At 42.3% G+C, this 144,179-nt stretch overlaps 2 protein-coding genes across 2 annotated transcripts; both read left to right on the top strand.

Moving 5' to 3' along the window:
- Positions 1-25,652: 25,652 nt before the first annotated feature.
- TMEM108 (transmembrane protein 108) lies at positions 25,653-114,175 on the top strand (the record flags this gene model as incomplete). Its single annotated transcript, XM_082014915.1, has 3 exons — positions 25,653-25,692; positions 112,400-112,554; positions 114,005-114,175. 3 exons carry the CDS (start codon positions 25,653-25,655, stop codon positions 114,125-114,127), a joined length of 318 nt encoding a protein of 105 aa, XP_081871041.1. The 3' UTR covers positions 114,128-114,175.
- A 3,628-nt stretch (positions 114,176-117,803) lies between these two features.
- BFSP2 (beaded filament structural protein 2) lies at positions 117,804-137,852 on the top strand (the record flags this gene model as incomplete). The annotated part of the gene is made up of 7 exons (XM_081996479.1): positions 117,804-118,611; positions 126,987-127,069; positions 128,963-129,119; positions 131,512-131,673; positions 136,138-136,269; positions 136,752-136,992; positions 137,767-137,852. Exons 1-7 carry the CDS (start codon positions 118,156-118,158, stop codon positions 137,850-137,852), a joined length of 1,317 nt encoding a protein of 438 aa, XP_081852605.1. The 5' UTR covers positions 117,804-118,155.
- Positions 137,853-144,179: the final 6,327 nt, after the last annotated feature.

The raw sequence follows: 144,179 nt of genomic DNA, 5'->3' as shown, positions 1-144,179 counted from the left end.
AGGTCTAAACCTGCTAATTTTTCTGCCCTGGACTTCAATGTACCATGGTACCATTCAGTGTAATGGTAGCATTTTAGCAGCAGCACAGACGCATCAAAAACATGGAAAGAAAAACCTCAGATGGTGCCATTAGCTAAAATTGATGGAGCGCTAGTCAGCAGTGCCCTGGCTATGTTCTCTTTGAATTTTGGACATGTTTACTCAGTTCTTGTACATACTTCTTTGTTAGTATAGTGTTACGGTTTGCGTACATTTACTTGATGGCAAAACAGTTGTCACTGATGATGTTTGTCTCTGCATGAGAAGTTTTGTGCAGTTGGTACTTCTGTCAGCACAGTGCTTTGGGATTTGACCTCTTAGATATGAATTAGAGCAAGCCTGGATGTTCAAAATGCAACAAGCTTTCTCAGAAAATACTTCTGCATTGAAAGGAAAGCATTGTTTTACTAAAACATAGCCATTTCATCTAATCTCTGCTTCTCAAGTCCAAGATAGAGTTTCTGGTCACAAGAAAAATAATGTCCCTCTCCAGGATATGTAATGGCCTCTTGATTTAGACACTCATGGGAGAAGCTGGATCTGGTAGATTCAAGTCCCTGGTTGAATCAGACACAGCAACAATTTGAACTATATTTTTCTAGATCCTAGGTGAGGTTTTGTTTAGGGGCTTGGGGTTTTCTCCCATGAAAATTTTAAGTGTAAATTCCTTACACCAGTGTGGAACAGAAAAATATTCAAAATGTTGACAATTTGCTTAACAGAAAAAAAATCTTGCCTTTAATACTGCATTGCGAGGAGTTCTTTCTTTGTTTAACTGATGTGTCCTTTGTAAGGAAAACGTGATGGGTTAGTTCAGACCTGTAGGACACTGTCTGCAATATGTGCTGGTCTGGAACCCCATCTTGCTGGCAAGCCTTGACAAGTGAGGAAGAAAGTCTCCAAATGCTCCCTGCTGTGATACGGGAGGTTCTGTGTTAGCATATCAGTTTTCGTGCTATGTCCATGCTTTTGTAAAGGAGGAGAAATGTAGGAACATGATGTAGCTCTTCTCTGCAGGGTGTCTACTTGTAGGGAGTGGAGTTTGCAGTTGGGGGAGAGGGTGGTTCTGATGCTGTCTGGAGGACAAGGACATGGATTCTTCTCGGACATTGTGGAGCACTTGGGTGGGAGCGAAGGTGCTTTGGGCTTCGGTAGGACTCTTACTACCTTCTGTTAGAGACAGAAGAAAGCCTTTGTTTTCTCCTCCTCCACCTTTCTCTCCATCCCCCACATACCAGTGGTGAAAAATCTTCCCTTTATACTCTTTAAACATACCTGTATAAATTTAGGTATACACATACGTGAGTGTATGTGGGTATGTCCTGGATTGTCCTGGGGACACGCAGGTGGTCAGCAGGTGGAGAGCACTAGCACACAGCAAATGACCTGATTAGTTTTCCCGTTAGTCCAAACAATGCCAGCGCTGCTGGTTATTTCTGGAATGTGTTACAGCAGAGCCATGTTCAGCAGACTGGCTTTGTTGCTAAGGAATAGTGGCAACCACAAAAAAACCCTGATTTCTAAGCTTTTCAAAAACAATGTCTGGAGGGATTTCCCTCAGGACATACAGTACATTAATCTTTCCATCTCTTATCAGAATTACAGTGTATTCAAGTTCAGGTATCACAGCTTGGCTGGGGGAACATTTGTAAACACAGACAAATGTGTCTTCTCTGAGCATTAGGGGTCTTTTCACTTCAGGAAATCAATTTGGCCACTTCAGATAATTCTTTACATCTTGTAAATTCACTCAGGAATGGCTCTGGCTTGGCAATCCCAGGTACATGGAGCTTCTGTTTCGCCAAACAGCTTTTACTTAGGAAAGGGGCAGAGATGTTGTCTTTTCTAATGTGTGGTGGGCAGATCAGCACCTGGTCAACAAAGAAGGAAACCTAAGTAATACAGCAGCAGCGTAGAGTTCTTCACGTCTGCATCCATCCATATGATCAGAGAGACCCTGCAGCATCCTTTTAAGACTTGGCAGAGTTAATTCCAGCGGTGGTTGTACAGGGAGGACATGAGTTTGCTGTTGTTGCTAGCGAATTGCAATATACTTTTAGTTCCAGAAACAGGCAGGCTTTGGTGCCTAAAGCCCTCTCGTGGTAGCTGCTGTATATGGTCTGTGATGGTCATTCTACATGAACCTCTTAATTGTAGTTTTCTTAGCTCCTGTTCAATAAATTGCCTGAGTTGGAGCTTGCAACAGCTTTCTTGAAAGAACAACAAGTAAATAAACATACAGGTAAGGAAGAAAATTTTGAGGGAGGAAAATAAATCTGTATGTGTATCCAGTCAGTTGCAAACATCCCTAAACCAATAACTGGCTTAAAGCACCTCCAAGAGCCAGGTACAACTTACACCCACAATAGAAGGGTGACAGGTACTGCATTTGCATTCTGAACTGCAATTATCGGTATCCTTTTCTGCGTGTGCTTATGGGGAATGGTCAGAAAACTGGATAACTATGAAATTAATACCTAGGGACATTAATATGAATTATCACTCAACACTGGCTCCCCACTTTGCCTTCAGAGATGTGCTACAATACTAATCTGCCTTCAATAAAGTATGAAATCATAGAAACTTTGGTCAAGAAACTGTTTCCTACTTCAAGAGTAAAATTCCCTGTAGCTAAAACAACACGTTTTGTCCCACCAAAATTATAAAATATACCAGAATATAGATTGTGTAATTTTTATTTTTCTTGAGTATTACTGTCTGAGTAAATCCATAAAGATGATTAAAAGCTGGCAGCTTCTCTTGGCCCTTTCATTTGTAAGGAAACAAATGTGCCAGTCTCAGCAAACAGATGTCCACATCATAACAATCATCATCACAGTTGGCTTGAAACATTGCCTGTCTCGTGAATGCATCTAAGGACTGAAGTGACATGGAGTTTTTCCTCTCCTGGTCTTTCTAGCTCAGACCTGAGAGGATAGCAAAGGGGAGCAGAGAGACCTCCTTTGTTACTTGCACATTATATCACGTGGGTTTTGAAATCCCATGCTTTCCATGCACGTTCTTTAGGAATATCAGATTATTGAAACAGACATGTAAACAAAAAGATGTAGACAGTATTGCTGTGCGATGGTTACTTTTACTCACACCATGCTCAGACTGGGAGGGGGATGCATTAAGGATTTAGTGCAAAAGAAATGGGAGAAGGAATTCACTTATACCCCCAGCCCTGACAAGAGTGCTAGATCACTGTGAAGGAGTGAACTTATTAGAACAGGGCTTTGATCTGAAGGTTTTTGGGCTTTGCTTTTGCATTTTTGGGGAGCTTTGTGCAAATACTTTCACTGACTCCTGTATGTGTGTAAGTCAGACTCATTGGATATGCCTGCAATCTAGCTGTCCATTCAACGATTCAAAGATTGCATTAAAGGTCCAATTTCCTAAATCCTGGCTTTCAACAAAGCAGAGCAACAACTCTAAGAATAAATTTACAGACAAAATAAGGTGTTTAGACCAATACTTTAGTGAGGAGCAACTTAAAATTTGCTGTGGGCAGTATACCTTATCAGCCACCAGCATATGTAAGACATAGGAGCAGGATGCTTTAGGGGTGTTTTTATTCCTGAATGGGTTGCAGATTTACTAAAGATGGAGAAGTCTGCCAGTCAGCGTAGGTAAGTAGTATCTCACTGTAGGAAAGAGCGTGGAAATTGCATTGCTGAAACGCTGAAGTCCCACTTCATGGATTATGGTGCTCTTCGATGCATATGCAAAGAAAAGAGACTGTATCTTAAAGCGCTTTTAATGATGTCAGGTTGGATTTTTTGGGAGTCGGTGATTTTAGACTACTACCTTGTAGGGTAGGGTCTCGTAACCCCAGACTGCCACAAACCGCTGTCTCTAGTTTTTGTCAGAGTTGGTGGTACCACAAGTGAAGTCTACTGGGGCGTAGGAATGGGGATGGATCTTTCCTCACAGTCCTAAAAATAGTCCCATAATATTAAAACAGAAGAGTCAGTCTGGCCAGTATGGGGAATCGTGCCATATGCAAGGCTGTGGCATGCTGTATACGGCACATGGGTCTTTTGGTTCTTGTGCAATGCCCTGCCATGTGTGTAGGATGGTGGGGGTACGGAGAGGTGTCAGGAAAATGTCTTTCAAGACGGCTGTATCTTGCCTGCTTATATGGAAATGATAATGCTGAATTTTTTGCATTGTTAATTTCCATGGCAACGAAAGTAATCTCATAAATATGGGATTATTGCTTCAGGATCAAAGAGGGGGAGAACCTGGGCTGTGAAAAAGAAAGTTCTTTATTTAAATATCTTAGCAGCAAAAGGAATAACAAAACAACTCTTGAGATCTAAGCATATTTTCCTTTTCCTTTCTGATCACCTGCAAAACCAAGCCCTAAATATTAAGGAAATAAACGCAAAAATGTCCAGCTCTCTTACTGTACTAGCTTGTCAGCATTGTTCAACACTTCTGAGTGCTCAGCAGACGATGAAATAATTGCCATTGGAGCAATAAAGTATATCTAAAAGAAAACCCCTCTGTCTCTTAGCAGTGCCCTGGCATCAATTGGCTGGAGGGTTAGAGCCCAAAAGAGAAAGTAATACTGCCTGCTTGTGAGTTACTCTCACAGCTCCGTGATTCATCACAGACTGCTCTTAATGGGGACTCCAGTGGAAACACTTCTTCTCAACAGGGTGGTTTTGGAGAGCTGCAAAAACATACGTGGGCTTGCTGAAGAATTCTAGATGGAGTTCGCTGTAGTTTTCCCCATGAGAAGATTGCTTCAAGCACCTCTATGTCCTCCACTTCTTTTCATCACATGTCATTTTGAAGCTGTTTGTCTCCTGCATACCTATTTACATATCATAAAGTTACGGAGGAAATGTCGGTTTGTAGAAAGGGCTTGCCAGCTGCCATTTATCCTAAAAGAAAAGCTGCAATTTAACATCAACCTAGCAATTAAGCAAAAATTTACACTAACATGCTGCTTTCTTGCATAAAAATCCCTCTCATCAACTCTGAAAATTCTCTACGAGAAAGGTAATAGAATAATTCCCAACATCTTTGATTTGGAAAAGCCATTTTCTGGCATGATTGATATTTCCTTTGTGTTAGCATGGGAGGCCACAGAAAGAGGAGTAATCTCTCTAATGGGTGTGCTCCATGCTGGTGCCTAGGGTCCATGATACATTTGTCAGGCTTTAATTAAAGCGCTGGAGTTGAATTTCCACAGTGATTAACTTTTATTTGCAGTTATACCATGTCTCTCATTTTTACACTGACACCTTCCTGTTAGAGATAGGAGCAGCAGTTGGCACAAAAAGTAAAGAATGTGGAAAGGAAGAATAATTTAAGAAATGGCATTGTGTTTGCCATGAATTCTGAAAGGAGACAAACCCACGTTTTCTTTGAAAGTGCTTTTGTTGTTAGCTACCTGTTATGTTTTTCTCTCCCGCATAAACACATAGGCCATTACCTTGGTTACCCTTCCTTATGCAGGGTCCGGTAGTAAACAAGCAACTTCTGTTCAGTAGTCAGCACGTACCCTGCATCCAAGTTACAACAGGTCTTTCTTATTATGTCTTGTAGAAATGTTTTGTTATCTTTTGGCAAATGTTGACTTTTTAAGCATGAACAATATATGTGCTGGGGAGGCTATTCAAATGTTATGCCTGGACTGAGACTTTTAGTTCAGTTATGGGTAGGACTTTTAAGAGTAAACATCACAGGAGCCTGCATCCTGTTGTCAGTGGTGGGTTTGGATTGCGGAAGTCTCTGTCTCATTGAGCGTACAAATTGCTTTTATTAATAGGAGTTAGGTACTTGAGTCTGTTCTTTAGATACAGCTTTTTCAGGTATCTTTCCCTTCCACTTCCAATGCATGTAGTTTTCTACTTAACTTGCACGTGTACTGTGAAGTACTATTGTGTAGGAGCACAGGTAACAAAATTACAGGTCATTGTTGTTACTCTTATTTGGCTTGGCCTTAAACAAACAACCTTTCCATGAACAGAGAAACACAGACCTGGAATCCAGTCCCCTTCTGTCTCAGCTGCTCCATCAATCACCCTTTCAGAGACCCACTGAGCTCCATTTTAAAAATTAAATGTTTTTTATTCCACTACTGCAGTCCGAAATCTGCTGCTTAGTGACTATCTTCTGATTTCCAGTCTGGATGCGTTCCCAGCTGTCTCACACCATGTCCTCACCTGTGCCAACCAGCATATTACTGTGCTCCTGGGTGAGATACGTGAAAGCATCCTTGCAGGGTGTTATAGTTCAGTTAAAGACTCTGAGCAAAAATCAATTTCTCAGGTATCCCAGTGTTGTCTTGTCTCACTCTCAGAATAATCTTAGGGCCTTCCAGAGAGCAGCTGGCTGCTTGCTAGCTTTTTTTTCTCAGACCTGTTGGTGTAAACTAATCTTGCACTTTGCTTTCTGTAATTTACAGCAGTATTTTGTTCCCCAAACACTTGAAATGTATCCCTTGTTTCTAAACTGAAGATCTGGACTTGCTGCTATAGCTTTGAAATGGATGATGGGATGGTCCCTCTCAATGCAATGCTACTGAGAAAGAAACAGCTAAGAATAGTATCACTTCTGAAATAAAGGACTAGAGATAATTAAGTAGAACAGTGTAGTAAATCAGTGTGGCACTTAAGGGCATGACAAAGACCATGAAAAAGAAAGGTAATAAATTGTATGGTGAGAAATGCTAATTGATCATTGTTTGCAATTTCAAGCAGTGTCTCCAGATTTTCTTTTCTTTTTTTTTTTTTCATTTCTTGTGGACTGAAAAGCAAGTGCAGAACTGAACTGGTTGTGATAAAATAGACACATGGAAGCTAGAGATAGACATGGGCTATTCAAGCATCAAATTCCTGTGGAATTATCTGTCTGACAATATATTTCCAAGTGTTTTGCCTATCTATTTTATAACAAGCCAGCTCTACTCACCCCACTTGTCTTGGAAGACTGTTCCATAACAGAATGTGCCGGGGTACTGTGAAATCCTCTATGATATTTTCTCTGATATTTTGTCTTTCTTAATTTGTCTTGTTTCTTCCTACTTCTATCATTGCTATACTTCATGTGTCTATACAGTATTTATCCACTGTGTATTAACATTTTTCCTTGTAGGTAATTTCACCAGCTCTTTGATTAGCTTTATCTCTGAACTTAACTTCAGCGCTAGCATCTGTTTAACAATACTGTGTCATGGACTGAGTAGCATTTTACACACGGAGTTGCTCTAGTTGTATTTTGGGGAAGAATCTCATCTGTATGTTCCACTGCAACACCCACTTGGAAAAGAAACTTAGATTTTAAGCTAAGACACTAGTCAAGAGACTCTGGAAGCCTTGCTTTAATTTCTGATGCTGCTCAAGTCCCCAGATCTGATTTTTGGCCTAACCAGTTAGGCTGAAATCTATTTCACTAAGTCTTTGTTCTCTAAAAAAGGCCTGTTCACTTGGAGCATGGCACCTAGGCTTTTCCATGTCATCAGTGAGGAGACATGGACATGTGTGGGTAGTGAACCATCCTATTTTAAGATAGGGCTTCATCCCTACTTTGTTAAGGCAAGATCAGTTATCACCCAGAAGACCCTGTCTTTTTTACATTGATTAAAAAGGAGCTTATGCAAATAGCTCACATGAGATTCCTAATTCTTATATGGCAAAAAAAAGGGGAGATGAGCCTTGCCTCAAGCCTGCTATTAAGCTGCATAATAATTCCTCTAGACACCATGGAATCTTGCACAGCAAGAATTAACGTGCATGGGTCCTGCATTGGTAGAGATGAATAACCACTGATGAGGTGAAAACTCTGTAAACCATATTTCTAGCATTGCTTGAAAACCTGTATGCAATGTGCTGTATTTTATGTTGTTAGTGTTGATCTTTTTTGTTATTAGTTCATTTCCAATGTTTCCTTCATCTGTAGAGCATTTTATGCCATAGGTGTACAATGCATTTCTTCCAGGATCTGTCTGTTTTCCACACAGAGCTATTACTTCATATTTTACAGAGAAATCTCTTACCAGGAGTAGGGTTTCCTGCTTATTAATTGTCCTTTGATGGTATTTTGCAGACCAGTCTGAGTTCACTTTGCTCCTGACTGCCCCAAAAACACAGCCTTGAATGGGAAGGCCTGTAGCTCTCTTAGCTTGCTTGATCCAATAAGCTCTGCCAAGAGGTTGGATTTATTTCCTGAAGCATAGCACCACATTGCGTGGCTTTTGCCTTCAGCCAGCTCACATCTTCAGCAAAATATGTTTGCCCTTATCTGCAAAAGGCTGTGTAGATGTAACACAGGTATTTAGAGTGTATCTGTCTCGCCTGGTATTGCAAGCTCTTGAGTCCTTGGGGAGATACTTCTTTATATGTAGATGTATCTAGGAGCAACAGTTTCTCTCATTCCCAAACATTTAAGCTGTTTGAAACCCTGCCCTGCACATGGTGAAACTGGGACTCCACATGCATTCAGGATGCTTTTATGGCATATATGCAAGGTGAGAGCGTACTGTGGCATTGACTGGAATCATGCAATCACATGTGGAAGCCTCCAGGTCACCCACAGCAGCTGTAGTCTTTCTTGACTATTGCTGTAGCCAAACTATTGTCAACACAAAAGACCTTCAGTTAGCTCAGCTACTTTGCATCCATGGGCCTGTGCTTAATATCTCTGACAAAATGTGCATACTTTTTTAACAGGGAATCACTTGATTTAATATTGTCCAGAGATCTCAAGCCATTGATGGTTATACATGGGCCTCTTAGTCAAGAAATAGAGCGAGGAAATAACTACCTGAGTTCTAAAGCTATGTGTAGCTATGTTTATTCTTTTCACCTAAATTAGAAGCCACCAGGCTACAGAATCAGTCTGTGTCTCTCAGTTTGTCGTGCTGTAGCTGTTCTGCCTCAAATAAATAGTTCAATGTTCACAGCCAGAGAGAGCCAGAGAAACTGACCCTGTCAGCTAGTGGACAGGGCACTCGCATTACACACGGGAGACTCAAATTCAAGCCTTTGCTGTTTTTATGTCTTAATTATTTATACAAAATGGAGAAATAGCAGGGCAGTGAGGGAAGTTTTATCTTAGAGTACTTAGCTAGGTTGTGGATAACTAGCTTAACGACCAAACTACAGGATGGAACCTGATTTTTTGAGAAGAGTTGAAAGGCAGTTTTCTCATCCAAGAAGAGTGGGAAAATATCTGAAACCTCAAAAAATCAAAAAAAAGATTAGGGTCAGAAACATGTCTAGCTGTTCTCACTGAACAACACTCGCAGTCATACACACCAGCAAAAAGTGTCAACATCATATGTCGCTCTTCAGTTTTGCATTTCTACAAATGATTAACCAGAGAATGGGGCAACACTGCATCAACTCTGCTATCTCTGCAGTATTCTAAACCTGTGAGCTGAGGCAGTAAAAAAACAAGCCAAAAAATTTTAACTCCTCTTTAGGCAACGATTCTCCAAAATGCACGAGTAGGTGAAACTGGAGTAAGAAATTACATGAACTCTTTGAATTTGCAGTTTGTGACTAGTGTCATTGCAAAGTCTAAATACAAAGAACCTGTACATATTGTAAGTTCGCATATACACATTGTCCGCCTACTGACATATCCGTGCTGTTTGTATGGTCAGCCTACTTTAGGAGCAGTCAGTGGTGTCACAAACCCTAGTTAAGATAAATCTGAATATATGGGTCTCATCTACATTCATAGCACAATGGGAAAGACTGACAGAGTGGTGAAGATGTAAGGAATGGAAGCTTGCAGAATGCAGCTACTCTGTGCTAGGTTACTTGGGCAGCCTGAAGATAAAAATATGTCCTGTTTCTTCCCAAATTCATGATGAGAAGGATTGTTCAGAGCTGCAGTTGATTCATGGGTAATGCAGAGGTAGTGTACTTCCAGTGGAATGCAGAGAGAATTGGTTCATACTAGGGAGCAGGAGCACAAGATTTTCTTTCCAAGTGAATAATAAAGCATTTGCATTGTCCTCAAAATGTCTAACAATGACCTTTACTAATAGCAGAACATCAGATTCAGTGCACCACTGCTTTTTGTGATTGTGCCTGATTTATAGATCCAGTGGGTTGTGATCACTATGACAAATCCCACTGTTCTTTGGTGTGAGATGTTCTGTTTTCTCAAGAAAACTTCAAGGATTTATATCAAGTCAGTCTCCCTCCCAGCTTTAACAAACTACACCAGAATTGCTCTTTGTTTGCATCATTCCATGTTCATTTAGCATTTAGGTGAAAAACAAGTGAAAGAGTTTTGCTCTGCTGTGTTACAGCATGCTCAGTTGTAGTCCTACCTGGTGGGAACACATGTATCTACTTCTCCTTCTTCAGAAATGCCTTGCAGGGCTTTGAGACTTGAAATGGCCTATTATCTACCAAATAACAGATGTCTTCACAGATTAGCCTCTCTGAGTAAAAACACAATCACACCACACAAAAGATGATGATTAGCTAGTTGAATAACAATAGCCGAACTCCAATGCAGATGTACAGGAAACAAGGAAAGGATCAGACACTTACATTTCTATTTTTCCGAGTTCATTATATACATTCATTTTTACAATATCTTAATGTTAAAGCTGCGATTATGCAGCCTTCTGTTTCAAAGATTCTAACTTACCATTTTTTCAAATTAAAATAATGTATTAATATTCCCCCAATTACATGCTCATAAAATACTTAATTCAGTTTGCATACAATTAATGCATTTGTTGCAAAAGTATTCCATATGTTAAGTCCATTTTTAGTTAATTTCTTTAAATATTTTTCAGTTAAAGATTTGCATTCATATCCTTCAATATGAATGAAAATTAAGAACTTTGCAATGATAAATTCTGTAAATCATAATACACGTCTGCGTATATGGTCCAGCAAAAAACAGATAGAAGCTTTGCTTGCATAATTTGGAAGGAAGTATATGAAGAATCAGACACACACCTACAGGACTTCCCCTACTTGACGGTTTATTGCTTCCTTGAAAAAATTCAAATTCGTGATGTGATTTGGTAGGTCAGAGTCTTCTGTTTCAGGCTGTAACTTTTTCACAGAATCACAGAATTATTAAGGTTGGAAAAGACCTTTAAGATCTCAAGTCCAACCATCAACCCAACACCACCATGCCCACTAAACCATGTCCTGAAGCACCACATCCACACGTTTTTTGAACACTTCCAGAGATGGCGACTCCACCACCTCCCTGGGCAGCCTGTTCCAATGTTTGACCACTGTCTCAGTAAAGAATTTTTTCCTAATATGCAATCTAAACCTCCCCTGGCACAACTTGAGGCCATTTCCTCTCGTTCTATCACTGGTTATTTGGGAGAAGAGACCAACACCCACCTCACCACAACCCCCTTTCAGGTAATTGTGGAGGGCGATAAGGTCTCCCGTCAGCCTCCTCTTCTCCAGACTGAACAACCCCAGTTCCCTCAGCTGCTCCTCACAGGACTTGTTCTCCAGACACAGCCCTGCCCCCTCCTGCCTTTTTCATTTCAGTAAAAATAGTTTGGTCTCTGAGAAAAAAAATATACAGCAGTGGGGATCATATTTAATGAAGTTACAGTGCCTTCTATTATTTTGTGGGACTTTCGTATCACAGATCAGGAAATTGAAATTTATCAGGGAGAGAGGAGGATGCAGGACAAAAACTAGAGGCATTTCTTGAGTGGGAATCAAGGTTAAAGATTTTTTGCATTTTAGTGGAAATCTGCCAGATTAGAGTGCGCTCTGGTCTGAAAAATCCTTATCCATGTGCATTTGTTTATCTCATTTTCTTTTTTTTTTTAAACTGTGTAAGTTACACTTAAAAGCCTGTTAAGGGTGCAAAGCAGACCTCTCTTAAATAAGAAGAGATTTCAGTCAACACTGCTCAGATGAATCAATATTTTATTTTATTTTAGTAGTTCATTATGTCACCCCTTCCTCCCATAACTGTACATCATTCAGATCCAGCTTTGGAGCCAGAGTTATTAATTTCCTGGGGAGCACTTCTGTGGCTCTCATTATTGCAGCATCTGAGTACTTTACAAACATTAATGAATTTATCTTCACAATGTACCAATAAGGTGAAATGACATTATACACCAGGGAAAATGAGACATAGAAGCATAATGTCAAGAAGGGACATTTAATTTAGATGCCCAATGTGAGATGTTTGTGCCCTGATTTTCCAGAAATAGCATCTGATCACCCTTTCTTTGTTCTGGAGTCGGCTTTTGCTGAGTCCATCACAGTTGGAATTGCTCCACGCTTCCACAGATCAGAGCGCAGGTGTCTCATGCTCTGCTCTAAGCAAACAAGGAAGATGCAATTAATGACCACCTGTGCAGAGTTTGATTTTTGTGACTTCCTTGGCATTAGGCACTGAGACAGAAAAAGAATCCAGTTCCCCAGGGCAGCTTTTGGCTGCCCTAGGCACGACCATGGTGGTTCTCCAAGCCCTTATCTCATTCTCTTTGGACGGCCAGTGCATTTAGCGGTGAGGCAGAAACACAGCAAACAGCAGGTTCCTTCTTGATGTGACCTTGACTTACTGAGTGTGTGTGGTCAGTCCCTGCTCTTACGCCGAGTGAGGCTGGATAGTAGACAAAAAAACAAAGTGTATGAGTTTATTATTTGGATTGCCAACATGTGTACAGACTGCAGCCCGTGCAAACTTTTGCACTGCAGGGATAGATGCACCAGAAGGGCTCTCACTGCTTCTCATTGATTTTTGTCTTGTGTAAGTCTGCTGTGGCAATCTTAGCACACAGGAGCGGGGGCTCCCGAAGCAAGAGAGAAGCTGCAGTTTTATTTGAAAAGGATCCTTCATTGCACCCCTGCGCTGCCTAATTGCTCAGTTGCATGAGCTGATATGGGGATGAGGGGGGAACCATGTCACACGATACACTCATGGCTAGGCATCTCCCATCGTCCTTCCTTGCAGGGCTGAACTCACGGCTCAGAAGTGAATTGCACCTGGAAGACACAACACATTTCCCCCAACTTTTTACAGCCTACAGAAGCAAAGCCATGGTACAATCAAGCAGGACATGGAGAAGAACAGAGGGACAGAAAGATAAAGAGATGGTTTTCAGAAGCACGAATGGCAGTTAGGCACCATTATCTTTAAGTATGAAAGGGGAATCTCACTGAATTTTGTACCTGCAAAAATCCTGCAGTAAGAATCCAGTGTCCCCCAGATCCTCTCCTGTGCTGTTCAGTACTTTACACAAGGCCATTCTCCCCTTTTGTCCTTCGTCAGTTCATTTTCATATTCAAAATCCACATTAATCACATTGTGCAATGACAGAGTCACTGGAGATACTCTGGGTTTGCACGCTGGCAGCTCAAAATGTGCTTTAGCCCATCTTAGTTGCAATGTAGGAAAAGAATATCCGACGCACCTCAAGTTATCCTCATTGCATTTTGGCTGAGGTGAATCATTCAGGCAGATATTTATTTATTAAATGCACATATCAAATGTGCAGTCCCAGGGTTTCTTATCCTTTTCCTGCCTATGCTGTTTCTTACCTCTGTTAGAGAAAAAAGAACAGCCTTCTTAAAGCAGTGGCCTTCGCTTGCACTGCTTTGCAAATCCTGAGCCAGGTACTGGGGTTTTTACTGAAGCGAAGCTCCCATCAGGGTCAGTGTGTTTCGCCTGAGGAAGAACTTCACATTTCTGGGCAATAAATGAGAGTTTTCACTAACCTGTTAGAATAAATTGTGCATCTGAGCATAATCTTACAGCATAACATGTTTTCAGATGCTGCTGTTTGAGATTTCCCATGTTCTTTCGTATGCATTTCCTTCTGGCTTACCTGCATGTCTACGTATGCCAGTGTTTGAACCTTTTGAAGGAGGGAAGGTGAGCTGTTTGGCCAGTTAGCAGTCTTGCTGGCTGTAGAAAGTGAAAGGGAAGAAAATAAGACATGCAGTGAACATCATGCTAAATCCTCTCTAAAGCTGCAGACCTGTCATGTAGAGCTAAATCTCTGACAGTGCCAGGTTAACACTGGATGTGCCCTTATCTCTCCTTCTTTTGCTTTCAGTCCCCCTCTGCAAAGCCTGAAGTTGTTGACATCATGTTGACACAGAGCAGTGCATTATTATTCAGAGTTGCATAAAAAGTGAATTTATATTGAGTAAAACCAATAAGCCACACTGACATTTAATTTTCTTGGAAACTCTTCCTATTGAATCAGGCAGGACCACATACATTTTCAAATGAAATGCAGTGTTTGCACAGTAACCTCTCATGGGCAAGAATGAATAATTCAGAAATTACCAAGAGCCGATTTCCTGCCACCTCCCTCCAAACCTACCTTTTTATGGGGCCTATATTTCTGTTTGAAGCCATGTAAAATTTTCATTTTATTCCCACCCACTGTGTCAAAATGGTGTGCAGAATATTCTATGAAAGGGGTTGCTATTTATGACTGGCTCACTGGTTGGTAGTCCTCTAGTCTTTCCGAGGCCACTTCTTCCTTTGACATCAAACCCTTGGGCTTAAAGTTGGGGATAAATAGTATCCCTTGAGCTAAACATAGTCGTAATAAACTCCCAGACGAAATGTCAGGTCTAAGAGAGTATACACGTCTACCTTCTGGTGTATGTTGATTGGCCCTCCAAAGCAGAGCAGTCATCTTTCAGAGCTCACTTTATCTCCCTTCTCTTTATTGAAGGTCGGATTATAGGAGAGGTAATAAATGGTTCTTGTTAAAAGGAGGTTTAACCAAGGAGACATAGGTCAAGACATCATCTTACTTTCCATGGCATATGATTGTGTACATGCATTTATGTATCCATCCATCCAAATCTGCCAAAGACGTCTCTGTTCTTAGAGCATGATTTATTATAATTTCATACAAGAAGCTACTTCAGACAGACTTAGTCTTTGAAATGATAGACACTATTCCAAGATGAATGCGTGCTCTAAAATAGCTGCGCAAAGGAAACGAACAAACAGTTTAGTTGGAATTGCCCCAGAACTAACAGCCTGTCATGGGGGCAAAAGGATCTGGCAAGGCACACGAGGAGGTCTTAAATAAACCCAACCTTTCATGTTTGTTTACTGTACTGATATTTTTACTAAAATATCATTAAGACCATGTTGGTTTTGATAGGAATTTGTTCTGTTAAAAAGAAACAACTGTAGGGGTTACTATTAAATATATTAATGCATTGTTGAGACTGAATGGTTAAGAATTCAAAAGGTGGTTATGTTTTCCTACCATGCTTTTTTTCAACTATAATAAAATGTTTCTTTCAATTTTAGGTACTTGTATACGTCTATTATAACCTGTCATTGTGAAATTAGATCCTTATGCCATACTTACACTTTATGATTAAAGCTGGTTCAAAACATTCCATACAAAACTGACATGTAAGTATTCTTAAACATATATTTTGATGGGAAATTTAATATGATTTTCTTTTCACTGGAAAGAAAAAATGAGAAAATGCCATATATGTTTATTATTTTGTAATTTTTTCTTTTTTTTTCCCCTTTTGTTGCTGGGAGAGGCATGCTAGTATAAATAAGGAAATAAGGAAAGAGAAGCAGAAAACATAGCCATCATCTGCTATATACATACATAAACATATGTGTGCAATTCAAAATTGCAATTGCAATAATGAATGCATTGCTTCTTGTTTGATTTTTTTGGAAGCTGAGGTGTTTATGTTCTCCTTAATTATGTGATCTTGTTTGATACAGTGAGGATGGGTCACAGCCAAAATACACTGGTGGGGCACTGTGACATGATTCGCACCTCTTGTTTCTCACCAAGGGCTGGTTTTGTGGACTGGATTCAGCATCTGATGGAGTCGGACGAGCACTATGTTGGCATCCTTCATCGGCAATTATTTCCTCTGCACTTTATAGGTGTAGACTAGCCAGGGAACTGGGAGACAAAGCAGAATGTATGGGTCGTTGGCTGGGCTCATCTGTGCTTGAGCCTCCTTTTTGGTGGTTTCTTAAGGGTTATTTGTTTAGCTGGAGAATTGTGGTGTTTACTAAAGTGAAGATGATCCTGCAGTTAAAATGTTAGATTGAGATGTTTCCATCTCTACTACAGATTTTCTTTAAAGTACTTTAGGGCCAGTGTATCAGTGTTTTCAGTGCTACAGTACAGGTGTGTTTGACAGCAAGGAATTTGCTTGCATTTCTGAATACTCAAGTGTCTTTATGAAACTGGTATTTTGGCCTAGATTTCAGACGTGCTGAGCATACATACTCCGCTTTGTTTACAGTTGATGCTTTTCATTCTTGAAAATTTGACCCAATCAGTCAGCCTCAGGAATACATTACCATATTATAAGGAGGAAAATAGTACCTTCTCTTTTGCATCCTTTTTCCTTTCTCTACTTGAAATATTTACATTTAATCAAGCTGAATGTGAAAAGCATGATTTCAGCTACTTCACAAAGCTAGACCCTTTTCTGACTCTCCAGTGTTTATTGCAATGCAGGTAGAGCTATTTGCTTGCTTGTTCCTTACACACTGAGTCTTTTTTATTGCATATACTACACAACAGGAACAAGGGAACAGTTTAACACAGCTGCAGAGAAGTTAACCCCATAAACCTTGAGATCCCTGTAGCTGAAGAAAGCAGTGGGTGGGATTCCTTTGTACAGACGTTGGCATCCTCATTTTCAGTGTTATGCACTGAAATCAATCTTGGACCTTCAGCCACCTGAAACTCAAGAGAGAAACAGCCCCACGTAAGGAATGGGTCTCCTCCTTCCAACAGAGGCATTTTAGACAGGTCACAGGCATCAGGGTTCAGAGGAGCCAATCTACCTTCTACCTACAGAGGGAGTTTAGATGAGTAAATCAAATGTCAGCATCCACGTTGTGGACATCCTGAGGCAGGTGAGATGCCATGGGAGATCCTCCAGGGAAAATACACGATGGCAAGAGTGATTTGGAAACAGAGCTTGTTTCTATGTCTGTTCCCTGCTGTGATCAACAAGGAAGAACAAACTATATTTTCTTTAGTTTCCCAGAAGTTATAGAGAGATCTTTATTAGTATAGTTTTGTGTGCCAAGAAAGTCTTTTAGCAGGAGATCTTACAATGATTATGAATTTCTCCTATCAAAGAGCAGACGATTTACATTGCTAAATGCTTCTTGGGCATAGTGCAGCATGTGAAATTTTCATCATGAACTTGATAAGATATTAGAAGATTTTCTTTGGTCTGGGTCCCATAAGACCCATACAGAAAAACTTGAAAAATTACACAACTTAGACTTTTCTTTAAAAAAAAAAAGTCTTTTCAAGGAGACAGTGAAAGGTTCTTTTCACTGAGGGCTATTTCTGTATGACTCTATTGACCCAGTTGTTTCACTTTTTTTTTTTTAAGTTGCAACATGAAAATGCTCCTTCCCCAAACTCAGAGAACTTGGATTCTTTTTCTTCAAACAGTTAGCAAAAATAGCATGTTTCAAGCTATTATAACATATAAGATTATAACATCAAAGATAAGTTTCAGATGGCCATTAGTAACTGAAAAAAAAGAACTATAATAGAAATATTTATGTAACTAGACCTTGACATATTATTACTAGTTTTCCAGTTGAAGTAATTTTGCAAAGCACATATTTGCATTTGTGAGATTTCCTGAAAAGAGGTTTGAATGGCTGAGTTATGTGTTATATGTCTCATATTACTGTTAGATAATAGAACTTTTCATGTTATTCAAGTGGACGAAGTCACTTCCTCCACCTAGAAAATGGCACCCTGGTACTGTGACTAGAAAAAAATTGCCTTTTTAAGCAACAGAAGACAAATGGGCACCCAGAAGACCTTCTGTGGCAATTGATTTCATGTAAAATAAGAGTTTCTAATATGGCATTCTGTAGTGCCTTAAAATGATTACTGTCGCAATCCAGTGTTAGGTTGTTGCAGAAAACAGACAGTGCCCTGTGGGACTGTCTTTCAACTTTGATGTATAATAACTTGATAATAGTAACCAGATGGTTAATTAATTTGGAACTAATTGCAAAAAATTGAGAAGTATTTTTATGTGTGGTATAACTGCAACAAAATAATACCTGACTAATAAGCAGTGTAGCTTAAGTAATGGTGTAGGAGGCAAATGGAGCAAAGGAACTTCTATTACGTAAATGCTACTGGATCCAAATTCAACCATATAAAAGTTTTAAAATGCACACAAGACTCTTCTCCTCTCCACCCTAATGTGTATTAATGACCAAATTCTAATGATTCCTGTAGCTGCTAAGTCAGTTTGATCTTTATGAAGATGTTAGCTTCTCAGAGCTCCACAGGGATGAATGATGAAAAGCAGAGGCTTCTTCTTATCTTCTTATTCTACAGGTGGACAGACACACCTGGAGAGTCATGTCTGTGCATCCATGGGAATAAGAAGCAACAAGAACAATTGATGTTCCGACTTTTCTCCCACTGGAGTTGCCGTCAAAAGTATTTGCTAAGACTAGATAATTAAGAACAAAATCAAGAAATAGTCCCTTACACTATCGATGGAGTGTTAAGGACATTCAATAGCCCAGTGCTTTATACTTACTCCAATCTCCATCTCTGGGACTTTTCAGTTGTAATCAGCCAAGACAGCAAGCCTGTCTGTCACAGCTTTTCCAAAAAGGTCATGAGGCTCAAGCTTGCTGGAAGGCAGGCACACATTAAAGCAGGGAAGTTTCATGTTAAATGACCTTTCATTTACGCGCTGGTATTTTTCCTCTCAGTTTTCCCTACCTTTTCAACACTTGCCCTTGGCTGTTCCAGTGATTGTTCATAAGCTTACCACAGACATCAAGGCATTTGACAGCCAAAGGCAACAGAGGTGTTACTTGGCCTTTTCAGACTAAGTTCTTCCCCTGGCCATGGTCACCTGGACATGAGGTTCTTCATGCCCATCTGTTTTTACGACAATGTAGCCCTTTCCTCCCTCTCCCTTTCATTAACATGCCCCAGGTTTGACATGTGAATAAAGGAAGATGAAGAATGAGTTAGTTGACAATGTCCTCCACTCACCACGCTGCCGACAGTAGGCTGAAGTGATCATCTAGCTTAGGACTGTTCATGAAGACACTGTCAAAGTTGGGAGGAGGCCTGCTGTGGGGACACAGTCATTTGAACTATTATGTTAGCAGAGATGGGAAGATTGGGATTTCAAAAGTTAATGATGAAATAGGGAAACAGGGGAAGAGGAAGCCATTGCTGCCAGGTTTCCCTGTGTATTGACACTACTTTTTGTGTTTTTATTGATTTGTGTTTATCCCTGTGGTAATGGGGAGGTATGGATTCAAACAGCAATACAAGAATAACCACAACCAGGCTTAGGCCCACTGGGCATTGTAGATGCTCTGCACCTAAATGCAAAGAGAAGAGAGGCTTTGTTTGTTTGTCTGTTGTTATTTTTTCCTGTATGGTATGAGATTCTCTGCTTATAAGTCCATGTTACGCATGATGCAAGTCTTGTATATGCAGAAAAGCGTGCTAGTATCTCTAGTTCAGCTCCTACATGACTATTTTTCATGCACGTGACAGGTCAACACAATGCTAGCAAGACTGGTTCTGCTCAGCTGTGATATCCTGAGGGTAGACACTACTCTGGAGATGTTAGAAACTGAAGGGTGTACAATTTTGAGGATAATTGTGGAAGTAGATGTGAGTTGCTTTTTCTTAGATCTGAAAAGAGGAATCTATCCCAAAGAGTGCTAGAAGATCTCAGTATAAAGGGGACATAGATATGAAAAATTCTGCACTCAGGATCTTATGAAGAAAGATGGTAATGATGGTTTGCATGTTTCAAGCAGTGGGAATCAGTCACAGCAGACAATGTGGCACATGCTGAACAAGAACACAGAATTCTTGCTTGGAGGAATCTTATTGCAAGTTAATCATCTTTTTATTGGTATGCCCTGAAGCCTTTTGGGATATAAAGTTTGCAAAATAACAGCTGGATTGTGGAAGTAGGCCACTGAATTAAGAAAAAAATCATGCAAACTGGAAAACACAAAGTTGCACTTGAACACTGTGTAGTCAAGAATTGAGTACACCTTCTTCCTTTTATGAGGCACACCTGAATACCCTCTGACTAACCTGTGGGAAGCAGGGGGTGAAGACCTTAGTGGTTGAATTTATGCTGGGTAAGTAACTCCTGAGGGAGTCACAGCTCTCTGAGGTGTAAGTGAGGAGCCTCTGCTCTTGCCATCTTGTAGGGCATTCATTGAACATCATGGGACAGTGTGATACTAAAAGGATGAAGGCTATGTTTCCTTGGGGAAATTGGGTATTCAACAATGATTGGAGATGGAAGAATTTCTGGATGTGTTGTCTTTTCCTCTTTCATTTTCTGCAGAACCAGGAATAATATAGTTGAAAAATGTTGGTGATGTAGCTTTTTCTTCTTTCCAGGATGATCCATAGAGGAGAGAAGACAGTCAAAAATAACATAATAAAGTTCAGGTGCTTCATGGGATGGAAGTGGCATGTCTTTTGCCTGTCTGCTCTTTCCATTACTGTTTTTTCAGCTTCTTTATTTCAGTCTCCTGATTTCTGTTTGACAGACTCACAGATAAAAAGGGTTCTCCGTTGACTGTTTTCTTTGCCTCAACGTTCATCTTCTGTTCTCCATTTCTTCTTTTTCCCGTCAGACATAATGAATGACTGGGAGCTGTCAGCTCTTTTGGACTCTTTTGTCTTCTATTCATCATTATGTCTTCATTGTCCTCTTTAATTTAGCTGTGACGTTGAGGGGATCACTTACTGTGAAAGACAATATTGCTAGCTGTCCATAGGGATTTCACGCATCTATTCATCATCCTGTGCAAGATAAACTATATGTGAAATATTGTGCACTAAAAAGGGCAAAATATGTAAGTCCATTTCAGACACCAAACGCTTAGCCGGTATTTTCAAACACAGGTCTCTGAGGCTAGGCATATGACACCTTTTCTGGATACAAATTTCCACCAATTTAACTATTGAAGGTGGATTTTTCTAAATTGAAATTGATTTTAGTACAAACTTGCACTAGCTTTATTACTTTGTTTCAAAATATATCAGTAGGTACACCAATATGAATTACAATATAGAAAAAAACTAAAAGTCATAATTAGACCATTATTTCCTGGTTTTCAGAGGAGAGACAGTGGGTGTTCAGAGTAATTGGGAATGTGCCCGTTTACTTGGAGACCTAAATATGGATCTAGGAAATTAAGGTTACAATTTTTTTTTTTAAAAGAACTTAATCAAAGATCTAGTATATTTGTAACAGATAATTCCCTCAAACACTTAGAATCGCTTATCAAACATTAAAGCACAGTATGTTTTAAAATTAATATTTTGGAGAAGTGTACTCCCGAGAAAACACAGGGAAGTGTTAAAGAATAGAGTGAGGATAAAATGGGTATAAAACTCAGGTACTCAGATTAGATTTTGGATTATTAAAGTTTAATACACATTTTCCAACTCTGTTTTTTTCCAGGACCTTTGTTGTTTCTGTTCACTCTTTGTATTTTTTCCTTTCTGTAAGTGACAGTTGGTGTATTTAAAACAGGTGGCAATACTCTGGTTTTACATTAATCTGCCCAAGGTCAGGAACGGGCTGTGTGTGCGTTTTCCATCTCCATATGCACAACTCTGCTAATCTATTAGTGCCTAAAACTGCATTCTCAAATACTTAAGAAAACATGGGTTGGTGAACTGGAGCTCTCTTAGCTACCAGCCACTCAATATGTCCATTCTTCCTTGTCATAAATAAATGTATTTATCACAGAAGACCTGCAAAAGATTTTCATAAGCTAAAGACTACAAAACTCAGGTATTTCCAGGAAAAGAACTTTTGGATTAGGTGTGCCTGCGTGGCCATGAGGTAGTACTGTGATGGATGGACATGTGTTGATAGTCAGAAAGCAGGTTTCCTCTGCAGCTTTTCAAACTCATGACAATGAATTTTTGCTTTCTCTTCTTAGAGATACAGAAGATTTTCCGTGATTGAATAGTGACTGGAAGCTGCTGAAATTAGTATTAGTGTTGAAACTGTTGCAACTTCAGAAGCTGTTATATACAATAGGTGTATATTTGTTATATATAACTCTCAGAAATGTCATGGTAGTAAGCGATTGGGTTGTTGAAGTGGCAGATAAAATTCAGCGCTGATAATTGCAAAGTCATATACATAGGCGTAAAACATTCCTAGTTCTACATACCTGAGGATGGACTCCAAATGAGTTATTGCTACTCAGGGATTTCTAGCAGGCAGCTCTATAAACCAGTGGAGTAAAGCTCAGCAGCAGTCACAAAGGAAAAGAGAATCGTAGGCAGAATTGAGGATGGAATAGAGAAGAAACAGGAAACATCAATGTCCAATACAAAAATCCAGTACACACCCAAGTTTTGATGGCTGCATGCAATTTTGTTCCCTATTCCTCAGATCCAAACTGGAAGGGATAGGTACAGATTAAGGCATAACGATTATCAGACATAGGGTATATCTCCTGTGTGAAAGAAACAAAAAGATGAGAATTCCTCAGCTTGAAAAAGAGATTCTAAATGACCTAATGAAAGACCAAAATTGTGTATGTCATGGAGGAGATAAGTAGGGAATAATTATTGTCAAGTTAAAAAGCATGGCAGCTCAGATACTGTATTCAGCTCAGGGCTGCTGGAAATAGAGCAAGCTATGCCAGAGTGTAAGGATTACTTCACAGTTATGTTGTTTCACATGTTATTTCTCTGCGGTCCTGCTAGCAGATAATGTTAAAGACAGGGTAATGGGCTCGCTGGAGCTTTTGCCTGGGTACGTGCAGCAGTGGTTCCTCTGTTCTTATGCCAGGTCTTGATTCAGGCACTTAATGGGCTGGTTCATCTGCCTGAACTTTGTACAGCATTGATAGTTGTTGCAAGCAGTCTCTGTCTTTGGAAAACCATCACTGGTGTGATTTGGCTTGCAAAGGTACACAAATAAATCTTATTAAATGTCTCTTGCCTTACAATATCTGTAAAATAAATCCTTGGTTTGCATGCATTTCCTGTACACAAGAAATAAGGTATTAAAAATTATGGAAAGTTTAATTGCAATAGTTTCCACCAGTGGAAAATCAGTTGGACTTGATGATCATTGTAGGTCCCTTGCAAGTGAAATATTCTACTCTATTAACCCGAAGTCACACCAAAGACTTTGAAGAAGTTGGGAGATTGTAAACTCATGGCAATACCTGGTTTATGCATCTTCACTGAGTTCTCTATGTATAATTTTATGGCCATGTAGTCAAAAAGATAAATATTCTAACTGAGGGCAACAGAAGAGCATAGTGAAAGTTTTCCAATGCTAATCTTTGTTTCTTTCCCCATATGCACACTAGTTCCTGTTTCTTAGCACAGGGTAAGTTACCCTAACAGTCCCGTCTAAATAAATATATACACAAAAGCTATATACACAAAAGCATACCATTTATTTTAACCACAATACCAGAATTTATAAGCAAATAAATACCTTTATACATTATGAGTAGCATTAACATGGAGATGAAAGAAAAATATGAAAAAATTGTGGTTCACAGCCAAAAACTGTATTGCAGTTGCCAAGCACAGTTCAAATTATACAAAGTAAATAATGTGGATTTAGGGTTGCAATTTCAAATTCTCCCTTTTTTCCATTGTATTTTTATGACTTTGGATGGGTCAGTGCTTGTGAATCCTGTTTTGACACAAACTTACAAGCAGAGTCCTTGCGGATATGGTATCTATGTAGTCAGTGGCTTATCTGGTTCTTGTCCTTTCCTGCATATATTTTTATTAATATCTTAACGGATGATAAACATAGACTTTTTGTATATGCATCTTTGAAAAGTGCTGTAATAGATTGTATAATGTCTCTTTCTGCATAACAACCGAGGTTTTTTGCTATGTTGTTTGGTAAACCTTAAGGAGAAAGAGATGAACAGGAGTCCCTCAGCAAGTTTTCATGATCAAAACCAGCAGGAGTCTAATTATGATTTTGTTTAAAAAATAGTAAATTAATTCACAGATGATTGCCTTCATTTAAGAGAAAACACCTTGCAAATACTGACATTTCTGCAAGTTACTCAGATGTTTTTAAGGTCCAGTTTTAAATTGAAATGAAACATGGAAGAATCCAAAATCACATTGTTTCTGTACATAAATTTCCATGTCTAATAACTTAACAAAACCCAAGCATCTTCTGTTATAGAAAACAAGCAAGAAAAGTCACGATCCTTTTGAGGCTTCCACATAAAAGACAAACATAGTTCTGTTTTTACAAACTCTTCAGCATTTATTCAGTTCAAAGGTATTATTCATTGATTTGACTTGTTTATCTTATATTTTCAGGATTGCATTTTAAATAAGCTCTGAAAGATTTTATATGTTAAAATGACTCAGAAATGCCCTCAGGAGTTTGGAAGATGAAATTGTGTTGAACTGAAAACTAGAGGATACTACATGCTGGTTAATATTGACAAGAGGCATTTTAGGAGGATGATCTCGGTGTCCTATCTTTCAAAGTTGGTTATGTATCTTTAGCAAATGTTTTTTTATGGAATGAAGAGCTTAAATGCTGTGTTGTCTTTGGGTACTCAGTGAGACATTAGTCACAACAGTGCTTTGGGACTACATTTGCTTTTCACTTCTGACTTACGCATTTATTTTCCTCACAATGTAAATAATTAATATCAGCATGATTGGGATTTATTTTTCATAATATTTTTAAAACTAAGGTGAAAAATATCTGTGACAAGTATTTGAGAATACCATCTAAGAACACATAACATGTTATTAGTCACTCCCCAAGTGGGCAAAGGTGGGGAGATGGCGTGGTCAGATATTTTTGCCATATCCCATTTTCAGGCAGCAGTTACAAGAATTATGATATTCTCTCCTACACCAGGATAGTTCAGTTTAAGAGAAATAAAAATTTTCCAAGGACACAGAGAAGGTTCTCCAGTTGCCGCAGCTCTAGCTGCAGCCCAGGTAGCTGGTGGGGTAGGTCAGGAGGTGATATGAGCTATAACAGCTGGCTAACATGAAGCTAGAAATTGGTAGGACAAAGCTGCCCTCTGTGCTACCATTTCAGCACAGTTTGGGATCTACCCCCCTTGGCACCACTGAAGTTTTGATTGGGAAAGAAGAGTGGACTTTTTTCATGTTGTAATTCTTGAGGGATGCAAAAGGGTGAGACTCAGGGAGGAGACCCCAGCTCTGTGTGCCCAGCACAGCTGCCTGGCAGTGTCTGCATCTCCCGTTTGCTCCTCCAGTGAGGACCCTTTCTCCAAATTAAAAAGGCTCTTGTGAGATTGATTTTATCAAGTCATAGGCACAACATGAAAGTAATTCTCAGTGCGTGTATTTTGTATACTCTTGAGAATTATTCCCCTTTTGGCCATATCTCTACCCTTCACTGCCAAGCTGTTGGAGAGCATGGCTAACGCAAGCGAAGTGCAGTTAGGCAATTTCCCATTGCTAATCAATACAATTTTCCTCTGAAGCTTTATCTTACTTTGTAATCAACAGGTATAGTAATAGAACACATATTTTGTAATAAATAATTTTCTTCTTCTCTTGATTTCTTTGACAGAATCATGAATAAACTGGCAGACCAGCAGGACCACATGATACCATGAAGAGAAGCTTACAGGTCCTCTATTGCCAACTGTTTAGTAAGTAAACACTGATTTTTTTTTTTCTGTAAGAAAGGAACTATTAAATCCTTACATAAACCAGTAATATTTACGCAGGGCACAATTCAGGGAGGAACTTAACCATGTGCCTTGCTTCAGGTACCTGGAGGAACCATGTAGAAGTTAAATTATCTTGTTAACTGAGATATTTGGAGATGTATTAGAAAACCAAGCTGATTAAAAAATCAGCTGATTCTACGGAGTCTTGTACAAGAGTGAAAGTGATTTGCTGTGCCTTGCAGCTGTGAACACCCTCAGAAAAATGAGATGTAGAAACAAAGGATGGTGGTTGGAAGAAATAATGCAACGTTTTTGTAATCATGTTTTTTGTCTAGTTCTCAGTGGACTAAAGGGATCCATCCCCCTTGGCACGTCTGGTGGTGGTCTCAATAAAAGATCTATGAGTGAGGGAAGGGAACTCCAGACTCACATGGACCTAATTCTGTGTCGCTTCCTGAGATGACTAGTTTCTGTTTTCTAAGTTTTGGCTTTCAGAAGAGTCCATCCAGTATGAAAGTCCAGCAAAAAGACTCAGGTGAAATGTAGACTTTTTAGATAGGGGCTGCCTCCCCTGTTCGTGGGAGCAAGGCAAAGTTTTAGGTGTAAAACAGTATTTGACACTGTTAGGGCATTTCTGTAGACTGATAATCCTCAGTGTCAACATCACAAGCAACAACTTTTCTTCAAAATTTTAGAGGTTAAGTAAAGTAGGAATAGACAAAATGTAAGAATAATCACTTGCTGTCATATGTTTTACAAAGGAAATTGCTAATTTACAGTAAGAATCTAAAAAAGGTTTCTTGGTGTTGTCTCTTCAATTCAGCAGAATTTCGGACTTCAGGATACATGTTCTGTCATAGACAGTTTTGTATGGATTTGTCTTATTCTGGTCCCAGTAGAAACAAAAAATCATTCTTAGTATGCATGGAATGAGCAATGCCAGGACTATTACTTTTATTGGCATGTGTGAAAATTAAGTCTAACAAATATTTTGCGGACTGTTACAGAAACCTAGTTAACATCACATCTTTGCTTTACTCATTGCCATCAGGATATAGAGTGAGAGATTTATTTTGCTTACCTAGACTGGCTACAGTTCCTATTATTATTTACAGCTTCTCCAATGACATAAGAGAAACTCAGCTGTGTCTTCATGACATCTGAGGGGAGACTCCAGAGGTGTGCCCAAGATCATTTTCCTCTCATGAGCATAAAGCTAGGCTAGATGTGCCTAGACAACCTGCCCGGCAGCACACCTTTGGCTCCCAGAGTTTGGGTGCCGGGCTGGAGTAAAATGGGGGAAGAGCTCCTCAGGGAGGGCTGTAACCAGAAACCCACTGACAGCAGTGGGAGCTGTGGGAGTTTTACAGTAGCTAAGGACCCATAATACTTTGTCATATTTTGACATGTTTCTGCATGTTGCATAGTAAGTTAATTCTAAAATTATCTCGGTTGCTGGACCAACATTAAGTTCATTGTAATGAGAATATGAAACTGAACTGTATGAATACATTTCTGCCAACATGGTAGGAAAAAAAGGAAGGCATACTCTATATCCAACCTATCAGAGTGTTGAGTCTTTCTGTAAATTTTTTTTTTTTTTTAATATCATGCTTGCTTGCTTGGCAGGATTCCCCATTGCTATCCCAGCTGCTTTAAACTGTATTTTTTAGGGTAATATGTTGACGATCTAGACAGCAAATAGAGGAATACTGAAAACAAAGAGGGAAAGACTGAGCAAACTATATAGATATACACACACACATATATGTAGTATGAACAGGCAATGATATTGTGAACTCCATGATGTAATTTGAAAAGATGGATTCTGAACATACTATTTCTACTGACAGATAAACTGCTTTATTTCTCTGAGTGCAGCAAAAATGTGTATTAAATGTATTTATCATTAACAAAATGGAACAGCTGCAACTATGTAAGAGATTTTGGGCATCTGGAACAAGTTTTTTCACTAGCTGGTTGGTTGTCTGGTTTGTAAAAAGCCTATAGCAAGATCCGCCATCCTATTAAATCAGTTTTCTTTTAGATGCCCTGTAGATGTGTTACTTAAGCTCCCTTTTACCCCAGTTACACCACAATACTAAAAACAGTCTCCAGAGAGTGCATTCTGCAACCAAGGAAGAGGAAATTACTTTAATGTGTTTCCTGTAACTGTTCTTTATTCTATAAGAAAGGCCTGCAGCATGGTCTTATTTGTTTCATTTGCACAAAAGAGGGAAAATTGCTGCTACTACACAGAGAAGGAAAAAGCCAAACCTCTAGAGAAAGTGTCAGAGGAGGATGTTCTACTTTGGGCTGATTCACCAATGTCCTATGCCTGCCTGCCTTCCTCATCTGCAACTGCAACAAGTGGGTCCATGGCGCTGTCTCTCTGATGTGGCAGCATTTTCATCTCCTCCGCTGTGTCCTGAGCGATTGAGGCTTAGGGCTACAGAGAGAATTTTGCCCTATGTATTTACTCTTGTGAGTCAAAAACTACGGTGGCTTGAACAAAGTGTTGGTGTTTTTTGTAGAAACAGTCATCAGCTGGAGAGACAAAACTCTGTGCTTGTGTGAGCGTGCCTGTGGCTAAGAAATGTAGGAAGAAGCAGTTTCATCCCCAGACTGGTCCATTGCTATGGGGCTTATCACATCACACGAGTCCCTGCTGTGCCACTGGGCCAGTAGTGGCTATGCTCTTCTGTGTATTCGTTTCCACCTCTGTTCATTTGTGCTGTCTTCAGCTGTATCTGTGCAGTGTCTGAGACAGTGGGACCCTCGTACTCATCAGGACTGCTTGGCTTGGAGGCTAGAAGAAAAGACTTACATAGATGTTTGTGTGATTTACAGACTAGTGGTAATTGTTAGCTGTATTTCTAAGTCAGGCCCATATCTAAATAAGGTTTTAAATGTAGCATATGTCTTTTTTTGTGTGAATTTTAGATGAGTTATGTAATCAGTCTGTTGCCATCTATATTCTTCTGTGTGCTTTCCAAAAAGAGCATATTCCATCCATTTACACTGATCAAGGATAGTATGGGAAAAGGGCACTAGCAGCAGATGCTCTTTTGAACATGATTGTAACTGGCTTGAATCTCATCCCAGTTGTCAGGAGGTAAACTTTGTAAAAATTGCAGTGTTCATTTGGCCCAGGACAGGGGCTCTGGGTGATGCTTCTTTACCTCTAGTCATTCATAATATATGAATAAGTAATTAAACATGTGATGTAACTGTAAAGAAGCAGTGCTTTCAAACTGTATCTTCAAAGATTCTATTTAATCTGAAATCTCTAAGACATTAAAAAAAAACATTAAAAGATTAAAAAAAAATTTGGAAGAGGTTTCTTAGTGTGAGTTGTTTGAAGTCACTAGCTAGATTGAGTTGATGAGGACCAATTAAAGCAAAACATGTGTCCACAATTTGCTGCCATTTGTTCTAGTCACATCTTTATGGATGAAGTTTGTTGGCTCTGTAATGATGGAGATGCAAATGCCTTTCCCATGAGGCTGAGCGATCTCCATTTTTTATAAAGACCTAACGTGATGATTTAAGCCCTACAGCATGAGCCACAATATGTCTGCATTTTCTGTAATAAAACATGCACACTATAATTTACCATGCATGCACTGTTCACTAAGGGCTTCCAAGCAGCATATAAACTAGAGAAAAATGTGGAGAAAGGTAACTGGTGAAGCCCTTGGCACATGAGGTGTATATGAGACTTTCTTCTGCAGACATTTATTTTCCTGAAAAATGGAAGGACTTTTATTTTCCGTTTACTTACAGCACCCAGTGTCTGTATGAGGACCCGTCACCACAGCATCTGGAAATTAACGGCAGTCTGAGCGTTTCTTCATGCCATTATCACTTGCTGCGTTCCCAAGCATCACTCTTTCATCTCTGAGGCCTGGCACAATGCCCAGTAATATCAATAGAAAGAGTCTCCTATGTACAGGCTTGCGCCGCTCTCTGTAGCAAACTCAGCAAAAATGGCGGTGAGTGGCTGTGCCTTATAACACAGGCTGCGGCAAATCTCGCATCCCTTTGCTGTGGATGCCGCTCGCCTTCCTCGGTTTTAACTGGCAGCCTGCCTGGCGTTTGGTTAAGTCTCTGGCGGTGAAGTTCACCCTGTAGAAAGGGTTAGCACAAGCCAGTGCTCTATGCGAGCCTGAAGCAAGTCCAAGGGCTCACGCCTCTTCTCATAAATATTTGATAAGCAATGTGAGTTTGCCAAATTCCTGTTTAGAGAAGACCCAATTCTTAGTGCCTTCTGAAAGGTGCTGCGCAGCATTATCTCCTAATGCCTATTGCCTCTAATAGGAACCAACACCCACCAACTCCTGTTTCTATTGCCAAGTACTGTCTGTGAATAATTACGTGCTATTAATAAGATGGTATGCACCGATGGCTTGTTTATACAATTATACAAGGCTCATTTATAGCAAGTGGGAAGGCATGGTAACAGTACAAAAAAGACCACTGCCAGAAGAACGGGAATGACCCATTCTCTGCCCATAGTAGTAGATAAGACATGAAGAAACGGATTTATAGAGCAGGTAGCTTGACATAAGACATCAGGTAAAAATGCTTTAGCAAGTTAGGACATTGAAACGCTACAACAGGCTAGTCAGGAGGATTTTAGTCTGCCACTGAAGCACCGAATGGAAAAATACATCTCTCAGGGGAGACAGAGGTCAACTAGATGATTTCAAAAGCTCCCGTCAAACCCTCTGATCCTGTGACCACTAGGTACTGTGTCCTTAGCACAAATGAGCCTGCTTGCTTCAACAGAGGGCTCTCAGTTTGCACGAGCCATGTATAATTAATCTGTGCGATAGAAATGTGCAGCTGACATGCTTAAAGGTACTGGGGATCACTTGATACAGATCAGCAGAGAGCCTCTTCCTGTCATTCACGAGGCAGAGAGAAAAGAAAACAACGTTGTTGTTGTTGTGCTCTGTTAGGCTGGTAGGTGTTAGCTTGAGCAAAGAGAACAGCAGGGAATGGTTATCCGGCAACAGATTCCATCTGGTTTGCTTAAAAATTAGAAAGGTAAACAGCCTCTGGTTATGCAGTGTTTCATGTACAAAGCTTTTTGGGATACTCACTGGGCTGGAGCATTTGTGTTTGAGAGTCACGTGGCTTGGTAACAGACTGCCCATCGGGCAGCTCGCAGCAAGCAGTCCATCAACACTTGCTTTTCCCAGAATTCAATTAAAGGTTGTTGCTTCAGTTTCTCAGCAAAAACTTTGCCTTCTTGAAAGAAGCTGCGACCTTCTATTTTGTGATCCCTTCCTGGAAAACAGACCTTTTTAAAAAGAGCTTTAAAAACAAACTTATAAAGAAGCTAAATCTGATATGCATTTTCTTATCAGATATAGGTTCCAGCGTCCTTGATGTGCCCTTTAGTGAGATTTCAGCTGCACACACACAACAGCGTCTTCCTGTTCACTGCCTGGATAAGCACAACTCTGTGAATCTGATGGCCCTTATCATTCTAAACCTGAGATTGGTCCCATTAATAGTTTGCAATATTTGTTTTAAATTTGCTGGTTCTATGAACATTCTTGCCCTTAAAGACATCATGGTTTGGTAGTGTTTCACAGATTGCACAAACTCATTAAAGAGTTTGAAGTACATCTATTGGGGAGGGGATATTCTGCCTTGTTCTGCCAAGAGCAGATACAAATTTAGGACATAGCAACCCTCTCAAACAACTAACATATTGTGAAAACTTCTCCACTGTTCTTATGGATTTGCTGAAACACAGAAAGATGTGGAATAGACCTGGGGCTGTAGAATTTCAGGTCATTGTTTAAGTTCTTGACACTGAATTTGGGATAAAAAGCCAATAGACAATTACATTATTATATTTGCTCTTTCTACTGGCAAGCAAGCAATTCGTGCCTTTGAGCATATAATTTGATAGTCTGATTATGTTCTTGGCATTTAGTATCTCCAATTTATGCTTATACTGGTACTATTTTCACTAGAACCCTATAGATCCTTCAGAATTAGTAAGAACATGGATAACTTCATGGTGTTCATATTCATCAAGCATTCACACACCAGTTGTGGGACATTCTGGTAATGATGTCCATGACCATTATGCTAGAAGACCAAGAGATATTAAATACATACATATAAATACGGATGTTTATCCAAGTTGGAAAATGCTGCAAGGATTTGGTTTTAAAATTGCTTACTGTCTTGTTAAAACAATAATTCGATAGGTCAAAAACGAATCCACAATATTATTTCCATCTTATTTTGTGAATTATTTGTGTTTTGGACCTGAAGCAATCTCCACTGTATCACAATGTATCAGTCTAATCTTCTGTTTTAGATTCAGTATTGTTTGCCTCAAGCCTTGAGAGAGAGGTTTTAGAGGGAGAGTGAATAGGCAGAAGTATAAATTTGACTTTTCTCTATTTTCCCTTACAAAAGTCTATTCATCCATCTCTAACAGAAATGCAACTTCAGGAAGAAAGAGTTAGCAGCTTGTGCAATTTCATGTGTGTGTCTTTGAGACTCAGCATCAAGTCAAGTGGGGGAAGAAATGTTACTGATATTCAGACAGGAGCCTAATGACCATGACATATTGGTCCTATTGAGTTCAGTGGCAAAACTCCCGTTGATTTTAGCAGGATTGGGACTTTATTCCCAGCCTTCATATTCCCAGCTTGCTTTGATATGTTGCATTATAAAACAAAACTATCCTGTCAAACATTTATTTCCTTCCCCAAAGCCTTCTTTTCTTGCTGATTGTGCGTAAGAGACATTGGTATGATTTTGACAACATCGCAATCAAGCCCTAATCCAGCAACGGCAGTTAAATATGTAAATAGAGCTCTTAGCACCAGGCAGACTACTCCTACAGCAGCCGCTAGCCATAGGCTTGAATCACTACTGGACTGCGTTCTAGTAATTTGACATGAGAGAATTTTTATGTCAGCACACATACTAGTGTCTAATGACCATGAATTATCCAATGCCTGTGACAGTGTTCCTGTGAGAAAGACAGAAAAATGGCTGTTAGATACTTAATATACATTGCTATCTGATATTCCTCCATGTGTGAACTGCCATGCACATGGACGTGTACAACTGGTATCAGGAATACAGTGATATTTATACTGCCGTGTTTAGGTGCTGGAACTTTTATATGTTTAAAACATCTTTGACTTTTTGCAAAGCCTTTGAACTCTTCTCCCTCTACCCACTCCTTGGCACCCTACATCCCATTATTTTTGAACAAAGAAGACCTAACTGTGTAGGTTATGCAAGCTTCGATCACACATGTATATGTCCATTGTAGCTCACTGCAGGCTGTGTAAATAATTTAGAAGAAATACTTATAAAACCAAGCTCATTGCAGGCTGTGGAAACAGTTTGGAAGAAATACATATAAATCCAAGTGTCATCCAACTTGGCAGCATGTGATGGGTGTTATCCCTGTCCCATCTCTAAATAGCAAATATATAGATGTCCTCTCCAGTTCTACAATAGATCTCCAAAGAACCTGAGCGTATGTCTAACTTTATGCACATTCAACTCAATGAAAGACTTCAAAACTCCACCTGCAAAAAAACTTGCTGTGAAACATCGCCTAAGTTGGCCTTTGGAATAAAGCCATTGCTTCGCAAAGCAGTGCATCCGGCTGTTCTTTATTTTGAAGATAGTCATCTGCAAAACTTCCTTGACAAATCAAGGCCTATACATAATTGGTATGAATGTATTGTTTTGTAGTACATTGTCGGTTATGTGTATCATCTGATGCCTGAAACCTCAAGGGCAGGATGTGCTCCCAAGGTCTGGAAAAAGACCACAGTCTCATTTCACATGTGTTTTTTTTTCCCCCACATTATTCTTGGATATACATCCCACACAAGATGTTTGAAGAATACTCTACCCCTGCCATAATAACTTAAAACCACATCCCTTCAGCTAGAGAAGGCCACATGCTGGCTGGTGTGTCTGTTGCAATGTGTGCCACAAGTGCTCAGAAGGAACCCACCACTCCAGGTTTTGAAGGAACAGTGCTGTGTAGCCTCTCGTGGTTTAACCCCAGCCGGCAACTAAGCATCACACAGCAGCTCAGTCATTCCCCGCTCCAGCAGGATGATGGAAGAGAGTTGGAAGAGTAAAAGTGAGAAAGCTCATGGGTTGAGATAAGAACAGTTTAATAACTGAAATAAAATTATAATAAGTTGTATTGAAAAGGAAAATAAGAGAGAGAGAGAGAAATAAACCCAAGAAAGGCAAGTGATGCAAATGAAAACGATTGCTCACCACCAACTGACCAATGCTCAGTCCCCGAGCAGCAGCCTCCCTGCCAACCTTCCCCTTAGTTTTACTGCTGAGCATGACATCATACAGTATGGAATATGCCTTTGGTCAGTCGGGGTCAGCTGTCCCAACTGTGTCCCCTCCCAACTTTTTGTGCACCCCCAGCCTATTTGACGGCAGGGCAGTGTGAGGAGCACAAAAGGCCTTGACTCTGTGTAAGCACTGCTCAGCAATAACAAAAACATCCCTGTATTATCAACACTGTTTCCAGCACAAATCACAAACATAGCCCCATACTAGCTGCTATGATGAAAATAAGTCTATCCCAGCCAAAACCAGCATATAGCCCCACCAGCTTGCCCATCATTGAGCTTTTCTTCTACACTCTGTTGATGACATCGTTCTTTGAGCTACTCTTTTCACTCAAGACCAGGCTCCTGCCATATCCAGGGACAAGGGCAGGATTTTGGGGCCAAGTTTTCCAAATCAGCAAATGTATAACAACTCAGCTGGGCACTTAGTAAGTTTTCCTAAGTACCTAAGCAGGTTAACCAGGTGTTGATCTGCTTTTCATCTTAATGGTAGCTAAGTATGAAACTTTTGCAGGTGCCTTTAAGAATTGCACTAGGCATGTGTCTTTGGTATGGAGTTCCAAGACACTTTGGAAAATCTGATCCCTTTTCTCCTAATGTAAGTGAGCAGACTTCATTTCAAAACTATGTAATACTGTGCAGAACATAAATCTTCAGCACTTACTAAAACCAAGTTATGAAGAAGGGGGGGGGGGAAGAGGCACTGAATCAAGTGCACATTTACAGTTTCTAGTAGTGGTAACAAATGCTTCTTACTCAGTACTTTATAAAGTCACAGCATTGTGCAGACATTAACTAATTAATTTAGGTTCCAGTAAAATTATGCAATTATTTTAAGTCTCCAAGTTAAAATGTTACAGCTAATAAGCCGATCTGTCTCATGCTCTAGGAGAAGCATTCTGTCCTTTCTATGTACTCCCACATGCATTTGGTCTGCAAAGGCTGCTCTTCACATTGCCATGCAGCTTGCCATGGTCAGAGTAGCTTTCACAAGATGGTGCTTCCTAATTCTGCAGATTCCAGCTGCTAGGAGAAGAAGGAATAGAAACTATTCTTGTATCTTGTCAGTGAAGGGATCATCAGGGAAGGAAGCAATGCAGGTTGGGGAGAGATGACTAGATAGTCCTCTTAATAAAGCAGATATATTGAGGCATATTGAGGAATATTGATCTTAAATAGCTTGAAAACCAATGTCATCAGTAGTTATGAGTCATTGCAGGAGAACCTAAGAGAGTTTGAAAATTTGTGCACTTATACAAGACCTTACATCACATTTCATTGTGGCTTTCAGAGTGAACCATGGAATATTAGTGACAGTACTTTTGTGTAAACTGTGTGAAAACCAGTGTGATTTCTGGCCAGATTATAAATCCATTTTGTAAATCCCAAGACTTTGTTGCTGCTGGAAGTCCCTTGCAGCCAGCCTGTGAGTGGCTGTCAGTACTTTAACATGAAGTTTCTAATTCTTTATGCATTTGAAAAAGGCACAGCTTCTTGAAGTTAGCATCCCATGGGAAGGAGAATGATGACTTTGCAGTATCTTCTAAAGCATTAGATATCACTGGCTCCTGTAGAGGCTACAATTTCATTATGGTATCACAGCTTCTCATTGCTGAGGGCATTAACAATTAACATACATACACCACAATTAAGCTGTCAAAGAGAAGAAAGTGAAGATAACCAACAATGAGAGTACCTGATAAATGGACAACAGTATGCTTGCAGGGCAAACCACTTGGATTTGTATATAGAGAGTTAATTCAGAGCCTTAAAGCACAGAGAGAGAAAGAAAATGGTTTCAAACCCGGTGATTTTTTCGCCTTGTCTTGGAGGTAGAATGCAGCAATTATCTCCCATTTTATATCTTTTGCTTGGGTTTGGCAGTGTTTCCTTAGAGCAACTGGCCATTTCAGCTAGTTCAAAGCTGTTTTGTTCTGCCATTTCAGGAAGGAAGAGCTGTTTTTTCTGACCAAGGCCCTATACATGCCTGAGAGCCTCATTTCAAATCCTTGCCCTGGGACCTACTTCTTAATGGTGAGGTTGTGAAGCATGAAGTTAATCACATTACAGTCTGTGCTACACAGAGGTGCCCTGACAGTTATTGAGGATGAAGCCTGCGCTGGAGAGACAGAAAGAGCAATAGGTGCTTAGGGAAGGAGGATGTTCTGAGACCAATTCCCAGGAGCAGACTAGGAGGATGTGCAGGAATGGAGTAGTTGCTACGGCTTAATAAGAATGGACACTAGCAACTCTTTTTTTTTTTTTTCCAAGCAGAGCAATCTCTTAGGAGAGAGATCATCTACAAGATAGAGTAACAGGACCCTGGGCCTCGGCTATGCATATTGCAGGGCATCTTTCCTGGCCCTTGGGAGATTTAGGACTGGAACTATTAGTTGCAAAGTCACTTGTGTGACTGACAGGGAATCAGATATAAATCCTCTGGCCTTGGAGGTGGAGATAGCTGGACTGGAGACAGCGTAAGACAGAGAGTCCTTAGTGTACATTTGTCCAAGAAAGGGCTTCTGTGGGAAAAAGGAAGGTACTCTCTCCTTGTAGTTTACAGAGCCAGAGAAAACCTGGGGTGAGTGATGTACAGTGTACAGAGGCTTGATTAGCTCTTGTTTCAGGACAATCTGATTCAGAAATGAAAAGAGATTCTGAGGAAAATGTCTTGGTCTTAATGGTTATTGGGTGCAGCCTTTTACCTTCCTAGCTACTGAGTTTCTCCTCTGGATTACAAGTTACCTGTCTTCATTGGTGTTTCCCAGTACAGAAAACATCCATCTTTCTTGTGGAAGGGGACGATGCCATTTGGTGACTTCATGTGGTTATTCGAAGCCCTGAGAAGGCCACTGCCCCCTCCAGTGTGTGTTCCTTGCTCCTGGCCTCATGTAAAATAGGCAGCGAACCCAGCAGCAGGGAGAGCTGTGGGGATGCTGTGGCACCAAGCCCAATCCAGTTCACTGTGCTTCACTCCTGTGCCTTTCCCACAGTGGTTTTCACTGATGTATCAAAATTTTCAGCATTATTTCCCTGGTTCTCAGGCTCTGTTGCTCCCCAGAGCTTCACAGAGCGGTTCAGCACAGGAGCTTGTGCTTCTCTGGACTCTGGGCTGGCCGTGCTCCAGAGCAGCCCCATTACAGAAAGAACAGCTTGAGGGTTACATTCAATTAGCATAAATTGCCAAAGGCCCAAAATATGTTGTAGAACCAGTGTGGATTGTTAAGCCTCAAAGCATGCTCCCTTTTTCTTGCTTCTTTTCCTTTGCTGACTTTGTGGAGGAGAAAAAGCTTAGAGCCCATTTTGTTATTCTCAGAGGAGGGATGTTCCTGCTGCAGCTGCAAGAGTGAGGCCTAATTCACCTCCTAATATCAAGGACACCTTGGGCTGTTGTTTTGTCACTGCATTTCTCGGTATCTCCTGTTCCTTCATGCCTTGTCTTTCGAACTGTAAGCATTTTGGGCTTGGGGTTGACAGTACTTGCATGTGTTGTACGTGCCGAGCATACATGTGGCTCTTCGTAATTATAACAATTAATAAGAAATACCATATGGCTAAAAATATTGTAACTCAAAAGAATTTTGGGGCCATTTTTTTTTGGTGGATATGAGTGTGTACCTCATTTAAGCCAATTATTTTCTCTATTAACAGACATTGGTTATGCCATCGTTCTGCTTTTATTTTTAGAAGTATTCAGATTATTACAGATAGTGTGAAGAATGAATGAAAAAAAGAAATCTGTCTCCTAGTACTTGTCTTTTAAAATTAAATTTCCTGGTTGAATAATCCTACATTTAATCCTCAAAGGGATGCGTCCCCTATAGGGAACGTTCTCTGCACCCTCAGGTGCCTGCTGTCAATGTCAGAAGATGGGAGATGAATCCAAATGAATTCATGAATCCAAAGACTTATTTGGAAATCAGGTGGTGTTTGATTATGACGTTACCAATACCTATCCTAACACATTTAATCACAAATGTGAGATTTATGGAGTAAAGACATGTTACTTTCATATTAGTTTGCAAATTGCAATCTGCTTTGCAGACAATGCAGCAGAATTATGACAGAGTCCCTCTTACTTGCTGTCTCATGACTTACAGGAGAGTGGGAAATCTCAGTCTTCAGTGTTTCAACGTGAAATTTTTATGTCTAGCAGAGGTGATGCTTTTCAGCATGGCATGGACAAGGGTAAAGCCTCTTTTGTCCTGTGGATTGAAGGGATTCAGGCTTTATATCAACAGAGGAAAGGAGATCACGCATGGTCCTGCTGTATCTCTGAATTCCATATTGTATGTCCCGCTTTTTGGACTGCAGGTATATTAGCACTGGCTGTGACAAGAGTTTCTGTTCCTCCTCAGTGGCTATATCGATAGGAGTGGTATGTTGCTGAGCCTGTGATCTAGTGCAAAGGATGCCTTGGTGTGTGTTTGCTCTGGGCAGCAGCATTCACAAGGGAGTGAAACTCAGACCAAGCATTTGGCTCACCTCAGTACTTAAATCTTCAAAGCAGTATTTACAGTTGATTTTTGAAGCAGTGCATGAGCTTACAGAGGTGTATTTCTCCAAAGTTTAGCTGTAAGTAGAATATGATGTTTATTGCTGTTAAGGAAGGACTATCATGCAGTATGTCCATTTCACAGATAATTTTGGAAGAACTATTTGAGAGGTATTTCAAATATTACGTAGAAATTATTGAAAAGCTTTGATTCCTGTCTGCTATCATAAGAACCAAAGCACAGATAAGTATATTTTTATTTAAAGAGTGCTCTGATACGCTGAAGGGGGACCTGGGGAGAGGTGTGCAGGAAGGTGAAAGTTTGTGTTAGTATTTTTTAAAAACAATCAAGACTTTCTTTTGTGAAGTAAAGTTGTTTTGTGGTGCCAGATGTATAAAGACATTGCTTGTTTCAACCTCCGTAGTCACTGGCAGATGAATAACAAGATAGTGAGAAGAACCGTAGACTGATCAGCAAAGCTGATTTCTACCAGTCACAGAGCTTTTGGAGATTACAGCATAGCATGAAGAATTTATCAAGGTGATTTATCTATAGTGCTTGTGAATACATTACATCCATACTCTGTCTCAACTAGTACAGAGCGGATTTCAATATCTACAAATGTATTATTAATGTTACTTTGGAAAGCAATACGTTTCTGCATAGTTTTAATGTTCTTCGTGTTCGTGGAGGTTGAACATAACTCTAAAACTCACAGTAAATCTTCTGCTATTGAAACAAATAAATCTGGGGAAAATATTAATAAAAAGACTTTTTAAAATGCCATTTCATAACAATGCTCAGTCAACCTTCCTGCTTCCAAGAGCCCCTGGCAACCAGAAATGGAAACCTCTATAAAAGAGACTTCTGAAAAAAAAAAAGGGGGAAAATCACCTATTTTGATTTTGCCTGTGGCACTGTCTTCTCATTTTGGAAACTTCCATCATGAGGTGTGCTTTGTAGAAAAGACAGGTGGAGAAAAGCAAGCTAAAAAAAGGCAACGAACAATTTCTTGTTCAGTACACGGCCTTTTCTCTGCATCCATCAGCTCTTTTGCCAAGACAGAAACAAAAAATTTACTAGGTAGATGGGGGGGAACCAAGAGCTTTTTTTTACAGTCAGCAATAACAAGACAACCATGCTAGGAAAGACTCTTAAGTTTATATGTTTTTTTCAGCCATGGGATCAGTGGAGGAGGGTTCTCCTTTCTGCTTCGCAGTGTCAAGCAGTTCTTCAGCCATTTACCTCCCGCTCACAAGAGCCACTAGCTGACTGCACTGATGTTTGACTGCTGCCCAGCCTCAGGGGTCCACGTGTCTTATTGCTCAGCATCTACAGAGCGGGACGAGTTATAAAAAGAAGTATCTCCTTTAACAAATTCCAAAGGAGGACCCACACCTAGAATTTCTTATTGCAGCATTTCTGGGTGCTCCTTCTGAAGGGCAGAGGAAGGAGTCTGGCAGAGCTGCCTGTGTTGCAGCTGGGAAGCTCTTCAGAAACTACCACCAAAGGAGGAGAAGAGCGAGGCAAGGGTAGCCCACCCAGCATGGCTGGGGAAGATTGCTCTCGGATCACTGTGGTTCCCTGCATGTCAAAGCTATAGTAAGAAAGAAAATTAAGTCATCCCGTGAGGCTAGTCATCTGTGGCTGCTTTTTCATGCAAGACAAAGCAAAACATATTTTCTACAATGCATCTGTGCAAGAGTATGAAACAGTCATGAACTTGGCAGTGAGAAAATTTTCACTTTATAAAGTTATAAGCTGCAATGGTTTCACTTTGACAGCCCTGAAATGCACAAGATATTGAACTGAGAGCTGCTCAGGTTTGGAAAATGAAAAACTGTGGCAGTTCTGGAGCGAGTTATGGCAGAATACTGTGGAAGCCTCTGGTAAATGAGCTTTAGAGATTTACATTCTTCGGCATGCTTTTCTCTGTAAGCCAATATATATTAGTGCAGCAGGCAGTATTTTTTATGCAGGAAATGTAGGATACCAATAGTATTATACTTGTCATTCTATAGGATCAAAAATGCATTACTTTATAATATGTATTCCAATTTTAAGACCCTGTTAATTTCAATGAATTGCAGGGTTTGTTTTGAAGGACACATGTTTTAATGAAGACATAAATCACCAGTCATAAGCACCTCTTCTGTCATTTTCATATATAAAATCACTAGCTGCATTAGAGGTTCACTGATATCATTCATAGTGCTTCTGGCCACTACTGAGGATGTATTTTCATGACAGGTCTGGGGCTTTGTCGCTTCTATTGAACTGTAAGAGTTACAGATCGGGAGCTGTATGTATCCAGGGGGAGACAGGTACCTCATAGTCTACTGAATTTGCCACATATTTCAGTGTTTTAAAAGATTATTTTATTGTTATTCCAATACTTAATCCATTTGTCTATTTTTCAGCATAAGAGAATTTCAACCTGTCTGCCATACATGCATTAAGCACATCTACTACCCTATGGTGCATTCATAAGGCACTGTAGAATGTTAAGATATTGCCTCTAGGGCAAGTTTGCACATGAACTGCATCAATCTTGTGTTTTCTTCATAAAATCATAGAATGGTTTGGGTTGGAAGGGACCTTTGAAGGTCATCTAGTCCAGCCCCCTGCAATGAGCAGGGACAGCTTCCCCTTCTCCGACCCCGTTTTCATTTGTAGAGGACCTTGGAACTGCTGGTGTCACAGGAGTGTGGTAGGATTGTTCAGCAGGAAAAGGGGAAATGCACGGCTTCACCCATAACTCATTCAGGCTGCTACCTCCAGGAGATGCCCGTCAGCATCAGCAAGGAGCACAACATGGAAACAGTCGTCAGTGAATTTGCGGTTGCAATAGCATTGCAAATGCCCTCTGGTGAGGGCAGTGGCATTTCAGTATTCCTGTTTCCAGGCCAAAAGCCTCTACAGACCCCGGCAAGAACTGGGAACCCATTGTTTATGTGCTCAGAGAAACATAAAGGTGATGGATATCTGTGAGTGAACTGTATACCCTGCTGTTCTGTGATCTCATGGAGAAAATCTACTGCAGTGATACATTTGACAAAAATATTGCAGAACTACTCAAGTTATTGGTGGGGAGACACTGAAGTTACCTAACTATATCTCCTACAGCCTTTGCAGACAGGCAGAGGCTAAACTGTGCTGCTAGTTTTCACCCCAAAAGAGTGCTCTGTGGCACAGTTTGGACATTATGTAAAGGGGGGACCTTAGAAATATATGTCTGACTGCTACACTTCTATAGTATTCCTGCAGCAGCCTTCTAGCTCTTTATTCACTTTTGAACTGTATTATATTTGTGGTGGCTCCTCTCTACAGCCAGCTTTTGTGATGGAAGGGATTTAATGGGTCTCTTTTTTAAAGGAGCCTTGCTTAGTTCTAATTCAGTATGCTAAAAGCATCCTTAGGCTGTTTTTAATGTATGTTGGGATTGCAATACTCTAAAACACTGCTGGAAGTGATGGAGCACCTGCAAGTTTTCATTCCTTTAATTTTATTTACTAGCATTTGAACAAGAATTAATCAGACTGTGAGGAGACTGCTGCAAAGTTTCGGTAGCTTTGTGGCTACCCAAGCTGCTTCCCTCAAAAAGCAATGTTCTTTCATTCGCCTGTGACTGTGCCTGTGCTGACAGTCACTAAATCAAAAGATTAGCGTGAACAACTGAAGCTGATCCAGCTCAAGAGAATATCTAGAATATGCAAGGAAGAAAAAAAAAAAGATTCTAAACTTTTCTTCAAAAATTATTGTTACAACTGAGATAGAAATCATTAACATGCTTTGGTAAAGAGGAGGCTCAGTAGTTATGGATCGGTCAACAAAGCAACAGTATGTCTAATACGAATGTGGAAGCACTGGAAATGAGGATTAATTTCTGGTGTTGTTTAGGCAACATTTTACAAAAGTGAACAGAGGATGAAAGAGCATGAAACATGCTGCATTTACTCTGTAACAAGAAAAAAGGTGCCACCAAAGGGAAACTCTGGGATCTATGGTGCTCTGAGTAACACTTCCAGGTTTCTTTCTGAACTTTTATCTTTGAGTGTATGAGCTGCTTGATACCAAATTGTTTCCTTGACATAAGGAATTAGTAAATATAGTTTATTATTAATGCTTTTAGAGGGTCTAAAGATCATATTCTGCCTATATTTCTGGTAGAGTAAATCCAGAGTCACACCGTTCAAATTTCTTTGATTCACTGAATGAGATTCTCAGTGCACAGAAATAAGTAAGTGCATGATTAGCTTGGTTTAAGTCATTAACACTCCACTGAAATAAATTACTATATATATAATATATATAATGCATTTATTTTATGTATTATATTTGTAAAATATGGATATGGTACAGACAAGTATGACAGATATAAACCATTAGGTGTGTGAGCTGTGACTGGCTTTCTTGTGTCCTTCTGTTCATGTTGTTGAAAACACTGTTCATTCTTCAAACCCTTGTTTTTATTAGCTTCGATGTATACAGTGTATACAATATATGCAGTACAGTGCGATAAAGAGCATAGTGACTGTGTTCACTCGCAGTGTCCATGTTTGTCCCACCAGCACTGTAATGGGTATGAATAAATAGTAGTTAATTTAGACATTTTGGGTCCTAGTAATCCTAGTAAACTTTTGATTCCACCTAAAATCGTTGCTGGGAATGCTTCTTGCCCATGATGCCTGTAAAGCTTGTAAGTAGTTGAGCAACTGATACACTGTGACTGGTGTTTTTTACACCACACAGAATCATTTTCTAGTGTCCTGTTGTGGATGAATATATTCAGTAAGCCACAGTGTCATGAACTCATTGTTTTATTCTTCTTTTATACATAATTATAAACTTAGGACATATCTGCAGTGGGAAAAAAAACCCTGGATTAGTTGCTTAGATTCAGACAATAGTGAAGACAAAGCAGGTTTTAATTGAAGTTAGGACATGGTCAGATAAAGCTCATCATTTAGGCACAACTTTACTGCAGTTATTAAAATACTGATACTGTATTGCAAACCTGTTGATTTAGTAGAACAGGTATTTGCAAAAGTTTAAGCTAGTAGGTACCCATTAAAACATCTTTGTAAGGATGTTCCTCCTGTTTAGCGGAAGCATATACGGAAGGTCTGTTGCAAGTCCTTTTTCACATGCAGCTATTCCACCTGAAATCCCTCTTAATTTATCTTCTGATCTTTGACAACTGCTTTCTTTTGCTAGTACAGACATTCAGGCATTGTTTGAAGACAGCTGGTGCGATCAGCTCCAGATTCTCCTCTTGATTGCTCTGATAACTTCATTTTGAGGATAAAATATGTAATTTGGTAGATCATTTAAATTTACACTGGTGTTAAATGTGATTTGGTTCCTTGAACACCCATTCCAAAGAGAAAACTGATCTACTGAATTACTTTAATGTTTTCATATGTCTTCCTTGCTGCATTTGCTTTACATTTTGCCTGCTTATGGTAGTCTAGATACTAAGCAGCTCTCTAAGCTGGTTGATTGTAATGTGAGAGACCAGTAGCAGACACCTGGCAGGGATAGGATGCTTCACAGGAAAATGATCCCCTGAAGTATACCAATTTTGCAGCCATACGAGCGGTGCACAGCCCAAGGAGGAAAGTTGTATGGAGTGACAGATGGATGCCTCTGGTTGACTTCTCTGCAGGTGCAGGAGGAGCAGATGGCAGGCACGATAATGTCCAGCCATATGATGTTATGTACCTTTGCCCCCTCAGCCTGGCTGTGAATAGTAGTAAGTAAGGCTGGGGTCTTGTGAGTTACCGTATCATGGCACAATGTGCTTCTCTCAGCGGAGCAAAAAGGAAAAAGAAAACACAGCCTCGCTGCTGTGTGTCTCACAGCAGACACAAACATTTCTGGTAATTCAGACACAGATACGGTTATGAACAATTAGAAGAAGAATAATGTTACACATTATTTCTTCTTCTGAGGCTCTTGTTGGTGTTTCGTGCAGATAAACCGAACAGCTCGTACCTCATTAAGTGAGATCCAGAAATGAATCACCCTTAGCTACTTCTGTGCTTGGTGTACTATAAACATTTGTCATAGGCAGAAACAGGTAGTGTAACCAGGGGCGTAATTAGTTTCTCTGCCTGTTTCGCAGGTGGGAAGCCGAATCTATGCAGGGAAGAAACTCACGAGTTGCTTGAAGACCCTCAGCAAGTTGGTGGCAGAGCAGAGCTGGAATGCCAGCTCCAGCCAGTCCACCAGCCACCGGGCCACCTGGCTGTGGCAGCGCCGTGCAGCCAGCCTATGCACAGGGTCCAGGCGTCCCATAACTGGGAGCTCTTAGTGCACCTGAGCTGGAAGCATCAGGTTGGGGGTTTGGGTGTGGCTGGATGATTGGACTCATGTTGCAGAAACATCAGGAGAGTGGTCTTTCCTGTGTAATTACTGGTTGTTGTATGTTTTTGGTGAACACAGACACAAATTTTGAAGTTTTGCCTCAAACCACATTTTGTTTTCTTTGACAGGACTTAGTTCAGATGATGACTTGATCAAAGCAGGAGAGTGATGATTTGATCTGAGATTGCTTTCATTTCTCTGACTGATGGCTGAGTAGTTCTCCTTCCTTCTTGGATGACGTAATGCCTGACCATGAACAGACATTAATCTCTACTGAGAACATTTTGTATAATGGAAAATGGAAAGAAAATTAATCCAGGCTTTTTTGCAGGTTTTGGCTTTCTTCTTCCATAGCAGAAAGAACTCAGTCTTTTATAGGAAGGGTCCTCGTTCTCCCTTTTTTGGCCCCAGCCATCAAGGAGATAAAAGGCTTGATGTAGCGAAGTGTTAGATATAGCAAAGTGGCTGTACAGTCAGGGTATAGCGACCAGGCTAATCTCTGGTATGACAGACCCCACTGACTACTGCGGAGCCCTAAAGTCTCCACATCAGCAGTCTTGCCTACAGTAATGGAATAATAGAAGGAAACCTTAATTTCAGGAAACTTCTTCCTCTCACCTATGAACAGACCCAACAACCTCTCTCTCACCTTTCAGGAGGAAATCCATATGTAGAGATAAATGGGGCTGTTTAAGGTGAATAGGGTGAAGTTACTACAGCCATAAGAGTTCCTCTCAGATACAACATTGTCAAGGTTGTGCTGTCCATCCTCAAGTGCCAGGGACAAGGGCACTAATGTTGGGGAAATCTTTCTGCAGTTTGGAGCGTGTCCAAAAAAGAGCAACAAAGCTGGTGAGGGGTCTCGAGAACAAGTCTTACGAGGAGCGGCTGAGGGAACTGGGGTTGTTTAGGCTGGAGGAGAGGAGGCTGAGGGGAGACCTTATCGCTCTCTACAACTACCTGAAAGGGGGTTGTGGTGAGGTGGATGTTGGTCTCTTCTCCCAAGTAACTAGCAATAGAATGAGAGGAAATGGCCTCAACTTGCCCCAGGGGAGGTTTAGATTGGATATTAGGAAAAATTTCTTTGCTGAGAGAGTGGTCAAACACTGGAACAGGCTGCCCAGAGGGGGTAGTGGAGTCCCATCACTGGAAGTATTCAAAAAACGTGTGGATGTGGCACTTCAGGACATGGTTTAGTGGGCATGGTGGTGTTAGGTTGACACTTGGAATTGATGATCTTAAAGGTCGTTTCCAACTTTAATGATTCTGTGATTATTTCTAGTCATAACAATAGTCCTGTTATGTTCAAGCAGGGGAAGGGCTTATTTCTCAAATCCTGTACAGACCTATGCAATCCCATCTTGGATCCTAATGCATTCAAAATCTGAACAGAGGGAAGATGAGCAAAAGCATTATTTTAGCCTTGGAAAACTGAAATGATGTAGGAATTGGCTTTCCCAATATTGCAGGGAGGTCTGGTAGATCTAAACTCCACCCTCAAGGCCAGGCCCAGTGCTTTAGTCCAAGTTCTTCACGCATTTTATCAAACAGTCTAATTTAACGAACTAAGGGAAAAATGTTCCAGTGTTAATTTCTCTTTCTGGTCTTCAGGATTGTAAAAAGAATAACTAAGGAGCAAAGAGTAAACGACTTGATTTTTATTTCACTCAGAACTGTATAGTACGTGTAAGCAATGCAGATAGGCGCGGCGTAAGTAATAGCACTCTGCTCCCGTAGGGAGCTTATCTTCTGGGGAGGCAGAAGTCCCCTGCTGTTTCCACATAATCTCTATGGCTTTTTAAGGGAGAAAAGCAACATGTAGTTTCTATTCAGAAAGGGAGGCTTTGTACTTATCACCAAAGCAGATGAAGTACAGGTAAAATGTGCCTGTTGAGCACATAGTAAGACATCATTACTTGCCACAGGACAATGAAAAGGTATATTTCTTTCCCTTTTTAGTGTACACTGAAACCTTTGCCCCTGCTCTTGTCATCGTCATTAGAAGCTAGCCAATAATGTAATAAAACATAACATAACATAATATAAATGAGGACAGACTTTTTATCAGAGCCCATAGCAATAGGACAAGGGGTAATGGTTTTAAACTAAAAGAGGGCAGGTTTAGTCTAGACCTAAGGAAGAAATTTTTCACAATGAGGGTGGTGAAACACTGGCACAGGTTGCCCAGAGAGGTGGTAGATGCCCCATCCCTGGAAACATTCAAGGTCAGGTTGGATGGGGCTCTGAGCAACCTGATCTAGTTGAAGATGTCCCTGCTCATTGCAGGGGGTTGGGCTAGATGACCTTTAAAGGTCCCTTCCAACCAAAAAATTATAATAAATATAATATAATATAATATAATATAATATAATATAATATAATATAATATAATATAATATAATATAATATAATATAATATAATATAATATAATATAATATAATATAATATAATATAATATAATATAATATAATATAATGTAATGTAATGTAATGTAATGTAATGTAATATAATATAATATAATATATTTTTGTAGCACTCACTGGATAGACTGAGCACATACTGAAATGCTTGTGTGCATCTCTTCCTTGCTCACTTCCCTGGGAGAGATGAGATTGCACTGATTTATACATTTTTGTCCTATTAAGAGTCACAGATTCAAATCCTCCTTGTTTATATTGGGTGGCTTTGGCTATATTGGGTTTTCTTACTGCCTCCTGTACTTTTTTTACTGAGTTTCCTTATCTTTCATGTATTTTTGTTCTTGTTCTGTGGATTCTCGTTGCCTCTCCTATTTGCTTAGCTCACTGACCCTGGCCAGTGGCATTACCGTGCTGAGTAATGGCGAGCGAGGAGGGATGTCTTGGCTTAAGCATGGCAGAGCAGGGCTGAGACGTCGTTCTGAATAACTGGATCCACTGCCAACTCCCTTGGTTAAATTTCCCATTTAACCTTGAAAGACTTCATTCGTCTTTTGCCTCGTTTCCGCATCCCTGCACCCTGTCTTGCCCACCTCCTGTGCAGAGACTGGGATGTGCAAACATGGCAGAGCTGGTGGCCATAAGTAATGTGGTGGTTTAATGTCTTCTTGTGGGTTTTCTTTTTAAATTGAAGCTAACTTCCCTTCAGCCATGCTCTCAGATGAAAAGGCCTTTAAGAATTGGTGAGTTTAGCAGGAAAGGAGACACTTACTCTGTGTGAACCTGAGTGCACCCTGGAAGCTCCTCAGAATGAGCATATTTGAAGAAAACAACAGTTCACTTTTCTGAGAAAATAATGATTTCAAGTCTCATCAGAGCATCCTCAGACCTGCCCTGTTCCTCTGGTTTGTATTGGTTTGCAAATAGCAGTTAAACAGACTTTCATGCTGGCCCTTTGGGATCACTTATAAACCAAACCCTAGACTTGTTTTCTTTTGTACCATATGTGCATAGAGTGACTGGCATGATTAAGACCTTGCGTGTATGGAGAGAGAGATAGAGAAAAACAAGGGTTTGCTTATCAGCTCAAGAGAGTTGTCCTGCTCTGGCTGTGGCTCCTGGGGACACAGCGTATCAGGTATATGTGAGTTTAAGATGTTTGACTGTACATTGTATGAGCACGTACTGTAATTGTGAGAGAAGGGATGCTTCTTCTAACCTTATGCTTACGAAGTATTAGGTGCCATGTAACCAAGCACGGTCATACTCATTAGTTTGATACTCTGCTATTAAAGGCTGATTTTATAAAACTGCTTATTAGCACAGAATCGCAGACACTGGAAACAGAAAAAAAATATTAGGACCTATAGTCTATTTTTACATTCTGCCAGTTGTCTCCAGATGTTCACACATCATATTTTCCAGCCCTAATACACTCCTTTCTTTAATCACACCTCTGAATTTTAAGAGTTACCAAGACATAACAATTTAATATCTATTATTATCTCTCCCAACACCTCATGACTATGCAGGATATGAAACCTAAGTTCTATAACACAGAGCTAGAATTAGTGGAAAAGCCCACAAAATTTTTCCCTATCTCCTATTTCTTCTTTTCTTCTCATCTGTATATCTTTGGTTTTGGTTTTGGTATTGAGGTCCATTTATTTCACATTGACCCACATGTTCCACTCCTGGTGTGTTGTTTATATGCAGATGTAAAATGCAATGGGCAGATACTCTAGTGCATTACAGAAATTGTCCAGGGAGAGTCAAAGGTTTCAGTAAATAGACTACATCTTTTGGGACTCTTGATACCTCAGACAGTATCACTTGATATTGATTAAAAACATGATTAGTAGTGAACTTCCCCTTTTGTTCCTTCTTTACACAAAGCTGGAGGTAGCTTGAAATGCCTGCTTGAGGAACCTTTCCTAATAACAGATTAATATATTGCTTCATATATATAATAATTACTACTATCTACTGCCAGTGGAAAAGCATGTTGCGCTTCTTCCTGCTGATAAGATGATGAACATCTTAAAATGATGATATTTAATTTGTCAGCATTAGTATTCAGAGTGAACACAGCTTTGTAATGAGTCATAACATATTGCTTCCAGAGCTGGAACTGCTGCTTATGCATTGCGCTGGTAAAATTTAAAAGGTTTTTTTGTTGTTGTTTTTTATTTTTTTCTGTACTAGAAGCATCAGCAATTTTAAATCAAATCTCAGGCAGGCATGAAGGTAACTTGTAACTTTAAAAATGAGGCATTCTTATGACTCTTTCCATCCTTTCATAGCCATATATTCAGTGGAATTTGATTATTTTCTTTCCTTGCGCTCCTAATTCTCAGACTGTAAACTCCCACTAACCGATTCACTGCTGCCTAATGTGTGTCTGCCAAAATTACTATGGTGTCCCTTTACAGGCCAAGCAAGAGCAAGGTCCCTGGCACCAGGTGCTGGCTCTAGAGTGAGAATTAGGTAGTCTGTATCCCCATCCATGTACCTTCACCTCCTGTCATACTAGGTGTTTCAGTAAATTCATTTGGGAATCTGGCAAGGGAATGGGAGATCATACATGGACAGATTCGTCTGTACAGATAGCAAAGCAATTAGTTCCAATTTAAGACAACAGTCATCCAAGCTGCTCTGTGCGGAGCCAAATTGAAGTATACCCAAGGCAGATTGCAGAATGTGAGCCTAGATTTGAAACATCGATATTCTTAGAACTTTTCTTTTTTATTTAATTATTATTTACTATTTGTTTATTTTGTAGCTGTTCTCCCCTCCTTCATTAAGCAGAGCATTTCCATTAAAATCAGCCAGTCAACTTGTGTAAGCGTGGCAGAATCAAGCTTTCTATATTAGTAATAAAGAATACATTTATGGGACATTTTTTCCACAATGAAATGCCAGCTCTTCTTTCCACCAGGAGAGACTGGCTGTTCCATGACAACTGGAATAGAAATACGTTTTTTCCGTTGAAACATCCTAAAGAGACTCATAACAATGAGGCCCACTCAAGACTGTTGAGAAGGAATTGGTGTTTTTTAATAAAGTATTCTGACAATTTTAGACTGGGCTATTTTCTGAAACAGTAGGGCAGCCAGTCTCTGAAAACCCAAATACAATCCGGCAAAGAATTAACTTCTGCTTTATAGCTGCTAAATTGAATTATCACTGGAGGGGAAAAAAAGACCCCAACAGTTTGCCCAGACATTGATTCTCTGTTGTTGTCAAAACCCCAGCTGTTCTGTGAAAAGGAGTAGTGGGGTCAACACATCGCTCTTGTTCCACACCAACGAGGATCAATACCTGCAGTATAATTCAGGTACTTGTAATTACAAGGTCTTGGCAGCTTTGCCTGCAGGTTAAATAACAGTCAATGACAAGTTAGTAGTTTTCTTTTTCCTGAAAGCCACAAAATGTGCTGGTTTTGCTTCTTTTCTAACAAGAAGAGATCTTTGATTCCTGGCATTTTTAAATTGCATGCTCTGCAGACCGGTGGGTCTACTGAGGGTGGGTGCACGGGGTTAACTCTGGCACCATTTACACCAAGGAATCACATTTCTTTGCTTCTCATGCAGCCTGTAATTAATTCTATTTTATAATGTTAAGAGAAACAGATTCTGTGGATCATGATGGGAACAGGGAGAGGCCTTTCCAGTGACCGGGACCAATTTCCCTTTCACGAGCAGGACGAGGCTGTTTCCAGAGCAGCAGCGTGCGCTGGTGAGTGGGATGGCAGCTCTGGAGCCAAATCATCAACACTCCAGCATATGTGCCGGAGAGCTTTCAAATGGATTGCTGCTGCTCCTAGGTTTCAAGTGCTGTCTCTAAATTCTCACCTGCATCAGCTGTCACTGTGGATTAAATTATTCCTGTCCTTGCATGGCCATACAGCGGGACGAACCATGAGGCTCCTTCTGTAGCCATGCAGGCAGACATGCCTACGTAACTCTTGTGTCATGTGGAACATCTCTGTACGTAAAAAATGGTGGTGTGGTGCTAATCAGCACAAAATAAAGGCAGCATGGCCTGCTGCCCCAGGAGACCTCACGCGGGGGCAATTGGAGCCCAGCTGTACGCAGCCCAGCACCGCACACTGACTTCCAAGAGCCCAGAAACTAACCTAGTGGGTATAGACTCTGTGCATGCATCAGTTGGATTTCATCCGTTGGATATTAATGAGCGCTGCTGAATGGTCCCGATTTATAAAGTATTAAGGAGGAGGAAAAAAATGCCGAGTAACATTAGTCTGTGAATGCTGAATGCTTTTCCTGACATTCCGGGCAATCTGTGGCACTGGAAGAATCTACAGACGGATGTCCTCCTACATACTCCCTGCGAGTATGTTCATGTTAAACATTTTATATTATGGTAAATATTTCACCCTGCATTACAGGGAAAAACAATCAGATTTCTTGCCTCGCTCTCCCTATCCAGAACCTCTCAAAAGCCTAATATCCGCCTGATATCTGATGTGCCCTTCCAACAGGGTTTTCCCTGTCTTTGGAACAATGCAGCAGCTTCAGAAATTTAGTTGTCTGTCATGACAGTACCTTCATCTGGAGAGCCTTAGAGCACAAGTATATATGGAAAGAAAAATTCCCGAACTTCAAACAAAAATATATTGTTAATTACCAGTAATGGAAACTGAAAGAAAATCCCTGGCTCACCCTTGCAAATAATATTTATGCTCCTGCCTTCTGTTTCATCTGAAAAAAATAGCATCGCTAGCAGCATCTAAAAATCACGCTCTGTATTGACAGAGAAGGAAGTGTGCCACCCAGCAAATAACAACTTACAACCGTCAGCAGTACCTAAAACCTACTATCTTTAGAGGTCTCTCATCTTAGAATTCACTAAACCAAACCAATACTTAGCTGGTGAGACCAGATGAAGTAATAGATGAACTACAGACTGTCCCTGCTGTGGACAGCTGGTAAAGTCATTTAACTTCTAGCTGGAGATTTATGTGCTGAGTTTCACTTAAACATCCCTGAATACAGAAGCACAGAAAAGGATTCTATCTATCTATCTATCTATCTATCTATCTATCTATCTATCTATCTATCTATCTATCTATAATTCTTACATGTTTTAGAGAATGAGAACCTACTTCTGAGTCAGAGAGTTTTCAAGTTTGTGTTGTTCTAATAAAGTATAAATTACTTCGTATATCAAGTTCACAAAAAATTGAAGGACAGTAAGAGCAACAAAACCTCAGATTTTCCATATAGATTAGGAATGAAGCTGCTTAACAAAATGGAGACATCTTTCAGGAACAATATTTTTTGAAAAAGTTTGAGATCTCTGTAACCTCTCTGCAATTACGGGATAGACAACTAATTGGAATTTTGAATTTTTACTTACGCAGAAAATCCACACTGATCCTTGTTTTCACTGAAACATTTGCCTTTGGAACTGTTTTGGATCATCTTTTGCTAGGAATGCCTAGGACAGGATTTTCAACGAAATATTTGCAACAGAATGAGGAAACAGAAGTCCCTTGAGTATAAATGAAGGCATTAGCAATTGTTATTGTAATAACAAAGAAAGGTGCGTCCCCTCTTGGCAAATTCCTGTTGTTTACTTATCTCATGTGCAGCTCTCTGGTGTTTTATTTGAAGAACATTTATTGATTGTTCCTCATGAACAACCATATTGTATTGAATGAAAAGGGTCATCATGTTTGATATACTGCCCTCAAACCCTTAAGCTTAGCACATCCATCCTGGTTGCATTTTTTCCCCACTGCTTCTATTCATTAGTTTTAATGGCCACTTTGAAAACTGCATGATTAGAAGCTGATTGTGCTTAGTTCTTTTTTTTTTTTTTTAAATGAGGGAAGAGCTCTTATATTATAGGAACATACCAGCTCATCCAATTTGGCACATCTAACGTCTAAAGATGGGTGTATCTAATCTGATACTATCTTCCTGAGAATGGCCAATATACTAGACAATATAGAAGAGAGTATAGGAGGTTCACTAGGGAACAACTGCTAGGTTAACTTAGCTTAATGACTGACTTTTGTCCTGAAATTACAGTTTATTGTTCCATTTTAGGCTATTTAGATTAGCAGTGTGCAGTTTGTTTTTTTTTTTCTAGATAGAGCTAGATTAGTTCTGTTTGAGTCTTATTAAATTCCTCTTTCTACAAGGATAACACAAGCTAATTGTGTTTATCACACTATTCCTCTCCCCTTCTGTTCAGGACCATATACCAACTTAGTTTTATTTCTACATTGTCTCAGTTTTCAAATATCTTGCTATTCCAGATGTCTAGAAATTATGGAATGCCCAGAGAGAATAAATAGGAATGTTAGATTTACCTTTTCTGATTATTAATGTGCAGAACTGTCTCGCAATCTCTTCTGTGCATGTCTTCCCTAAGCCTTAAATCTTCATCCCTTCAATTTATCCTTGTAAAAACCTTAACAACTTTAATTATTTTTAACATCAGTCACATTTTGCTCCTGCCAGAAAACACGAGGTATTGATAATCTGGGGGCTCAGCACAATACTCTTTATCTGATTGTATCTATTCCTGATTTGTATTCATCTATACTTCTGCTTCAGCATACCAAGCAGAATATTGGCTACATACTTAAAAAGGAGAACAGGACAGGTTGTAATGTTACTTGATAATTGTATAAATGAATCATAAGCCCAAGAAGTGATGTTTTACCAATCATCACCTAATTGAACGGAGACTTATAAATAATTGGGGCGGTATGACCTCTGCTTGAAGAACGTAGTCCTGCTCCTTTAGCGTAACTGTAATTCTGCTGCCTGAGTCATCAGCTCCCATGCTGCCTGTTGTTCTCCAGATGACGGTGCTGTACACATGCATCATGCAGCACTGACACAAACACAGTTTATTAAGCCACTTTCATCTCTGGAAAGTAAATGCTACTGCTGATGCCTGCTGCAAAGTCATCTATATCAGCTGAAAAAGTTCCGCTATTGTTGTCATATTATAGGCCATAATCCTTCAGAGCTCTGGAAAGAGAAAACAGTGCCAGCTACTGGTTGAATTGAAAAATGGGCTATTTTGGGGATTCCTAGTATGCATTTTGGCTTTTTTTTTTTTTTTTTAATTTCGTCCTCAGCAAAAAGTCTATTCTACAGCAATAAATTTAAAATACGTATTTCCATCTCCTTGGCATCAGTGGGACTAATTGCACTAATGCAATTTTGATTTATATCAAAATGCTGCCTGAATAGATGTCAGGTGTGGGTACATGTCCTCCATTCCATGCCATGTGAATTCTTCGTTCCTGATACATTAAGCAGATACACCTTGTGGAATGATTGTCCTCTCTAAACCAGCTGCAAACAAACTGCATTTTGCTCACCACTGTCAGGTCATTTCTTTCTTATTTTATTTTTAGTGGGAAGTGCGAAAGGGCCAGATGGTGCCTGACAAAGGACAGCCTTGTGAGATTTTGTCCAAACAAGATCCCAGAACATCCATTTCTGAGCAGGAAATTTCTTTATATACGACTTTATCATGCATTTCAGTGAGCAAATTCAACACCTGCTGCATTTACCCTTACCCACAAAAACTGTCCTTCGGGGGCTCAGCTCAGATTTTCAGGGAACTTTCTAGCCTTAAAAATTGTGGGAAAAGCTCAAGAATGTGACCTCAGTGTCACAGGACACCCCACTGTAGACAAGCCTTAGGTGATTGATCTCCTGCTCTGTTTTGGGATGTTTTGAAGCACGCCCAATTTGCACACTGACCCTACTTGCAACCTTATCACCAGCCCATGCAGATGGCAGATGCTTTCCAACAGACACATACGTGTGTGGATTTTGCTAGAGCTGGATTTTACAGGAAGGTTTCCTGGCTCACTGCTCTCACCAGTCTTCTTTTTCTCACCGTAACAAGATCTCTCCTCTGGGAGACGCAGCTATTTCCAGCTTCCATCCCTCTTTGAATTCCCAAGTTACTGTGAGACAGCCCATTTCAGAAAAGCAAGATCAGCTCAGGAGCAGTATCTCGCACTAGATGCTGTGGCGCGCTGTGGCTCGGTGCTCTCGGTTCGTGCTAGTTTGGAGCCTCAGCCACCAAGATGCCCAGCCCCTCTGGGAGCTGGAGCCCTGAGCCAAGAGACCTGAGCTGGGAACCACTGCTCGTCACGGGTTAAGAACCAGCTATCAAGGGTCTCCCAAGCCAGTCTGCTCCATGGTACCTTTAGGAAGCCAGTGACAAAAGTGGCTTTTACACACGTGAGATAATGTGTGATAATCTAGCCTCCATTATTCCACTCCACAGCTCCTTTTTAGCTGTAAGCTAGAGTCAGTCACTGTGGGGTGAATGTATGACTGAGACAACTCAAAAACAGACTACAGTGTCTGTGTAATAGGCTTTGACTCTGCCTAAATTTGCAAATAGCCTGAGATACTGACTTAGAGCAAATATGAACTAGCCCATTCACCTTACTGGGATGTTTAGAAACAAAAAGCACAAAATGAAGCACTGAAAAAATTGGAGGACAATATAGATAAAAGGAAATTGTGTTTCAAAAATAAGCCAGAATAATAATAGTGCCCATGTTGAATGATTCATTTTCCTATTTAGTCCAATAGTCATATATATTAAAATAATCTGCAGCAGTCCCACAAATGTTTTAGTATATAGGTGCTTTGCAGCAAAGCTTGAGCCTTGCCATCTGACAACTGTTATGGTCATGGCTGTGATTCATATGTCTATGGTGTATGCCTGAATATCTCTGAGTGTATGTGAGTATTTGAAAATCAGCCTTTGACTTACAAGAAGATAACCATCACAGAGGAGCCAAATCCCTTGACGGAACTGTTGAGCAACACAGACGTGCACAAAAATCAAACTAAACAGAAGACCAACGTCTAGAATCCCAGTCTCTGTCTGATTCTTCAAGACCTCTCTTATATCAGTGTTTCGTGAAGGATACCTGTTTGTCATCTCTGCAGAAGGAGGTCCTCTCCTGACCTTCACAGTGGAGAGCTCAGAGGCAGCAGTAATGCACAGTTCCCTGCCCGCTGTAATTCTCTACAGCAAACTGGAAGGTCTGCCGTGGGGACAGGTATTCATCACCCAGTGTCACCTTGGCTTCTTTCAAAAAAACCAAAAAAAAACCCCAAACAGTTCTTCATAGCAAAAATACAACAAGTTTTTGGTTGTTATTTATGGAGACTGTTGTCAGTTTTGATTGTGTCAACAACTTGGAATGCTTCTGAATATCGGTCTCTGCTTCACTAGTTGTTAACAGCTGCCAACTGTATATTCTTCATGTAGACCATGTTTTATCATCAGATAAAATGGCAATATTGACTCCAAATAATGATCTATTTAGCACTGTGTCCTGGTCAGGCCCATATCAAAATATTCTGAAGCTTATTGATACCTCATGGGTTTTTTATACATTATGGGTTTTTTATATGGATGAAGGTGGCTCTAATGTAGATCTTTGCGTTAGTATCAGAGCACTGGGGTATGCTTTGAAGCTTTTGTCCCCGAGTATTTTCTCCTCTGCCCAAGACAATTTTTCCTACGGTCATGTACAAACAGTAGCACACTGATGGATAAACAGTATTCCTGCTGTGTCCTGTTTGGGGGCTGTGATTATCACTCAACAAATAACTGGATACCCTGCTGGGACAATATTTAATGTTACCTTGGTGTACAGGAGCTGATTAATTGAATGACCCTGTAATCGGGTATTACATTTCAATAGGATTTTATTGTTTTGTCTTCCCTCTGTTGGGCACTTGGAGGGCTTTCTCATTGCTTAACTATCCTGTGTCACGATCATTTGCATCTAAGGCAGAGGGAGGAGAACTAGCCCTTCAAAGTCTGTCTGGGACCATGGGCTTCTGTGAGAGTGTCCACCACATCAATTAACATAGATCATGATGGTTAGTTCTTAAGCTGATGTGACTGAAGGTTTTCCTCCCCATCTAACCCATACATGACATTAGTGAAGACATTTAAAATGACTCAGTCACAAAAAAGAACAGTAATCGGGGCACTTTAGCCTCCAAATCCAAATGAGTATGTCTGAGATGGAGGTTGTCCCTCGTACGGCAGTCGGGATCTTGCTAATCAAGATGGGTTAATGGAAAGATGAGTTTGGACTGCCTGTGACTTAATCCACAGCAAAAATCTAAATTAGCTGTCTGGCTATGGAGAGCATTAGGATATTTTATAAACCTTTAAACTGCTCATACAGTTCATGTATTATTCTGCATTTTAAATCAGTCTCATGCAAATCAGCCCCATGGGAGGAAAAAGGGTTAGTTAGATCCTGATTTCTAACCTGCAGTTTTGCTTAAATTGTGTTTTTCCAGCACTGATTTACAGTGCTGGAGTATAATTCTATAAGCAGAACCTTAGATGGACTAAACAACATGGTTGTTAGGGCTAGGGGAGTACTGTAATTCAGATCTGCCTCCCATTATGCTGCAGTAAAGGAAGAACAATTTTTGTTCTTTCATTTTCTTTATTTGGTGGACTTCATCCTGCAGAGGAAGTAGATCTACAGATAACAAGAGATAGTTTTGAGCCCCCTGAATATATTTCTGTTAAAGCATAAACATGTTCATACTTTCAAAGGTTTTTTTGGTATCTGGCTGCCTAAAGCTGATTTCTAGTAGTTTTCATGCAACTGGCTGTGTCCCTCGTTATGAATATCTTGATGGTTTCTCAAGATATTTCTAATTTCTCTCTCAGCTAACCAGCATTGTTACTTGGATCGATTACCTTAAGGTCCATGATCAGACGTGTGCCTGCACGTGTGTGTGCTGACTTCTCTTCTCAGTGTATCTATCTCAGCCACAGCTGAAAATTAGCCACATGTATATGGAAAAATTAATCTGATGAGCAAGTCCTCTTTCTTCTTTTCCCTTGTGCTCTTTAAAGAACTTAATTAATCTCAGTGGAGAAAAAATAATAATCAACACTTAAAAATGAGCTTTCACTTAAGACTCAGGGGGTATATTTTTTAAGCAGCTCATAGTGGTTTAGTCATGTGCAACTCATTTGAACTCAGTGAGAGCTGCATGCCTAAAACTATACAGAGCAGTTTGAAATTTGTACATACAGCAGCATATAAACATTAAGTATGAATGCTGTCTACTTTCATCCCACATCCTGCACATAAAGAGGCAGAAATTCTGCTGAGATGTTTAGATGGGAAAATGTCAGAAATTACAGTGTTTTACTTGCTGGCACCTTCCCAGACAGAACATAAAGCTGACGGTTTCTGTGAAAATTTTCACATCTGACTCAGTATCTTTTCCTTTGTCTATTAACTTACCTATAAAGTCTTCTAACTGTAAACAAGTAGTGTCATCAGTTTCTTGATTTCTTGAGTGCCTAAAGCATAAGTGGCTGCCCTTAATGTGGACTCAAACTACTGTATTTAATTTGTGTCCTGTTACTCTGCCCAAGAGCACTCTGGATTTCAGCGACTGCTTCTCATTTAAACCGTCAGTCTAGGCTAGGTCAGCATTTTCAGTCAGATTAGGAAGATACTTTTGAAGTGAATCTCCTGCCTGTCCGCGATTACTGCACTTCAGTTCACATCAGGGAGCTTTCTCAGTGTGCAGCAATTTGATCCCCATGATCAAACTAGGCTGGAGTCTGTGCCCTGGGAGCACACTGATGTACCCCAGCTGCTGATGGGTGCTAGAGCTAATCAGAAGTAGCCCCCTCAAAACACATAGAACATAGACGTTGGGTCCTCAGCACCTCCTGCTCTACTCTAGAGCTCCCCATCTATTGCACCACACTATTTGCTAATGTGGATGTTTGCGCTTGCTTCTGGACTCCTCTAGTGCTCGGAGTTGGATTGGGTTGTGCATGATCTCCACTCTTAGTCAGCATTTCTGGGTGAGATAGGTGACTCCAAACCAGTCACAGTCTCAAGCTTCACGGCCACACCAAACACATTATCATTCCATAGCAAAAACAATGCTGCTGTAAGATTTAGTACATATATATGCACAAGGAGAAATGAAAATCAGAATTTTTCTTTCAGAACTGGGTTGGCAAGAGACTTAATGAATGAACGTGCAGCTCTTACTGACACTGGATACCTAATTCAAAAGTCATCCTGCCCGTGTTAAAATCATAATTACCAGCAAGTGAGAAAAACTTAGCCATTTAGCTCATGTTATATCTCTTTTAATTTGCTTTTTTCTCAGTTTTCATGCTCTATCAGATTTCAAGTCCCCTGTTGTCAGGTGTAATTACTCCAGAAGACTTGGTCAGAAGAACCAAATCGCAAAATTTTCAAAATCCCTCTTGATACAGTTCTTCAAATCCTTTTGCCTTTGATAGGAAATGCAGTTAGGCTAAGTTGGTGAATGCTTGAAATAATTGAATAAAATCCTACTTTGAATGTAGAATACAGAGGTTCAAAGCAAATGGTTTAAATCTGGACATTAAAATAGAAATGCTACATAATAGGTCTTGAAGGAGCAGGAAAAAAATTTCCTTTAATTGTGGTGAAATGCTGAGTTCTTTCAACTTCCCTTGCAGCAATTCTGATTTTTTCATGATTCAATGTTTTAAACCACAGTTTAGATTTAATACTATGCCAAATGAGATAATTTATCTTGGTGTGACTGCATATTTCTACTTAATCTACTTAACAGATTTCTACTAGCTCTGTTAACCATAAACAGAACTCTACCCTTACACAGATTTGTTTCAATGCTTGTGGCTGTGTGATTACCTCTCCCATCTTTGCTTCTGTAAGCTTTCTTTCATACATAATGGCTTACAGCTCTGTCGTGACTTCTCCAAAAAAATTTTTTTATGCACTGATTATGCTGTTGGGAATTAATTCTTAATCAGGAAATGTGTTTCCAGTATACAGCAAAACTGCTTACCCTAAAATACTTTCCACTGACACTGTGTTTAAGTGGCTTACAACACAGAGTGCCCAGTTCGCAGTTATTTTTTTGTGATATAAATAAACAAGCATAGTATTTTGCATATTCTCAAGTTGTGTAAATATACGTGAAATGGATTGCTCAGGCAGGTCCTGTTTTCCTCAGCTTTGCTCCCACTCAGCACGTGTTTAACATCGCACCTCTGGAAGTGGTTCCAGCTGGTCTTAATCTTATTCCACATCTCTCCTGAGTACTTCAAACTATTTATGCTAGTATCTACACTAGTAAATTAAGCATATCTGAGAACAGTCATGAGAGCTGAAGCCAACTGGCACGAAGCAGTGGGCTGCCGAGGTTTACTGGCATCTCTAGGCTGGGAAACTCTCCCAGCCTGCAGAAGAGGGTAACTGGGTCCCCACTGTGCTCGGCAGCAGTTTGGTAGCCCAGCTGGAGCAGTGCCAGTCCTACACCTGGGAACCCTTTTGCTTTTGGATAACATGGACAACAGCAGGCCAGGACCCGGGATCTTCCCGAGTCTTACTTAATTAACTAGTATAGGCATAGCTTTATTCAATCTTTGTTGTGCTGTTTTCCAAGTCCCTAAGTCAGACTTGCAGTTTAAGATTCATGTTTCTCTGAGGTGGTAAGATTTCACAGCATTTCTGAAAGAAAACATTTAAAACTTTTCATGCTGCCTAGTTGTCATGCAAGTGAAAAATGCTAACAGTGTAAAGGAGAGAGAAGTGAGATGAGATTTTGCATGGCTGTTCTGTAGAGCAGTTTAATGCTGAACAAAATCAGAAACATTAGACTTGGAAATCGGCATCAGTGCTGTGTGGTAGAAAACAATTATGGAATTACTCCTTTTAGCTGGCTTACAGAGCCAAGTTTCTGTAGAAATGCACTATGCTAGGACCCGGAGTGAAAGACTTCGAAAAATTTCTGACTTTGTACCAGAATCAAGGAATAAGCAGGAACGGACGTAAAATAAACCTCACTGATTTCTGTTATGGAGTTCTGTTTGCTGTTTTCTATTGCAGTGTTATGACTGACTTTGGTATTGAATTAGTGTATAGTAAGAGACCTCAATGTAATAATTTTTGTCTCTTGGATGGGGCGTTTGCACTGAGATAATGAAGAAAGTAAAAGTGTTACCTTCACTCCGTCTGCTTGAGGAATGGTTTTAGTTGCCAATCATTCCTATTTTCGGTAGGGAAAGGAGAAAAAAAGTCTTTAAACATAAATCAAAGTACATGGCAAATAGTTCTCCCTTCCAAATAAGTTATTTTAACACAATGCATTTTTTAGAAATAGTTTCCATTGATTAAACAGTATGTAGTGAGCCAGAAAGTTCTGACTCCTTTTTTTGCAATGATGTATTGTAATATGGCTTATTCCTGTTTGAAGTTAATATAAGTCAGCTGAGTTTTATTTAATTTAGGCAAAAGAATTGCAACAACAGCAATAGATTATATTCTGTTGTGTTGCATTTTTGGTCCACCGAAAAAGACGGTAACAGGAGCTGGTGGTGTTTTTTGCTGAATAAAGAAAAAAAAATGCCGATCAGTTACTGACAGGCTCATTTCTTTTGGATGCTATCACCTGTGCTCATCATCTTTCCATAATGAACAAGATCAGCTGAGAAAGATGGAGAATTTTTCTGCAGTGAAATAAAAGCGAGGAGATCAGTTAGTGTTCTGCTATTAAACATCCTCTCAATAGGGAGCCTCTGGCTCAGTTCAAGATAATAGACACTGAAGCTCTAAGACAGGAGCAATTTAAATTACATTTTAATCAACTCTCAGGAGGGAAGGCAGCATTATGTGAAACCATTAATAGAAAAACAGCAATGTTTCTTACTCTATCATTTGTGTGCATTATGCCTGAACAATTTGATGAATTAGCAGATTATCTCCTAATTCATTCAAACACTCTTCTGTGACGCTTTGAAAAAAATCCCATCCTACCTTCATGACGCATTTTCAGAGTAATAACGTCAGATAACCAGGCTCTGATCGAGTTTCATTGCATGGAAGGGTAAGGATTGAAGGCACTGTAAATGTAGGAGCCAACGTTGCTCTCACCGCTGCATTGTGACTTTGAACAGATACTTTGGCTTCCTCAGACTTTCACGCACTCTGTCAATGTTGCTGGAAAGACCTATAATCTGGGCCTGCACTAGAGGCTTGGCCCAGAGCCCAGTGAGTAGGCTGCGCTTTCATATAGCTTGTTCTTCTTCCAGAAGGCAAGCTCAATCAGCAAAACATAGCAAACGTAAAAATTATTTAGTGTGAGGTATCACTGACAGAGATGAAATGGCAAGTATGCTGTTTTAATCCCACTTCCCAGACTGTAAATGGAAACTGCTGATTAAGAACAGCAAATCAATTTGCTAACTATGGCTCTAAAAATAAGGTGTGCTGCAAATAGAAAATTAATGAGAAATGGATAATGTTGAATGGATTGATCAATGGAAATGTAAGAGAAGACAAACGATGTGTAACTTTACTTTTCCCCTGGCTAATCAACTTCATGTCCATATGTAACCAATAAAGGGAGAGGGAGAGATTGCATTAATAAAAATTAACCAACCATGCTGAACACCGCTCCTCCACAACCCTGAGGAATTAGTGCAGGAAGGAGAAAAAATGTTTTACATTAAAAATCTTGTATTGCTGAGAGTCTTGGTTTAGCTGAAATCTGCCGTGTGCCTTACATTAGCCCCAGACCCACCACTCTGTAGTAAGGAGATACTGGGAAAGGTCAAAAATATAGGCAGGGGCATTACCAGAAGGAGAAGGGGTGATGTCTAAGGAGCTTACGCTGAGCTACAGGGGAAGGGTGACCTGTTTAATTGCTCATTGTCATTACTGGGTTTAATTTGTGATGGTGACCATGATCATGGTTTCGCCTCACATGCTATCCCAGTGACTGATTTGGGATTACTTAGGGAGAAAGAAAGTGAAGAACTTTGCCTCTTAAGGTTGGGCAATGTTAGTGAAATTTGAAGAAAACAAAGCAAAAGCGGAACTCCTTAGCTCAGAGATGCAGTTATGCTGTGACCCAGATTAGTCTGAATGTCTGCAGTTGTGCTGTCTTGTTTCGAGTTCCCTCCTCCTCCTTCTAGAGGAGAAACAGCCGGGTGACTCATGACCTCTCCTGGGATTCAAGCAAATATGTCTGCGTGGGCCTCCAATGCTAATCTCGCACTCCTTGAGAGCGCATGTCTCTATGTCGCGCTGTGTCATGTCTCGGTTCCTAATCCAAAAACAGCAGCAGTGTTTCTCATTCTTCCCAATCACAGGATGGTGGAGAGTCCTGATAGAATCTACTCTTTTTGGAGCAAAGGTCTATTTTTCAGGTCGTTTTCTTTCATAACAATGGGGGTTTTGAACATACTTTTCATTGAAAATGTTGATTTAATAGGTCATAACTAATCTCTATAAAACTGAAAACATTAAAGACATACCAATTTTTGAAAAAAGGGGGATATCTGGGAGATGTTTGTCTTGAAGGAAGTCAAAACTACATTATTTTTTGGTTTGCTGTTTGAAGATCCCCAAAATCTAGTTGCTTTTTTACTTTTTAAAAGAAAAAAAATAATTTATGCAAAGACAATTCAAACCCAGTCCCCCATTTCTGTCAGGAAATATTTACCAACCTCTGGCCAGGAGTTCCTCTGATCAGGGAGTTCAGGTTTAAGTCCAGCACGGAGCGACGTCCTGCCAGTGTGGATGCCAGTGCTGTCTTCTGCGGGCTGCTCCAGGCACTCCAGTCACTCTGTGCAGCTGAATTGTCTTTTTGCAGACCAAAGATTTCGACAGCCCTCCCTGCAAAGCAGGCATGCCCTGGTGAAGACTTGTTGGCTTTATGCCACTGACTGCAATCATCACAGTGTAACTTCATGTTAAGATTGTCGTGTTTTCATGAAGCAAGTCCAATTCCAATGCCATCATGGCATGTCCTATCCCATGGGCATCATGGCTTTGCATGGGCTTTCCACAGCCAGGTATATTTATCAGTGGCCCGAATCCTTTGGCAGAACAATATGTCTTCACCATATGGGATAATCTTGCTTGTGGTGCTCATAAGATGCGCGAGGCTTAAAGAGCAGTAATTGTCTTTCCAATAAACATTTAATTGTCCTACATGCAGAACCAGTTTATGATTAATCCATAATTGTTTTGGGGTGCTGAGATATATTCTGAGGGGAGATGTTTCTTTCTTTACTTTCCTAAGCATGAATGAATATAATAAACACAGTCACCAGTCTGCAACAGGTCAGTGTTGATATCCAGCACAGTGAGATATCCAGCTGAGATCAAATCCAACTTGCGTCTAACACCACCAGTTTTCATAGGGCTTTGTTTGATTACTTGAAGGAACTGAGGGGGAACTGGGGAGGAGAAGGTCTGAGAAGGAGATGCAGTTATGTGCGTGAGATGAATAGGTGACCTTACAGATGATATGTGCAGTCAAACAAACCAGACAGCATTTAAACGAAAACCTGAATGATTTTGGAAACCTTCCCTAGGAATGATGCTTTGAGAGGGTATATGTGTCGAATGATCCTGACTGTGTTGTTTATCTGGCTCTAAAAGCTAAGCAACCTTGAGGTTCCTGCATCAGGAGGTGACCATACTAATCTAGCATTTGTGTTGCATGAAGTGTCTGTGTTATCACCAGTGTCTGGATATACAGAGAGCTTTTAATCTGGCATGGCATGTCATCCCAAGGAGAACACTGTGCCTGAATCTTCAAAGATGCTCTTGTCTCACCGGCTTCCAGTTGTGTTCATTGGCAACCTGCAGCGTGTTGCCATGCAGCTGATATGCAAGCTGAGGAGAACATAAACAGCGCAGTTGGGAGACGACACACGCTGCTCCCAAAAAGAAAAAAAGTCTGAAATACAGGAGCAGCAGCAGCAGAACACACATTTTGATGAGAATTCCATATGGCAACAAAGCAAAACAGAGACCAAATCTCCCAAATGATTATTTTTGTGGCAAACCTTCCCTCTTCTCTGATGCTTCCTTTTCAACAAATCTCAACTGTAATTCCTCACCACTAAGGTGTTTGGCAACCTACAGGCGTGGGTCTAGCCTGCAGTTGGCCTTTTTCGATGCCAGGATCCTGCAGGCAAGGGGTGCCAGGACCATCTTTACTAACAGAGGCAGCTTTAGCAGTCGTATAGCTCTAAGACAGCAGCAACCATCAGCTCAAGGCTGCGGCCAGGAGACCCCAGCCATGCTCTGCATACACAGCAATGAACATTAGAGCACAGGCTACTGGTTTTGAGAGCAACAGCAAAGTATGCTGCAGGCCACGTTCCTCCCAGCCCGTTATGCTCGCAAGGCAGCTTAATCTCCTGGTTGGCTTTCCTTCCTGGATCCCCCACTCTTCCACCCAGCACTTGCTTTTTTGCACAACATCCAGGTCTTAAGATGCACGTTTTCTTTTCTAGATGTCATGACAGTAGTTCATGAGAGCTGGATTTCGCTCCAGCAGATATAACCTGCTGACACTGAAAGCACTGCCTGTTTATTTCTACTAATTGCATGCAAACTACTCGATCTACCTTAGTCTCCTGTTTCCCTCTGCTAAGGACTGCAAATCAGGTGCATGCCAGGAAAATAGACAGAGGTCATGTTTGAATTTCATCTTTTTGGGAGAAACCAGTGTGTAAGAAAAGAACAGGAGGTCAAAGGCAACCTTTGCCCTCTCCAGTGTGCTTCGACCTCCTTGACTTCAGAGATGGCTTTTTACTTTTTGACCTTTCCTTTATTATGTCAGCATCTTTTGCATCCCTGGGCCAAGCGTGTCTTACGGTCATCTTAAGCTCTGCTTTGTGAAGGTGGGATATTGTCAGTGCTCCATGTCTGGATCAAAAAAGGAGTGGCTGAGGGTCTGACTGGAGTGCCACAGCCTTCCCTCTGGAACAGGCTTGAGCTCTGCTTTTGTAAAACCAGATGTCAGGGATCAGACGTGAAAAGGTGAGCAGCTGTTATAAAGTAATTTAGTAAATAAAGTAAGTGGCTATCAGATCCCCAGCTGGAGTCACTGCAGCCCTAAGTGCTTGAAAATCATTAGTCAGGCTCTGAGAAATCCTGAGATTGGCTTAAATAATACGAGATTAGAAAATACATTTGGAGTTCATTTAGTTGCCTTTCAATATTGAAGCATTAAAGGCTCACATGGGTTAGAAACATATTTTTATTAAGAAGTGAAGCAGAGCTTTTCAGTGGGGCTGCTTCCATGCTTGAAGAAAGTCACAAAACATGGCAGGAATCACTGAAACAGGTCCCTGAGTTTTCGATCTGGGAAGGAGAGCAGCATCAGCTTTTGATGGGTAAGCACTGGACTCCCCTAACTCCACAGGCACCAAGGCAGCTGCTCCAGACGTACACCCGGCCGTGCAAGACAGACAGAATAGACTGCTGGCAAAAAATGGTACAATAAATTTAAAATTGATCTTTTTTTTTGTTTAACTTCTAATTCCCTCACATCCCTTTTCATTTTCTATGTCAGGCAGCAAAGCACAGGACAAAAAATGTGGAGTATTATACAAGGAACATGACGTTCATACACTTGGGGTCATGTTTCTTGCAGTAAAGACGATTATTTCTAGTCAACCCCATTTACATGCTGGCATGAAGATCCCATATGAAGATGAGGATTTTCTTTTGAAGTATTCATGTATCTTCAAGAATGATCAAATCTGTTAGTTGATGTAATCCCTAACTAGCAGCAGAGGTACGTTCTGATGAGCACAGTCTGAGAATTTAAGAAAATCTGTATCTTCCTTATTGATACAAACTAATTATAACTAAATGCATAGCAGTTTTAATTAAAGTGTCAGCGTAGTGACAGTGACATTGAGAAGGCTGTTGCACAGTCATTCCTTTTTAACGATGTCTCTTCTTGGTAATTGGGGTAATACTAGATTTATGAGGATTAGAAGAGCCATATACCCTAAATTCTTTCTTGGAGGTTCTTGTAAGAGACTGAAAGTATTGTGTCATTGCAGGGAAACCAGAGGCAGGGTAATGACAGATAGATAATTCTCCCTTTCTGAAATCATGTCTCGTGCCTTCTGGAACATTTTCACATCTATTATATGTGCGGCTAGAGAGAGCACAGGCTGCCTGTGGATGCAGAGACTACACTAGCATGGAGGAACGATGGAGGAGTGTTTCTGAAGCAAAAAAGGACGCTGATTACGATGGTGAGATGGTCTCCTACAGTAAAACCTTGCCTGCTTTTTAAATGGGACTAATGATTTGAGGCACTTCAGTTTAAAACACTGTGAAGGCTGGGGAGTAGGTTTTAGTAAGTTTTTAGAGGATGGGTTGTAGCAGCCTCTTAAAAATCAGAATGTGGTGATGTTTCTGACATTGATTGTCAGAAATGGAGGTATCCGTAGCCAGAAGAGGGATCGGTGGACGCGCCTGGCGAGTTCACCTCCTTTTATTCCCTGCATTTTGCTTCACAGTCCATAGTCTCTTTTCGTACAGAATTTCTACTCCACCCGCTCGCGCAGGCCAGCGGAGGAGCCAAGGCGGCGGCGGCGACACCACGTGCCCCTGCCTGCAGCCCCTGCCGGCGCCTGCCCCGGGCAGGGTTAGCGCAGCGCCGCTGTCCCCCGTGTGCCCTGCCCACACCGATGGGATTTTCATTAATATTGCTTCTCTCTTAAACAGCAGTGTGTAATTAAAGATGGTAGAAAAGAGACCTCGAAAGAGGAGCTGAGAAATGAGGTCTCTGGGTAGGATGAGAGGGAGCGGACCGTGCTGTGGCCCTGTCTTGCGTAGCGGGGGGCACCACACGCTTAACCCAAGACCTGGCGTCTCCTGGCTCCATCTCTGGTTTGAATAACAGCCTTTTCATGTATTGCAATGAAGGAATGAGGTATTGCTTGAATAGATGTCATTCCTGTTCCTCAAGCGTCTGCCCCTCCTGCACGGGGGGATAGATCACCATGCGCTCACCACGACACGCACTCAATTGCTTCATAACTACTGCCTGCCTTTTCGCATCTCCGATTCTTGATATCTGTTGTTTACAAAACCAGACAAAGTCACACCTTAACCATCCGGATGGTAACACCTTCACACGCTGAAGTCCTTGGCTGAGGTAAAATTTCCACGGATCCCGACGTAACTCTTATTTGGGGGGCTGAGGGTTTAATTCCTTGACATAATAAACACCTGCCGTGGCAGGTGGAAGCCGGGAGAGCCGGGCGCTGTGCCGGGAAGCCTTGGGTTGCAGGCGGTGGTGGCACAGCCCTTCCCAGCCACAGCAGGGCTGAGGCCACATCCAGCACAGCCGGAGCTGAGCAGGAGCGCAGGGGTCTTCCGCCTGCCCTGCACCGGGGCACATTTTACCCACCGGCTCGGTTAGCTTATGGGTACAGACATCCTTTCAATGAAAATCTCATTCGCTCAAGAATGCCTGATTTTCTAAAGGGAAATGCATAAATGAAAATATAAACAGCGATCAGAAAGTGGTAATTAATGTCCGGCACACATGTGCAGCATCGCTGATAATGTTGCCTGGTAACCGAGGAAGGGATGCCAGAGCCCTGCCAGGAGCCAGCGGCAGCCTGCGAGCCCTCTTCAAGGCTGAGGTTTTGCCCAAGGGAAAGAGAGACCCCCACAGACACTGCTCTCCTCCTTAGTAACCCCCATATACAGGCATACATGCATGCATAGATGCATACGTACATTTCTTTTGGGGCTGCAAAATGCCATCCTGAATAAATAAATACACGCGCTCTCTTTTCATCTCGTACCAGACACTTGTGTTTTGCTGTGAGGTGCCTAGAAAGGGCTTTGAATAGCAGTACATTCCAGCGAGGAAAATTTTCACATCCTGTTCCTTTGATCATGATGGCATGGTGAGAAGGAAGCAGACTGTCTACATTTCTGTAACTAGGTAGGGTGCCCAACTTGACAAGGAAAAACAGTTCTTACCCTACCAATTTGCTTTTTACGACCTAAAGAGCAGTTTATGCATTTGTAAGCACATTAGAAAGAGGCTTGAAAAGAAAAATGGCAAAGTTCTCAGGAATCAGTATTTTTTTTCACTCCTTAGCATATTCCATTATATGAAATTATAATCTGTGTCCCATAGTTTTCTTTAGTGTGTTTTCAACAGTTATAAGGCTAGTGTCATTTTGGGTTCCTCCTGCGGTATGTGAATCTGTTAAATAAAATTTGTATTCAGTCAATAAGCAAAAATATCATTGCAGCAACCACCAAAGTTACAAAAATATACACCTCTACCTATACACTCCTGGCAGGCCCCAGCAAAGACTTTTGGTTCAGGCACTCTCAGTGCCAGCCAGTGCTGAGAACTCAAAGCCCAGGATGGAGTCCACCCACAAACAACATGCATTGTCAAGTGAAATGTGTGCTCAGAAACAAAATTGCCATCTTGTAAGGACAGAACTAATTGTATTAGGTGTTTTAATGCTGAGACAAGTCAGTCAGATTATATGTGGTTCTCATCAGCCTTCCCAGAGGTCAGAATAGTCTTTATCTGCAGCTGAGTGGTACCCCAAAAGGATGTGCATTTTCTTTTCTTTCAAAACCATCTTGTGAATCCAAACAAATTCTTTCCTGCCAGAGATGTGGCTGAAAGTGCTGGTGGCCAGCATGAGCTTGTGGAAGCCATGTACATACACATCTATATGAATTGATGTTTGCAATTCATTAAAGAAATAGTTTGTGTCTCTCAGTAACTCCTAAATGTTTTATTAAAATGTCGATGGCATTGGCTGGAAAGGAAATAAAAGGATTTTTTATTTATAAAAAGCCTGTAAGTAATTACCAGTTCATGCAAAGGAAACTGTGTGACTGCAGTAAAGCCTGAAGACCTTTTTTAGCATCTACCTCTAGCTATTTCTTAGAGTGTAGAAGACTAGAATTAAGAAAACCTATTAAAGAACTGAATGCCAGCTTTTACAGTAACTGTAATCTAATAAAAGATTAACCCCTCACAGCACATCTATATATGTTGCCAGTGGAAGGTTTTTGACTGAGCCGTTAGAGGTGTTGCTTTCATCGCAGGCTAATGACTAGATAAATAAAACAAGCTCATCATAAAAGAGTTTCAGAAGGCTTTTTTATGGTAATAAAATTTAATTGCCTACAATCAAAAGTGAAAATATGAGTACACAAGGGAAATCCATTATTTGAAGGGAATCATAAAAATTGTTTGGAGAATTAAAAAGTTACAACACATACAGTGTGATGATACCTTTCACCACAATTCTAGTATCCTGTGAAAAGGACAAATACCAGGTTTGTTTTTAAATTATGGCAACACTAATTGAGGACAATAAAGAATAACAATATAATATTATAAAGGCACTTCCAATTTATAGGCTGCATTATTCAGAGGGTGAGTGCTGAATCCACTGAAAACCATTTCATGTTTAAAATCCTGACCCATGCAACTTTGTGGGAATGATATGCAGCCCCAGTTCTAATTACTTGCAGTACATGGGATCGATGGATTTTCTGTTCGCTTGGGATTATCACAGGAGCAACAAACAGGGCATTTCTGAGCAAGAGACCTAGTGAAATATTACCTTGCGCATTGAGTAGCCATGAGATTGGAGGGAAGGTTAGATACCCTGGAAGGTACTTTTCTGCAACTCCGAAGCCATGAAATTGAACAGCAGCCAACCCCTTTAAAAGACTGTGCAGTAATGAACTGTAGAAAGAGGGGTAGTTCAGTGAGGTACTGCTTTATAAACAGTAGGAGAGAGGTTTTGGCTAGCAGACAAACTCCTTCCAGCATCGTGATGAAGCACGCATCATCTTCCTGCTGGGATGCTGCCCATTAGCATCAATCCAGATCACAGCGATTTGGGTCTTCCAAAGGAGCCTTTTATGCTAATGACATTAACAAATATAAATTCGATAGCGCCTTTTAACCGTATATGGCTACTTCGTGTGTTTTGTTATTACTAGACACAACTGTAATCACAATAACAGCTAACATTGTATCTGAAGGGAGCAGTAAAGTTAGGACATGGGAACACAGTGCAACTCCAGAAATTGGTGTCAGGTTCATTGCCCAACTTCAAGCTGTTGCAGTTGGGTTGCTGTTAATAACGCAAAATACAGCTCCATGACTCCCTGCACTGAAGAAGAAAACATAACCAGCAAAACCTGTTTATTCTCCCCTTCCCTATTTGCTTTGGTCCTACTACAGCGTTTTTTCCAAAGAGGTGAGGTCGCCACACAAAACACATGGCAATGTTGGTAGCTGTAAGGAAATGATTCAGTGGAGGTTGTTCTGAATGGTGTCCTCTCACATTCTCGATGTAGAGCACAGCCTGGTTTGGTAGGGTTTCTCCCTGGCCACCTGCTCACTTTGAACATTTTCTGATGATGACCTAGCAGACTAAATGCCGACCATCAGAACTTTTGTTTAATGCCGTAATGTGAAGCGGATTGAGCCGTGGCAGCCATGGGGGAGTGACAGAGAAAAACAGGTAAGCACAGCAGGACGGACTTAGGTACCATCTGGCTTCAGAAGTTTTTTTAATACCTGTTTTTTTTCATTTTGTCCAAATCACTTCAGCTGGGTGGGATTACCCCCCTGGAAATCAGATCACTTTTGTGAGATGCTAGAATACATGTGAGCATAGTTTACTTTATGTGTTCACATTTGATGATCTAGGATCTCATAGGAACTCATAGTTTGACAGGGGTGGGGGAAAACTTATGGAAAAGTGGGGGTTTTTTTTTTCCACATAAAATCTAATCCATTTCTAGTTTTGGCTATTTTGTTAGAACTATGCTCTTTGGACCAAATGTTTCCATCATTGTACATCAAAAACATTAGTTCTTAGAAGCCGAATTAGGTCCAGAAAAGGGATGAGTCAGCAAATAAAAGAGTAGGAAAATTTTCCTGTAAGCTTTTACATCCTGGGCATCAAGAAGTGAATAACCTATATACTGCCAAATTTAGAAGCACATAGACCCTGTTTACCTGCATTTGACCCACAATTGGTCCAGCATATTTTGATTAGCAAGGGGTCATCCAGATAATCCGTTAAAAGTTTGGCCAGTTTTGTCAGCTTTTGTCAGCCTACTGGGCCCACCTAGTTATTTTGGAAGGCACCAAACTCAGATCTTGTGGAGATCTCCCGTAAGGTTTTGTTTCTCAGGAGCCAAAGATTCTCACAGGCAGAAGGGTTTCTCTACTGATGATTAAGTTATAGTTTCACCTCAGCAGACCGGTGTCTTGGCCATTCCGGTTCTTCCTGGATGCTGTATCTGCAGCACCACGCAATCTGGAATATAATCCTGATGGTGACCCTCTACACAGCTGAGAATTTCATTTACCTTACACCTGCACTCTCAAGTGCACATGATTTTACAGCATAACAGAGGAAAAAGAGCTCATAAGGATCCTAAGTACCCAAATCTTTGTGTTCTTATGTATGTCAAAGCTCTTGAAACCAGAAGGTTTCTGGTGTTTCATACGTTTCCATGTTTCACATACCCCCACCACCTATAGCATAATAACAAGAACAAGATGCAGTCCTAGAAACTGACAAAAATGCAAACCTCAAAGCTGCCAAATTAAGCAAATTTGTCCGAGAAGCAGTGAAAGCATCTGCAGGCTGAATCTCATGAATTTCATAAGGAAGAGAATTCCACCAAATTGGGTCCAGGCACATTCCAGATGGCACAGATGGTTTAGCAAGTGACAGATTGGAAACAGAACCCAAATTATGAGCAAGTACATAAACAGAAATCAAAATTTCTCCAATAGGTAGGAGTCAAAGTCTGAAGGGTCTTCAGAAACAATAATAACATGTTAATTTTAAGCCTCAAAAGGTAGCCAAGTGCAATGCCTGAATAAGGATAGAAGATGACAAGTTGTGAGAAGAGCGCGCAACTTTTCAGTAGCTGCCAAGTTTGGAGTAGATTCTCAACAAAACAGAGAGGCAGAAAATGGCCCCCCAAACACAGCTATAATCCAGCCTGGAAACTGCAGATAAACAAGTCAAGATTTTGTTAACAGCCTCATTGCAAAACCGCTCTGAAAGCTGGATGGAAAAAATGACACTGTTATGTCTTTTTTTAATCAAAATGTAATTTTGACTGACTTGTATGAGAGCCAATTTATGGATGGGTGAAAATGTGAAAATCGTAAAAACAGTAAGTACCCATGACCATGTGAAGAAAATGTGTGAAACCAATAGGAGCAATGAAAGAAGAATCAGAAGTAAGAATATTTCAATATCAATAAGGGAGGGAAGGAAATCACAGCAAAGCTAACCCTCAAAACGGCATATGGGGAAAAGTGAGAGGGATCTTAGCTCAGAGTTAAACAAAGACTGATTATTTTATACTCCAGTAATGCAAACCACCATATGCGCTATCTTTAAATTCAAGATAGCAGAAAATTTTAATTAATAGAATAATAATGCTAATTACATCGTAGGGGCAATATGAGAACCTATGAGTGTGAAAATACTAATTATAAGTTTGTGTGTGTGCATGTACATATGCGTGCACATATATGTTTATACAGACACATAATATGTATCCATAAAATTTTATAGCTGCAAGCATGTCCTGCTCCCTTTAAGCCATTGGTAACACAGCTCCCAAACAGCCATCCTCTTGGTGACAACATTGTCATCCATTACTGATGATTCCCTGGATATTAAACACAGGCTATGGTCCTTATTCATGTGTGTGAGTTGGTTTTGTGACCCAGTGAAGGATTTATGCAGAGTTCAGAGTGATGGGGAACGTGGTGGAGCTGACATGCTCTCTCTTAATATCTCCTAGACTTTTCCTGGCACTATGGACAAGGAGTATTTTGCTGGGAAAGGGTAATAATAATAAAAGCAGTGATGATCCAGTCTTTCAGGCATGATTAGCTCTTCTGTATATTCCTTCTGCAGAGGGGCTGTAGACATACTCTCTCTTACTGCTCTGTTTTATGGACCTGAATATGTTCCACCTCCTAGAGACACCACGTATCATGAAAAGGCTGGAGCACTTCAGTAGCTCTGTGTCCCACCATGCACACATACATTCCCCTTCAGTTTTCAGGGTTGTAGAGCATCATTTAATCTGATAGCTTTTGTTTATGCTTTTATCTGTCCAAGTGTGCTAAATGTGCATCTCTGGGAGCCAAGTCAAGCTCTGGATTTGTTCTGGAGACGTGGTTCAGAGGAATGGTCTTGGAACAGGGATTACTCCATAGTACTTTGGTGCTAAGCTGTATCATAGCTCTTCTGTCACCCCACATCAGAAAACCGTTTTTTCAAAGAGGGTATGTGCAGCCTATGAATAAAGTGCCTATTTGAGAAAATGAAGTGGGGAAAAAATAAGCATGTTTAAGTTGAGCAGTTTTGCCTGCTGGCCAGGCACGTCACCTCTTTTTTCATCTTTTAATCTGGTCTATCTGTAGTACCATCTCCGCACCGCCTCCCCGGTTTCTTATTTTCCTGTCAGCCTCTGCCCTACTCCTTGCCCCACTGTCTTTCCAAATTTCTTTGATATTCAGATCAACTCAAATATGCTCTTAGATCAAGCAGCGGAAAAAGCCGTAATTTAAGTCACAAAGGCCCGTACACATTATAAATCCCAGACAGGCGCTGGAGGTTTCTCTTCATATCTGCCTGCCTTTCTTCCAGACATCATGAGAATGTTTTCAGGGTCTGATACTGCCTGCCTCCTCTATTTTTCCTGAATAAGGGAGAAAATTCCCCTGTGGGGAACCCAGAGACCCCAAAGCCTCTTGTCTCCTCTGATGTGCAGCACGAGCCGGTCGTGGGGGAAGGAGGGGAGGGAGAGTTGCCGGGGGGGGAACACACGCTTCGCTCCTTGGGTGTAGGCAGCAAGCCTGTAGCTTAATGGATTGGTGGCTTTTATCTGAAGAGGGGCTCGTGCAACGTCCTTAACTGGATTTCTCTGAAGGACTGTAGGTCCTAGATCATCCCTGCAAGGGGAAGGTGGTAACAAACGTGGACATGCAATATATGGCACGCTTAAAGGGCAGGCAAGGCGCTGAGTTTGCGACAGGGCTCCAGCCCGTCAGCGCCAACGTTGTGCCACAGCTGTGATGTGACGGCGGGCGCGTGGCACGGGGCCTGGCTCAGTGCCTGCCTTGCAGGCACAGCAGGAGACCCTATTAAAAATATCAGAAAACTGCCAGCCTTCCTGCAAAAATACATCCTCCTGTGCAACTATTTGCCCAACCCCAAAGGGATCGCAGTGTCACGGGGGGAAATCTGTATTCCCACCTCTCTCCTCTGTCTCTTGGCCTTGCTAAGGTCATGCCATCCACCTTCGGGCCTTGCAGGGCTCACCCCACTAACCCCTCTGCCTCCACAGGGCACACGATGCGGATGCTGGGGGCACTGGCAGCCTGTCCCCCAGGAGCACCTGGCCATGGGATAGGAGCCTGGCTTAGGTCTACCCCAGGGAGCAAACAACTGATTGCTAATTAAACATGGCTTTAGGCTGTGGTGACTACACCTTTGAGTAGATGATTAAAGGAAAAATGTGTCAGCATGTTCTCTGTTTAGAAAAAAAAAATTAAATCTCTGTGTCCCAATCATCTGTGGAGGTGGCAATGTTGTTTCACTAGAGGCTTGTGACAATGTGCAGTGGGCTCTCACTAAGCAAGAAAAGGCAGATACTGGGAAATTTTCCTGGTGGCTGGGATTTCCCCTGCAATTCCTGGGGTGACTGTATTTTACTCCCATTGGAGTTGCTGTTGATTGCAAACGAAGCAAAGAGACAAACTGGGGTTCTGTGTGTATGAAAGGGGGATTTTAGTGGCACTTGCTTTGACACAAACCAAAAGGAGTCTTCACACCAGGAGAGGATTATCTGACCTGTCTTTTTTTTTTTTTTCCCGTTATTCCCTCTGCTATGACTGTTAATTTTTTTAAGTAATTTTGTTCTTTCCCTTTCCCAATTCCACTTCAGATGCTTGATCCTGCCTAATACTTTCTCTCTGACCTCACAGTCTGTTGCCATGGAAATTCGGCTTTGTAACTTTGCCGATACATTAGGGAGAAGACAAAAGATAGACTGGGTAGGAAATGAACCTTCACTTGCTGAAAGGGCAAGACAGTGGTCATGGTGTACTGCTACCAAGCCTGAGGAAGCCACTGAAAGCCAAGTCCAGACTTCGGATGTGCCGCACCATGCCTGGGATCGGGCTGTGGCCCGGCTTGTGTGTGATAGCACCAGGCAAGGGGTATAACTGGCAGCCCAGTGCTGGAAGAGGGGGTTCAGTGCCTTTGTCCACCATGGGTGGGTCACGTCTTGGTGGCTAGAAGATGGGTGCCAGAACTTCATCAGTGTACGGGCCCCTGCTGCGAGCCAGGGCTGCTTGGGCTCCAGTGGTCTGTACGGCTACAAATTCAATCCCTCGTTTACCTGAGCCAAAGCACACAAAGGCTCCCTGAAATACTTGCATTGTAGTAGAAGGTCTTAAAGAAATCCCACAAGAAAAGACTCTCTAGTAGCAAGGTGAGGCCAGATGTCCATTTAATGTCTTGGCTTATTGCACCTAATGTTTGCTGTGGAAAATTGTGAAGGGTGTCCCTTGGCCTGCTTGCCCCCAGGGGACTACGTGATGGTTTCAGTGGCTTCCCGAGAGGGTGGGTGAGCAGCGGTGCTGCCCCATGCAGTGTGCTGCGCATGTTGCCAGGGGAGCGTGCATCTGGCCAGGCGCAGAGATGCGAAACGCTTTGCTGATCAGCTTCCGAGATCCCCGCAGCAGGATGCTGCTTGACATTTTGGTAGAATATGACGACTTGCAGCATGTGCCCAGAGCACCGTATTATGTCACTTTGCTGGATGTGGGCCAAGCATCCAAAGGGCGGTGAGTTGGTTAATATTATAATCACGTTGCATTCTAGTCTCCCCATATGACGGAGCTTTCCATTCCTGTTCATGATGCTGCCACTTTTTTTCTCTGAGGGCAAATGTGACTTAAGCAAAGTGGCAGAAGGGAAAGAGACTAGTCAGCATTTATCAGGGAAAAAAAAACAACATCTGTGTCAAAAACCAATAATACTAGTGATGATAAGCATCAGGATGATTACCTCCACCGCGGGATCCAGTCTGTTGTGTCTGATAAAACTTTGAGACCTGAGAACCCCAGTAAGCAGTGAGAGTGCTGGAAAATAAATAACCAGATGAGGATCAAGAAGCCTTGGGATGTGTCACGGTTTAGGCCCAGCCAGCAGCTAAGCACCATGCAGCCGCTGAGGGAGGATGGGAGAGAGAATAGGAAAAAAAATTTATGGGTTGAGATAAAAACAGTTTAATAGGCCAGTGAAGGAAGAGGAAATACTGATAATAATACTGATAAAGGCATATACAAGAACAAGTGATGCACAATGCAACAACTGCTCACCACCCAGTGATCAATAGCCTGTCCCCGAGCAGCGATTCCCACCCCTCAGCCAACTCCGGTTTATACACCAAGCATGACATGATATGGTATGCACTACCCCTTGGCTGGTCTGGGTCTGCTGTCCTGGCTGTGCCCCCTCCCAGCTGCTTGTGCACCTCCCCGCTGGCAGAGCACGGGAAGCTGAAAAGTCCTTGGCTGAGTATGAGCACTACAACTACTTAGCAACAACCAAAACCATCAGTGTTTCATCAACATTATTCTCATGCTAAATCCAAAACACAGCACTAGACCAGCTATTAGGAAGAAAATTAACTCTATCCCAGTCTAAACCAGGACAGGGTGGCAGGGACTTCCATGTCCACGCCAGAAAAAAGAAGGGGGGAAAGCCATATCACCAAGAGGTGGTACCTCCTCGCGGAGGGAAGATGAGAGCCGCAGCAGCTGGAGGAGTGCAGCTGGCTGCAGGCAGCATTTAACAGCGGACCTAGCATCCAGCCCTGCAGAAGGGCAGAGCAGTCCTCACACCGTGGGAGTTATTTGAGTTCCCAGCACGATTTCATCCTCTTGCCAAGGATTAGTGTGGGGCCACTGCCATTCTGTGGGGACAAAGTAGGGCCAAGGTGCTTGCACAAAATGAGAGCCGAGCTAAGGGTTTTATCTAAAGCCATTTGGTGGAAATCCTTCCACTGATGGTGATCGCCTTGGGTTCAGACCCTGAATCTTTGCAGCTTGCCTTGAACAAACCTGAATCTCTTTGAATGCACAGTTGTGTGTGTCATCCTAACAATCTCTCAGTATTCCCAGCCCTGAAATGACCTCTGCTTTCCTCCTGCCTGTTGGTTTCCTTCTCTGAGATAACCTTATCATGGAGGTGTCACCAATGTCCTTTTCCTCTGCATTTCCTGCTGGCACAGAGGGACCGCTCTGCAGGAGTCTCCAGCCGCACCAGCTTCTCCTGGGTTTGTGGGGGCCGAATTTGGCGGTGCTGCTCCGAGCTCCTTGGGGCAAGGGCTCTTGGTTGCTATGTGCCGGTACTGGGCTTAGGCCCATGGAAACTTGCTCCTGGCTACTTTTTCCCACTTCTTGGTCACAGCTTGGCGTCATGAACAAGGCAAGCAGAGCACAGGGAAGGAAGAGGGCCATGATGCACTCATCCCGTCCAATTTCTTCTTTATCAAACAGACAACATTAACCAACAATTCTTTGATATTTAGTCAGATGTTGTATTTTAACAGAGAATATAGTAACAGTTCTCATGCAATACATTGCTCATGCCATACATTTCCCATCATCAGTCTGAACTAGAAAACTGATTGATATGATCAGTATTTGACTGGCAAAGCTGTAATATCACCGGCTGAACCAGAAGCACTTTCAGCTCAGTAGCAGTCCTTTCTTAAGGTAGCTATACAATACTTCAAAAATATTTGCAATGGATTTATTTCCATTTGGATCTAAATCCTCCAGCAAACTCTAGATTTATTACCTCTATCATGTGTAAAAGACCTTCTTTATACCTCACATCAGCTTCCTTTCAAACCAGACGGCACTTACAGTTTATGGTGTACTACATTATAGTCATTTACCATCATACATATTGTGTTCTTGCATGGCTCTAAAATGTTAAAGGACACCTTTCTGCCCTATTTGAAAGGAGGGCAAGAGAAGAAACCCCATGTATTAGCAAAATTGCTGTCATTTATTTCATCACATCAAGGCAAGTATGGCTGAAGTAACCAATCCATTATAAGAGAGGTAATATATCATTCATTATTTGCTGCTTGCTATGGCAAGCCACTGGCTCAGCACATAAAGACTTATGGATTTGGTACGTGGAAAGTTATAATGAATGTGCAGTTGTGATGAGCAAAATTAATACTAATATTTACTGCTCCACAGCGACTGCTATGTATCAACTGTTTCCCCCTCCCTTCCTATTGCCCCCCTCTGTACTTGCAGACGAATGTTCCATCTATTTAATTTCCATCCCAGCTATCACTCAGTAGCAAGCTAGTCATCTGGGGCTCCTACCCTTTAGCAGAACAGAAATAGAACAGGAACCCGAGAGAGGTTGGTTTGCCATGCCGCTGTGCCCTCATGTCTTTGGCTGCTGTCGTGCCTGTGTGTGAGGGCAGCTGCAGTGTACATCTCTCTCCACCAAATATTTTAATGAAAATATATTGAATCAACTGGAGGATGTCTGGATGTGCAAAGCAACGATCAAATCTGGCACCAAATGTTTTGAACTATTGTAACAATATGATGTCTTATACTGGTGTATATATATTATACTGGTGTATATATATTATACTGTCTGTTTATATATAGATAGATATAAAATAGTATATGTAGTAGGTAGGTAGGTAGGTAGATAGACAGACAGGTATGTCACTATATCCTTAAAAAGCCAGCTGGTTATGTGGATGGTATGCAAGGAATTAAGCTGGGGGTATTGTTTCGTCTCTGTGAGCAGTTAACAAGGTGCAACCTTGAGGGAAGGAACAAGATAATCACAAAAGAAACACAGCTACTGAACCTTGAGTGAACTATCCTAATTAGCATCTAAGTAACATATAATTAGCATAATAGAAACCTGCCCCTGGGCGGGGAAAGCCCCCTCCTCACAAAAGCCCCTTCCTCACTGAGCATGCCTACAAAAAAAGAAGGATGCTGTGACTTTCAGTGGAGACGAGGCTGCTGAGACCCAATGGGAGCAAGGGTAATGGAGCCAACTTTTAAAAAATACCGGTAACTGTTGCTTGAAGTGTATAAATATTTTCTGTGTGTTAACTGAGGCGTGCTAGCTTTGTGGGCCTGCGACCTAGCACCCGACTCTGCGCAGATTTGGAATAAAAGCAAGTATCTTGGCTCTGTGTGTTTTTCAGCTCTCTGCACACCGGGTGGAAGAACCCATATTTGTGACAACAGTTACAGCACCCTGTAGTAAGTCCCTTTATTTAAGTCCCTTTATCCCTCCTGCCCCATTCAGAGCGGGGCACAGGCAGGCTGGATCAGCCGTGTCCTGCCCCACTTTGGGCAGGAGGAGGCTAGAACACCACAAGTGGACACAGCAGACCCTCTATGTCCCCTCCCAGGAGCTGCAGACAGCCCTTCTGCAGCTTCACAAAAGGCTCCTTTGGCAGCTCCTGGAAGGGCAGGGGTGGGCAGGGCAGCACGTCTGATGCCAAGGCTTGGGTGGCTCTCCTTGTGTGTCCTGATGTTCCTTTGCATGCAGCCTCTGAGGTTCCTTTTGAAGCAAAACAGAAACGTCCAAGTTTCTCTTCCCCACCCAGCTCTTCACAGTTCCTTATCAATGCAACAGGGCATGCTTGAGGTTTGGTATTTATAGTTTCTGGGCTCATTAACTACATGTTCAGGAAGTGAATCCGTAAAACAAAGGAGTGCACCAGTAGTCCCTACGCTACAGCCATCACTCCTGTATTCTTATTTTTGCTGTATGGACAGCAAGAGCACATTCCGGGCTATGCTGAGTCCAGGCCAGGCCCTGCTACTCCTCATGCACATCGCAAGCAGTTGAGCCTGCACTAAATCACCTGCCCATTGGAAAAGGTCACCTGCCTGCTAAATGTAGCTCATTTCATACGAAGCACAAATAAATCCTACGTATTTTATCCTGGGATATATCACACAGCCCTGATGACTGCCTGTTTCTTCTGTTCCTCCCAAAATCTGTCTGATCTCTTCTTTTTTTCATTAAAGATAAAAAAGACCTTCCTCAACCCCTGTCCTCTAAGTCCCTGGGCAAGATTACAACTGCTTTTTTAAAAAATTGTTGCTACTATTGTATTATGTCATTATTTTCAGTCTTTGTAATGTTTTTCAAATCAAATTACCCTGTTTTTCTGAATGCTGAGTTGCAGATGCTTTATAAATACCATTATTCTATTATTTTTAATGATGTATGTTCACCAAAATTCTGAGTGGTGAACCTCTTATTAATTTGTCTGTCCACCTCTCAGCATTCCCACATCAGCCACAGTAGCTATATGGGAATTGCATGCATGCACCTTGGGGAGCAAAGCCCAATAAATATGCATCCCCTGTAACCCATTTCTAAAAAGCAACTGCTTGACTATTACAGTTAATTTCTCAAAACAGACAAAATAAACTGGGTCTGAATCTGCTCTTGGCTCTGCTTCTGTAACCCCTGTGACTTCAGTGCATTGCAGGTGCCTGGTGGAAAGGCAGATCCCTCTTCCCTTGTGTCTCGTTATGTCCTGCTCATCATCAGAGCATCAGGACAAGGCTGAACCTGACGGGGAATCCTGATGGCACAGAAGGACTATGCAAGCTTTTTGTCACAGAAGCATGAAGCAAAAATGGCAGAGCAGACACTTGGGTCCTTGACAAACTGCTGTCTTCTGTCCACTGTGCTTGCCCTTGATCACCTAAAAACCCCTTGTTTCAGCACCTTGGCATCCCCTCTTTCTGATGATCTAGGCATGGACATTTCTGTCTCAGTATTTCCATATTTGCCAAAAGAGCTTGATCAGGAGCAAAACAAGTCATTCATGGCTCACTAGAGCAGTGAGTGGTTGCAGCTTTTGACAGCATGACAACTGAGTAATAACATGTTTTCACATGGTGGCCCCACGTGGTGTCCTCAGTGGCTGCATGCTGTACTAGAGATTCCATGTCCCAGGGAATGACATATGAAACAGGGTAGTTACATGGTGTTTCGTAACCACTGCCTTTGGCTAAGGATGTGCATGCAGTTAGGCTGGTCAGGTTTTCAAGTACAACTAATTTTTAGTAAAAAAGGGACAACTAGAACTAAAACAGCTTTTCTTGTCAGTCTGTGTATCTTACATGTAGCAAAGCAAGTTTGTTTTTAGCACCAAACTCAAATTCCTCCTTGAACCCTCCATTATAAGTGTTTGGAGTTGGGGCTTTTGCTTCCAGTGGCTCAAATTTTTAAAAATCTACTTGCAGAAGACAAAGTTGCAGAAGACAAGCATGAGTGCAAGTGTTCGCTGGAGAATGAATGGATGACTACAATGTCCCTGCAATGCCTAACGCAGTGAGGGCCCCTCATCCGATCAACGTGTCTCAATGTGAAAGCCATAAATATATCAGATGATGATAAAACCCCTGGGCAGCCTTTGCAAGTAGCAGCGTGGAGTCTGGCTCATGCAGTTCTGGCTGCAGTCTGGGCTGCGAGGCTGAACTGGAAAGACAGGGCTGCCAAAGCTGGCAGTGAGCAAGGATCTGGGTGATGTCTTGCAGACGTTCCCGATAGTCATCGTGGCTGGGTTGCTGTCTTCCAGACATAAGAAACAGATTAAAATTACCCTAAACAGCCTATGATTATCTGATGCTAAGAGCAAAAATGTCTCTTCTAGGAAAGTAGAAAGGCACAGTCCCAGTCAGAAGTATGTAGGCTCTTACAAAGCTAATTTATGTTGGAGGCGTGGGAATTGCTAATTACTTCTGTGGAAACAAACCACTGTTAACAGCTTCAGATTGATTTCTGTTTCCAGGCTTACCCCCATTTTCCACTTGTTCCTAATTTTCTCAAGGAAGTTCCTCGGGGGGGTGGCAGTGTACTTTTCAGGCTTGGCCTCAGACTAAAGGTGAATATTTCAAGAACTCTCAGCAAAATCAGCCTGGCTCTTTTTATGATATGTGGGCGTGAAGAGAAACCAGCTATTCCTATTTGTTCCAGTTGCAGCTTCTCTGCCTTCATAATTCAAGAACAGCTGACGCAAGGAAATTTGAACTCGGCTTGTTTTATAGACCTCAGTGATGAAGGAGAAAACAGTTCATGCCTGAAGAAAATCAATTCAATATTTCTAGAGTTGGGAGCAATTACAGTTGAAGGCCAAATTTTGCTTTGAAATACAGCAGCGTGGCCCCACTGAAATGCCAGTCTGAGGGAAGAACTCATCTTGGCACATTTTGTACATATTCATGAAGAAATTTGTTTTTCCTAGAATGATAAACAGAGGTCGAAAGGATGAATGTCAGATTTATTCTGCACAAAAGGCCCAGTTCGAGCTCTGATGCCAGTCCATGGGCTGAAATATAAATAATGTGCATTCAGCACAGAGTTAAGTGTCTCAGCCATGTCAATGGGAGGTTTGTGCAATGATCAGAAATAGGATTTGGCCATGTATAGCAATCAACCTTTGCAGATAACATTATTTATTCTGGATGTATTTCTTGTATCCAGTATCGCTTGGTAAGAAAATACGCATACGCTACCATTTTCCATTCCTATTTTTCTCTGTTCCCCTTTTTCCTTCCTCTGTCTTTCTCCCTACTGCCTGTCCCTTTGTCCTTCCTTTTTCCTTTCCTTCCGTACAGCAGTGCTCTAAGCCTGCTATCTGCAGGGGTATCTAATATCTTCCCCATTCCACAGAGTGGTAGTTAAAGAGTTACTGTTGCTATTTAAGTGTCAGTCTTAGGCTTCAACTTGACATGTTGGTGACAGTAGAAAGAGACAAACTTTCATTTTTTAGAAATCCAGAACACAAGTATAGATTACATCTCATCAAAATGGTGTGGGATCGGTCATGTAAATCCATTGTGTGGGTTTGAACCAGCCTTTGATTTGGGTTTTTCATTGGGTGTACTTTGTTGTTTCTGTCAAGCTGAACCCTTGCATGAAATTCCACATAAATTCAACATAATTCCACCAAATCTGCCCCTTCATCTCCAAATAAACTGCTTGACCCAAGGAAAATCACTGTAATCTGTAAATGGTTAAAGGGAACAGACATGTTAAAACCCCTCAAACCCATAGCGTATTTACCGAAAGTGGATTTTTCCAGCCCCTGCCCATTATCGGATTGTCACATGCTGTATCAGGCAAACTGCAGATGAAGAGCAGTTGTGAAGTAGTCTTTCTACTCCTAAACCGTCACAAGAAACCTCCTCAAATGGCCCAGCCACTCCCTGACATCTCTTGATGCAATCCTCTGCTTGGTCCGAGAGCCGTGTGCCTCAGCAAGACCCTCCAGGTCTAGCTATGGTCGATGCATCAACCACGGCTCTCACCTACTCGGTTCAAGATGATTTTACCTCTTCTGAATTGAAGTCAGAACACTCGGTCCTTATACCTGAGCTGAGCTTTAGTCATCGTGACACACATTTGGAGTTAAGCAAATGCGATTGTGGCTTCACTTTGCATGAGCATTTAAAAATGCTTTTAAATGGATTTTATCTTCATAAGCTGTATGCCATGCATACAGGGTATAGGAGATTATGCCATTTGTCGAGATGATGCCTCCGTATGAGACAATTTTGCCCAGGGACTGTAATTATAGAATCATATAGAATCATAGAATCTGTAATCAAAGAATCATATGAGACTCCTATGAGAATCATATGAGACTCCTATGAGAATCATATGAGTAATAGAGACTAGCAAGGAGCCTTCTGTCCTTATAAATCTGGATTTGTATCTCCCGTCCGAGTGGAGACCATGCTGTGTAGACACTTCAGACCACCTCAGCATGCTCCATCTGATCCATGGTACTGTCTTTCTTGGGCAGCCTGTATCAGTAGTTTTTTCTAACTTCCGACAAATGAAAGACCTTGATGTGTTTACTGGAAGAGGAGCCTAGACCTAAACTATGAAAGATTGCATTTTTTCCTTGTCTGTTTATTGATAAAAAGATGAACAAAAAATAAGCACTAAATATGTATGTGTATGTTAATTAGAAATAACACTGATATGCCCAGCCTTATTCCCCCACAACTGCTGCTATAGCATGCCTGTGTCTGTGGGTACACACAGAAGGGACGGCTTGTCAGTCCAGAGATTTTGTCTTTGGACAAGAGGACTCGTCAGCATAATCATTTACACATCACGGAAAGACATGCAAATGTACACCGCCAGGCGTCTGCTAGGAATGGATTTGCATAACTGCCGTCAGCAACTCTTATTCTGTGGAGGGTGAGTTTGATCATATTCATGCCTGTGAATGAATGAATGAATGAATGAATGGGCGATTCATTTTTTTAAAACGGAGATTACAATAGGTTATTTTGTCCTGCCATCTAAAAATATTACTCCGTTTTTCCCTTCCCCTTCTGTCCTCCCTTTCCTCCTCCCCCTTGCAATCAGCGTGTTTGTTCAAGGCGCAGCAGCCCGGTCTCGGAGGGAGGTGCAGGGAGAGGCACACATCGACGTGTTCCTGTTAATGAACTGTGCCGCCGTGATGAGGCTGGAGCTTTGGAGGGGCTGCTCTGCACTGCTGGCTTTCAGCGTCGTGTAAGAACGTCACGAAATGATAGAGCGCGGTTGGCCTTGCAGCTTTCCAGGTACAGAGCCAGCCCCAGGACGGCTCCAAGGTGGCAGTGCTTTTCGGGTTTCAGTAGAGCCAGACGACTCACATGAGCTGAGGGTCTGGTCCATTGCTCTACAAGATGGTCAAGCCTGTGTGTTGCCTGGGGCAGGAATTCAAAATGAAGGGCTAGGTGGGGCCTGCTCACAAGTCCTGCTGCATAAAAAGCCAAAAGAACCTCATCCATCCATCCATCCATCCATGCATCCATCCATCCATATGGAGAACTGTTATCCACTGGCTCTTTACCTCCATCTTTTGTGGAAAAGTTAACACCCTCTAAAGTTACAAAGCCTCTGTGGTGTCACACAGGACAAGTTTTAGCCTGTTGTAGAAAAAGATCTGAATGTGTATTGAAACTTAAAGGATTTTAAAGAATAATTGCTACCGCAACCTGCTGGTTTCATCCCTGCTGAGATTTCCCTGTGATTTTTCTCCCAGGATCCCGTGTGGGCTGCATGGCAGCAAGCAGGAAAACCCTGATGCTACAAACATCTGATGCCTGGCCCCAGACCTTGTGATGTCCTCTCTTTCTCACTAGATAGTTGTCGTTCTGGAGCCACAAAGGGAGCAAGACCTAAAATGTTTCCCTTTCAAGCAGCAATGAAGCAGAGCAGCTCTCTGCGAAGCGACTCAGCCTGCCCTTGGGCACGTCTCTTTTGCTGCCGTTCCAGAAACCAAGAGGCAGAGCTTTCCAGCTGCACCATTTCCCCTTCATCCCCATTCCTGTCCCACACTCGCATCAAGGTCTACGACTGGCAGCGGGATAGAGCTATACAGACAGTCCCCTTATATCAGAAGGGTCTTGTTGAGAAAGGTCGTGATCTCCCTGTGCCTCCAGAGCCATTCTATAGGTGACTGGGCAATAAAGAATCAGTGAAAATCGCCTGCTCAAGATTAAGGCTTGGTGTCAGTTGTTTGGCTTTCCAACATATCTGCATAATGTTTACTTTTAAAAAAGAAATATTTCTTTTGTTTTCAGGGATCATTTTTAAAATAACTCATAAGAATTTCTGTCATCATATTCACTTTTTAATCATGCTCTGCCGAGAGCGGCTGCTGCAGTGGTGAAAGGGTGTTTGCATCCATTGAGTGAGCAGAGACAAGCACTTCCTCTGCTTGGGTTCATGGCTGAGCCTTACATTGCTCCTTCTCCTCCTGTCTTCTGGAAATACCGTGTCTGGACTGACTCCAAACCTGAAAGGTTTTAGCCCAGTTAAATAATTATTGTGACAGTTAAGTGTCTCTTAAAACCACAGGCTTATTACGGAGTCATAATTTTGGTTGGTGCTCTAAGTGCATTCTTCCCTTTTGCCAACTTTTCAGTCCTTTCTAAGCTATTCCACATATATTTTTAACATGTGCCAAAGATTTTACATATAAAAAGAGAGAAGAGTTGGAAACAGCACTGGATAAGTTAGGTAATATGATGTAATTTCAGGGAATAAGTCTGGATATTTTTTTCCCCCTGCATGGTGTGTGCCACGTAGCTTGGAAGATCAGTTACTGCCTTGGACACATGCATGGTAGCTAGATGATTTTTCAATAGGCATGCTGAAAAAACGAAGTAGCCAAGCCTGAGCCCAGTGCAAAGAGTTATAAAGCTTTTGAGTTCAGTTAGTTACTAAACCCAAAGATTAACATGACTGTAGAAATTAAAAATGTGTCAGGAAAAAACCTGTAAAGCGCCCAAGGCGCTGCTGATAAATATGAAACATTGCGTCTTGCTAAATGTATTTTTTCATAATTACCAGTATATGGATTTGTATTGTTCAAAGCCCTCACAGTGAATCTCCTGTGATGGATGCACAATAAAACAGGACTAATTGGAATCATTAATTTAGACAGAGGCAGAAGTTGACACGGAGCTGTGAGTAAGAGATGCTTTATATTGCCATAGCAAGTACAAAGTGTTTGCCTGTAATTTGCAAGCTCAAATCGCACCACTTCACAAACAAACTGTTAAAAACTGTTGCTGTGTCATTTTTTCCTCTTTTTGTTTTATTTCTCTCCTGATAAATATCTCAGACCTAAGGTCATCTTAAGGAAATAGTTGTAATGCAATAGCAAATTTGCTGTAGGTGCTGCTGTGTTTCTGACAATGTAATTGACAGTGAATGAGCATGCAGAAGCAGCTCCCAGCAGGGACACTTTTGAATAAATATACACTAAATAAGCACAGTGGAATGGGAGAATAATGTATCTGCATAAAGAGCTGCATGCTGTACGTCCCTTCCAAAATCTTCTGTGGTTTAGGCCCCTAACAGCAGAGGTACATGTTGATTTTGCTGCTCCCTCTGCTTTATCTGCCCGCTCCCACCCTGGTCCCACTTCAGTCAAGTGTTGATCATGTGTGACGCTTCTGGCACGTGGGTGATGCCACCATCATCAGATGCCAGTGCCTTGCTACGGCAGTGCCCGAGACAAGAAGTCAGATTCTGACTGCATCAAAATACAACCTTAGGCAGGTTGCTTGTCATCTTCAGCCACTGACATTGGTTCATGCCAGATACCTTGTTTTAGCTACTATATACGAGTTATTGTTTGTCAATAATCTTGGGTCAAGCAGCTGTTTTCCACATCTTTAGTATGCAAATACTTGAGTTTTATTTAAATTTCCTATTTGACTGAAACACTAATTTCCAACAAACCGGGTAAAGGGGAGAATTAAGCACCCAAGCAGCAGTTGTTCTGAGCTGTCATGATGGCTTCAGGTCACCCACCCAGCACCCAGATTTGAAGAGAAGGACAGAAGATGAGCCTCTCTGTTCCTTTGACTACTCCTTCCAGTTCTTAATTGCTATTGATCTTCAGATTATTTCTTACTTCTCATTTGGTCATTGGTCTTCAGCCCCCAACTGTGTTCTACTTCTGCTGGTTCCTTTAGTGTTTTCTGTGTGCTCCTCTCAGGGTCATTTGTGTGCTGAATAATCTTACTAACTGCAGAGGAGTTGTCCTGGATTTACACCAGTGCAGAAGCCACCATATGTCCCAGGGGACTTTTCCTGACACTGCTATCAATGGTCCTGGAATTGATCCCTCAAGCAAACCTTCCGTTATTTATTTCTATCCAGTCCTTTCAACTCATATTGAATGGGGCTGACACTCAGCACTTTATCTTAAAATTATGTCCTTCATGTAATGCTTCTTGATATTCCTTCCTCTTGGTGTCCTGACCTTTACTAAGGCTGTTGCTAATACATTCTCTTAGCCATGGTAGTTAATGTTAATGCAAAGACTAATGTTCTCCTGCAGCTTTAACGCTGATATGCCACACTTCGTGCTCTGTCTCCGAACAGAATTGCTTTCCAATATTGCACTCTACTGTGGGAATAATTTTACTGCTCGGGTACAATGACAGCTGAGAATGCTTAAAAAGAGAGAGAGAGGAAAGGGAAAATGTAATAAGGCAAAAGTGTGACAACAAGACACTTATGTCAGTATTATCACTGCATTTCATGGGAATGTAACATCTGACTGCCACACAGCTCTTCCAGCATCTCTGTCTGTTGAGGACTCAGAGTGATGTTTATTTGTAGTTCATTCAAAGTGCTTGAACACAAAGTTCATCGTTTGTCATTAGCTCTGCTGCGCCCTAGTTTCAAGGTTATGTTTTGTATATTAATAAATTAAGTCCAGACCAAGGAAAGCCTGGATCAGAGTGGTGTAAGCAGTAAAAACATGTTATTAGCTATTTCAGAGATGAATTTGTCTTTCCAAATGCACCACTGGGTACGCTTGCACTTGCATCGTTTCTGAGGAGACAACCGACAGCTGTGTTTGAAGTTTGCTGCAGATGCGTCAGGAAATCTCAAGCCCTCCCCGGGACCCAGGCAGTCACGCGTATTAAGGGCACTGCAGTGAAGCCAGGTGCTGCCACTGAGGTAGGCACTGAAACTACCAAAAATCGAATGTTCCCGTTACACGGCTGGTATTTCTGCACTTCCACCAGAAAAAACTCGATAGCTTTCAAGAGCAGAGCAGCCGGATCACAGGGCTAGAGACACATCACGCAGCGAAGCTTTAGGACAAGCACCTCAGCACTTCGCTCCTGCGATGCTTTCTCAGCACAGGACACCTGGGCTGCACGTTTACTGTAAAGGCAGAGGTGTCTGTGCACTTGGTGCTCTCCATAGCCATCCAGGGTTGCTTCTGTGCTGCTGTGCTCCTGGAGGGGAGATGGTGCAGGGGAGAGGTAGGAGAACAGCCGCTCTCTGGTTTGGCTGCTGACGCCAGCCCCCATCAGCAGTAGCTGAAGAGTAAGTACTGCACTTTGGGAACTATGTAATAGCCTGATTGAAATAAAATGAGGCTCCCAGTGTAGTTGCTGGAGGGGGAAGGAGAGAGATAAGATGCCCAAGTCATACCACCAACAACATAACCGGTATTAATGAAACAGAAGTCAAGGATGAATGAACATTGAGGCTGAGCTAACTTTCACATCAAGAGAAGATCCCTGAAGGGCTGCGTGCTGACAGGGCAACATGGAAAAACTGGTACATGTAATCTCTTCACAGGGGATGCTCTGTGAATAATCTGAAGTTGTTAGGGTTGTCAGTCCAATCTCCTTCCAAAATAAAATTAAGTGTGGAGGTGATGACATTTCAGGAATGGGTGAAGTAGATTCTCTCCTGACTATAAATAGAGGCAGGTTTAACCAGAAAGGAGAGGCAAATAAAGTATCTTATTTGTACAGTACTATGCAAACAATGCTGCAATAGGGGTTATGCTTATTATTATTACTATTATTCCAAACAGTGATTCTATGTTGATGGTGCAGAGAAGTGCGTATGACAGTGCTACCTTGTCACAGTTAAGGCAGGATGAAACTCTAATGAGACCTGAGTCCACTATGAACACTTAAACCACTGAATGAAAATGATGTTTTGCATATGCAATGTGTTCCTATGAAAAGACAAAACAAACACATGTTCAAAGTAACATTCTGAAGTAGCATACACATATTGGTAGTGAATTTTTTTTGTTAATGCAAATACACATGTAAAAAGGAGACCATCCACACAGAAAGGTGAAACATTTTACTTTGTTGTCTAACTGCATTCATGCTGAATAGGAACTATGAATTGCAACAGTGAATGAACTGCAAAGTTGATAAAGCATAATTTTATAAAGTGAGATCCTCTTCCTCTCTGTGTGTGTATTGGCACCTGAATTACGGATCCCCTGACTAGTCAAGTACACTGTATCTCCATGTCATCTCACCATTATGTTCTTTGTGTATGATATTGCATATGTCCACCTCTTGAATCTAATTCAGGAGTAATAACACTGAAATATAAGCAGCAGAGTCCTGCTCTCATTAGCAGAAACTATATCCAGCTACTGCTGTGACCGCACTTATGAGAACATACAATTTACTACACCAGGTTGGACCATCATTCCTTCCAGCCCAATACCCAGCTTCAAAGGATGGCAAAAAATCCATATCTCAATACCTGTGCAATCTTGCAATTCACCTAATGGAGCAAAAAACCCTTTTTTCATCTCCGCAGTGAGCAGCTGATACTTTCAAGAAGGGAATTTGCTCTTTCCCTTTTATCTTTGTATGTCCTAATGCAATATGCACCCCTGACACTTGAGTTTCAGGCATGCACCTCCACTTTTTGCTGGCTCTGGAGGGGCTTCACTGACCCCCTCGGTCCATCACCAGACCTCCTTGAAGAGCAGCTCACAGAGCACCCGTGTGGCTCAGTGCAGCTGGGCCATGACGAACATCCAGGTTATTCTGAAATCAGCCTTAGCTGAAGCCAGGTTCAACCCAAGACAGCTAAGAGGCAATACAAACTTTTGTTCCAGAAGCCAAAAGAAAGCTATTGCTAGTCTGTAGGAAGGGTGAACAGAAACGAAAAGTAACAGCTCACTTCTTTCTCTAGCAACCTTACATCCACTCCAGAGGCTTTGCTAGCCCTGTATAACCCAGCAGATAATGAGAGCAGCACGTTACAGCCTTTCTGGCTGATTTATGTGTAGCCTTACATCTTTGGGCTGTGCTCGCAGGAGAAAATCTGCATGTGGAAACTCTCGCTACCTTTTAGAGGCCCAGCCTACCTTGGGAATTGTTCCCATTCAAATCTGACCCTTTGTACCCCCAAACCAGTAGCCAGTCCCCCATACTGGAAATGCTGACTCCCTTGATCCCAGCCTGGTTTGGTTCTCACTTGCCCAGACGATACACTGAGACAGTGAATAACTGCACAAGCCACCCCACCCCCTTTTACTCACTCTGAGGCGTCCCTTTTCCTTCAACTGGGCAATGGTCAAAAAATCTGAGTAAAGCTTTCCTGCAGGTAAATATAATAGTTACTTTCTAATTGTGTTACCTGCTCACATAACAAATCAGTGTGGGCTCCTCATTACAAGCTCTCATTGGAGATCAAGCACAAGGATAACCAGGCATTTGGAGGTACTAATGTGTTTTGAAGGGGACATTAGTAATAAATAATCCAAATTACTTTCAGTGAACAGATGAAATGTCTGAAATACCTTCAGGGTTTGTAGAATTTAGTTGGCCTGTGCATAACTATAACATCCCTTCTGGCTGCAGTATCAACATTTCTCTACCTGCAGTTGGAGATTTTAAGCACAGCTTTTGCAAGTAGAGAAAAAAAGGTCTGCGTTGTCGAAGCAGAGGGGTCCATGAGTAGGGCACTCTGCTCTGCCCCCTCACCAGTTGTCATACAGTGTGTGTTACAGTATTTGAAATCAGCCATGGATCAGAAGTTACTGGGAAAGACAGGCAGAGGGTAGAAAACGTGTTCCTATAAATGTTTCCTTAGAGAAGACAAGCTAAAAATTACTGTGCTGTAATGAAGGAGTATCCTGAGTCTAGAATAAGCATCCGAATAGGATGCAGATTGATAGGTAAGTCAGTGTAAATTTCTTAGAGCTGGAGGCTTAGTCCTGAAGAAATTAGGTTTGGAAAAGAGGTATCACCTGGTGCTGGAATCAGAAGCTTCTGACATGGTTACCTCCAACTGCAAGTGGGAGGATTTTGAAAAGAGTGCGGCAGGTCTATGAGCTGTGGTTTTTGGGAAAAAGGCTTATGCATGAAGAAGTGGCTCCTACTTCCTCATGCTACCTGCCACTTCCCAGTTCTGCCAGACATCCTGCCTTGCAGCGGTCAGGCACAGCTGATCAATAGCGTGCTGTTTCTTTGAGAGGCAGCAGCTCCTAGCTTCAGCTGAATTAGTGCTTGCCCACTTGCCCTCTAATATGGGAAAGAAAAATTCTATCATCTAATGCATTACCATGGAAAGGCTTCCAGGCCCCGCTCTAGTCTACTCTTCATGCCAATGAAGTGTTGCCCTCTAAGGCTTGTTGTTTGGTGTTCAGTAGAAACTGGTTCTGAGTGTGCAAAGCAGTGGGATTTCCTCTCCTGGAAAGTATCGCAATACAGAGACTACATTTCACCTTTTCAAATATCACTTTTATTTATCCCTTTATTGCACTAAATAAATCCTCAGTTTGCTTTATGATGATGCCATCTAAATAAAGAGAGGGTTATGAGGTGGGATTCATCTCACCTAATTTTCATCCTCTGAAAGCTGGACATCTAGTTAAAGTTCATCATCCTCTATGTGACCTCTTTTGCTAATGGCAGGAGAGGAGCCTCTCTGGGGTACTAGTCAACCTGTGGATGGGGTGAATTGCCTGCCAGAGCCACAGCTACCTTAGACTATGCACGTAGCTTTTATATATCTGAAGTTACTGTTTTGGGGGATTGTCAGAAACCCTTTTAAGATGGCTTTGAATCCTCCTTTTCCCCTTCTTATCGCTGCTTGTGAAATGGATACCCTTGCTTGAGTCACCATCTGTGACACCAACTACATCCTCTCTTTGGCAAGATCCTATTTTAAGCTTTCCATCAGAGGCCACAGCTATTTGTGTCATTGTCAAAACTCTTCAAAAGGTCCGGTGACATTGATGGTAGGTCTCTTAGAAGCCAAAGGTTCTGCAGTAACATAAATAGGATCAGCAGCACTAAGTGCAGGTGAAAGAAAAACCAGCTGCACATCCTTTCTGTTTCCCTTGGCAACAGCATCCTGCCAACAAAAACTGCTACCAAGTAAGGGCTGGAAAGGAAGGGATGTGCAGTTGCAAAGCTGGGGCTGGACAAGCTTTGTGTGAGGGGGGAGCTGTCAGAACAAGCAAAACTCATGTGCTTTTAAAATTGTTTTTGGTTTGTTCCATGTGTTTTTGGACATGGGAATGCACAGAGCCTCTGTCCTTACGAAGAATTTTCATCTGAAATTCCGCATGATGGTCTCTGCAGTTTTGAGCCATATGTTTCCATCCATGACAGCACACAGGGAAGAAATCTGTGGTGAGTTACTACTTACAGATGTGGTGAATCCTCCAGCAAAGGTTAAAATACGTGGCACGGTTCTCTTGTTACACCAGCTGCAGCTTCATGCTAAATCATTGTTTGAGCAGCAAGCTCTTAATCAGCCCTGAGTTCTAGAAACTGCTAAACAAGCTGATATTTGTAAGGACCAATTTTTTTATAACACACTAAATATCTTTATTTAGAAAAACCTTCAGACTGGAAACAGTGATGGTGAAAAGTGAACTGCAAATGGCAGGGAGAAAAGGAGCATCAGTGTGAGAGCACAAAAATGCAAAGCAGATCTAAGATTATTATTTGTAGTCTGTCTTTCCATGTCCTCCATGAAATTATAATGGCTGTGAAAACAGAGTTTGTGAAACTACAGGTAAAATAAACTTGTGATATAAAATATGCACCTGCCTAGCCTTCCCGATAGGGACTTCAGTCCCCAAAAATCAGCACTGGGGTCACTATTGGACACCCCATAGCTCCTAGTGCTGCCAAATCTCAAACCTGTCATCACAGCATCATTCCTTTCTGATCTGGCCTCAGCATCAAAAAAGAAGTCTGGCTGCAACATGCTTGTATCCAAGGCCTGCAAAGAGGAGGATCTTCTCACCTGGTATGATAAGAGAGAAGAAGGAACTGGCTTTTCTCTGTAGCAAAATATTAGGAATTAATTTTGTGAGGAGCACGTAACAAATTCCTCCGGCTGTTGCAGCACCCCTGGGTACAACAGAGACTCTGAATCAAAGACTGAGTAGCAAGCCTTGCCCTCTGATTCCTGGGGGTTTCCTACACTGCTGGCAAGAAGCCCCCGGCTTGTTGCTCTCTTACCATTTCCCCGTGCCTTTTGAAGTGTGGTAGTTGGCTGCACAGGGCACATTTTGTGCTCTTCAGGCTGCGTGTTCCTCCAGACACCCAGCTGTGCCAGAGAGAAAGAGAGAAACAGAAAAAAGAAGAAATGGAAGAAGGGAGGCAGGATTATGGCTTCAGGAGTCACAAGATCGGTGGTCTTCATGGTTACAAAGTAGAAATTGCCCATTCACCACTGAGGAGTGAAAAAAAAATACAGAACATTCATTTTGATGACAGAGAAGGAGGAGGAGAGAAGATCACTATTTCATTCCCCATATTGTCCTCTGACAAGAATATTAATATCATTAGAAATAACTGAATGAAGTAGAAAAGCTGGTGGAGGTAAAGAAGCAGGAGGTAGATCTGTAAAATCCATCCATGCACAAAAAACCGAACGCTGCACTGGAGGGAGGGCACTCCGCCTTGAAATAGGGACTGAACAGCCTCACAAGGATGTGCAGCTGGGGTGCTTGTTGCTGTTTTGTTCCCAGAAAATGAGAACTGCCAGCAATCCTCTGGCATCTGAATAGACCCGTGTCAGACAAACTGTATCTGGAGTTGATGGGAAACCAAGCTGGAATACCAAGCAGCCCTTCGATCTGCTGGAAGAAAGGGGGACTGGCTCAGTAAGTAATCTTGCCTTGCAGTTGCGAAGGTACTCCATAAAAGAGCGAGCCCTCTCACTGCACAGCCCTGCAAGACACGCCTGCCTGGGCTGTCTCCGTCCTCATTCCTCCAAACCAGTTCCAACAATAACAGCAACTCCTGCGTGCAGCTGCCTTGTTAGGGAGAAGATGTATTTTTCCTTTTTCTACTGAGGGATGAAGCTTCCAAATCTGTGTGATGTGAGCAGGTGAGGATGTCTGCTGACAAGTCCAAATGATATTTTCAGGTAAGTGATTACCTTGAACAAGCAGCGTAGAGTCAGGCTCATTCTTTTTATTACGCTCCTCTCAGTAATTACTGTTGCCCTAGATTGTCAGTAAGCCTTTCCACAAGGCTCAGCAGCTCAGATGTCTGTATATATTTAGCTGAATAGGGCATCTGAAGCATTTCTAAAGCACCTATTCCCATAGTATCTGTGAGTCTTTAGTGCAGCGTGAGAATGAATTGGGAGCTGCCTGCTCTGTGACTACAGGACGCTGTCCTATTTGTATCACCCATTGTTTAAGTCCCTGGAGGACCAGAAATTAATTTTGATTTACAGGCTCACTCTCTCAAAGTCTGTGATGGAAGTGCATCTCAGAGGCAATAATAGCGTTCTGCGATGTTTTTATATCGTTAAAGGATTGGGACATCTTGCCACTTGAAAACTGTAGCTAATACTACTGTCGTTGCACAGGGAGTGTCAGCGAGTACTGCTTAATTTGTGTTTGTACATGTGATTTCTAGAGCATTTGCTGATGCTGTTTGATGTTACTGCAAATAGAGCTGTTAACTCTGTGTGTCTCATTCCCTGCATTTTGCCAAATACCTTGTGTATTGAAGTTGGGGTTGATCACCCTGTCTAATACTTACCAGGGAAAACAGACAATAACTTGTAAGTTATTGGGAGTTCTGGCACAACAGCCACTGGTAGACCAGCAGGGAAAAGAAATTTTCTATGCAGAGTAACCTACTTTTTCTTCCGTCTGTTCTGCCACCAATCATGGAGATTAAATTTGCTTAATTCTTTGTTTGTACAAAGGCTGCTTCACTGTGAGTGAAAATCATATTGCTTTGACAGATTACAAAGAAATGACCATAACAAAAATGACCTAACAAAAGTAATAATGTATACTTTCTGCCCAGTTTCCATCTATTAAATATTCATTTTGCTCTCTGTAACGTTTTAGGTTTGCTGAGAGACACATGAGAAGTTAATAGTGTCGTGAAGAAAGCTTTCGTTACAGCAATAACATTGCTGTTGCTTTGAACACATTTTGTACAACCTTCTCTCACTATTAGTAAGTCAAGACTGTTAAGTTCAGCATCCCATACACTGCCCATGTGCACCCAAGCCCTGGGTCTATAGATAATGGGTCCTTTGTAGGACTGCTCCCTTTGCTTCCTTTGCCCACGGCAGGCTGAAATGATGAGTCCAGCAGTAGGTCTCAGCACAAAAAGCTCTTCAGGACTTCCTAGAGCAAAAATGTTTGCCAAGTGCTGCTCAGGGTGGCTCTGTTTGTCTTGCTGCAAGGTCTGAGGTAGCAGAGGCCAGAAGAGGTCAAACAACAGACTGAGCTCATTGTGCATATCCATTTGCTGTAGAAAATGTGAATGTGCAGCTCAAAAGTTTCCACTGTATCTCTGGCAATTAGGACTTGGTCCAAAGCCCGCTAAAGTCATTGGGAACCTTTCCACAGGCTTTAGATCACAAGTTACATAAGTTTGTGTTGTTTAAAGGGGGTGCCCCGGGGAGGCTGAACGCGTGAGCTGACTCGACAGCCACGTGCCTGCTCTGCCACGTCATGCGGAAAGGCTGTTCTCGAAGTGCCCATGAAGTGTCCCGTGCAGCACCAGGTGGTACTGACTCCTCAATGAAGCCTTTTAATGTTGTCCTGTGCCAGTACACTGGCACCTAGTGAGGGGTCCCAAGGTCCTGAGATAAAACAGTCAAAGAACATCAGCTGCTGGGGCCCAAATCGCTTTGTTTTTCTGGTTTGGTGGGAGGCAGTTCTGCCTCCTGCATGCAAATAAAGGGGTCGTGAGGAAATTCTCAAATGGTAGGACCCTGCAGATTTCATAGTCCGGGAAAGCAAAATATTCCTAACCCTCTGCTTTTCTGAGACTCACTGAGGACATCAACAGCAGTCTTTTAAAACATTGCTGTAAAGGAACTCCTTCATTTTCTTCATGTACACAATTGCACACACCATTTCTGGACTCTTCATCTGTGTGTATGATGGGAAAAAGTACTGCAGGGAGATCCTGTTGAGATTTGAACCATTGCACCATGTTGTCAGGAAGGAGTTTTTATGGCTACATGCACATCGGCATGCTCTGTGGACACTCTTCTGTCACTGTTGTGCTTCATCCTTGAGTTAATTCATTTTGTACTTAATACTCCCTTCTTGTTGCACTATGCAAGACCACAGCAGGACACAGTTCACACCACAGAGATGTCAGGTCAATTGGCCTTTTCATTAGGGTTGAATGGTTTTAATGTAGTCATAAAATTAGACTCCAAAAGTGGGAATTTGACACACAGCATTTAAAAGCCAAACCAGTTTGGCCCCTTCTGAGCGTGAGTTTCTATACCTTAGAAATGACCCCTTATGAAAAAACTTAATGCTGTGAACTGACCTTTGAAAATATAATTTATTATTTGCTCTAATGTGCTTACATCAGTCTGTATTACCATTATGCCAGCAGACAGTAAGGACTATGCCAGCCCTCAAAGGGCTCATGCTCCAAGTAAGATCAGTCCTAACAGTCTTAGCCAGCCAAAACTGAAGGATTTTGGCAAAGAGCTGCAGGACTGTGCTTTGAACAGATGAGGAGCACCTGCTATGTACCTGCTATCCCACCTGGGATACCAAAACTTTGGCCTTTACAACTTGGTAGCAACCAGATGGTTTCCTTTCAGTGGTAGTATGATTGAGGGTAAGCTGAGGCACCAGGGACGATTGGCTTCGTACCCACCATGGCCCTTTTCTCAGTGCAGGTGCATTTGCGAAGTAGAGACAGAGGTTGGGAAGGGAAGAAATTTGAAGGAGTTGGTTAAGTCCATTTCTGTGACGAATGCCTCCTGCGTCTTAGTAGAGGAATTCAGAATATTGTTTTCCTAGGACAAAGTTGCCAAGCAGAGACAGTTCTAATATCAGGGACATCAATGAGAGCCCCACTTTGTAAGACATTGCATATCCTCAAGTGATAGAAAAGTAAGCAGGAGCTCTGGGCAATCAGGTCACTGCAAATCCAGCCAGAGCATGCGTAGGTGATGACGCAGAGCATCAGAACATACTGATTCCAGCTTTGCTTTTGCTTTCCAGTTGGCTGTTGATCAATTATAAAGCAAATTAATTCCACTTAAAAGGGCCAGCAAAGCCCACTGTGAAGTCCTTATTATCAGCTGATTCTTCCTAAATATACTGCACTGGCTATTTTTACAATTATCTACTAAGCTGAGTATTTTTTCAGTAGTTAGAGGCACAGAAGAGCTCTGGTTGTCACTGAAGGAGTTACTGTGGTCCATTCAACCAGTAAAAATAGTCCTAAGAAGCTGTAGCTTACAGGGCCACAGTGGCTCTGCAGAGGCTGTTAAAGGGAGTCTAGCAGATCAGCAAAACCTGACTTCCACAGCCTGAGACAGCCAAATGTCACGGGGGTTATTGTTTATGGTCAGATAAATTACTTCTGGTGTAGTATTTCCTTTGAATAATTACTCATACTTTACAAGCCACCTAAAAGTACTAGCTAAATGCATCTAGCTTCCCGTGCCTGATGTGTGGTCACCTGCTACCAATGGACTGCCCCAGAGAGGTTATAAATCTTTACAGCAGCAAGCTTCTGATTTATCAGTATTTCAAGAAAGGAGATGGATATTAGGTAGGTTTTTAGCCAAAGATCAGGGTTTCTAACCCCAGGGCACAATATGCAGAAAAGCCGACAACTTCCTTATTCCTTAAGGAATATCCTGGAGGAAAACATTAACCCAATAGAGATGTTTTTCTGCATGTGAGGTGTGAAGGAAAGTAGTTACACAAAGAACATCCAAAAATTTTAGCAGACATTACAATCATTATAATCTAGTCTCTCACAAGATCTGCCAACGCACTTCATCTTGTGTGCTCGGAACAGCAGGCCTAACGCTTCCTGAAACATTATCTCCACACACCAAATCCAAAATAAATTGTCATCCTTTCCTCTTTGAATTTATTCTGTGGCAGCAACTTGTCTTGGCATGAAATATTAGCCATATGGACACTAGAGTATTTGCTTTGACCTTGACCTCAGAATAAGTGCTGCCAAAAATGTGAAGATAACTCCTTCCTTTCATTTCCAAGAGCGATGCTCCACAAGTATAGCACGATCTGCTCTCCTGGTTGCATCTCAGTGTACAGAATATGTTTTTTCTTTGACTAGGTGTTCTGCTAAGAGCATATTGTCTGTAGCTGGCTAGGAACTGGGAACCAGTATCCCAGGTGGTGATTTATTTGACAGAGATATTTATTTCAGAAATTTAAAAAAACCCAAAAAACAAAAAAAAAAGACCAAATTTTAGCATCAGGCAGTGGAAAGCGCAGTGCTTGTAATTGTCTCTCACATTATCCAGTCAGTGTTTTAATCTTCTGGATACTCTGTGAAGTTACAGGAGGCTGCTGAGGGCAAGATGAAGTCAATTTTGTTGGCTGCAGCGTTCTGTGCTGTTCTGGTTCAGAAATGATGGTTAGTGATTGAAGTAGAGCCTTTAGCTGGGTAAGAGGAACAGGTACTGCTGCTTTGGTGAGTTTTTGCTACGTGTATTTGCACTGCTTGCGAATGGGTGTGAATGATGCACAGGATTCAGAATAAACGCATTTCATGCCATTTGCATCTGCCCAACGTGCAAAAGAGCCCTAGGGCCCAGTGGACACCTCATGAGAGATGTTCTTTCATTTTCTCAAGTCCCTGTTTTCCTTTTCTGCTGGTGCTTATAACAGATATTCCCAAGTAGGGTGGAACTAAATGGCATAACAACCTTCACGGAGAAAGCTGGCAAGCCTGGGAGGGGTGGAGAAGGGGGCAGGAAGGCACTCCACAGTCTTGGCTGGAAGGTGATCATTACCCAGTTTGGAGTCCTGCAGCTTTGACGAAGTCATCTCCCTGATTTGTTAAGACTGTGACAACATTTTTCACCTTGACACCACTGGTTGAAATTCACGCTAGCACAGTGCTGAAGGTGCCATCTGATGATGCTCGGTGGACTGTGCAAAATGGATTTATTCCGTGTGCTTCCTAGTGGGCAGAGATCCACATTACACTCGACAGCTTCAACATATGGAAATGGTGACGTGTGATTGATGTGGTCCCTGCAGGTCACGCTAACTCACAGTGTATTAGCCCTGCATCCCGGGGAGGCTTATGCTACTGCAGCTGCCCATGTCCATTATCTGGAGTAAGAATAAATGGAAACATTGGTGCTCCCAGCAGTGTGTACCTGGCACCTCATGAAATGATGTGCACTACAGAGGGTGGCAGGAGGCAAATTTCACACAATCCAACCCCACAGCACTTGTGAGCGCAGAACAGGTTGCAACCGAACGTTTGCATATGGGTACAAAGGGCAGTTGTGTTACGATTGTGTCATGCCCCTAATAATCATGTGGCTTTTTAAAATGACTGTGCTAGCTATGTTTTCTTATTCATTTCTAACATTTGGAGATTTTCCACATCTCATATTCTAAAATAAGTGACTAGATTTTCCAAAGTTGCTAAATAAAGGACAGCGTATATAACCCAGGAAGAACTCTCATCACATGTCCCTTCTTGACCTAATTTTTGGCAAGGGCTAAGCAGCTGCTCTCTCAAAAAACAAATTGCTTAATGGCATCCAAGACTGGAGGCAGCCAAATTTAGGATTTTGCAGTCAAAAGAATGAGCGACTAAGGTTCCCTGTAATGATGCAGACATTCATCTGGAGGTCTCCTGGCCAAAACAAAAATGAAAACATCTTGTGTTTCTACCCCTAAAGAGTAGGATGCTTTGTAGCTTCTACAGGGAAATCACCTGCCTATGACACTTTAAAGCACTCTCCTGAGTCCATACTGCAAGCTCCTCTCTCCCTTTACTGCAGAGATTCCCTGCAACCTTCCCGTTCCCACTTCGCCACTCCCACGGCTGTGGGGCCACTGCAGCCCCTTGTGGATTTTCCTTTCTCTTCCTACCTTCCCGGAGAAGCCAACGAAGTTGGATGTTAACTCTTCTGTCCTTCTGCAGAACATGGAAGGTATTCCTTCCTGCCAGATGTGCAAGCCGTGCAGTTCCCTGTGCGCTGGTCCCTCCCTGGTGTCTCACCCTCTCTCTGTGTTTTTTCCTCCAGGTGTTCTACTGATCTTGGCACTGACAGAAGAGCTGGTGTTTTCTGTTCAGGTACTGTCTCCCAGTGTCTCCTCCTCTCAGGGCTTCCCAATGGACACTACCACTATCACAGCCATGGGAACAACACCTCGCCACAAAGACAGCCACGCGGCAGAGCCCCTTCCCACGTCCACTCGTGCCATTCACCATCCTGTCAGCCTGGCAGAGAAAGCCCCTTCCACCGGGCAAAAGCAAGCGAGCGGCCCTCGCGTCGGCGAAAAGGAAACGTATCATTTATACAACCAGAGTGCTTTGTACTCGGGACAGACTCGCCCCAAGGGGAAAAAATTCCAGGTTTTCAAAGGCAACTTCACGGAGTCCTCAGAGCCTTACCTAAAGACGACCCTGCATTCTCCCTTCCCTACCCTGAGGACCCCTTTCACAGACCACCCGTTTCAGTCCCAGACCGCAGCGTCCAGCAATCCCAATGGCACGGGGCTGGCAAGAACTACACACTCAGACCCTTCTCCCCACCGCAACGCTTCGGGAAGCCTTAGGGAAGCAGAGCGAGGGGATGGGGCCGAGCTAGTGGCGCAGGAGGCAGATTTTGCCACCACAACTGCTGGACCATCAACTGATCCCGAAGCAGTGTCGGTGCCTTTTAAACCCACCCACTATGGCGTGTGGGATATGCTGAGCAAAAACAGCTCTTGGGTAACCTTGAATCTCAGTACAAATGTCCCTCTGTTTGCTGGCCCTGGATCTGCAACAGCAGCAGTGCGTCACTCGGTCCAGACCAGATTTGATGTCAGTGTCTCCTCCTCGGCAGCAGGAGACCCCAAGGGACCCACTCCAACACAGCACGGCGTGGTGACTAACGCAACCTTGCTGGGCAGTGCTCTCTCCGCAGCGCCCGCCACGAGGTTGTCCAGCTCCATTTCCACAGCTGGCTCCACTGCCACTGGGAACTTCCTAAACAGACTGGTTCCTGCCGGGACCTGGAAACCTGGGGTACAAGGAAATATCTCCCATGTCACTGAGGGCGACAAACCCCAGCACAGAGCAACCATCTGTCTCAGCAAGATGGACATTGCCTGGATCATTCTGGCCATCAGCGTACCTATATCCTCATGCTGTAAGTTAATTGCCACTTTATTTTGCTTTCTCTTTCCTCAAAATTCAGATTTCAGCCCATGATTCAAGGACCAGGTGGAGAGCTTGAGATAGATGAGAAGCAATCACTAGACCAAAATCTGAGGCATTCACCAACCAAAGTGCTTAACTCCAAAATTCAGGGCTACCATGTTTACACTCATATACTTCATACTACTTCTTCCATTGCTATTAGAAATCTTATTAGTCTTTTTGGGCTCACAATTTGAGGGTGTAACACAAGGCTGAACAAGTCTAGAAGGCGGAGCAGCTTTATTTCAAGGCGGGTGACCAAAAATTGTACAAGTCTTTAATCTAGGAACCACTATATTCTGCTCTGGAATTGGGTTTAAAAAGCCCACTGCTAACCCAAAAGATTAATGACAGTTGTAATGACTATTACCTTAGGAAACACCAGTTTTCCAGCACAATAAAATATTCCATTGCAGGCAGTTTGTGAACTATCAGATTTTAAAGTCTAGTAACCAAATTGCTGGTTTCCTCCAGTTTAATTCCAACTTTGCAGCTGCCAAGGGAGCAGGAAGAGTTTGACATCCTGGCCTTCAGACCCCAGGAGTCAGCCACCTGCGGGACCAGGACAGGCTGGGTTCCCAGAGTTGGCTTAGGGTCTGGTCGTTTGACTCAGTTAGAAAAAAAACACATGAGAAATTATGAGAAAGCTTGTGAGTGCATGCTGGGGTGTCCCCTGCTTAGCTGGATTATATAAACAAGGTGGGACAACATATTCTCTGGGGTTTCTCTGTTGCAAGGTCTGATTATGCTGATCTGTCTGGAGTGGAACAAAAATAAACATTTCCCAGCCCTTGTTGCTTCAGGAAGCATGAAAGGGTAGCAGCCAACAATATTGAGTATTAATTCTGTTATTTACAGCTACGAGCTGTACTGAGGACAAGGCTAGATGAGCTGACCGAGCCAGTCTCACACACAGCTTACTCCTGCCAAAAAGGACAGCACTGCTCTCTCCTGCCCTCTCCGAGGCGCAGCCACCTCAGCCTGCCCTGCTCCGTCTGCCTGGGCCTGACCTGACACCTCCCTCAGACCCTTTCAGATTGCTGAAGTGGCCAAAAGATATTCCCTTTGCTCTTTAGTACCTTCTGTCCACTGAGTGAGCTGAATCAGCTCCCCACCGGGTCAGACGAGCACAAGACCCGGAGCAGATGAGGCTGCAGGAGTACACCCCCAGAGAGGGAGCCGCACTGATCCTGTCAGCAGCTGCAAATTATTGGATTGGCTCAGCATATCTGTTAGACCTGGACCATCGGTTCTGCTATTGCCAACGTGGTTGAAACCATGAGTGAGAACAAAGCTTAAACCTAAAATACGGACAATGAAAATAAAAAGAAACCAAAGCAGAAATGTCCGTACGTACTTCTGCAAAGTTGGAGAGGAGAAACTGCGATATAGCAAGCACAGGATGAGCAGCAGTGGTATTTGATGATTTGATGAACAGGGCCTTGTCTATCAATCACTAGAAATAGAGGATCAAATAAATTCTTTCAAGCATTATCTTTGGGGCCAATATTCACAAAGAAAGCTGATCTGGTTAGAAAGCGTCCAAATACAAAACACAAAATATAACACCGTACAACACAAGCATAGGAAGCATAACCAGTGTGTAAACTGGTACATGTCTCTGCCTGCAGTGTGTCACATGAGCTGATAACTAATGATAGTTATTAATAACAATAATAATGTGAAGAATCTGTTGGCAGGACTTCTGACCAACTATTCTTTAAATATTCATTCAAACTTTTGTTCTTATCATATGTGCCATAACAGTACGTGTTCATATGACTGGGCCTATTCTGTTTCTTATATCTGTAAGCTACATTTTTTAAAAAGGAAAATGTTATTTTGAAAATTATCTATACCAGCTTTAATACAACTGAGTGTTTAAGTGATTCTGATATTTAAGTAAGTCCTGCTTTCAGGGCCATATTTCTGAGGATGGTCTTCAGTGGGACTCTCCTTTTAAAATCTGGGGATCCTTAGGTATAGTTCAGAGTTGAAGTGAATGGTAGGCATTGAAATGGGATTTTTTTGGATCTGGCTGAAGTGCTCAGGGAATTGCTTTCATCCAAAAGTTACACTGTTTAAACTACGCCATGACAAGTGCTGTTGTACAGGCATAGGTTATTCCCATAGGAGAAGAAAAATAAGTTATGACAAGCTAAACCACTTTTGCCCAGCTCCACATGCATTGGTCGTGGTTCCCCTCTTGTGCTGCACACCGGCGGGGCACTTTATTTCAGGCATCCGTCTGTCTTCAGGCAGGGATGTATGGTGTGCGGTGTGCGGTACGGGGTGTGCGGTGTGCCGTGTGCGATACGGGGAGCAGGGCGTGTGGTACGGGGTGCGCGGTGTGCGGTGTACAGCGCGCGGTGCACAGCGTGCGGTACGGGGTGTGCGATGTGCGAAGGGGACTGTCGCCACCTCCTGGGCACAGGCGCCTGCAGCTGAGGACAGAAGGCCCCGCGCTGGCATTTGCTCATCACTTCTGGTCTAGAGGGGGCTGATGCTAAGAGGCGGATGAAGAGTACAGCCATTTGGATCCCACTTCGTCTTCAAGGGCTGAAAACGCTTTCAGTGAGAGGCTCTCGCAGCTGTTGGGGGCACGGACTGAGAAAACACCATCCTGATCCTGCCTTGGGATGCTGAAAGGTGGAGGTATCTTGGATCGGGACTCACACCCGTGCTCTTAAATATCTGAGCTTGCTTAGGAAAGGGACAAGCCACGGAGCAAGTCACTGAGGTCTCCTATCACAGGAGGTTATTGCTGCCCCGGGGCTGCGGGTTGGAGGCTCTCTGCTCAGGCTGGCACCTTCAAGGCTGCTGGCCAGACTCCCCGAGGGGAACAGCAAGCCCTGAGCTGCTGCTGAGGCACCTGTGAGAAAGGACAAGGCCCTGCACTGGGGACACGCTTTCTAACCAGATCAGCTTTCTTTGTGAATATTGGCCCCAAAGATAATGCTTGAAAGAATTTATTTGATCCTCTGTTTCTACTGATTGATAGACAAGGCCCTGTTCATCAAATCATCAAATACCACTGCTGCCCTGCAGCCCCGATGCAGGGAAGTTAGCAACACGCCCTGGAAAGAAGTGGAAGGAGGTGAGAAGAGGCAACCGGAGCCTGTGCATGGCTGCAGAACTGCAGGAATCTAATTAGCTCGGCTCCCTCCTCCTGCTAATGGAGGGTGCGCCTGAGCCAGCTCGCTGACCTCCGGGCTGTCGCTGGAGCCCTTGCAGAGCTGCGCAGTGGCCAGTGCATCTCCTCTGCCGGGAGCCCTCGTGCCTTGCCCCATGATCCCGCCGTCGTGCGAGGCGTGGGGGGGAGGCTGGAAAAGCCTGCCTTCTCAGGGGGCTTCTGGGCACAGCTTGTGCTGCCCGACATCCTTGGAAGGGAAAATGCACCACGATGCTGCAGGGACAGGTCTGTCCCTCTCTGATGCGTGGTGCAGTCAGGCCCCACGTGCTACTCGCTGTCACACCTTTTATTGACAGGTAGCTGTTAAATGAAAACCTGTGGGCATTTTAACTTCCATAGCAGGGGCAGTGACCTGCCAGAGTGACCACAGGAGCCCTTGGATCCTCGTCCCCGCTGGAAAAAGTGCCTGGGATGCTACACTTCTCCTCGTGGAGGAAAGACCCCGCCGGGCTCCTCGCTGGCCCATTCCCGCCGTGGGGATTTGCATCTCAGAGCAGGAAGCAGCAGAGCGTTTGTTCAGCACCGCTGTGCCCTGGCATCTGAGCCCCACTGAGGACTGGCAGGTCCCACCAGCCATGCTGGTGGCATGGCTCAGTGGCTGTAGCACTGGCCTGATGACCTGGGCCTCGGAAGCTCACTTGCTGAAATAAGAGATGGGATTTAGCCTCCCCCTCCTTACGGTACAGATTTCTTTAAGGATGCATAGGTTTCTGAGTCCCACAGAAATCCCCTAAAATACTAGCCAGAAAAATAATGCTTTGAATAGGAATGCACGAGCCATCTCTGCTGGGTGAACCTGGGGAAATCATTTCACCTTTTGGTACTGAGTTTCGTGGTAGAAATAACAGGGGTGATGTTGCTAACGCCATTTGAGGGCAGCAGAAATAAAGGATTCTGTATCATTGCGTTTCCAGAAAAGCAAAGTCATATGTAATACCGATACCAGTATTTCCTGCATGTGATAGTTTGAGTTGTTTTTGCGGTGTCCTTCAGGCAGCCTTGAACATTTTTGTGCACATGCATTTGTACGTGTGCGGGCACCTGTCTCTGCAGTGCAGAACGACACAATAGGAGCTCATTTTAAAAGCCACCGTCCCAGTCCTTGGGCTGCCAGTACTTACGTCTCTGTAATTACAGAATGTCACAAGAAAACATGGTAGAACAGAAACTTGCAAATCAGATGCAGAGAAGTCAATTCATTCAGTCAGTTCTGCTGACACGGGAAAAAGCGAGAGGCTGAGCCTCCGAACACAGGCGTCAGCAGAACTCAAAGAATATATGAAGAATTGCCGTGGACCTAACCCCACTCAGCTCACATTTCATGCACTGGGACGCGTTCAAAAATTCTCTCACCCACTTTTGCTATCAGAAAACCTACGAACGTTTTCTCCGCAGTCTGAAGCGAGAGAGATCCCAAGCCCTGAGTCTAATACCCAGGTGTGAGCTCAAACTGAGCTGGAGAAGAGCCTCCTGTCTCCAGATGTAAGCAGCTGTGGTCAATAACCAAACACATCATGATACCTGTGCTACAGCTAAGGCTGTACTGCTATAGATGGCCACAGTAAATGAAGGAAATTAAAAGAAATACAGAAAAAACATTATTTTAATCATTGAGGCATGGGTTCTGTAGAAACTTAGTTTATATTATGATCTGCAGGCATAGGGAGAAGTAAATTAATATCCTTCAGTGTGAGTATCTCCTGACTTATAAGTGCTTGCAACGTTCAGGTCTGTTAACATCATGTTTTACATGGGAGCTGGAGAGTGGAGGAAGGGGTATGCAGCTATATAAGATTGGTAAAATGTTTAAATGAATTGAAAGAAAAGACAGAAGACTATCAGGAACTGTAGGGAGTTAGTATGATCTCATTATACTGCATTTATGAGGCTTGTATTGAATATGGTTTCTAAACCTGGAGGTTTATGTTTTTAAAAAAATATTGGAAGATAGAAAAGAGCCATGTGAATGATATAATTGCTGAGAAATGCAACATAACTCCACTTGTGTCATCATGTATTCCAAGAAGAGGATGAAGCCCACATATATGGGGGACATTTCTGATAGCATAGTGGAAGCTTTTAATAAAAAAGGCAAAAGGAGATTGAGGAAGTGGCAGATAAAGCTGGAGACATTTAGACAACAAGGGGAATATAAAGATGTCCCCACAATGGAAATTAAGTATTGACACATCCCATTTGTGGGAATGGGATAGATATCCGGTCCCTCCATGACCCTAAATGAAGCTGGGTATTCTCCTGTGAGATGTGCTGTATCTTAAATACAGCTTATGGTTAAGTTAACAGGTGAAAGTCTCCTGGTGTGCAGGTGGTGTGCAGGTGCGAGTAGATGATGGACGTGTTCCCACCAGCCTAGAAACCTGTAAATCTGTGAGAATCTCATTTCTCCCATTTGTCAGATGTATTATGTCCTGTTTCATGGGTGGGGGGGACAGATAATGCAGACGTAATTTGCCTTGGGGCCAGAAAGAGGCCAGCGTCAGAGCCAGAGCTTGTCAGCAGCTCTTAGCCCCTGAATGTGTGGGCTGACTTTTCTCCCTCCAGACTAGCAGCAGGTTAAAGGATACGGGTGAGAAACGCTTCTGAGCTCCCGGAACCTCCAGGGTCCACAAAATTGCAGACACCCCTGATATTTCCTAACAAGTATTGTAAACTGTGTACAGGGAGCTTCAGGCTGACACAGGGACAACGCTGAAGTGTCCTTCTTGTGGCATTCGCTATTAACTAAGATGCAGCAGGCAAAGGGAAAAGTCAGTTCAGCTTTTCTGACTCTCAGAAAGCATCCAGGTGGGTGTTTGCAAACCAGAGAAGAGTTAGCCCTTTTTCTGCCCAAAGGGTTGGCCATCTCTGAAACAGATGTGATACATGACAGCACCAAATAACAGCACTTTCTCGTCCTTACAAGGGCATCACATAATATATCAGGAAAGATAAGTGGGGTATAGCAGCTACTGATTCTCTCTTCCACTCTGTTGTTGTCGTTACTGCCATTTCTCCCTTCCAAACCATCTCTGCCCTCTATGTATTTCATCCACTTAATACGTCCTCGCTGGCCATCGCAACTGTCTGTCTGGAAAGAGGTTTTTCTGTAACACACATAATTCTAATGATGAGAACAAACAGAGATCTAAGAATATTGGTAAAGCTGTACCCTGTTCCTGGTATTGTTCTGGAAGTGAGCAGTCCTATGGTAGCTACCTTAATTGCACTAAAATGTGCCTCAAAAGGGCAGTTAATATGAGATGAAGAGGGGAATAGCCCCATTCCAGCCCTGCTGTCCTCTCTCTCCCTGTTAAATCGGGTCTCCTCTGCTTTGAATTGGGGCAGCTTAGGTAGACAGCCTTCTGCTAAAATATGTTATATTAGCGGAAGCTCAGGAACCCATTTCCCACCATCTTCCATCCGTTTGCTCGTGTGTGCACTAAGGTCGGAGGCCAAGAGCATAATTAAGGGAGACAGCATTATTGCTGTACAGCAACCATATCTGCACATGGCAAAGCCATTTCCTGCTGGAAGAAGCAGAGATGTCTCTTGACTCAATGTCACTTGCTTTCCAGCCCCTAAAACCCAAATCCGATACTTCTCTCTCAGCAGCCACAACATTTCATAAGCTGTAAAACCTCAGGCTTTCAAAATATTTGCACAGCAATAGGGCCAGCTTTACTGGGGCTCTCGTACCCTCAGGCACCTTCAGAAACGCTCTGTGCCTTAGGGAGCACTTGTTGCTGGAGTACCGAAAAGCTCCATATACTCCATTACCCACATACTGGGTGGACTAAATGTAGGTCCTGCTTCACCTTCTAATCTTAATGAGCCTGCAGGTCAGGCTGGGACATGGAGAGGGTAGCAGCAAAGCAGGGAGCAAAGATGCAGCCCTTCGGGAGGATGGGCAGGGAGAGCAGTTCTGGTGGCCCCCGTGGGGTGCCTGCCTCCAGGCACAGCAGCTGGAGTCGTGCTGCCGGGCCATCAGCAAATGACGTTATTGGTGATAGAAAGACTGAAGCAATATGAGTTGAAGATAATAGTAAGTTTGATGATGAGCTGCTTTTTTGAAACGTGCAGGAACAGCACGGGAGATTTTTCCATTAGTTTCTAAAGATTTATAGCATAAGCTCACCTTTCGCTATGAATGAGACATAAACTGCCGGAAGTCAAACCCATTAAGAGGATTTTTTTAGTAGCTCAGTCTGTTGTTTTAAATAGAGCTCTAGCCTTGCACTTTCGTATTGCCATTTTATGTACGTAGATGGGATAAGAAATTAGACCCATGGCATATGGGTAGCTGCAATGTTTGTCAAAACATACAAAGCAGCTTTGACCTCTCTGCAGTCTTTTCTTTCCTTTGGGCTATAATTCTAATAAATAATTTCATCTGTAGCTGAGAAAATAATATATTTTTCTGCTTCATGAATATTTTCTCCATTCTTTTCTATCGTGAGGGTTTTAGAAATAATGGAGTGAATTTATGGCAGGGTGTTCCCCATTTCACAGGTACAAATCAAAGTAAGTACACATCCAGCTACCTGTCTGTCTGTATAAATCAGGTAGATTACAAGCACAACTAGTCAATTAATTCCACAGGTATAAGATAAGCACACAGAGCTTATGCATTAAACCCTGGCACGCGCCTCAACTTCTGCCTGTGCAAGGACCAGTGGGAGCAGTAAGTGTGTTACAGTGGGTTTGCCTGGCTTTCGTAAAATTGCCAAGATTACCCATCTGAATTGCAACAGAGATGACTAAAACGAAAGCAATTCCAGAAAATAACACTCCACCAGCTTTGTGTTCAGCCTGCCCGCTGGGGGAGCATTGTCCTGGCATCTCTGCGGGTGCCTGTGGCCTTGAGACCAGACAGACAATTGCATCAACAAGTTTCACTTTGCTGGTCACGTCGCCTTGCCTAACTGCTCTACTTTAAGCTAAATTTTTCAAATTGAAGAAGTTTAAGTGTGTGCAGCAGATAAGAACAAAAGCCAGGCTCAGACACCATCGATACCCAGGCAAGTGTGGGGAGCGGATTACACTTAGCAGTAGATCCCACATCCTGATACAGCTGGTGGAGACAGGCAGGAAAACCCCAGCTCTGGGGTTAATGCTACCCTGGAAGCATAAACTATGTCAGACAGGTGCCGGAGGGGATCTCCACGCTGCCTCATCACTGTCTCATCCCGTTCAGGAGCCCATCTGTTCCCCTTGCTGGTCACTGATGTTTTGGAGCATGGTCACAAAGTACCCAAAATCCAGGTTATCAATGTGAGGTGACAGGGGCAGGGATCAGTGGCACTTCAGGGCAGCTTTCAGTATTGAAGACGTACAACTACATGCGTTTATGAATTTGCTATTTAAGCCTAGGACAGGTGTCTCTCACTGCCCATTTGCTAATGTGCTCATCGCTGCAGCGTCTGAACATGCTAGAAGCAGAAAAGATCTGCGCAAAGGCATCCTTCACAGTCCCTGGGGAGTACCCTCTGTCCTACAGCGTCTATAAATCCCTGCTTAGGTATTAAAATGCCATCAGTTACAACACCAAAGCTTTTCATTAGCCAGGCAGCCACATCTTGAAGATTATAAACTCACATCAAAAAGAAAGTAAAAACCGCTTAGCCTGCCAAGCCCAAGGCGTCATCTGCTTGGCCCAGTTTCTGATTTAATTGCATGGGTTTTGTTAGGAGAGAGCTAGATCTGACTAAGGGTGAATGGTATGAATGAAGGTCGCCAGCCCTCTCCTTAAGTACTGTAAAAAACAAATCCATGGTACTGATGAGTCCTTATTGAAAGGAAATAACCAATTTTTTGACATGTTTCTATTGACAGCAGTTCTGCTGACAGTCTGCTGTATGAGGAGGAAGAAGAAGACATCTAACCCAGAAAACAATCTGAGCTATTGGAATAATGCTATTACCATGGACTACTTCAACAGGCATGCTGTAGAGTTACCGAGAGAGATCCAGTCCCTGGAGACTTCAGAGGTATCTCACTTGCAGAACTACTGTCTGAAAACTGTAACTGAAGCCATGTGAGCAGAAGGGCAGAGGAAGTCATATTAATAAAGCCTTGAAATCCCTATACATATTCAGGGAAACAGCTTTTCGAGAAGGACTCACCCCCACACGTGTGTAAGATGGGGTAAATATGTCACCAAAACCGGATTGCCATCCTATTGCCAGCTATTGCAGATATATTCTGTATTGCTGTGTGTTCATGGGAGTTAATCACCTCTAGGTGAATAAGTTCCCAGGTTTCTCATGCTTCTGAGCCTATGGCCAATGTCTAGCCATACCATGACTGCTTAGGAGAGCTCTTTGGGCTGGCTTGTTACTGACAGTCACTCCTTCTGTGAGTGTCCCACACAGCATCATATAAGAGAGGTAGTACAAGTTAATAATGCAAAGAAATTTTGTGTATTTATGTCTCAGGAGCTGCCTATTGCTTCTCAAATACCAGTTCAGGGGGTGAGTGTTCCCAGTATATAAGCAATCAAAACATCAATATATGAAAGTGTGTAGTAGTGCTATATACATACCAGCCTTTACTTAACAGATCTGACTGGTTCAGTGGGATTATTCATATATGGGCAGATGATCCTACTAAAAGAAATGTATCCTCTGGCCTCAGAGATAGAGAAGAAGAATTTAGCTTAGTTCAAAGTTATTTAAAACCTAGAAACAGTGGAGAGTTTGGGCTTATGCTAAAGTGATTTCAGATCAACTAGCTGACTAGCTCATCTCATTAAATAAAAAGTATTTAGAAAGGAACCTCTGAGATGTAACTAGACACGCACTCACAGTCTCTTCATTAACCCCGCTTTGCTGGCAATCATGTTACTTAAGCTAAGGCAGGACCTGCTCTAAACTTACCAAGAATGGAATGTTAGGCCTATTCACATACAGTACGGTCTCCAAAAGCTGTCATCTGAGTCATTAAAACCTGATCAGAACATGACTAACTGGGGCATGCTCAGGTAATTTGGAACCATGTATGTGGTTTTCTGACCTTAAAAATAAGCTGAAAATGCATCTTGGAGGAGTCAAGCCCAGCTTATAGATAGGAAACTGTTGTAATGCATCATGAAAGTGAAAAAAAGGAAGAATGTGAAAGTTCATGTTCTGCTAAGGGACCTGGAGTTTGGTGCATCTGAATTCTGGGTCCCTAGATTGAGAAAGAATCAGCCTGACTATCAGAGGAGCTCTTCACTCTTGGCTCCTACTGCCTGAAGAAAGGTAAAGCAGTCTCACCAAACTTAGCTCTCCAGGAGCTGGGGCCTCCAAAATTCAGGCACTTTCTGGGGATTGGGAGAAGTGATAAAAGTAAGAGCCCATTTCTTACCTGCATTTGCACAAGGCAGCAGAGTGCCCTGCATGCTCACAGAGAGTGAGGGGTGTGAATTGCTCACCCTGCTTCTCTCTCTCTCTCTCCTAGGACCACCTCTCTGAGCCACGCTCCCCCGCCAACGGCGACTACCGTGACAGCGGGATGGTCCTCGTGAACCCCTTCTGTCAAGAAACGCTATTTGTAGGACATGAGCAAGTCTCTGAAATATGACCCCACAGCTGCCCGTGTATTGCAGTTTCATCTCTACCGTCTCCAAATTATAAATAAATATATATATTATAAATATAACCTTTGTGTAACCCTGGATTACAAGAAATGTTTTCAGCTTTTCTTTTCTCCCTCAGAACTGTCAACCCCTTTTTTATAAGTGTGGTAAAACTTTACAGAACAAACTGTGGCTTTATAAAATAAAGGTATTTCTAAGCAAAACACCTTTCAGATGGACTGTTTTCTTCACTGTCATTTACAATATGCTGCTGAATATACTGGGGCTGGAAGAATATTGGGTAAGGTTGGTTTTGGTGCAGACAGCATGTATTGGGTACAGCATCCTGCATCTTACGTGACATCTCTCAGCTTTGCCGTGAGCATTCCTGCTTGATGACCATCCCTTCTACGGTAAAATTACTTCAGTCACCCCTGTCCTTTAGACTGCCAAGCTAGAATACAAACCAGACAGGACCATCCCGGTTGCCAGAAGTGTTCTGTACAGCTCACGTGCCAGTCTCCTAACCTTTGTGTGACTCCAGCAGTGCCTGAGCACCTACTGGGATGAGTCCTCCAGAGTCTCCCTTCCAGTTGAACCCAACTGGGGTCTGCAGGGGGAGAGCAGGGAAGCTAGGCTACAGTGGGATGATAAAAAACCCTGATGCACGCATGGGATCCAGGGCCACATAAGACATGGGCAAACCCCTCTGGGTAGTAATGTTGCCCCATGACTTTGTTATGTGTTACCTTCTTCAGACTTAAACAGGAGATCCAAGTTCCAGTTTGAGCTCCAAAAGTGTTTCACAGGAGCAAGGACCAGAATGACCTTTTTTTCCTGTGTAAATCATAGAATAATAGAATAGTTTGGGTTGGAAGGGACCTTAATCTAGTCCAACCCCCCTGCAATAAGCAGGGACATCTTCAACTAGATGAGGTTGCTCAGAGCCCCACCCAACCCGACCTTGAATGTATCCAGGGATGGGGCATCTACCACCTCTCTGGGCAACCTATGCCAGTGTTTCACCAAATGTCCTAACCACACGATACGCTGGATTCAAAGCTGCTCTGCTCCAGCCCAATGAGTCCTTAATTATTTCCTGCAGAACAAACAGCCTCAAAAGAAGGCGTCCCTTCAAAGGAACAGCAACCTCCTTTAAATTTATCAGAAATGCTGAAATCTAGTGACTACGGACTCTCACCAACTGAAGCTGTGGCTTTACACATTTCCACTTCCTCACTGTTTTATTTCTCTTGTCTGCTTAGACTGCTAGTGCCATTGAATCAAGTTTCCTCACACCCCCTTCTCCTCTCTCAGACTTTCCTTCCTCCTTTAGGAACGAAAAAGCAGTGTTTCGGAGCAAAGTGGCATTTCAGTCCTACCCAGTTAAGCACTAGATTTCAGGCTGTAATAGTGTTAGGGGAATAGTAGGGGTGAACAAAGCTTAAAAGATGGGTTAAAAATAGTTTGTTACAAGGAGAGGCTAACATGGAACATGGAATGACTTTGCCTAAATCAATGCTGTCTCTTTGAGTAACCCAGAACTGTTACTGTGGGACCAATTTTCAGGTTTGCTTCTCAAATTGCCTTTTTTGTATCGTTCGGCAAGTGAAATAGCCTCCATCCTTTGAGGTCTCGGCCATCCTCTCCCCACTTCTGGCCCTCAGTCCTTGTACATTATTTTCTACCTTCATTCCTCACTTCATCAGGAGCAGGCTGTGAGACAGCAGGGAGTTTACCCCCTTTCCAGCTGGCTGCTCCGTGCCACTGGCTCAGGTTTATCGCTTGGTTGCGTAAAAGGGAAGTTTGAGCAGGACAGGGTTGGTGTAGCATCATTAACCATATGCCTTGTTCAAGGTGAGCCACGGCTGCTACCAGGAAAAGGAATTATAGCAGCAGCACATCTGGTCCGGCTGTTCCCACCTGCCAGCAATATCTGGTGGCTGCGGTTAGTCAGAGCGACCTGACAACTTTACTAAATGATGGCTGGAGTTGGACCAATACGTGGCTCCTCCTGAGATGGGGGGGCCACAGAGGCATTGTTGCCCCTCCTTCCTCCCTGTCCCACACATGCCCTTCTACTGCACCAAAGCACAAATCTAAATGCGGGCCACAGGCTTCCTAAAATTACAAAATTGTAATGTTACAGGGCCTCTTCTAGATATCTGACTTTCTGCTCAGAATCAGAGAGTAATGCACGGCTTCCCTACGAGGTGAGCGGGGCATGCAGGAAGATGTGGCTGTGTATGGACATGGATAGTGGATGGGAACTCTGGGAATATATATTTTCACCATGGGATAAATGCTATACAATATGATATCTGCAGTCCTCATGATCAAATATGAAACAGCCTCCTGGAAATCACTGGTTGATTATAGAGTAAAAACTTCCTGAGGGTCTTGCCAAGAGCAAAAGGAATCCCATGAGGATCTTCAACTTCTATTTCAACAGGAAGATGGAAAAGAGAGAATGAGGTTACAGATAACTAAATTCAGTTCTTTGAAAAAAAGTCCATATTTTTACATTTGTTTTCTGTACATGGTACAGAAAACAAATTTTGGGTTTTTGGTTTTTTTTTTGTTTTGTGTGGGTTTTGGGGTTTTTTTTTTGTCCCCAAAAATACCTTTTGCAAGGCAAATTTTTTATTTGACACAGAGCAAATACACTGAAAATGTTATGTAAGAAATACTGGAGGATTCCTCTCATTTAGCCAGCACAATTTGCTTGGTAATCTAAATGCAGAACGCCTAGAAACTAGCCAAAATATTTGCAAAGCTGTGAGATGCTGTGCTATTCCCTGGCTTCACACAACCAGGAAACAGTGACCCGACTGTAGGCAGTCTCACAGTTCTCAAACTTAAAAAGAACAAGCAAAACAAACTCCAGCCGCAAACCAGGATTCGGCACCCTCGGAAGACAGGGATTTCTGATTGTGTTCCATCTCGCCAAAGACTCACCGCTGCCCCTGTACAAGCCTACGCTGCATTAGGGCGATGCCCAACATCAGCACATTGCAGGCATGCCTGCAAAGACGCGCACACGCTAACGCTATGCTAGAATAAGTCTGGCATCCTGGTTGTGAAGCATCCCTGTGTGTCGGTAGAAAAAGCTATAGCTAACGTCGTATAGCAAAGGATCCTACTGTACCATGCACATGTCCCACTTATGTACCTACAAACTACCCACCTGATCACTAGTCGCTATGGAGCAGTGACATAAAAAAAAGAGCTGGGGAAAACTCCCCCATATCCTGCAATAAGTCTCAGGGATTGTTTTGCCTTTTTCTTTCAGTTCACAGTTGCCTGACTTTGTCCCCACATTATGCAAAGGGAAATGGGCCCTTGTTGAACAGACCGGGTGCAGTTGGTAACGTGACGTTAAACCAACTGAGCAGGGGTAGACGTGAGGGTGTGTGTCCCTAGTTAAAATCTGCTGGGTTTGGGGCAACGTGCCTTGGTTGGGTGGTGAAGCCAAAGCACAGAGAAATCCAGAAGCTGCAACGGGGCTGAGGGAGCATTCGAGGCTCTGCGGCAGCAAAAGGCTGGCTCGGCTTGGCCAGCTCCTCAAAACTTTGGGTTTTGCTAACTTTAGGTAATGTCTTGCTGGAGGAGATTCTGTCTGGAGCAAGCATGAGTGTGAACGGCCAACGTATTTGTAATGTATGCCTAGATACCTGCAGGCATAAGGGCAGGAAATCATCTGGGTGTCAGCGTAGAAAACACCACTGGTATTTTAACACGTACTGAATCCCCATCCTGCTGTCCCTGTAAACACCATTGTGCTTTTCATCTGCCACATTTGCAGCAGCAGCAGCCCGGAGATTTCCCCTGAAATGGGATTGCTGACCCAGCGGCCACCCAGACAATGTGACGGGCGCTCCCGGGCAGCACAAAGCCCCCCTTCCAGAAAGCCGTCGCACAAAGCCGAAACCCTGCACGAGCCCCAACCTGCTGGGCTTGGCACATCCCTCCCGCCAGTGCGGGGCTAGGCGGCCAGGCTGAGCGTCGGTGCTCGGCGGGCCGGAGCAGCAGCATGCCCTTGCCGAGGCGCCGGTCATCCTTCTTGGGGCAGCAGCCCTCTTCCTCCGCGGCCGAAAGCTCGGGGCCATCCGGCCGCCGGGTGAGCGTCGGGGGTGGAGTGAGCCTGTCGAGACCCCCTGGCGTCTATGTGGGCACCGTCCCCACCGGCGGCGTGAGCAGCTTGGGCACCAGAGTGTCCCGCAGAGCCCTGGGCATCAGCAGCGTCTTCCTCCAGGGTCTGCGCAGCTCCTCTGCCGCCGTGCCGCTGGCCCCGGGGTTGGAGAAGGGCAGGGGTCTCTCCTATGAGAGCCTGAACGGCTGCTTGGTGGAGTACATCGAGAAGGTGCGAGCTCTAGAGCAGGTCAACCAGGAGCTGGAAGAGCACATCAGAGTCTACCTGGACAAGAAAGCAGCCAGCGTGGGCAGCTGGGGAGCGCTGCGGGAGAACTGGGAGGCTATTTACCATCAGGTGAGCGCTGGGGCGCAGTCGGCAGCTGGGGGGACAGGGGGAGCCTCACGAGTCATTAGCAACCCTGAGCAACAAGGGTTGATGCTGATGATGAATGCTGCCTGATTTCAAGGCGTGGTGCCCTAGACGGTTTTAAATCTATCTTCATGATAATTAGCATTATCATTTCACAGTGTGTTGTGGAAAATGCCTATTAAGCAGGAGAATTGCCTCAGGCATCCTGCGCACGGGGCCGATTGAAATGCACCCCAAGGCGCGATAGTCCAGGCTGATGAAAATGTGTGATTTTTTATTGTTTTGGGGTTTTTTTTCTTGGTTGTGGTTATTACACTGAGCATCAAAATTATTAAAAGAAAACTGCTAGTACTGAATTTGTTTATCCCTCAACACGATATCATTACAAGCATATTGGTTTTTTTTTTAATTAGCAATTCAGATTTTCACTTTATCCCCGTGTTTCCTTAATCACATTTTCAAAAGCTCTACTTATTTAAAGATAATAATTCCATGTCTACAAATGAGTGACTCCTTCCTTTCCCTTTGTCACTGCCCCACCATCCCTTACTCCCACTTTCTTTGTACAGCACAGGCTGCAGGTTCTCCGGGAAAGTGCTTACTGGGGGGGGTGCAAAATGGTGTTTGCATTAACCTCATGGACAAGAAACAGTCCCTTTTGCTGACCAGTAAGACCAATAAGGCTTTGCTGGCTGATGTCCTGCTTACAGGGAACACGGGGTCTGTTCCCTGAGGTCTCAGTGCACCTCGCGAGTCCCAGCTTCTCGACTCCCGGCCAGTGGGAGCCCCGAAGAGCTGGAGCCCGGCATCTCGCACATCTCTTCCTGTCAGCGCTTGTGCAGGTGCAGAAAATGCTGTCGGCGAGTCTTCAGGAAGCCTGAAAGACAACTTTAAGTTCGTGGGGACGATTGCGTGTTTTACCTTGGGATGGCCAGAGTTTCACCTGTGGCGTAGGAAAAGGGGTGTATTTTTACAGTGCACTGCATTTTTCGGGCACGTTTTCACTCAGAACACTACAAATGCAGTCTGAACCCCAAAGGCAGCAGCATAAGCTGTTGTACAAAGACCATGTCTGCAGAAATGCCCAGTTAAGCACCTATTTTTAAAGTTATCTTTTTGCATTGGTAAATGACATTGCTGCCACTAATCCTGTAGAGCTTCCTGAAAGGACTGGCTGCCAAAGGCAATGGGTGCTCTGAACCCGGAGTGCTTATGAAAAGTGACACCCTCGAACCTGTCATCTCACTGAGGCAGATGGGGACTTTGATGTGAGATGGGGGTAATGCTTTGCAGCCACCACCCCGTGTTTTCCAGATGAGTGTCCTATTTTGCAGTTGTAGACCCCACCTGTAAAACCTACCGGGGCTTATGGCTTAGACCATATAAGTAGGACTGTAGGTACTTTAGGAAGGACTGGTTGATTTTTTCTTTATATAAAACCCCAACACTGTCATGCAGATGAACCTACTCATGTAATAACTTTTCATCCAAATTGCTTTCCTTTAAAGCTTTTTTTATATTGTCATCCTGCCATCTTGCCTCTACCTCCCTTTCTTATGAGTAAATAAGAGCAGCTCATAATGAAATCTAGCTTGAATATTGGGCTCTTCCTATATAAAATCAGAAAAATAAAGCTATGTAGTAAAAGCATTTGCAAGTATCATAGAAAATAAGAGAACAAGATTAGCATCGTCCGTATCTATTTAACCATCAAAACACATTAGAGAATACATAAAGTTTTCCAAATTACTTCAATTAAATCAATAAAAGAGGCATCACTTAGTGGGTTTTGACTTTCTCAGATGTAATCTGACCTGTTATGTACAATTGTGACTAACAGGCTTCTTTGCTTTTTTCATATTAAGCATCTAACCAAAAATGAAAGTAGGACCTTATCCAGCACAAACACTGATTAACTCATTCATCCGGGGGCTGATTGGCAAAAGCGTGCCAGCATCAGCACTGAAACTGTCACACTTGTTAAATAACATCAAAATCAGTTGCCGCAGAAATGGCTGCAACCGCACGAAGTCAGTACCCTCCTGCCATGACGTGTCCCAGCAGGAAAAGTAAAAGGTATTCAGGAGTCAGCTGTAACAAAAATGAGAGATACCTGGCAGATATGTTTCTAGATGTAATTTTTGGAAATATATTTAGATTTTCTGTAGATGTCCACATCCACCTTTAGTGTTACATATGCTTTTTTCAGCCTCCTGCAAAATCTGGGGTTTCATTTTGATTCCTGACCAGCCCCATGCATTCAGCCGGGAGGGATGCCTGGGCAGCCACAAATCCCTTGGTGCCCGTTGCACGAAGTAGCTGTGAAAGCCTTGGGGTGGAAAGCCAGTTGAGCTGCCACCTGTTTTAACCTCAATGCCTACAACAGGAACAGATTGCAGCAAAGAAAAATACACAATTGAGTGTGGAGGATCTAGACAGGAGCCCCTTCCTCCTGCCCTACTAGTGAGAAGACAAGGATGCGGCCATGTAGGACTCTCCTGGTCCCAAAACCAGAAATGTGATGGGCCCATCCCTTCAGTGGGGTAGGAGAGATCCCAGCAGACCAGAGGTCCCGTTTCCCTCCTGCCCTTCCTGGGATGTATTCCGGCACCCCACATTTCAGGTAGTTTTCCTCCCAGGGATGACAACTGTGTGCCAGCATTTCTGCCAGACACAGAGCTAGGGGGAAAAAGGTGGCAACGAGTGACTTGGAGGGTATGAATGGAAGGTCCCTCAGGGGAAAAAAAAACCCCGTGTTTCATTGCAATGGTCAGAGCTATTACTGCAGCAGGGGATCACTGACAGGAGCTGAGTGATGGGAAGCCACTATCCAGCTCACAGTATTAATTATTTGCCTGGGCAGCTGGCTTTTAGCAGAGCAGGTGGACATGCAATAATTGGGACAGTTGCAAAATGGGAGGATTTTTGCAGGAAACGAGGGAAATGAAAAATCCTTGTGGAGAGGAATTCATGTGACAGAAATACAAATTCATCTCATTTTACCCTGTGCATACTCCTTGTCTCCAAGCGTCATCCCAGTCTTCTTGTGGAAAAAACTATCTCTAATCAAATGTGTCTCTGCTGCAGAACAGGATGTTGTTTGTAATGGCAATTCCTTCCCATGGAGCAGGGCAGCACCTGGGAAAAGTGGACACTTGAAATAATCTCAGCGAGTTTACAGAGAGGAGAGGGTAGCTCAGCCTCCGTGACGGTTCAATTACAGCTGCATGGGAGCCACAGAGATTTATTTTGTCTATGAGATGGCACATAGCGCAGTTCAGATCACAAGAGTAAACAGAAAAGCAGAAGAAGGAATAAACATCCTGGACGAATTTTATCATTGCTGTGACTCCCGTGCATGGTTGGGAGCATTTGAAAGATCACCGGAGTTTTCTATAGAGATACTTTTATTTGCACCTGGCTTTACTGTCAGAGTTTTCTCAGTGTTAATATTAAGCCTGGAGAATATACAGGACTGACAGCCCAAGGAATCGCCGCCTTTGGACTTGCACCCAGTAATTTATTTGCTGCAAGGCCAGGAGAGCCGCTGAGTATTATCTGTAACAAACTCTAACGCAGCACAGTGTGTGATTAGTGTCTGTAAACGAGTGAAATAGCATCCTGCTACAAATGTAAGGGCACAACAAACTCCCACAAAATGGCACAGAGCTTGGTCAACCGCCATACAGAGGATGGCAATAAATTAGTTTTAATTATGTCCTCTCAGCCACCTCCGAGAGCGTAACCTTGGACTACTGTCACAAACAGCTGTGAGGTGGGGATGAGCTTTTCTCCTTGTGCTTAGGCAACATTACATTTTTACAGATAGTTTCTTTAGGAGGTATCTCCTGCTTTGAGAACCAGGCATTCTTTGATGCAGTCCTGTTTAGGTATAAAATATTTGATGTATAAATGAAGTCGTGTTTTCCTGGATGCAGCAGAAATCGGCAAAGGACCCATCAGTCTTCCCAGCCTCTCTCCAGCTATTACCTTTCCCAAGGCGATGCAGCAAATGCCACTCTTGCTACCTTTGAGTTTTCCTCCTTCAGGCTCTGAGAAGGGGTTCAACACTGAAAACAGGACCAAAAGCATTACGAGTTTACTGCTTGGCATCTGAACAGCAGGCACTGGGTTGCATGCTTTCAGCCTGATTTAGCCGTGAATTAAAATGTGTTGGAGGCAATGGCCCGATATCAACCATTTCCTTCTGTGTGTGGAAGTAAAGACTAGACCAGCATCTTCTGATCTTTCTCCACGGAGGCATCATTTGCTTTAAGTGAACTTAAAAGACAGATAATTTTCCATTACATGAATAATTAAACCATGAGATTCATTATCACAGGCTGCACCTGAGGCCACAAACGTAGGAGCATTCAGAGGGGGATTAGGGGTTTGTGACAATAGCAAAACTATACAAAGCTATTGACAAAGCATGGCTAAGAATTTGAAAGGTGTAGTAAATCTTGCAATTCCAAACTTGGTCAAAAAATCAAAAGTTGCCAGCCACCAAGGATAAGTTCTCCCTGTAAGTGTCTGCACATCACACTTTATCAAAGCTGGAGTTAGCAAAGTCCCCTGAAGCAGCTGTTTTTCCTTGTTGCCAGTAAATGGGCCAGTAAGTTGATGAAGGTCTTGGTAAGATTTTTTTGCTAAAAATTAATATCGTGTTTTCATGTCCATAAAATCACAGTGAAATCAAAGAAAATTGTTGCTGCTGCTTTCTATTATACCACAAATATTCAGTGTCAACTCAAGAACTGAAAAAAAAATCATGTTCAAAAGGAGTATATGCATCACAGATGTACATGCTGAGAGACAATATATGACTTAAAGGAGCTATTATTAGTAACAATACTTGCATTTTTATAACATTTCCCATCTTGCCAGTTTAAGTGCCACACGAGCATCAGTGAATTAAGGCTCCCAGAAGCCCTGTGAGGCAGGACAGCGCTTGCAGCATTGCAAAGAAGGGTGTCTCCTAGACTGCTGCATCATGAGTTTTAGTATGTGTGTCAGCAAAGCGGCTGCAAATCCTCTCACTAATGCTGAGTGTTTGCATCCGGCTGTCAATTATTAGGAGAATTAAATCAAACAAAAGAGCCACTAGGTGGAAGTCTCTCATCTCTTCTTCTGAAGCCTAGGAAAGGACTTCCACAGCTTATGCAAATCAGAGAGAATTTTTCAGGAAACCTGGTTTATACACAGAAACTACCTGTCATTATTTATCCTTCAGGTTCACTGTTGGATTTAAACCGTACACAGCTGATTTCCAGGAGAGCTGAAAGGCTAATGCATGCTGGCTCCCACTACAATGCTCATCCCTGAAGCCTTCCAAACTTCAGACTTTTTATACCATTTTTACTGAGACAGCACACTTCAGGTTTGTGTGCACTTTTGGAAAGCCCTGCACCTTCTCACTGAACATTTGGCACTAGCTGCCGGTCTACAAAGAGGGGAGCTGGGTATTGACTAAGTCCTCAGCACTATGATACCAGGCTTCTGGTACAGACATCTGCTATGGGGCAGGTAAAAAAGAAGTCACCTCAAATGCCTCAATAAAACCACAAGATTACTACTGAAAAGCACTTTTAAAGAACAGTTTGTCTCTGTACAGAGGCAGAAATCCAGGCAGCATCGAATCATCAGCTATTCCCTGCTTCTGCTTTCATTGCGGCCCAAAAGCCATTTTACACTGGATTCAGTCCCTAAACTATCCATTAACATACCTCTATGTGACACTGTGCAGCTCACAGGATTTAATGCTACTTTTGCTCATGGGATGTTCCCAAATCCCTCAAAGACATCCATTTTCATCAGACTTCAGGTCAGATATTGTAACTGTGGGGACTTGCTGCCGGAGGCAAATGCGCTTGTTTTGTCAGGGCAGGGCAAATCATGGGGCAGCGTTTCTGCTCCCTGATTGGAGTCATGAGAAAAAACAAAAGCTTCTCTAATGATCCATACATGTACAAGTTGGCAGGAAGGCAAAATGCAATAATTTCTGTAGGGAAAAAAGAAAGAAAAAAAAAGAAGGGAGAAAAAGAAAAAAAAAGAAAAAAGGGAAAGAAAGAAAAAGAAGAAGAAGATTCCAATGAGGCGAAGAGTAAATTTTCTAAGTGTTCGGAGGAAAAAAAAATTCAGAGCTTGGGTCAAAGAACTGCCTCTGCCTCCATGCTACTGCCATGTAAAAACTAAATGTCTTTTCTCCATCTTTCAGGAGAAACTCAGGTCCTGCAAGGGGACCCGAGGACAGCACAGCAGCATGGCCCCAAAGTCCTGGCTCTGCCCAGCCACTCTGAAATCCCACAGAAGAGACGACCCAGGGGCTGGGGTGTTAGGCCAGTGCTGGTAAAGTGGGGTTGCAAAGAAGCAGGGAGAAGGAAACAAGGGGTTAAATGATGAAGAAGAACCAGTTCTGTGTGCAAGAGAGCACATAAAGGTCTTCTGTACTTGTGTGCTGCATGGCGGCGCTGGCTAGTGTGCCGTGAGATACCATCTCTTTGCCTACACCTGTGGCTTTCGTAACATCTCTGACTCCTGCACATTTGCTGCACGGTCTAATTTTCTCATGCCTAAACTAGGGCTGTTTTTCCCCAGTGGGGGCATTCACAGGACTTCTCTCCTCTGTCTAGATACTATGTTCATGAAACATGTTGGAACTGCATCTCTCTGAGATGGCCTGCCCCTCTATCCGATCGGTTGGAATTGGCCAAGAAATCCCACAGTTATTAAAGAAAAAATTGGCTGCCTCTGCAATGGCAGGAGCTCTGTTTCCTTTGGAAGCCAAGCTGAGCTGGAGCTGGCAGGAACGGAGCTCCAGCCTCAGGCTTCCAGCCATAGCCACTTTCTCTTTTTTTCCTAACAGAAGGTGAGAGTAAGCAAACCACTCAGTTTAACTCTTGTGCCTCCCCAGATTTAAAATATGTAGAGTGCTTTTAACTTCATGATCCAGTATGGACCTCTCAATAAGGGGAATAGGTTATTCCTCCAGATGTCTTGTTATCAGATGCCTTCACATATTTCATATTTATTTGTCCAAGAATTTGTAAGACATTTAGAACAGTAAGCTACTTTTCATGAGGATGAATGTTAATTACCATGTAGAAATGCTTCAGCCTTGCATGTCCACCTCCACCCCATCACCAAGCAGCAAACCAAAGAGCAGGTAGGACCATACTAAGGCAACGATCCCACTTACGATACTTGAGGTAACTTGTCTGGACGCAGCCTTGATGTCTCCACATTGCATGGCCTGCTTCACCTTGGGGGAGCAGAATGCTTCGGGGGATTTGCAATCTCATTTAGTCGCAGACTTAATTATCTAAAGAAAGATTCCTGCTTCAAGAACTCTCCTGGCCTGCTTAAAAACCTGGTCTTATTCATGCAGTGGTTTAGTTTCAACTGCAAATCAACATGCATATCTCCTGAAAAAGACCAAAGAGATGTTCAGTTTAGCTCCTCCAGAGCGATGGCACGGACCATGAGATGGCTGGAGTCCCCAGATAGTTATTTGCATAGATGATTGCTCTAATCCTGGTACCAAATTCAGCATGTCTTCGGTCACTTCCATAGCTCAGTGCTCATGTGACTCCAGGGCAGGCAGTGGTCTTTTTTACCTTTCTATCATTTTATGTAACCTTCTTGCATCACAACGGGCTGCTATGTCACAACCCTTTCAGGTTTGTTTACCCCTCAAGTACCTCCTGGGTATTAAAGATACCCCCAGAGCCATAGCAATGATACCACAGTCTTATTTGCACAATCTTTCCAAAGCATTTCACATTCAGTGTAATAATCTTTGAAGACTGCCTGCTCCTCAGGTCTCGTATCTATCGCAAGAGCTTACACGATCCCATCAGAGAAGAAAAACGACGCTCTGGGAGCTGAGGACGGCTCGCAGGCGGCATGAGCAACAAGTATTCCTTGGCTCACTGAAGAGGACAACCCTGAAGAGGACTACTGATATGGGAAGTAGAATAGGAACTGCATAAGTGCTACTTAAACTGTATCTAGAAAATATAAGTGGGACTTAAATGATGAACGTACCTTGTGCACAGTAATGAATTTTAACCCTTGTGGCCAGCTGACAATCAGAATAAATGTGTTTCCACAAGAAGATGAATGCTTAGGAGCAATGAACAGTTTGATGACAAATTGCAGCCCATTTGCAGAAAAATTGTGAATTTATATGTACAAAATTAATTGATTAAATTATCTGGAATGAGTCACTTGAAGAACCTTAGACTAAAAGATTATTTTCAGAATAAAAGCTATACATCTGCTTAAGGTACATGAACAGTGCATGTAGCTGATGTGCTGAAGATCTTCATTGCTTGAGCTCTGTTGTCTCTTTCTTCTAGGTGGGTGAAGCAGTCCTTGAAAATGCTCGGCTTATGCTGCACACAGAGAACATTCAAGCCTGTGCTGAAGATTTTAAAGACAGGTAGTCTTGTGGTGGCATCTAGCTGACCACTTTCTTTGAAACTTTGCCTTTGCAGACACTTACTCTGTAGGGGAGTAATGCTTAGTGAGTAGAATGGGCTCATTCTTTTAAGTTGAAGATCCAACCCTGACTTGGGAGGGATTTTGTAACAGCAAGATAATTATGATGCTAGCATTATTTTGGAATATTTTGAAGATTTATAGTAACAAAAATGTGCACTAGCAAAATTACTTAAGCTATTCTTTGATATAGAGGCATCAATCTCATACTGAGATGTCAGTATTCATTCAAATTTGGGTTGACATTTCATAATGGCAAATATTCATGTTACTATTAGTTTTAATTTGCAGTGCCACACAAGTGGTTTTGGAAGTAAAAATCATTCTACTGCAGCAGCTGAAAAGCTAAAACTGTACCACTGCAAACATCAGTGTGGATACAGTAGATAAAAAAACAGAAATGGGCTGCACTGATTTTCCTTGTCTTTACTGAGAGGAATGAATAATAAAAGAAGATCTTAAATACTGACAAACTACTTTCTAAACATCTTTCTGTTTGCAAAGCCTAATATTAATGTACATGAGTGCATGGAGCTCTAGAAGGCCTGATGAGCCTTCTAGCTTTTTTTGGTAATGGACTTGTTCATTTACAAATAGCTTTTTGCAAGATCTGACACACAAACTGTGTCTCAAACTAACTGGTTTTTATTCCCTATAATTTTTATCATCCCTTAAACTTCTGTCTCTCTCTCTGGTATTATTTTATTTAATCGTATCAAAACGTGTGTTAAACATGGTCTTAGGTTCGTCTTTTATTTCAGAAAGGTACAACTCTGAGCTACTCATTTTATGGCAAGCTACACTCATATTTTAAATACTTTTAAAAAAAAAAATTTAAATGTCAGCTGACTTGGACAAGCAGTCTACATAACAAAAACAATGTCAAGTCAATCCACTGCATAGTAAAAGCTCCTAATTCTCACTGGGATCAGCTGCCACTTTCCCGAGCTGTTGAACTCCCAGCAACAAAGGTGGCTGTCAAGGGTCAGAGTGCAGGACTTGTTTATGAACCTGGCTCCCATCTAACTTGCCAACCCCCCGTCTAACCTCCCTGGCCACCAGGTCCCCAGGTTGGCTGGGTTTGATACAAAAGCCTCCCACCCAAGGAGATTCACCACGCAACCCAGCCACATTTTCAATGAAAAGCCTAAAATGAAAAGGTACAAACGAAAGCAAATCAAGCAGCGCTGTAGACAAGCAACTGCCTGCCACAATTTTCCCTACCATTACAGCCATGGTTTAGAAATAAGCCATTTGCTTTAACAGCGATTCTAGTTGACAAACCAACCACTTAAGTTTCCTATTTATTTTGATACTACTAGGATTTGGTCTTAAGGATGGGCTGGGACCCTGGAACATAGATCAGACTTCCATCAGCATGTTCATTAGTAAAAGTAATGTTCGATGCACACGTTTTCTTTAACTATAGCTCTGAAAAGTTTTTATGTAGACGAATGAGCAGTTATTCTCATTTTACAGCAAAGCAAATAGAGAAAAAGCTGCTCACAGTCATACTGTATATAAATATCACATCTAGCAAGAGACCACATACCTCTCTGTGCTTATTCAGGAATCCTATCAGGCTGATAACCACCGTAGCGCAGACTGCCAACTTGGCCTGTTTTATTACACTCAGAATTAATGACAAGGTACTTCAGGCAGTTAATTTCAAGTATAGCAAGACAAGGTGAGAACAAAATATATCTTCTGCTTTTCTATGCGTCTGTCTGGGACGCATGAGCTAATTAGCACAATGGTGTCATTTTAAAAAAATGCAGGTGTTTCTTCCTAAGCTGTGCTGTATTAAGGTTTGTTGGGTTTTTTTTCTCTGTAGGTATGAAAATGAGCAGCCATTCAGAAAAGCAGTGGAAGATGAAATTAATTCCCTATATAAAGTGATTGATGATGCTAATTTAACTAAAATGGATCTGGAAAGTCAGATAGAGAGCATGAAAGAAGAACTAACTTTGCTGTCAAAGAACCACGAAGAAGTAAGTCCAGACTCGGGACACTGCAAAGCCAGTGTGTGCCTGTTTCATCCGGTTGGTATCATACATCTAGTGCAAAGCAAGCATTAAAAAGCTCCGGTTGCCATGCCTACATGGGGGACACTCCTCAAAACTGCTCCTGTTTCTTTCTTCTCTGTTAACTTAAAGCACTAACCTCTGAGGCATGATTAAATTACTTACATTTAAGTTTTAACTCTTTCTCATATGATAAATACGACATGGAAGAGATGTCATCACTTCATTTCTTGCTAGACACCACATGATGGTCATGGGGTTGCACAGTCATGTATATGGACATCCCAACAGTGAGGTCTGATTCTCAGCCAGAGATGTAAAGAGAAAACGTGTGTGCAGGGAACAAGTGCTGGTCCTGCTGCACTAATGCTGAGCATTAACCAGGTACTTTTGAAAATAACCTGCTTGGCTTAGCAAGCCGCTCCAGTTCCCAAAAACGAGTCTCTCCTGAGCAACACACCACTGAAGCAAGTCACAGGGACAGGCAGCTAGAAGCGAAGCCCATTATTACCCAAATTTGCAATACTTTCCCACTTATTCATTACATTCACTGGCACTATTTGCATGAAGGTAGTTTATCCCCTTCAGCAAGGTTTTCAGGATTGGACCCAAATCAGCATCTTTACTGATAGGGGCTCTAATATGGAGCTACTACTAATCCCACATAAGGGACAGCAAGCAATTGTGCTGATGCCTCAAAAGTAAAAGAGAGCTTGAACTGAGATGGCTCACGGAAGCAAGGCACTATCCTACCTTACATTTCTTACAAGTTATTTCTCCAACCACAAGATTTCAGCAACATTGGCAGGCATGTGGAGACTTGGCTTGCCAAGATGAGGTTGCTTCATCCCTTCCCTACTTTCATGAGTCTAATCCCAAGGCTGGCATTTTGCAGAAAATAACCAGGAGCTTCGTCACCACTGCATGGCATGAAAAAATGGAAGTTGTTTTAGATAAGAGGGAAAACAGAAAGCTGACAGAAATACCCCTTTAAATACCTCTACATATTGCAATGATTGCTTTGAAACTAGAAGAGCTGGCATTGATGCTGTTCTCTGCCTGTATATACGGCATAATGAGAACACCACCTTTCCAACACCTCCTCTCACTCTGCGTTTAGCCAGCGAGGAGCCCTGGCAGGGTGGAAGGATGCTCCTTTCTTTACCCATTGGGAGTATCTGAGCATTCACAGAACCACCTCAGCACAGACCTCGTTATCCCATGGCAGCAGCATCAGGGGAAGCTGCTCAAGAGAAGTCACAGAATAAAGGATGGAAGCAACTACTGCAATTACTCCAGCTGAGCTCTGGCAAAATAAAGTCCCAAGACTTTCCTGAACTCATTCAAATCTTTCTTTCCTCCAGTGCCCCCACTAGGAAATCCACGTCAAGTCTTTTTGAAGTTTTTGTGAACTTGGAGTGGGCACATCTTGAGGCTTTCGTTCTTCCAGGTTCATAATCCCCATCCATTTTTTTCCAGTATTGTCACTGTCAGGGGCCACTTCTTACAAATGTAATTCCCTGATGCTTTTACACTTTTTTTGTTTATGCCAATAACACATATAAACAGACTGATGTAAAAGGATTGTGGTGCCAGACAGTTCAGATGCATGTACAAATCTCATTTTTCTTGTGCTCCTGAACACAATATACAACTGATACGCTACCTTTAAGTGTGCAAATTCTACACACACTAATTCTCTACCACTTACATGTTTCTGGGGCACTTATATGTAATGAAGAAACATAATGACGTCACGGAGAAGAAAAGTGCTCTTTATCTAACATGCACATGCATAAAAGCACACATGTGGCTCATACAAGCTGCGAGGCTGTAGAGCTCCTGCTGTTTTGCACAACTTTTATCGCCCAGTAGATGCATGTCTATGTTATTGCGTGGTGCACCAGAGAAGGAAGAGCAGGGTTTGATGTGCTGTAAGCTGTTACTTCCTTGACCCAAAGTACATATTGCAGCTTTACTGGCAATATAGTTGTGGTGAGTTTGGGTCCCAGGTATGCAGCGTGCATGCGTCAAGCTCTGACTGCTGGAGAAACTTGCCACTGTGAGAAGGCTGCTCCAGGCAGTGCCTCGGTGCAGGGCTTCAGCCTCCTTTCCACCAAGGGGGAAACCTCTTCCAGCATCCCAGATCTGCAGCAAGACTCCTCATGCAGAAATAAGGCAAATCCACATCTGAAAAAGAAACCCTCCAATGCACTGAATCATTCATGTAGAGACACTATGTGAGACCAAACTTAATTTCTCTGTTTGTGGCACCAAAAGAGCTCTTGCTCAAGCCTCTCTGAACCTGCCATTCAATTGACCAGTTCACTTTCTTCTATGTCTGTTATTTTTGTTCAAGGATGTGAAGGTATTATACAAGCAGCTTGCTGGATCTCAGCTAGAAGAACTTGACGTTCCCCTGGGAAGTGGCCTCGATGACATACTGGAAAAAATCAGAATCCACTGGGAGAGAGACATTGAAAAGAATCGCGCTGAGACGGGTGCTCTGCTCCGTACCAAGGTAAGCGCTCTGTAACGCAGTCCAACATCACAGGGTTTAAAGCAAACAGAAAATTGTCTAATACTCTGCAGTAACTTTGTGGGTTAGGTGTTTGTCTTTTTCTTGAAACAAAAAGATGGTAAAAATGTAAAGAATTTCGGTCCAAGTCCATGGGAAAATACACTCATAAATATTGGTGGCTTTCTTGGGATGCACAGAGTTAAACAGTGGCGAAAATGGCCCTACTGATATCACAGGTATCTGTGGGAGCCTTTTAAGGGCTCTGAAATGGTGGCTAAGAAAAACAAACTTAATTAGTTGATACCTTCTGTGTAGAATAAGCCACAGGCACTACCCTTCTTACTAGGGCCGCTCCTCCGCTGAACAATTTACAGGGGTCTATAAATCAAAAGGGCAAAACACATTGCTCTACACTAATTATACATTATCCTATACATTAGCAGCCATCTCATTCTGAGTTGGCTATTACAGCAGAGCATGGCACAGCAAATCATAACTACAGCTGTGCTATAGAAATATTTAGCAAAAATATATCTCCCTGTGCTCCATGGTACAGAGCTGCCATGAGAGGAGTAGGGGGTAGTGAAGGCAAAAAGCAAGAAAAAAAGCAAGAAATATGTTTGCAAAGATATATGCAACCTCTGAGTAGGTGTTTATTTTCAAAGTAAAGATGAGAAATCCTGTGACAACAGGGATACCAAAGGTGCTAGGGAATGTATACAAAGCCAACTAGAGGAATTTATCCCAGAGGTCCCATCAGTTTTATGAGCGTGCCAGACTGTTACTAAGCAAAGTTTTCGTAAGGTTAGCCTGCGAGGGCCTGATTTTCAGCTCGTTCAGCCCAAAGGAAGTCAGTGACACAGTAATAAACTACATGAGCCCAGAGAGTACCTCCACACAAAGCATATGCAGCCCTGAAAAGTCAGAGGATCCTCAGTAACCTCCAAAGCTTTTCCCAGAAAATCTGTTCCTGGCCCCCTGCCAGGTTTCAGCAAAATCTGCATTATTCTGATGGCACCAAATTCTTCAGTGTCCCCCCTTTCCTGTCCTGCTTGTTCCGCCTCCTCCTCCTTCTGTGCAAACACACCCTCACAGCTTCATTCTTCCCATTTCTTTCATACCTTCAGTATCTGGTCTTTCAGCTGCTAAGAAATATCATTTTGGGAGAAAACTGCCAGCTCATACTAGGCTGATCACTGGATCCCACTATCGTGTCTTTGATACCTAACCCATCCCTAAGTGGCTATCCTAGTCTAAAGTCTTACTTAAGTTGTTCCTGTTTTGGTTTGTTTTTTTAATGGAAGAATCAGAATGTCACTGATTCCTGGAAAGATCACTTCTGATTCTGAGCAGGTTCTGATATGACATTCTAGGGGTTTTTGTCCCCAGATATACCTCTCATTAAATGCAGATGATACACTTTTTGTATCTCAGATCTATTCAGATTATTACTATTTATACAGATAACAAGAGTTCAGCTTTTTTCAGCTAAGCTTGTGGACTTATGACATCTTATGTGGCTAAGTGGCACCGTTTGGTTATCCACACTGTGAAAAAATTGCCCTTACTCTTTTGTGACATGAGAGGAAGAAGAGCACTTCCCTCCTCTCCTTCACTCTTCATTACCAGTTTCTTCAATGTCTCTCTATGAGGTTTTCCTTGGTCTCTAATATTTTAATTTCCTTTCTCTGCACCCGCTCTTGGGCATAGCTGTGACCAGGTGAGACCAAGGTATTTCAAATGATGTCCTAGCACGGACTTAGACATCAGGGCAGTATTTTTGTTATTTTCTGACTTAATTCCCTTGCCTCATTTGCTTTGTCTTCTGACTAGACTTGCAGTCTTGGCTAGATTTTTCATGGGTATTCAGGCACCAAAACATACCAATTTACATTTATACCTAACAGGGTTTCACATGGGACTTTTTTAGATGAGTAAGTAACCTCAAAATTCGAGTCCATTAGTTTGACCTCTGCACTTTTTTGTCCGTAATGCTCAAAACCTTTCCCTGAATGGACACAAGTGATTTAAATCCTGTTTAATATCTTCCCCTGAGAAATGCTTTACTTAATGATGTGGTGCTGTTCATTCATGTGGTTTGATTCCACACATCCACCCCTGCTCATTGCTAATCTGTATTGTGTTCTGCCATACATAAATCCTTCCAGATCATGATTCATCCCCAAGGTAGTAAACCTTGAGCATCAAGCTATTAAGCTTCTGTCATAATGGAACTGGACCTTAATCCTCCTCTTCATGTCCTGTCTCTTAACTAACGGTTGATCCATGGCAATGCTCTGCCCCAAGACCATGATTACACAGCTTCCTCTGTTGTGTTGTCCCCTACACTAGATCTTAGAAAAGGTTTTGAAAAATCTGTTGAATTATGTCAGTTGTTTCTCCCTTCTTTTCTATTTTGCTAACACGTTCCCAGAGCTCTTAGGAGCTTATTAAAGCCACTTTCCTTCTGCAGATATCATGTTGATCAGACCCTGGATCTTGGTGTTCTATCCCTAATCATCCTTTAATTATCTTGATTCCATGAAAAACAGACTAATGAGAGATTCTGCACTCTTGCACAATGCCTGGCTCAGACCTGTATAGACATGCTTGAAATGTACACATTCCTAGGAAACTCAGGCACCAAAATGATAGAGATCTAGGAGTACGATTTCAGCCTCTCTCTCCATTAATCCAGTTGTTTGTGGGCACTACAATTCAGTATAACCTTTCCTTTGTGGAGCATCTCAGGAATAGGAAGAGCAGAGCTCCCAGAAAATACAAATTGCCTAGTGAAAAGGGCACAAAGACTACATCTGCACTTCCCTACAGAAGGAACACCAAAGCTGATGCCAAGTGTCATGCTCAGCAGCACCCTCTACATGGACCCTTAGGGCAACTCAGCTGGTAGTCCTGGAAGGAAGATGGGGAAGCCTTGCATGTACCAAAAGCTTTAGAGCTCATGCTGTGTCATCCTCAGTATTTAGGGCCTGATGGGGCTACCTCCATCTATTCCATCTGCCTGTTTTCATCACTACTGTCAGGTAGCTATGACAGCTTCAAGTTACTGCTGGAGGAGTTTCAACATCACCTGTGGTGAGGGCAAGTGGGATTTATAGGTAGCATTTGGGCCATCAGCAGTGTAAATGTGAATGAGAAATGCCAGGCTTCATGTAATGGGTGTAGGCTACAAATATAGATGCAAAAGCACCCTTCCTGCCCTATGCATCTCTCTAAAAAAAGGGATTTATAGTCCTTGTACCATAACAATGTGCAGACTACACTCTCAACACAACTTAGGAGACTCTAATTACTCCAGACTGGCAGATCACTAGGCTGGGTTCGCTAGGACTAGCGATAAGGGATTATGCCTCTCTGAAGCACAAGCCCCTATAAAGTATTTCTGGAAAATACAGGCTCTGTGCAATTTGCTGGAAAGGACAGTTTTGGTGTTTGGACCAAAATTCAGCCCTCTGCAACACAGGTTCATTAATCCTAAATTCTGTTTGAGACTTAACTGGTACTTAAATGACACATTCATCTTTGCTGACCTTTTGCACCTGAGATTATTTCATTCACAATGACCAAGGTGTGGGGTTCACATGATGGTACCAAATAAAATTATAAAAATTACTTCTGGTGTATGGTCCCAGATTTTTAAAAATTTGATCTTACGTTTGAAATAAAAGAATGCATAATCAGAAAAGTAAGACAGGGTCAAGATTAATTTTCAGAGTGGAAAGGAAGTATTTTGCATAGTTTAACTTTAGCATCAACCAGAAGAAATGCAGATTTTGACTGAAAAACTGTATGTGCTAGAGAGCCCAGAGCTCTGGATTCAAAGCCTTGATCTCAGCCCTCATTAAAAAGTATAGAGATTTTATTTTTACTAAGGTACCTTACACTTCACCTATTTTCAAGGAGCCTGAACTAAACACATATAAAAACTCACAAGAAACAAAAGCATGAAATTGCATAAGAATATCTTATTTCAATTAACAGAAGTTATGTTTTTGACGTCTGTGATATGACTTGCTTCCTGACTCAGAATCCTATGTGAAAAATCAAGGTCTGAATACTTCTGAAATCCAACAGACTAAGTGAAAGCACTCAACTTTTTAAAAAATATTATAGTATAGCAACAAAATGAAGAATCACAGCAATGTTTCCTTTTTATAGGTCATTTAAAATGTACTAGTATGAATGCTGAACAGCTTTTGTTAACATAGATAAAATATATACACCTATACGTATAGGCCATTTTACAATAAATGCATAGAAAATGTGATAATTTTGACACTAAAAAGTATCCAGAATTGTTCAACTGAGGGATTTAATATACAAGAATCAAAGTTAAAGTCAGAATTGCCACAAACTCTGAAAATATTAACTGTCAGTTTGGTATGTAAGGAAACTAAAATATAATTTGAGTAGGCTGTGATGACAGTCACAATCTTTTACCAGCAACAGGCTGAAACAACAGCTGCCGTGCGAACAAAGGAGGAAGAGCTGGTGGAGGGCCTCAGAACCGAGTTCCATGAAACTGCCTGCAAAATACAGAGCTTGCAAGCAGAAACTGAATCTTTGAGAACCTTGGTAAGTAATGTTGAGATTTCAATGGTATAATCTGTGCGAATTCAACATGCCTTCTGAGGAAAACATTCCCATCTCAGGATGCAGGCTTAAGAATAAATCCTGTTTTCCAGCAGATACTGTTTCCAGAGATGCCAGACATTTCTGGGCTCTTCTTGACTGATGTGGTGCACTAAGTGTACCACATTTGACTTGGGCCCCAAATTTCAATCTTCAGTGTCTTCAAACTCAATAATTTAACTGAGATTGGTGGGTGAGTAGTACGCTACAACGTGAAGAATATCTGCGCCTTGTAACGAAAGCAGTTCAACCTTTGTAATGATAACATACATTTTTCAAAGTATCTAAAGAAAGGAAATATTACATCCAAATATTACATCTCCACTTAAGTATATTCAGTGGAGATATTGGCCAAACCTGAATAAAAATTACTATGAGGTACACAAAACCTGACTGTTTTAACATCTGCTGTCCTGCCCTTACAGAAGAGGGGTCTGGAGAACTCTTTATATGACGCCAAGCACTGGCATGACATCGAACTGCAGAACCTAGGCTCTGTCATCTCCAAGCTGGAGGCAGAAATGGGAGAAATCAAAGTAGAAACCGAGCAGCAGCAGCGGGATCGTGAAAATCTGCTGACCAGCAAACAACAGCTGGAGAAAGACATTGCTGCCTATCACTGCCTTCTGGATGGAGAACAAAGCAGGTACTTGTCATTAAAAGCAAGTGTGCCACGAAGATGGAGAACACGTGGTCCCTGGGAAGGAGTTGCGAGGTTGCTGGAAGGACTAGGTGGTTCTCATGTTTCATCCAGCTGGGTGGTAGATGGTCAGGTTTGGAGAAGCTACCAAAGGGGTAAAACACCCCAAATCCATCTGTGCAAAGATTCCTGATATTGGAGATGGACGGCTTCCAGCACTGGTGCGGAAGGACAGGGTTTAGGAATATGCCAGTATCAGCCTCACTTCCCTAAAGATTTTAGATCTGAGATTAAAAAGCTATGACAGCATCTAGGGGCTATATTAGTAGCTGCAAAGCAGCTGTGCTCTTGTTTCTTGGGTACATTATGACTGACTTCCTCCTTCCACTATACAGTCCAAATATTAAAGCTGTGATCCTGGGGAAGCTCCCTTTCTAAGCACACAAGTTGCCCCCAAAGTCCGAGGACAGAATCTGGCCCACTGACTGTGCCTTTTATGAAGAGGCATAGTTCAGACATTTGTCCTCCAGGAATAACCTGAAAACTCCTTTACAGCGACTCGGTTGCTGTGTTGGGCTTTTTTAAGATCCTTAATCACCATTAGTCATGGAACCTCTGAGAATCTGATCCATAGATGTTGGCTTGTTCTTCTGCTCAGGTCAAGGAGAACTTTTTTTTTTTATAGTCAGAACCTGATGAAGTTGATGAGATTTCACCAGCTGAACCGAAGATAGTTTTTGCTTCAGCAATTCTCCTATTTGTAGTAGTGACCAATTTTCTTTTTTTTTTTCCACTTTCAGCTGATTATGAAACTCCCATCCCACACAAGATCATTGTCATTAAAGCAAAAGAAGATGTCACTGCCAATTATGTTCGTGGAAGCTAAAAACCCATCAAAGCAGCCTGCTTTATTCAGTTTGATTCAACAATCGAAGTAGGTTGTAGCTTGAACAACTTTATTAGACCCTCCTCATGTAATTGCTTTGCTTACAGATTTCAATTTACTCATGTTGTTAAAATTATAATAAAAATAAAAAATATCAGGTTTTTTGTTTGATTTTTTTTCCCTTCCAGGATTTTTTGTAATTGCTGATGGGGATTGGATTAAGAATACAGGCCCTCCACTTTCCAGCAAGTAAACTCTTTCTTTATATGGTACAAATTTATCAAGACTGAACTACCCCTCCACTGTGCACACAGCAAGCGCTCCGTTGTGTCACAGGACCACCAGCTTACTAGTCTGAAATCTAATTCAAATAATGCTGAAGCAGTTAAAGTGTGCTATTAACTTTGCAACACATAAGCCAGCATAAACACCAATGCAAGAATCCCAGCAGTACTTAAACATGTTTTAATTCTAGACTAAACTTTTGGAAAAAATTTAAGGTGAAGGAGAGCAACAGCAGTTCCATTTGCAGTCCAGGTGACATCCTTTTACTGCATACTGACAGCCCTAGCCAGGGTGCCAGTTTGTCCATATGTGATACTTTTTGATATACTGATATATTTTGACATTTGTTTTTTATATGCTTAGCTCTTTCTTGATATCAACACCCCTTAAGGCAGGTTGGTCAAACTTCCTTTGAACAGTCACCCACATAGCATCAACATGTGGGTGACCCTAGGTAGTTTCTCTCATTTTGATGGTATCACGATGAAAAAGATTTGCTGTCTTTCACTTCTGACTCTCTTTTATATTTTAAATATTGATATCATCATTGTATTGCATTTATAGTATGGTCATATAAAGTGACAAGATGGATCCTGCACTGTCAGAGAAACATAACAAACCTCTGGACCTATCACACAAAATTTTAGGTAGATGGCTGGCTTTCTTCCCAAGTCTCTGCACAGGAATGAAGCTAACTGTTCACATGTTTCTTGGATCAGGACTTTACAATATCAACAGTTATGCAGGGTGACAACATAGTTCAGTAACCGACTCCAAGACTACTGAGAAATGACATATATTAGAGAATATAATGGCATACAGCATATATGAGAGGCAGTCTGAAGGGATTTTAATCTTTAATTGAAACATTAGCTAACAAAGCCACTTAGTTTTTAATGACTGATAAAATCAAATACACTCCAAGTCCACTATACTTGATCCATCAGTGAATAACAGGAATCGGCACACGAGTGTTGTCATGCCTTTTCTTGCACATTCCCCCACACATGGAAAATCCTTCCCGATGCAGCTACTTGACAAACAATTCCTCATTTAATCTCTGGGAAAAGGCAATTTTTTATCAAAATCCTGGAGGATTTTTATCTGGATTAAGAGACTACCCATCAACAACCAAAAAAGAATGGCAGATGATGCCACACTCCCTTCTTTCTTATAGGATGTAGGCTCCTCGGAGCAGTGATAATACCTTCTTATGTATCAGTGCAGAACTTACCAAGATGAGACTCCATCAGGAATAGTGATGATGAGAGAAAACATACAGAAATGGTGGTACATCTGATGAGATGGCACAGACCCTTGGCTGGTTGTTAACTAGATGCTCTCTAGGACTGGTCACTTTTTGACATTAGTGAAACACAACCTCCCCTCATCCTTGACACATAAGAGACAGCAGTTCCTCTACGATTTGAGGAAAGAAGGAATTTACAAATGATTTGTGTATTTCTTATTGCAGCCCCCCGACAGGTTTTCAGATTTTCTTTCTGTCTCATGTGTGCTGTAATTATAGACAGCAGCCTCTATAAATCATCAAATGAATCCTATAGAATAAAAATATACAATGTGGCATCAAATCTCTTTACTATTTTCTAGTGATGCTTCAGGTGTGAAAAGACACTGCTGGCTAACCCGTTGTGAAACTGTTCTTTATAAATGTCACCGACAGAGATAACCCTGGTAAAATTAGGAGCGTACAATCACATTGTGATGTGAAAGGGAGGATTTTTTAATGTTCTTGTTCTAACAAAACGTGGATCATAGGTTCAAATGATTCAGAATATTTCATAACAATTAAATCAGATTCCTACTGAGATGTTTACTCATTGCAATGGAAATAGTTTCTTGCAAAATCATCAAGGTATTCCAATGTGGGGAAGTGGCTGAAAAAGGAGGAAGCACCTAAGCATAAATAATGAATTTCCAGCAGCTTTTCTCTCTATCCCTAGCAAAGACCAAAAGCCACTGAGAAGATTATTTTTGTGAATAGCTCATCAGAAGTCAAATGTAGCACATCTGACCCTTCTAAAACAAAGTGCTTTCGTATTAAGCGCTAATGCTCTTTTGAAGAAATCTCTTCCTACTCTTACACTAACTGCTGCTAGCTACTGAGCTAGCTACACAGCCCCTCCAGCATGCCGTGCCAGGCTGAATGCTATGTAGGCATGAACTGTCTTCATCCCAGTGAGATGGGAAATTGAGAACACGAGACACTAAAGGCTTTCACAACTATTTGTCAGTGTTAAGGTTCATAAACTGACTTATCTTTATATTTATCCTCTAGTCTAGCAGTTGCTATATTAAGTACACATGCACTGTTTCTACAGTACACTGCTATATTGTATACACGCGTTTCTAACTGGTTGTCCTAAGAAAGACAAAATCAGAAAACAGTTTTTATTATCTCTTACTGCAGTATCTATCACACCTGTATTCCCATGTAGGGATTTCTAACATTTGCTGTTGTGACGACTCAGGATGCAGTCAAAGGCTACAGATAATACAACCCAACAGCCAGCTGCTGCATAAAAAGACATTTCTGCTCCCCCCTTACTTGCTATGCATTCCTATCACGCTGTCTTGTGTTAGCACCAACACCTGTCTGATGTCTCAGGAGACAGTTCAGGAACCAAAATCAGCAGAAAATTAGCCCTGCAAAACGCAGGGAAACTTTCCTGCCACTCAGCTCCAGGAATCAGGCCACTGCAGGGCCAGGTGTGTACTGGTAGCAGCACAGGGATGGGAGGGGGAGAGAGACTAGTCAGGGCTGTAAAGCATGGCTGCCCCCTTGGAAATAGCTAGTCGCTAGGCCGGATTAGCTGTACCATCAAACCATATGCGTATTTCATCCTCCTCCTCAGTCAGGCACAGCTTCTTTTGCGCTGCGGCTTGAACACACACTGCTGCATCCTTGGGCGAGGCAGAGGGTGCAAGCCCTATGGTACCCCATGCTTCAGTTCAGATTTCACACTGAGCAGCAGCGTACAGCACCAGCTAGGAACTGGTACTCTAGCCTATCACCCTACAGTTTACATTTTAGCATAGGCATTATTTTACTGATTCTACAGCTAACAGATTTTTAAGGTGACTTCAAGCTGGCATGTGTAAAATTTAATACTTCAACAAAACACCATGCACTGCTGCCACCACTTCCTGCATTCAGATGGCAATTTCTGGTGGAGAAATGGGCATGACAAAATGCCCTTCTGGCTGCAGAGGTCTGAAATTACAGCAAACTCATAGCACCCCAAAGCTGACAGGAAGGTTAAGCTCCTAAAGAGAACCAGGGCCCACATTGTGGCAAGGACTCCACCAGAACCCTTCTGCAAAGCTGCTCTGCACCTAAGGGCACCTTCTCCAATTTCCTTAAGCTGGCATCTGCCTAAGAGTTATCGAATGAAGAGTTCTTCTGCTTGTGCTCTGCAAATGACAAAGCAGCCTGCAGTGCTACCACCTTCATGTCACAGAAGGGAGATAATTAGGTATGAAGAAGTAAGTGCAAGACAAAATACTGGGTGACTGGAAATGGAAGTCTGCTCCTAACTCTCACGTCATCCCCCACACAACTCACTTCGGCTTTCCTTTTTTTGGTTTCCCCACATGCTGCTGCATCACTTCCCCTACATGCAATAGTGCTTCACTCCTCAATCTTTATAAAATGCATGAAAATGCACAGGGGACAGCATCACAGCAAGGCTCATCGCAGCTACAGGACAGAAACAAGAGGTGGACAAATGTGCCATGACAGCACATGCACTGCTAATGTCGGGGAGGAAAGAGACAAAGTCCTCAAGAGTCCTCCAGGTAAATACATACCTGAGAAGAGACAAAGCACGGTGTCTTCCCAAAGGTTGGTCATGCTGCTCAATGATACATAGTGCAGGAAAAAGCTGTCTGCTGAGTTGACGCTCCTGTCATGGCAATGTGGCAGTCTGGATATATTCCTTGCATTACAAACATTACTTCTGCCAGTCCATGCCTGCAAGCCATTATTCAGCCAAATGTCCTCTGCATTAAGTTTTGAGGATCATTGAATCTGAGAAAGGAAAAGAAGAAGAAAAAACAGAAATACTGACCTTTTTTTTCTGCATCTAACATTCCACACAGCAACAATCTTAACCATACAAGCTAACACAATGTATTCGCAGAGGACTACAACTGCTGTGCATCAGCACGTTTTTACAATTTTACATAAAAATAATAGAGGTGGGAGGCAAATCTAAGTGTAACTGCATAATTAATGCTTCCTTTAAAGTGCCAACTGAGACATGTCTTTAAATCTGGATCTAAGCCTTCCGAGGACTAAAACATTGCTGCTATTTTCCATGGGTTCCACTGAGTCTGTTCCAGATTGAACAGCTGAAATATTCCCTGGTACTCTGCTCCTGACCGGGATTAAGTTTCTAATCCAGAGTTGGTCATTGCAGCCTTACACCACCGTGTTTGAGAGGGACAAGTGACGCAGGCGCTAAAAGCAGCAAAAAAGCATCAGGTTCACATTCTCCAGCCTGATACTAGGGGTTATCTATAACAATACAATGAAAATATTTTACCAGCTGCTGGAATTAAAAAAAAAGTGTAGCTTAGAATCAGACAGCACTGTACTTAGTGGCCATTATTAGCTTATCTACCACAAAAGCTGAGGGATACAAATTGTCTGCTTAGTTGCACATTATTATCAGTGCTGAGCCTGCAAGTCACGGCAGGGTGCAGCATGGAGGTATGTCAGCTTCCTGGCCGGTAAGGGAGCACAAATGCACGGGAAGGCAGCGCTTTGACAAAAGGATCGTCAAACACTCTTCCACACCATGCTGTCCTGTGTCACATCTTCCATGTGAACTTGTATCAATTGAAGGGGACAGCAGGAGTAGGAGGGGAGCCCAGGTGCACCAAGGAGGCACAGAAATGAGAAAATTCGCTATCGAATTTGCTTTCTACTTCAGTAATTATTCCTATCAGGAAACAGAAAGTGTTGTTGATCATGTGGCATTCTCAGTGTTACCAGGTGAACTGTTATGCCTGCAATTTTTAGTTCTCAGGGCTTGCTCTGTGTGGGATCAAATCCTGTAAGTGCACAGAATGTCAATGGTAGTAGAGAAATATAGGGAGAACACAGCACGACAGACATAAAAAGAGGATTGTAACAAATGTCCCCAATGCAGAACCCTCGACCACCGTGATTCAGTTACTCAGAGCTGCAAAGTGCTTCACAAAGACATAAAATATTTAACCTCTTTCTGCAATATGACAACAGCACCTCCCCTCTTTTTTTCAAACAAGCCAAGAATTATGGCTGGAAAACACTAAATAACAGTATTTTCATGGACACAAATTAAAGACACTGCCAAACACTCTCCAAAGTTCAGAAAATTTTTTCATTTATACGTTAGTATATACACACATATGTAATGATTTCAAGAGAAAATATCAAAAAGCATAAAATGGTACTAAATAAATCAAAATATATCAAACATATATTTGATTCAAATATATTCAAAGTATATATTCAATATATTCAAGTATATTAAAATCAAAGAATACAAACATGTTTACTTTTATATTGATACACACCAATGCTTATTTGACAAGTAATTCTTGTTGGGGCTCACACCTTAGCAGTAGGAACATCTATCTCCTTTTGATGGCTGACCAACAAAGTCAGTCATCGGAAGCAATGTTTTGTGTAATTATTTTTGACTCTTGACAGCCTGAGGCCGTTTTTCAAAATGTCCTGCCTCAAAACTTTTGTCAATGCGCTTTGAAGCTACGGTGAACTTTTAAAAAAACACCTATGCTTTTTTTCCCCAAGCTAAAGATCACTACAGTACCCAAAGCTATGGGTGACAATCTGTCGACACCCACTGCGAAGTTCGTTTTCCAGCAGATATTCCCTGGGCTTCACTACGAGTCAGGAAAGGAGCTAGGAAGTTCACACGAACACACCCGCACATCCTAGACAGAGTAGTGTTTCAAGTCTTACTCACTTAACCACAGCATTTCCAAGATGACGGCTAAATTATTTCCTTG

This window comes from Phaethon aethereus (genome assembly GCF_964289735.1).
Source record: "Phaethon aethereus genome assembly, chromosome: 2".
In the NCBI taxonomy this organism is placed as follows: Eukaryota; Metazoa; Chordata; class Aves; order Phaethontiformes; family Phaethontidae; genus Phaethon; species Phaethon aethereus.
Note: the sequence above shows the minus strand (reverse complement) of the source record. Positions and strands in the feature narration are given on the sequence as shown.